This window comes from Oncorhynchus kisutch, linkage group LG6, assembly GCF_002021735.2.
Source record: "Oncorhynchus kisutch isolate 150728-3 linkage group LG6, Okis_V2, whole genome shotgun sequence".
NCBI lineage: Eukaryota > Metazoa > Chordata > Actinopteri > Salmoniformes > Salmonidae > Oncorhynchus > Oncorhynchus kisutch.
The window spans coordinates 63333838-63452243 of NC_034179.2; the positions used below are offsets into that span (position 1 = coordinate 63333838).

The 118406-nt window shown below is 43.5% G+C and overlaps 5 protein-coding genes across 9 annotated transcripts; 3 read left to right on the forward strand and 2 right to left on the reverse strand.

Annotated features, from left to right (window-relative positions):
• Positions 1-20736: 20736 nt before the first annotated feature.
• On the forward strand, positions 20737-25484 carry LOC109891879 (heme-binding protein 2-like). The gene is made up of 7 exons (XM_020486230.2): positions 20737-21999; positions 22906-22965; positions 23122-23203; positions 23547-23667; positions 23943-24082; positions 24678-24841; positions 24964-25484. Coding segments are annotated over exons 1-7 (648 nt in total). The 5' UTR covers positions 20737-21997; the 3' UTR covers positions 25043-25484.
• Positions 25485-34707: 9223 nt separating this feature from the next.
• On the forward strand, positions 34708-48276 carry nr5a5 (nuclear receptor subfamily 5, group A, member 5). 3 transcript variants are annotated; one of them, XM_020486231.2, is made up of 8 exons: positions 34708-34912; positions 36157-36272; positions 36651-36792; positions 38254-38993; positions 39127-39246; positions 42924-43071; positions 43361-43552; positions 47606-48276. In XM_020486231.2, exons 1-8 carry the CDS (start codon positions 34834-34836, stop codon positions 47662-47664), a joined length of 1596 nt encoding a protein of 531 aa, XP_020341820.1. In that variant the 5' UTR covers positions 34708-34833; the 3' UTR covers positions 47665-48276. The 3 variants fall into 3 exon arrangements, with proteins under 3 accessions (XP_020341820.1, XP_031683007.1, XP_020341821.1); XM_031827147.1 differs by lacking the exon at positions 47606-48276 and adding an exon at positions 44332-46341; XM_020486232.2 differs by lacking the exon at positions 47606-48276 and having other exon boundaries at positions 34709-34912; positions 43361-44725.
• On the reverse strand, positions 45291-96111 carry camsap3 (calmodulin regulated spectrin-associated protein family, member 3). Of its 3 annotated transcripts, none has more exons than XM_031827144.1 (18): positions 95571-96111; positions 81487-81749; positions 60797-60952; positions 60547-60633; positions 59483-59515; positions 58048-58186; positions 57044-57183; positions 56345-56429; positions 55916-55958; positions 55629-55699; positions 55101-55173; positions 52720-54961; positions 52491-52624; positions 51995-52281; positions 51739-51841; positions 51350-51468; positions 49337-49455; positions 45291-48121 (listed from the first exon to the last, which is right to left on the reverse strand). In XM_031827144.1, the coding sequence occupies exons 1-18, from the start codon at positions 95701-95703 to the stop codon at positions 47819-47821; spliced, it is 4530 nt and encodes a 1509-aa protein (XP_031683004.1). In that variant the 5' UTR covers positions 95704-96111; the 3' UTR covers positions 45291-47818. The 3 variants fall into 3 exon arrangements, with proteins under 3 accessions (XP_031683004.1, XP_031683005.1, XP_031683006.1); XM_031827146.1 differs by having other exon boundaries at positions 46724-48121; positions 55101-55137; XM_031827145.1 differs by lacking the exon at positions 59483-59515 and having other exon boundaries at positions 46678-48121.
• A 1144-nt stretch (positions 96112-97255) lies between these two features.
• xab2 (XPA binding protein 2) lies at positions 97256-113072 on the reverse strand. Its single transcript, XM_031827149.1, has 19 exons — positions 112941-113072; positions 111616-111764; positions 110561-110684; positions 110115-110312; positions 108302-108436; positions 107903-108067; positions 107456-107600; positions 106825-106976; positions 106135-106254; positions 105730-105861; positions 105164-105295; positions 104558-104671; positions 104103-104265; positions 103495-103685; positions 101661-101783; positions 101042-101213; positions 100593-100719; positions 100113-100222; positions 97256-98839 (listed from the first exon to the last, which is right to left on the reverse strand). The coding sequence occupies exons 1-19, from the start codon at positions 112974-112976 to the stop codon at positions 98772-98774; spliced, it is 2556 nt and encodes an 851-aa protein (XP_031683009.1). The 5' UTR covers positions 112977-113072; the 3' UTR covers positions 97256-98771.
• A 98-nt stretch (positions 113073-113170) lies between these two features.
• Positions 113171-116142, forward strand: LOC109893168 (zinc finger and SCAN domain-containing protein 31-like). The gene is made up of 2 exons (XM_020486248.2): positions 113171-113461; positions 113653-116142. The coding sequence occupies exons 1-2, from the start codon at positions 113266-113268 to the stop codon at positions 114840-114842; spliced, it is 1386 nt and encodes a 461-aa protein (XP_020341837.1). The 5' UTR covers positions 113171-113265; the 3' UTR covers positions 114843-116142.
• Positions 116143-118406: the final 2264 nt, after the last annotated feature.

The window sequence follows — 118406 nt, forward strand, 5'->3', positions numbered from 1 at the left end:
GGATCAGAGTTTTTTTTTTTTTTTTTTTTGTGCTAAGGAAGCAGCTACTTTTCTTGGGTCCAAAGCTTGCTACTGATATAATTGATTTTAATACAAATTAAATGGACCTGATTATATAAAGCAATCTATAACGAGGCTTTAGACCACAATGCTTTATGCTAGAAACAAGCTGTAAAATGCCAGGGAAAGATGTGACTCAGATACATATAAGAGATCTTTGGTTTGTCTCTATGACATTCAGAGGCTGCGCTACCACCTTCCATAGCCGAAGCGCAGTGGCGTACTAAATGCTCTTTTTTGAGGTGAGGGAGGGCAACAACAAAAAAGTCAATGACATCATCATCCTTTCTCAATCAAAGTTTGTACTGACAGATTGAATATCGTTATAGAATAAGTGCATAAAATGCACCCTCCAATTGCAACCTATGCCTATATGCCCCACACATCTTGTCTCAAAACCACAGTATTTGGTCCCATATTTCTTGCATGCAATGCAGAGTATGTGAGTGGAGCGGGGCTGGAGCAGAGCGAGGAGCTGAGCGTGTTCAATTTCCCTGGAACGTGGAGCGAGATTCCCAAAGGCTGTAGCGTCGGCAGTTTCGCCCGCTCCAATTTCGCTCCAGTAGTGCTTACTTCAGGAGCTCAGGGCATGCCAGCTCCAGCATTCATTGGTAGTCTACTTGTGTGCTGCTAATAGCCAACTGCTTTGGATACTGTCATGGAGTTCGCTAAATATTTTCATAAAGAAACTAATAAAACACACAGATGCTAAATCAAGGAGACTTACGAAGATGATGACCAAGCGCAAGAGCGGGAGTGCGGTGATAGTGTCCACTGTTATGTGTAAGGCTTGGATGCCACCTGCTGGTATGGTGCTAAAACTGTTAGGTTATAGACCGGATGTCAATTGTTCTACGCGCGGGACTTGGCAGTCACACACTGGTTACATGAAACATCCACAACTAAAAAATCATTGTGGAATCTGAAAAGAGACTTCTCCCCAAAGTATGATGGTGTACTTACAATGTGCACATGTTAAAAGAAAGGAATGAGGTGGGTTGATAACTACGTGTGTCATGTAGCAAAGTTTTTATCAACATAAAATCAGGTTTCTTAAATGTTTCGTTCATTTTCGTTCTATTATCTATATAGATTTTGGCCCAATAGGCCAGGCATATTCCCACTTTCAAGGAGCTTTCCGTTTTGATTGGGTTATTTTGCCTAAAAACCTATAGGCCTACCTATAGAAAAAAATAAAACAATAAACAACTTTGCATCTTTGACCAACCTGGCAAGAGTGGCCAAAAAGGGCGTTTAGCATCCCCAGTGGCTCTGCAAGTGTGGATAGGTGAAGCCACAGACTGGCCAAACTCGTGTTTCTAAAAATGAATTCAAAGGCACTAATAAGACATTTTTCGTTCAATTTTTATTTAATTCTAAGTAAGTCACAGCCTATATGGGCAATATATAGACTATAATAATTGTTTAAATGCTGCACGCTTTATGTCCCTACCAGCCTATTGTGTCGCACTCGCAAATGCTTCAGAATGTATTTCTTTGTAGGCTATATAGCCTTGAAATAATACCGAGGTAAAGACGGTTTCAAGTTGGATATTCGAAGGATATTTACGCTTTCAAACCACTTGAGCCACAGACTCACGATTTGGACATTAATTAACTTTCCAAAGCTAATAAACATGTGGAAATGTGAGCATCATTTTGTATTCCTAGTTGAATTAGTTAGAGCGTGAACAAAGAACAAACTTTTTTTTACATTCATATTTCAATAGCTCCTTGGTCATGTGACCTACTTGACTCAAACAAGGTTCAGAATGTCCACTGACTACCCTTCGATATTGCACACCCTTTTGTTTGTCCATTTTCATCTCACTCGATTTTACATGAATATGTCAAACTTTCTCATTTCAATAGCTCCTTGGTCCTGTCAATTACACACCTAAGAAACTCTAGTCATGTATCTTCTATATTGTTGTAGATTAATATTAGTTTGACAATTAGGGGGTTCAGTCCAGTGTTGTGTTTACCCTTTTCTGTCATATTTATCTATAATAAATTGGTAGTTCTAAGTACTTATTTTCCCTGTTTTTTTATTTTTCCTCAGTATTTAACAGATGTACACAAAAGGAGCGAGACAGATAATATCTCCTTTCATCGTTAATATCAACCATAAATGAAAAGGGCAAAGTTCGAGAGTCATGCTATTAATTGTCCAATGCAGGGATGGAGAGTGAGCTAGTGAGGTAGGCTGCAGTGGGTTTGCTGGTCAATAGGTGTACTGAACATGTAACCACAGTAATGGTAGCCAGAAAATCAATTAATAAAAATGGAATATTGACAAATTAAACGGAAATTGTAGACCTTTAATCTTCCCAACATGTCAGACACTTTACTTCAAATAAATACAAAACATTTCAGTGGCTTGTTGTGAATGCACTCAAATATCAAGTCATTATCAGGTTATGTAAACTGCAGGCGAATACTCACAGTAGAAGGATTTGTGTTAATGTACACTATATGAAAGTGATGCCATGAAAAGGATTCTTTCACGTTATCAAGCTCACGCCGACTGACACATCCCTGCCTATTACTGTGAATTAAAAGAACATATGAAACATTGTTTTTCCATGAGGCCTACCTGTGCGCCTAAGTTTGAAAAATTCATGTAAAAAACGTGTGAGATGAAAATGGACAAACTAACAGGTGTGCAATGTGTAGGCCCACTGAGTGTACACTCTGAACCTTGCTTGAAGTCAGTAGGTCATATGACCAAAGAGCTATTGAAATTCAAAAATGTAAATTCATAAAAATTGTGTGAGATGTAAATCGACACAAAAAAAGGTGTGTGCAATGTGTGTCTATGCCATCGGCTTAGCTACAACCAGTTCTGAAAGTTTGAGGAGTAATGGTTAAAGAGCTATTGAAATTTGAACATTTTGATTTGTCACAATGTTGACGGCCCCTAACTGCGGTTGGTGGACTTAAGGAAAACTACAGGCGAATATCCATCGAATATCCAACCTGAAACTGTCTTTACCTCGGTTGAAATAATATAGCCTAAATAATTCATTTTTGTTCCTTCTTAGGCTTCTTGTCTTGCTCCTGACCTATTTGGAATGTTTATACGGTCACACCCTGATCAGTTTCACCTGTCCTTAATATTGTCTCCACCCCCTCCAGGTGTCGCTTGTTTTCCCCAGTGTATTTATCTCTGTGTTTCCTGTCTCTCTGTGCCAGTTCGTCTTGTATGTTTCCAAGTCAATCAGCGGTTTTCCCGTTCTCCTGCTTTTTGCATTCTCCTTTTTCTAGTCCTTCCGGTTTTGACCTTTGCCTGTTTCTGGACTTTGTACCCGCCTGCCTGACCATCCTGCCTGCCTTGACCACGAGTCTGTCTGCCACTCTGTACCTCCTGGACTCTGATCTGGTTTTGACCTTTTTGCCTGTCCACGACCATTCTCTTGCCTACCCCCTTTGGATTAATAAACATTTTAAGACTCCAACCATCTGCCTCCTGTGTCTGCATTTGGGTCACACCATGCAATAATCTGAGTACAGAGACCAAACCAGCCACAGAAATATCTGCCATGTTGTGGAGTCAACATTAGTAAGAAATAGCATTATAAATATTTACTTATCTTTGATGATCTTCATCAGAATGCACTCCCAGGAATCCCAGTTCCACAATAAATGTTTGATTTGTTTGGGAAAATGTGAAAATGCTGCCCCCTATCCCAAACAGGTTTTCATCTAAAATGTATTAAATTGTTTCCCCCCCTCAATCTACACACAATACCCCACAATGACAAAGCAATAACTGATTTTTTAAAATGTCCACAATTTAAGGTAAGGTTTGTCCCTTGTATGATTTACATTTGTATTGTTTTATGACGATTACATCTATCTTTCCATATTTGTGCAAGTCTTTCTAAAACAGAAAATGGACACAATTCAATAGATATCAATCAACAAAGAGGTAAGAATATGTAGGCAATAAGAATATGTTGAAGGTTAGCTGGGTGCAGGTGACTGAACTGCTCACTTTTGTGTCAGTGTCTGCAGGTATACAGACAAGGAGGCATACAAATGTACATCAATTGGTATTGGTATGTTATGCAGATCACATTTACCATCCTCCTTCCTTACCTCATCAATGAATATCCCATAGGCCTCTACATTATGGACAAGGTACGTGTATGAAAACATTTGTTTGGGTGCATATTTTGGTAATCATCTGTATAATTACATTTTGGGGGATTCACAGACTTCTCCCCTCCCTACACCTCTGACGAATAAAACAGGAAACCTGTTCGATCAGATCAGCATGCACTGCAAATTGTTCTGGTTATGGATACGGAGAACATCAGCACATTAACATCAACATGCCAGAGGATATACCCATTGGACTTGGGGTCCTGCTGGGAGTTTACCTCATATCTGGAATTTTTTATTCTGCTTTGCCACTAAAATCACAATAAACACTGAGAACAAAAATATTGTGTTGTTATTGTTATGCCTATTAATGTTATCATAATACAAAATAAACGGGAGCGGGGATAGTTAGAAAACGAACCCCAAAAGGTTTTTCTAGGATCCATAAAAATTGGTTCTTTGAATTTATAGGGGTTCCCCCACAGTTTCAATTTGAAAAATCCCTAAAGGATACTCCAGGAACCTTTTCTTTTTAGAGTGTAGACAGTAGCCACATTGCAATAAGGCGGACTCAGCAAGTCGCTCCTTATTAGGTAAGAAAGCTAGCAAGCTAACTCAGCCTAATGCGATTTCAACGTGTTTTTGATGATCTCATTTATTTAAAGATTTGCCAGTGCATATCTGTACTGGTAGACTCAGTAATTCCAGTTTAGCTATACACCTGTTTCTGATGTGATGTCATTCCTTCAGGTTTTCATCACTCAATTATCTAGCTAATGTTGCCCATATAGCTAACGTTACTGTCACACATTGAATTCATTCTAGCTACTGTACTATTAACTGGCTTCCATACTAGCCATCTCTAGATGCAAGGGAACATTTTATATATTTATATTATCTATAACAATTATAAAAAAGGGCATTAGGTAGGTTGCTAGCTAGCTAGGTTAAAACACTTGGGGAAGAGTTAGCTAGCTAGATACCTAAAATAGGGGAGGATTGTCACACTTAGTTTTTTTTTAGGGAGGGTTGTGTGGTTGTTTAGGGGGCACATGGGAGGGTAGTGCGTTTAGAATGTAGAGAATGTAGAGTAACAGATTATTTTATTACAATGGTTAAAATGGATTTTCATTGTGTTCCATGGTGTTATTTGCCCCCTAGTGGAGCTTTCTGGTACTTAAAAATACTGTACGCAAACAGGAAGTAGAGAATTGTTCCGCACGCATAGAAGCAGCTAAAAACAACGCTGCAGGTCTTTCATTGTAGCTATTTCTTGTCACGCTTCAGCCTTGGAAAATATTTGTTTGTAAGTTCGATTCAAGCATTTAGCTAGTGATGATAATCTTGTTATTGATAGAGTTGCTTACATATCAATGTTGGTTGGTTGCATTTACTCACACAAATTGCAATGCCTTTCATGTATGCCGTCAGCTGTATTATTTTGCTCGTGCGTCATGCAAACGAATTGTAAAATATACTATACTGTAGTATAGAACTATTTGTTCTACAGAGGTTGTACATTATTGGAGTAATTAAAGGAGTTAGCCAATTACCATATGAGTAAAAATTAGCTATATGGTTTGGCATCATGCCAGATGCATGGTACCTTGGTACGTGCTTTGTATTTTCATGCAACTTCAACTTGAAATGTATAATGTACAGCTACAGTATGTCTATGTGAATTGAATACTAAAGTATATTATTTTCTGTATTTTGCAGTTTCACAACATAAACGTTTTCAATATTCAAGAAAAGCCACGCATTGGGAGTTTTATTGACGACTTAGCTGTTAGCTATCTGTCTAGTTTTGCATGGGAACGCAACTCAAGGGCAGAATATTATGAAATAACACATATGGAATCATGTGGTAACCCCCAAAAAAGTGTTAAACAAATCAAAATATATTTTAGATTTTAGATTCTTCAAACAGCCACCCTTTGCCTTGATGACAGCTTTGCACACTCTTGGCATTCTCTCAACCAGCTTCACCTGGAATGCTTTCTCCACAGTCTTGAAGGAGTTCCCACATATGCTGAGCACTTGTTGGCTGCTTTTCCTGCACTCTGCGGTCTAACTAAACCATCTCAATTGGGTTGAGGTCGGGTGATTGTGGAGGCCAGGTCACTTGATGCAGCACTCCATCACTCTCCTTCTTGGTCAAATAGCCCTTATATGGTGCAGTGGTTAAGGGCGCTATACTGCAGCGCCAGCTGTGCCATCAGAGTCCCTGGGTTCGCGCCCAGGCTCTGTCGCAACCGACCGGGAGGTCCGTGGGGCGACGCACAATTGGCCTAGCGTCGTCCGGGTTAGGGAGGGCTTGGTCGGTAGGGATGTCCTTGTCTCATCGCGCACCAGCGACTCCTGTGGGGGGCCGGGTGCAGTGCGCGCTAACCAAGGTTGCCAGGTGCACGGTGTACCCTCCGACACATTGGTGCGGCTGGCTACCGGGTTGGATGCGCGCTGTGTTAAGAAGCAGTACGGCTGGTTGGGTTGTGTATCGGAGGACGCATGACTTTCAACCTTCGTCTCTCCCGAGCCCGTACGGGAGTTGTAGCGATGAGACAAGATATTAGCTACTACAACAATTGGATACCACGAAATTGGGGAGAAAAAGGGGTAAAAATTCAACAACAAAAAAAAATATTTCAAAAAAAAATTATACAAATAGCCCTTATACAGTGTGTTGGGTCATTTTCTTGTTGAAAAACAAATGATAGTCCCACTAAGAGCAAACCAGATGGGATGGCGTATCGCTGCAGAATACTGTGTAGCCATGCTGGTTAAGTGTGCCTTGAATTCTAAATAAATCACTGACAGTGTCACCAGCAAAGCACCCCCACACCATAACACCTCCTCCCCCATGCTTTACGGTGGGAAATACACATGCGCCACGTCTCAAAGACACAATGGTTGAAATCAAAAACATCCAATTTGGACTCCAGACCAATGGACGAATTTCCACTGGTCTAATGTCCATTGCTCGTGTTTCTTGGCCAAAGCAAGAAACTCTGTACCGGTACCCACCTGTATATAGCCTCGTTACTTTGTTATTTTTACTTTAGTTTATTTGGTAAATATTTTCTTAAACTCTTCTTGAACTGCACTGTTGGTTTAAGGGCTTGTAAGTAAGCATTTCACTGTAAGGTCTACAGTTGTTGTATTCGCCGCGAGTTTCCGTATTGACTGACCTTCGTGTCTTAAAGTAATGATGGACTGTTGTTATTCTTTGCTTATTTGAGCTGTTCTTGCCGTAATATGGACTTGGTCTTTTACCAAATAGGGCTAAATAGGGCTATCTTCTTTTAAAGCCGAATTTGACTCCTGGACTAATTTAGGCTTGCCTAAAACTTATGCAATGACTATATTTGAGTTATCAAACTTTTATTAATCTTAAAAATTATATTTTTAAGAAAGACAATTAAAAACATTTTAACCCCACTTTGTAACACAATGTTAATAAATTCAATGGGTATGAATAATTTTTGCAAGACACTTACAGTGTGCTTGATCACTCATAGTTTCAAAATATAAATGATTCAACTTTAAAACAACTTCAATTGTATTTTGAATGAAAATACTAAATTATAGTGTTTGAAATTGAAGTACAATTTGAATGTGCGTTTAAGTTGACTGATAGTACACATATAGTATACTAAAGATATGCTAGAAAAGTACATCTCATAATTTGAAGTATCGTAATGACATTGTTTATATTTTTAAGTATACTTGTAATATATTAAAATAAAATAAAAATATTAATAATCATAATAATCTCACCAGGTCGGAGATCTAGAAGTTATACAGTGCATTCGGAGGTATTCAGACCCCTTGACCTTTTATACATTTTGCTATGTTAACTAAAAAGGATTTAAAATGGTAAAAATCTCATCAGGTTTTTAGACATTTTTGTACATTTATAAAAAATAAAAGACAGAAATAGCTCATTTACATAAGTATTCAGACCTTAAGATGTTTCTACAACTTGATTGGAGTCTACCTGTGGTAAAGTAAATTCATTGGACATGATTTGGAAAGGCAAACTCCTGTCTATTTAAGGTCCCACGGGTTGACAGTGCATGTCAGAGCAAAAACTAAGCCATGAGGTCGAAGGAATTGTCTGTAGAGCTCTGAGACAGGATTGTTTCGAGGCACAGGTCTGGGGAAGGGTACCAAAAAATTTCTGCAGCATTGAAAGTCCATAAAAAACACAGTGGCCTCTATCATTCTTAAATGGAAGAAGTTCGGAACCACCAAACTGAGAAATCCCCAATTGAATTATTCTACAATGTAGACAATTGTAGAAATAAATAAAAACCCTTGAATGAGTAGGTGTGTCAAAACTTTTGACTGGTACTGTATGTCAGCTCAATCGTAAATTACTTTTCAATTTCAGTCGTGCTATATTGCTGAACTTCAACGATACAAGTTGAATTGAAAAAGTGTCACATTCTGACCATAGTTCTTTTGTGTTTTCTTTGTTTTAGTGTTGGTCAGGACGTGAGCTGAGTGGGCATTCTGATATGGTTCTCAATCAGAGGCAGGTGTTAGTCATTGTCTCTAATTGGGAACCATATTTAGGTAGCCTGTTTTGTGTTGGATTTTGTGGGTGGTTGTCTTCTGTCTTCGTGTGTCTGCACCAGACAGAACTGTTTTTGTTTTTTCACATTTGTTGTTTTGTATTTTGTAATGTTCACGTTTACCGTCTTTATTAAACATGATGAACACTAACCACGCTGCGCTTTGGTCCTCTCCTTCGTCCACAGAAGAAAGACGTTACAAAAAGTTCTATAACTTCAGGGGCCTGTTGCACAAAAGTAGAATTAAGACATCCGGGATAAATGACTCAGCTGAGCTCAATGAAGCCAAAACATGTGCGTCCAGGTTTAATTGGTTGCACAAAGACCAAGCCAGGATGAGCAGACACGGATTCATTAAGCCAGGTGAAACAAATCCTGGATAGGTGCGCGCTCACGGCTCACTCAAATAGACCCCGCCACAGATCACAGATTAACTGATTTACCATGGCAACTAGAGCCGCGTACTTTTCCCTGTCGGAAGCACAAATCCTCATGGAGGCATACGAGGAGGTAAAAGATATAATTAAGAAGAAAGGCAACACCGCCACAGTGATAAAGCAAAGAGAAAAAGCGTGGCAAAGTATTGCAGACCGCCTGAATGCGTAAGTAGTGCACAATTACACACTCACCGCTCCGCTGAAACATCACAATTACAATTCAAATATTTAATTCACATCTCCAAAAATGCAGTTGTACTGTAATTATGAAACGGCTAAATTTTTTTATTGAAATGCACTGCAGATATGAGTGAAATTGTGTAAAGTAACTCCATCACACTGTATAAAGCTATGATACATTTTTTGATATTTTTACTGAAAACAAGACAAAAATACCAAGTAATTTTTTGCAGTGTGACTCCATTAAGTGTGTGTGTGTGTGTGTGTGTGTGTGTGTGTGTGTGTGTGTGTGTAGCTTAAACATGAACGGGCCAAAACGGACATGGCAGCAGGTCAAAATCAAATACAAGAACATTCTGCAGAATGGTATGGTCCCTGACTAATATTTAACAAAGCACAAGCATATATTGTACCCAGAAGGTGCCTGCTCACACATTGTCTGTACTGTTTTAGCAGTGAAAAAGAATACCCACAGACAAGGCACGGGTGGTGGGTCACCAAAGGCTGACCTTACCCCAGCAGAGGACATGGCCTTGGAGCTAAATAAAGGCAGGCCCGTCTTAGAGGGGATCCCTGGGGGGAAAGAGACGAGCATAGGTTCCTCCCAAGATGCCACCCGCTTCATTCAAGGTATGTCCTTCCATCTCTACATGGGATACAACCACATTCATATTGAATCAATTTGGACTGTCTGACTTTGGTTTACCTATTGCCTTGCAGTGTCTGGCAGCACGGTGTTCCTGTTAGAGCCACCAGCACAAGCACCAGACGATGCTGATCCAGTGAGTACTCCATCAAAGGCATACTGTAGGCCTGGCATGTCTTGTCTACTAGCTTCAATATGAATCCGATTAAATGTGATAGGGTGAAGGCCCCAGTCCAGCAGCAACAGCACATGATGGAGACGATGATGAGGAGGAGACCATCTCTCTGGATTCCAGAAGGCATGAGGTATCATGTTAAGACTGTGAAAGTACTATTTACTCTACAATGGTGAGGAGTCCTCATCAAAATCAAAAAATCTAATTTATTTTACAGGACCCAGATGCTATACAGTGGGAAAACCAGCCTGGCAACATAGTGCGTATTAATAAAAGGACACCACATCCTGCCAAATTCCAGCTGCGCTAATTGTATTGTGTTCACAGAGCTCACAAGCTATCAGAAAGTTCTATGGCAACCACCTCCGGCGCCAAATAGAACTGGCAGACATAGACATTCAGTACAAGAAGAAAAAGATGGAAAATCTTGCACTGGAGTTCGAAATAAAAAAGAGGACAATTAGGAAACTGGACCTTGAAATAAAAAAACTTGAGAGGGAGGTGAGATATGCCTTCAATGTACACTGTATGCTAACTGTAACACAAATGTATTAATCATTATTTTTCTTTCCTCCCCCAGCTCCAAGAAGATGACACAGCTCAAAATAAAAATTAGGTATATTCTCGTAAAGTCAAGTGAGCCATGACATATGAGCTCTTATTGTGAGCACACAGGACGGTGGCATCTTTCTAAGGTTTTTTTTTATTTTCCCAGCAATCAGTACAACCAAGTCATCGTTATAAGGCATCGCCCTCTTTTGCCCACCCCCCCAGCACCAGGTGTGGCCACTAGCCTATATGAAGGCCCAAAATTGTGTGTTCCTTTCTGCTCTGACAATGGCATGCCCATTCGTGCGAGATGTGGTGGATGAAGAAGCACTTGTGCTGAGGAGAGCCTTCAGGCGAGAAAGGGTCTTCAGGGACCGGTTGGACCCACTGGCCTTCCCTGATGACCATCTATATGAAAGATACAGGTTTTCTGCAGATGGCATCAGGTATCTATGCAGACTACTGGGTCCCAGGATTAAGCACCGCACTGCACGGAGCCATGCACTGAGTGTGGAGCAAATGGTTTGTGTGGCCTTGCGCTTTTTTGCTAGTGGAGCCTTCCTGTACTCAGTCGGGGATGCAGAACAGCTGAACAAGGCCACAATTTGCCGCACATTAAGGAGTGTGTGTCTGGCTATCAAAGCATTAGCAGATGTCTTCATCTCCTTCCCTGGCCACAAGACTCTGTGACATCAAAGAGGAGTTCTATAGGATTGCAGGTAAGAGGATCTACAAATTACAGGACAACTGTTAACACATAGTAGGATACTCATTACTTTGTGTGACAGGTTTCCCCAATGTCATTGGTGCAGTGGACTGCACACACATAAGGATAAAAGCCCCCTCAGGTGCCCATGAGGCCGATTTTGTGAATAGGAAATCCTTTCACAGCATTAATGTTCAGGTGAACATAACTTTTTGATATTGTCCATTGACGAACACTCTGCATTGCCAGTGATGTGCATTGATTGGTGTAATATTCCTCATCTTATGATTTCAGATGGTCTGCAATGCTGACTGTGTGATCAGCAATGTTGTGGCAAAATGGCCTGGCTCAGTCCATGACTCCAGAATCTTTCGGGCCTCTGAAATCTATCAGTGCCTATCACAAGGTAAGCCACACAACCCCTATTTATAACCATCATGGCTGTGTCAAGAATATCACTGTGTTTATGAGGTAGTAATGATGAGATTTTGTGTTGACAGGTGAATTCTCTGGTGTGTTGCTGGGAGACAGGGGGTATGGCTGCCAGCCTTTTCTCCTGACACCTTTCACAGACCCCCAGGAAGCACAGCAGGCCTACAACCATGCCCATGCCAGGACCAGGGCCAGAGTTGAAATGACCTTTGGCCTCCTGAAGGCACGCTTTCACTGCCTTCACAAATTAAGGGTCAGCCCTGTTAGGGCATGTGATATTACTGTGGCTTGTGCTGTCCTCCACAATGTGGCCTGCCTGAGGAAGGAGAGGGCCCCCAGAGTGCCACCAGCCATGGACTGGGACAATCCGGCAATCTTCCCTGATGACGACAGTGGTCGGCTGCTGAGGGACCAATATGTGTTGAATTATTTTAGTTAGTATGTGTGCTTTCAATTTTGGTTAAATATGTCCTGCGGTGGCAGAGGAATTAGGGTTTTTTTGGGTTCGTTTTTTGACGAATTTGGCCTCTTATGATGTTTGTGCGGTATACTGTGTGTAATACAAGGCTGCAGGGAGGCTACTGCATCCATTCATTTGTCTGTTCAGTTGATGTGTATGGATTTGTCCTGCATTTATTTTAGTGTGCAGACATGCAGGGTGTGTTATATACAGACCTTTGAATGTGTATGTATCATTTTGTATAATATGCTTGGATTCTGTGCTTTCCATCTTGTAGAGTCACTGTGACTTCAGTTTCGAAAGGAGCTGATGGTTTACCTGCTTTGTTTTGTCCTTATTCAATAAAGGAACATAATGTTACACATTGTGTTTTTATATTCATATGGAATGTGTATTTGTTTATATGACAGAGTACTAGGGCCACACTGAAGAAAAAAGATAAAGTCATACATTTATGAGGCTGGTTCTTTCTGCAGAAAAGCTACATAATGTTTTTACAGTTTTGATACTTATGACAATGTGATACTTAATATTCTGGCACATCAGCATGTCTTTGTTTATGAAACCATACTGAAGTACAATTTCACGAAATGCCCCACATCTGTCATTTTAACAACTGTCCTCCTTTAAAACAACTGGTTACAATATTATGACTTGTGTTTTTTTCCCCTCTGTGGCCCTAATATTTTATATATAGCCTTATAGTCTATGGGAAACTGTAAATTATCTAATGATAGCAACATCATCTAAAAATAATTTTTTATCCAAAATCATTGAAATTAATGATCACAAACGTTTAAATAATAACAGTGGGTCAAGTTATATGTGATAACAATGTATAGTGAGCAGTGAAATAACTATTGGTTTCCATTTGTGGTGACTGCTGACTGACATTAGGGATGAGATTAAATAGATCCGTTAATTTAGCCTGGTCTGGAGCAGGCTAGCTCCACAGAATAAATCTCCATGGTAATTTATACCATAACATATCCTCCTGCCCCCTATCCGTCTTTAGTGCAACCGGAATACGGATCAATTGAGCCAGGATCACCAAGATATCCTGGCTTAATCCCTTATCCTAGTTTTGTGCAACAGGCCCCAGGCGTCCTTTCTTGTGTGCTCCTAGTCCTCATTAAGTTACATGACAACATAACCAGTTTGTGGAGTTGTTGTTCAGGCTTTGTGTTTCAGCATTATCACTTTACATCAAGAACCCGAGATCTTGTACTTTGTGTCACTTACACAGCACGTTGTCACAGAAATATATTATACAGTTTATATATCTCAAATTCACCCAAATGGATTGTGAGACAGTGACTTTGTGTAGAAACGTTGATTGCAAAAAATAAGTCATGTTTTGCAATAGCTGAGTAGTTGGTTGGTTTCTCGACTAGGTCTTCTATCCTGTTCCCTATGGTAATCGCAATGGGGTGTGCTCAGTTAACTTCAACATTCGCTAAGATGCATGACGGTTTGTACTGAACGACCGGCCATGCACCGTTCTTCAGCAGCCTTTGCTCCCGTTTGGTTGGTTTGGCAATGTGTGGAATGATCACTATTTACATTTTTTATATTTAACTAGGCAAGTCAGTTAAGAACAAATTATTATTTACAATGACGGCCTACTGGGGAACAGTTGGTTAACTGCCTTGTTCAGGGGCAGAATGACAGATTTGGACCTTGTCAGCTTGATGATTCAATCCAGCAACCTTTTTGGTTTACTGGCCCAACGCTCTAATCACTAGGCTACCTGTCGCCCCATGTGGCACGATCGATTGCAAAACTTAGTTGGATTAAACGTTGCACACTGTTCTTTCATATCGAACACAGCCTGGGTATAGTACTGGGTGGGCGTGTAGACACTTCTCCATTGTTCCTCTGTAGAATGGAATCCCTCACAGGGATCTGAACTTGGTGTGATTCTGAAACACCAACAAAGGGACAATGGCACTCAGCATTCCCTCCCAGAATGGTTAGAGCAGGTATCTTGTGACCTGTGGTAAAACATGGAAACAAAGCAGTAATACGAGGAGGATGTGTGAACCACCTCCATGCACTCCTTCTATAGTGTACTAGAAAGCTTTAACGTGTCCTTTGGTGCGATGCCTTTGTCCCTGCTAGACTACAGAGAGTCGTTAAGACCAAGGTAGTTATTCAAGACCAGTTCGGCCTGTACACTAATACACTCTTACATAAAAAGGTGCCAAGTAAAACCATATAGGGTTCTTCGGTTTGTCCCCATATTTTATGCTGTATTTGTAATTACAGTATATAAAATATATGCAAGGATTTTTCCACCCACAGGTTTCCTGTGCCAATGCACGACAACTAATAGGCAAAACATACTGACTTCGGGAGCTTCAACATCATCTGCACAGCATCTGGATGCTGGAATAAAATTTTGGATGAACGTGAGCAGGTAGCCTACAAAATACGTGTGGGTGGTTATGTTTATGCCACACATAAAAGGTAATACATGAAACAAATTGAATGACAAATATTTAGGCTATAGGCTCTTGATCGGAGAGGAGGCAGAGCTCGCTTGAAGCTTCCGTGAATACATTATTGTAGGATGACTTGGGAGAATGATGATCCGCAACAGGCAGCACATCTCAGTATTAGAACTTAACATACAACCAAACTGGGATGCTACTGTGCCTTTCTATATCTTAGAAACTGTCAGGAGAAGACCCACAACTGACACAAATGGAATGAAAGGAATTAAATATTCAAATCACAGGGTTTTTGTTTGCACCGTTATTCAAATTCCATTTTTACTGCAGTTGTACAATAATGCAATTATTCATTACAATGTGGTCTAGGTAGGACAATTGTATTGTCCTTAAACAAGGTCACTAGGGTTTCACTGAATTTGTGTTATAAGTAGTTTTAGGAAGATGTGTAATTACACCGTGTGTCCTTTTCACCAGTTGACCGTCATCTGACAATCTGACAATAGAAGCCAGCTGAGGCATGGGAGCCCTGGGAACAGCGTCAGGACAGGGGAAAAATAACCATGTCAACGACAATAATGCTGACACGGGGAACCAACTGAGGAACAGACAGATATCGACAAGGCAATCAACAAATGGAAGGAGTCCAGGTGAGTACAATGAGCACTCCTGCACGTAATGATGGTGACAGGTGTGCGTAATGAAGGGCAGCCTGGTGGACCTCGAGTGCCAGAGAGGGGGAGCAGGATCAGGCGTGACAAATAACATACATTTTTATAAACAAATCCAATAAATTTGATTTATTGCACGTTACTGAAAGGGTTATTCCAGTTTAAATGGACTGAACAAAAATATAATCTCATTTATATTTCTCATCTCATTCATACAATTTCATAGATTTTTACTGAGTTACAGTTCATATGATGAAATCAGTCAATTGAAATAAATTCATTGGGCCCTAATTTATGGATTTTGCATGACTTGGAATAAAGATCTGCATCCATTAGTCACAGATACCTTAAATGAGCCTCACAATGAGCCTCAGGATCTCGTTATGGTACCATACCATAACCCCAGAGCCAGCATGGGGAACTCTGTTCACAACATTGACATCAGCAAACTGGTTTCCCAGACAACGCCATACACGTGGTTTGCGGTTGTGAGGCCTTGTGGACGTACTGACAAATTCTCTAAAACGATGTTGGTGGCTTATGGTAAGAGTAATGAACATTACATTTTCAGGCAACAGCTCTGGTGGACATTCCTGCAGTCAGAATGTAATTGCATGTTCCCTCAACACTTGTGACATCTGTGGCATTGTGTTACGTGACAAAACTGCACATTTTAGAGTGGCTTATTATTGACCCCAGCACAAGGTGCATTACACACAAGGTGTAATGATCATGCTGTTTAATCAGTTTCTTGATATGCCACACCTGTCAGGTGGATGGATTATCTTGGCAAAGGAGAAATGCTCACTAACATGGATGTAAACAAATTTGTGCGCAAAATCTGAGAGAAATTAGGTGTTTGTGCATATTTTGTTATTAATGTTGGTACCAATTTGAATAAATGTATTGTTTTTCTTACATTTAGATTTCAGTGGGAATTTCACTGTACATTTACAGCATTATCTCGGCACCAGAGTTGCCAGCTTAATACTGTAATTTTGCTTTACAGCAGAGATGCTGTAATATATTTCACAGTACTGTTTGCCTTACTGTAATACATTACAGCATCCCTGTACATTTGCAGCAGGGATACTGTAAAAAAAAGTTATATTTTGAAAATAGAGCCCATACCTTAATTTTAAGTTGTTTGGCAAATGTACGTGTTTTAGAAACCATAGAACCTGCTCTTAACAATGGGTTATTAAATTAAAACGTCTTACTTGCATGAAGGATGATTTGAAAAAGTTTATTTTTGATAAGCTCTGTTCCCTATTTTGTCAATTACCCATGCTGCACTGCAGTATCTTCATTCACAGGGCAATTAATATTGTCACCCATCAGACTATTGTCAATTTAGTCGTGTCTATAGACTACATCTATTATTACAGAGCAAACTCAGAAGTGTGAAAGTAACTCGCTGTCATGTTAATTTTAACACTTTTGCAGTGTGTATATGCATCCACTCTCAACAGAGTGAATTTCACACTTTCAAAAGTGTTAAAATGTTAACATTTAGACAGTGTTTCTGTAACCTACACAGAGTAGGAAAAAAAACACTGGCTGTGTCAAATTCACAATACACTGCAGTGAATTAATAGGCATTTAACTCTATTCTGGAGTAAAATATAAAATGCACTCACTCTACTGTGGTGATAATCACACAATTTCACTTTACAGTGGAGTAAAATTCAAAAGGCACTCACACATCTGAGCTATCTTTGTTGCAGGTGCATGGTAACAGTTGAATAAGATGAGAAAAACATAAGAAACCCGCACACTGCTCAAAAGCTCTGACTAAGGCCTTGAGGCCGATAAGTAAAGCTTAATAAAGAGCAGTGATACTAGCAAGAGCAGTGGCAGGGGGGAAATGACATATCAAGCTGGTGCCGTGTGTGTGTGTGTGTGTACTTACCTTCATTCAAATTCAGTGAGCTCAGTGAGATCTTGGAAGAATGGGGCACTGTAGGGTTTGAGAACAGTTGGCTTCATCTGGGTCACTTTTTCATGCCTTTTGTCCCATCTTCAGGGTTCATCATCTTGGGTTGATTCGAACCTACAGCATATATCCAATATAGTTTATGAAATCAATTGAAGCATTGAACAAAGACATATAAGAAAGCGAGTTAGATACACCTACTTCAAACCCCAGCTAACTAATAAAACATTGCTTTAGCCAACAAAATACCACAGGTTATTTTACCAGACTCACACGTTCCTTTATTTCTTTGCCACCAAATGTTTGCATAAAACTGGCATAAAAAAAATGACTGAAGACTCCAGCCACCCAAAGTCATACACTTGACACTTACATGCGACTTTTGTAATCAGAATACGAAGATCACATTGAAAAAGACAGGTTTAAATGCACAAAAGGGGTTTGATTGTGTTCAGACCTGGCTGACCGCTTCAGGGGGGGGGGGGATCAAGGATGCTTCAAGTTTGGATTTCTCCATTCTGGATGCAATCAGGCTACCGAAAGCGCATACAGTGGGCAACGTCATCAGCACTCCTCCCACAAGTCTCCAGAAAACGTTTGTTTTGGGACCGATGCACCTTTTCAGTTTTAACTGGAGGAAATATGTTCCTGGCGTGTGAGGAATGTTACTGGCCTCAAATGCTGGCCAGCTAGTTAATATTTAGATTTTTTTAAAACTAGTTTTACTAGAGTTATTCTAACCCGTTTGCAATTCCTTTACTTGCTAGATTGCTGGCCAGCTACAGAGGTTACTTACTGGCATCGGTTTTTGTGTTATAATCATATTTTGCACATTTGACTGTTTGTAGAATGGATACTGGAATTTGAATATGGCACGGGAAAAGGGAATCCGGACACACTGTGAACACAGTAGACACATTTAAATGTAGGTGTAGATGCATGACCCATTCAGAATTCCTTGATCCGAACTCCATGATCAGAATACTAAAGCTGCACGAACAGTCAAGTCTAGACACGGACATATGCTGTCTTGGACCAAAAGGCCCCTAAACAGCTTCTACCCCAAGCCATAAGACAAATAGATACCCAGACTATCTACATTGACCCTTTTTGCACTAACTATTTTTGACTCTATGCACACACAATGGATTTTACCCACACATTCACACATACTGACACTCCAACACACACACACACACACACACACTCGCACATAACACGTACATACAGGCACACATTCGCCATATACACACACTTATATAAGATTGAACTGTTTGGCCTGAATGCCAAGCGTCACATCTGGAGGAATCACCATCCCTACGGTGGCACCATCCCTACGGTGAAGCATGGTGGTGGCAGCATCATGCTGTGGGGATGTTTTTCAGCAGCAGGGACTGGGAGACTAGTCAGGATCGAGGAAAAGATGAACGGAGCGAAGTACATAGAGATGCTTGATGAATACCTGCTCCAGAGCGCTCAGGACCTCAGACTGGGGTGAAGGTTCACCTTCCAACAGGACAACGACCCTAAGCACACAGCCAAGACTACACAAAAGTGGCTTCAGGTCAAGTCTCTGAATGTCCTTGAGTGGACCAGCTAGAGCCCGGACTTGAACCCAATCTAACATCTCTGGAGAGACCTGAAAATAGCTGTGCAGCAATGCTCCCCATCCAACCTGGTAGAGCTTGAGAGGATGTGCTGAGAAGAATGGGAGAAACTCCCCAAATACAGGTGTGCCAAGCTTGTAGCGTCATACCCAAGAAGACTTGAGGCTGTAATTGCTGCCAAAGGTGCTTCAATAAAGTACTGAGTAAAGGGTCTGAAAACTTATGTAAATGGAATATTTTTGTAATACATTCTTTTACAAGTTTGAAAACATTTCTAAACCCTGTTTTTAATTTGTCATTGTGGGGTATTATGTGTAGATTGATGAGGGCTAACAACTGTTTAATCCATTTTAGAATACGGTTGTGATGAAAGAAAATGTGGAGGAGTATGCTGCTTGAGGAGCATGCTCTTGCTGCGCGACAGGTGATATTCTGCCCAAACTCTGTATGTCATGGGCTCTCCAACCCTGTTCCTGCAGCTACCCAGTGCTTAATTTAGGAAACTAAGTGAAATCTGTTCAGGAACAGCGATAGTAACACGTTTTTCCAACAAAACATAGGAGGAGATGAAAATGCATGATGGTGAGATATTCTGTATAGCTAAAGGTAATGTGTTACCCAAATAATTATGAAAAAATAAGAAATTCCCTATTACTGGGTTATTCAAAATCAAATACAATACAATCAATGAACCAACAGCATCGCCTGGGGCTATACATTCTTTCCCAGGGTATACATTTTGGAGCGTAGCATAAGGTAACCAGTCCATCCAGTATGCATAATAATATAGTCCACACTCAAAGGTGTTTACTCAAATTTGTTTAATTTTGGAGTACTTGCTAGACCAATTATGTACCAAAGATTAAATTAAATCAGTCTTATTTTTTCTGCCATTTGTAATTCGCTCTGTACCCACACAATACACTGCTAGTTCACTCCTACTCTCTGCTCATTGTTAAAATCACAGAAAATAATGGCAAAGATATCAACTACGGTATGTCAGTATACTGGATGTAAAATGATTAATACCAGAAACGTGCACAGATATTCCCATATACTGAAGGTACAGTTTAAAACCTTCTCACACCTATCTTTTTAAACGTATCATATTACTCAAACTCCTGATGTTAACGTTTATACGCTGATGTAAACACTCAGGCACTATTTCAAAGAAAGGGAAGAAAATCTATACAAAAGCTTATTCAGATTAATGAGGGTTCTTTGAAGAACCCTTCTTGCCTTCCAAAGTATGCTCCTTGCCTTCCGAACAATCATCAAAGAACCCTTTCTTCCGAAAACGTTTTTTTTTTAGGATGAAAAAGGTTCTACGTAGAACTCTTTGCCTTACAAATAACTCCAGTCTTCCAAAAAGGTTCATCAGATAAAAACAGTTCTTGGCAGAACCCTATCCCTCTGCAAAGAACCCTTTTGGAACCCTTTTTTCTACGAGTGTAAATGAACTGTACTTTAGTGTTTTGTGTTGGAACAGGGCGTCTCATGCTCAGAGAGAAACAAACACACCTCTGATGTTTTGTTCAATCACTCTCACAAGCTCATTTTATCTACAAATGTAAAGTTTTTGAACAGCAGCAACAACAACAACAACTCCAACAACAATCAGCTCTGCCATCAGTGTGACAACATTTGTTCCATGATGCCATGGAAATATCCACAACATACAGTTTCATGGTCCTGATCAAATCAGGCTAAAGCAACGTGTTGGCTAAGAATTTGACCTAAAGCACATACTTCTCCACATAGAACGGACATAAGAGAGGGGATCATATGAGTTATTTTGAGTTTTTCTTCATCTGAGGCTGAAGTCCCCAAGTGAAGACTGTCACCCGTTGAGCCCCTGAGGTGGTGACCAGCTGACATCACAGGGGACGTCAGAGGTTTGTTAAAGGTCATTGAAACTGAAATTGACTTTGACTTTCTAAATCTAGGGCAGGGTTCATTCCATGACTGCATCCATCTTGGTATTCCGTGGCTTCCTTTTCTTGTTTCCTTGTCTCCTTTCCTACACTGATGTAAAAGAACAGGAACAGTTGAAATCAGATTCAAAGTGAGGAGCGCCGATTTGTATTCACCACCTATCCTTTGTCTCTTCGGGTCAGCCCATGTGAAGAGGAGACGAGGTAGCCATGTGGTAGGGAGCGTTGGGCAAGTGACTGAAAGGTTGCTGGTTCAAATGCCCAAGCCGACTCGGCAGAAAAATCTGTAACCCTAATTGCTCCTGTAAATGCTCCTGGATAAGAGTGTCTGCTAAAAATGTTTTTAAATGAAGCCCTTCCCCACTACTGAGATACACCCCAGAGTTCTGTTTTCTTGGCTACTCGTGGGGTCAAAGCTGAGCTCTTTAGGTCATCCAAGTGCCGTCTTATCTGCTTTTATAGGTGGGGAATATGGTTTGATATGAATTGGAAAATGTTTGCCCAATGTGCATCGGATTTTTTCATTTTAATTTCACTCTACATTATAACAACTTAATATCATAATAAACGCGGATTACAAAGGGTCCATGTTAGCACCAGTTATAAACAGGGCTACCCCATTGTCCACTAGTGATTGGTAATGTCGACCCAGCAGTGCTCAGTGAACAAACTACATGCAAGTGCTATTTCTTTAGTCTAAACGTGACAGCCAGGCTGTTATTGCGAAGCAGCAATGGCTTTAATTACGAAACAGAAATATATAATAGTCTGCTACACGTGACGGATCTAGTCACAGCCTCTTTCTCAATAATCCTATACTTGCTTTTCAAAGACGGATCAAGATCGATCTTCTCACGTTATCTAACTTGGCACACACTTATTTATAAACCACCTTTTCTTCTCTTCCTCGTGTGAAGTCCACTGTACATTCTGTGGTGAAGTGGGTGTGTTTTGGGGGGCGATGCAAATATCCCTCAGTTGGTATAAATAGTTTCTCTGCAAGCATTTCCCTCAGGCCAGTGGATGCATCTGAACTGAGCTGATCTAAAAGACACACATTCAGCACAATGTAAGTAGAAATGATAGTTTATCATTGCATTGACTAGGTTTGTTTGAGTTGTTATGGTGTTAAGTAATTAAAGTAAGATTTTTCTAGAAATAGAAATGTGTAATAACACAGTTTACTGTCTTTTAAAGTATTACAATATTGCAATCTTAGTCAGTTATGTCTGTATAACATATTTGTTATATGATTATGTCACTGACTGTTTGTGTGTACTTCAGGTTTTTCATGTGATGACACACTGTTTTGTGTACTTTAGGTTTTCAAATCAAATGTGTTTGTCACATGTGCTGAATACAACATGTGTAGTAGACTTTACAGTGTAAATAATGAACAGAGTAGCAGCACCATATGTGAAGAGTGTCAAAGAGTATTACATTGTGTCTATGTTATGGCACTGACTGTTTGTGTGTACTTTAGGTTTTTAATGTGATGGCACTGACTGTTTGTGTGTACTTTAGGTTTTTAATGTGATGGCACTGACTGTTTGTGTGTACTTCAGGTTTTTAATGTGATGACACTGACTGTTTGTGTGTACTTTAGGTTTTTAATGTGATGGCACTGACTGTTTGTGTGTACTTTAGGTTTTTAATGTGATGGCACTGACTGTTTGTGTGTACTTCAGGTTTTTAATGTGATGACACTGACTGTTTGTGTGTACTTTAGGTTTTTAATGTGATGGCACTGACTGTTTGTGTGTACTTTAGGTTTTTAATGTGATGACACTGACTGTTTGTGTGTACTTTAGGTTTTTAATGTGATGGCACTGACTGTTTGTGTGTACTTTAGGTTTTTAATGTGATGACACTGACTGTTTGTGTGTACTTCAGGTTTTTAATGTGATGACACTGACTGTTTGTGTGTACTTTAGGTTTTTAATGTGATGACACTGACTGTTTGTGTGTACTTCAGGGTTTATTTTGTAGGGTTGGTTGGCTTGCTTCTCATCTTGACTGCTGAAGCCAGAGTTGGGTAAGGATGTTATAACACACATCTGTTATTACTTCTCTCACATCGTAACCGCACGTTTCAGAATGAATACTCTGTTTGTGTAGTGAATGAACGGTCTGCGTGCTAAATCGTATGCTGTTGTCCATTTATTGATTTGTTTTCCACCGATCCCTTTAGGAACTCCTCTGAGTCTAGCTTCTGCACCGAGTCAAAGGAATGTCTGCTGTATGATCTGGTGTGCAAGAATGACGATTATGAGGTGAGTCTTGTGCAGCACAAATTAATGGCACATTGGGGCTACAACATAGGAGTTTGTTTCACCACCTTTTTTGTGACAGATTTTTTTATGTTTCGTTGTTGGTCAGGGTGGCAGATACAAAACAATAGCATTTGCATATATCAAACTGACAACATGATGATCATCATTATCACCCCCCCCCCCCCCCATTTTGGTTATCGCATTGGGTTTTGGTAATTGGAGACATGTTGTAGATCAAGTTATGCAGGGTTGTAGATCACCCTAATCCCGTTCTCAACATCTGTAACTCAAATACACTCTCCAGCAGAGGACTCGTGAGTGAAGGTTTGTGTCTGTGTTACAGGTGCGCCACTATGACTCGGTGAAATGGGTGTCGACAGACGAGGAATGCTACTTCATGGACAAGGCCACTTACACTGCCTTCCGGAGACTCTTCAAATACATCACCGGATCCAACAAGGCTGGTGTGTGTGTGTGTGTGTGTGTGTGTGTGTGTGTGTGTGTGTGTGTGTGTGTGTGTGTGTGTGTGTGTGTGTGTGTGTGTGTGTGTGTGTGTGTGTGTGTGTGTGTGTGTGTGTGTGTGTGTGTGTGTGTGTGTGTGTGTGTGTGTGTGTGTGTGTGTGTGTGTGTGTGTGTGTGTCTGTGTGTGTGTATGTGTGTGGATGCACATGCATGAGTCTGTTTCCGTGCGCGTGTGTCTACCTGGTAACAAGTGCTTACACACATGTTTTTTCTATAGGCGTCAACATTGACATGACAGCTCCGGTGACTGTCAAAATTGAAGAGAAGAAGAAGATGTGGGCGTCATCTGTCTTCACCATCAGCTTCCTCCTGCCGTCTGACTATCAGATGATTCATCCCCAACCCACTGATGACAAGGTAAAGCCAAATCACAAATAGACCCTACGCCCTATGCACTTATGAAGATCTAAGAGGATTTGATTGGTTTAAGCAATATGGTGAAACTTCCACTCAGCCTATCAGAGGGCAGAGTGGAGCTATTACCATATTGCTGACACCTGTCAAAACCCTGTATACCTGACACAATGACATCCACATCGTTATCCAGGGGTCTGTAATATTTGTGTGGTTTATTGTGTGTGGTTTTTCAAATACTTAAGCTGAGCTTGCCTGGCTCAATGGCACCAATGGAATAGTCCCAACAGTGCAAACCCCGCCCACCTGGCACTCTAGAAAAACTGAATCTAAGTTGGACATAATATGATTGTCTATCAGACCTGGGTTCAAGAAGTATTTTTCAAATACTTCGATTTAGCTTTTATAGAGTGCCAGGTGGGTGGGGATTGCACTTTTGGGACTATTCCATGGTGCCATTGAGTCAGGCAAGCTCAATCGAGCAAAGCTTAAGTATTTGAAAAAACACAAATACCATTTGAACCCATGTCAAGTATGTCATGTTTTTTTTAAAGACCATGGTTAACAATGTGGATGTCTTTGTGATTTCCCCGTGCAGGTATATTTTACAGAGACGCCAGACATGAAAGTGTACGTGAGGAGCTACGGTGGATGGATGATGTCTTTGACATCCAGTGTAAACTCTATGCTGCTGAAAAGGCAGCTAGACAAAGTCCAGGCCACCTACAACAAAGACTACCACTATGCTGTGGGATATGACAGGTGAGAGCACAGATACAAATCCTTCAATATACTCATATCCAACATCCAACACAATTCCACCAAAATACTTTTTCAAACATACTTTAATATTTTGTGTGTGTGTGTGTGTGTGTGTCCTACAGCCCAATGAAGATTCTGAATAGGCACAACGAGGTGTGGTACATGGTTGAGGGAGAGCCTGTGTGCCCTACCTCCTCCTAAACATCCTCCTCCATTACTGCTGAGTCTGGCATAACCACTTTGAGGAGGACCAATGGGAGGTGCATGGTAGACTGAGAACATCTGAGAAAATGTGGTTTGGGGGCAACAAAGATATTAACTAAGACATGTGTCTCTGATCTGGTGGCACTATAATCCAAAATCAATATGCCACATACTATAGAGTGTATACAAACTGATGTCTTAGAATTTGCTCATACTTATTCAGGGTTCAGTTTGTTAGGGAGGTGACTAGCACCCCTGAGACCTGTGATTCGAACTCTATACATAGAGGTTCTAACGATGTGGGGTGAATGTAGACAGGGATATGTTTGTACTAAATAACTGGTTTCATTTGTCAAAAAGGAAATTACTTTTCACAAACTACAACATTCAATGTTGGACATGATATGGATCTTTTTCTCATTAAAATATGAATAATGTCTGTGTTGAGTTGGTTTCCTCTTAAAAATATGCCAAACAAATACAGTATGATACAGTGAATACAGTATGATTATAATGAACATAAAATCTTGGGTAATTGCGTCAGATACCATATTTGTTATATAGTCTGTCCATGAGAGATTACAATGAACATTACAAATGAAATGTTAAATTTGACATTTGAGTAATTTAGCAGACCTTCCTATCCAGAGCGACTTTGTCACTCTTTTCAAAAACACAGTGAAGTCGTATACAGTGAACACTGTACACCTTTCGCCATTCAGTGCCGCCGCTACGAACGAGGGCCATGTTCTAAGAAGGAAGCTCAAATACTCACTTCAGAGTAGCAAGAAAACAGATCACAAGTACACTCTTTGAAAAAAAGAGTTCCAAAAGGGTTCTTTGTAGAGGGATAAGGTTCTACCAAGAACTGCTTGGATCAGAATAAAACATTTTGGAAGACAATAGTTCCTTGTAAGTCAAAGGGTTTTACCTAGAATCATAAAACGTTCTAAGAACCGTTTTTGGAAGAAAGGGTTCTTTGATGATTCTTTGGAAGGCAAGAAGGGTTCTACATAGAACCATATATAATATTTCCCAGCATGCTCTATTGGAGATTTTCAGAATGATTTGTTTTACTGTAATATCTGTTTTTGCATGTAAATTGATTGGTTGATAAATTTTATGCTACACAAAGATAAAGAACGTACAGTTTTCTAAACGAATCCAATTTGTTAGTAATTGGATTTATTGTATACATTACTGAGGTAGTTGTTCCAGTTTAGATGATTGAGGTAGTCTCAGTATTCAATCTTCCCTACCCTGGCAGTCATTCTGAATGCAGATTGTTGGTGATTAAGGTTACCCTCAGAACATCCTCAATTTGTCTGGTCATGGACTCTACAAGGTGTCGAAAGCGTTCCACAGGGACGCTGGCCCATGTTGACTCCAATGCTTCCCACAATTAAGTATTTTTGGCTGAATGTCCTTTGTCCATTCTTGATACACACGAGAAACAGTTGAGCATGAAAAACCCAGCAGCGTGGCAGTTCTTGACACAAACCAACACATGCAATTGTCTCATGGACAAGGCCACTTACACTGCCTTCCGGAGACTCTTCAAATACATCAACGGCTCCAACAAGGCTGGTGTGTGTGTGTGTATGTGTGTGTGTCTTCTTTAACCCTTCTCCTCCCCTTCATCTGCAATGATTGAAGTGGATTTAACAAGTGACATCAATAAGAGATCATAGCTTTTACCTGGTCAGTCTGTCATGGAAAGAGCAGGTGATCTTAATGTTTTTTATACCCAGTGTATCAAATCAAATCAAATTGTATTTGTCACACAAGCCAAATACAACCTTACCGTTAAAATGCTTACTTACAAGCCCTTAACCAACAATCTAGTTTTAAGAAAATAGAGTTAAGAAAATATTTACTAAATAAAATGTAAATTAAAAAAGTAACACAATAAAATAACAATAATGAGGCTATATACTGCATAGAAAATGTTGTTTCCCCTTTAAATTTTTCTTCGCTATTCTTTTTACTTATTGCCATTTAGTGGGTGTTAACGAGTACTGTTAGTTATATGCTATGGTTAAATAAGCGTAAGAAAGTCTGTGCGCTGCCCATATTGATTGTTTTGTTCTATGTTCATTTATTTCTTAAATACACTCCCTGAACATGCTTCCCGACTCCCAGTGTACACGTTACATGACCAAAAAAGAGTTAAACAAATCAAAATATATTTTATATTTGAGATTCTTCAAAGTAGCCACCCTTTGTCTTGATGACAGCTTTGCACACTCTTGGCATTCTCTCAACCAGCTTCATGAGGTAGTCACCTGGAATGCATTTCAATTAACAGGTATGCCTTGTTAAAAGTTCATCTGTGGAATTTCTTTCCTTCTTAATGCGTTTGATCCAATCAGTTGTTTTGTGACAAGGTAGGGGTTGTGTACAGAAGATAGCCCTATTTTGTAAAAGACCAAGAAAAGAAAAATGACAGTCCATTATTACTTTAACACATGAAGGTCAGTCAATGCAGAACATTTCAAGAACTTTGAAAGTTTCTTCAAGTACTGTCGTAAAAACCAAAAAAGAGGACCGCCACAGGAAAGTAAGACCCAGAGTTACCTCTCCTGTAGAGGATAAGTTCATTAGAGTTAACTGCACCTCAGATTGCAGCCCAATTAAATGCTTCACAGAGTTCAAGTAACAGACACATCTCAACATCAACTGCTCAGATGAGACTGAGTGAATAAGGGCTTCATGGTCAAACTTCTGCAAAGAAACCGCTACTAAAGGATACCAACAACAAGAAGAGACTTGCTTGGGCCAAGAAACATGAGCAATGGACCTTACACCAGTGGAAATCTATCCTTTGGTCTGATGAGTCCAAATTTGAGATTTTTGGTTCCAACCTTCGTGCCTTTGTGAGACGCAGAGTAGGTGAACAGATGATCTCCGCATGTGTGGTTCCCACCATGAAGCATGGAAGAGGGGGTGTGATGGTGTGGTGATGCTTTGCTGGTGACACTGTCAGTGATTTATTTAGATTTCAAGGCACACTTAACCAGCATGGCTACCACAGCATTCTGCAGCGAAATGCCATCCAATCTGGTTTGCGCTTAGTGGGACTATCATTTGTTTTTCAACAGGACAATGACTCAAAACACACCTCCAGGCTGTGTAAGGGCTATTTGACCAAGAAAGAGAGTGATGGAGTGCTGCATCAGATGACCCGGCCTCCACAATCACCCGACCTCAACCCACTTGAGATGGTTTGGGATGAGTTAGACCACAGAGTGCAGGAAAAGCAGCCAACAAGTGTTCAGCATATGTGGGAACACCTTCAAGACTTTAGGAAAAGCATTCCAGGTGAAGCTGGTTGAGAGAATGTCAAGAGTGTGCAAAGCTGTAAAGGCAAAGGGTGACTACTTTTTAACACTTTTTTGGTTATTACATGATTCCGTATGTTTTATTTAATAGTTTTGACGTCTTCACCATAGTAAAAATAAAGAAAAACCCTTGAATGAGTAGGTGTGTCCAAACTTTTGACTGGTACTGTATGTGTCATGGGTGTTTTTTTTTTGTATTGTATTACTTTTTTTATAATATTTTTCTTAAAATATATTTGCTGATTAATATTCCAACCAATGATATATGATTGAAAGTTGCTGTCTTGTTTGCTGTCTTGATGGGTGTTATGTTTTTGTTGTTATTTGTGTTGTGTAATGTCATATTGATTTTGAAAAATGTATACAAAAACTTTATTGACAAGAAAAATGTGTGTAGGTACAGGTTAGACGAGGTAATTTGTACATGTAGATAGGGGTAAAGGGACTATGCATAGATAATAAACAGCGAGTAGCAGAAGTGTAAAAACAAAAGGTGGGGTGGGGTGTCAATGCAAATAGTCTAGGTGACCATTTGATTAATTGTTCAGCCATTTGAACCTAGACTTGGCACTCCAGTACCACATTGCAGTGTGATAGCAGAGAGAACAGTCTATGACTTGGGTGACTGGAGTCTTTGACATTTTTTGGGCCTTCGTCTGACAGCGCCTAGCATATAGGTCCCGGATGGCAGGAAGCTTGGCCCCAGTAATGTACTGAGCCATACGCCTGACAGTCGGATGCAGAGGTCCAAACACACCATGACAGTTGTGAAGAGGGCACGACAACACCTTTTCCCCCTCAGGAGACTGAAAAGATCTGGGGACCCATGCCAAATCTTTTCAGTCTCCTGAGGGGGAAAAGGTGTTGTCGTGCCCTCTTCACAACTGTCATGGTGTGTTTGGACCATGATAGTTTGTTGGTGATGTGGACACAAAGGAATTTGAAACTCTCAACCCAATCCACTACAGCCCCGTCGATGTGAATGGGGGGGTATTCAGCCCTCCTTTTCCGGTAATCCACGATCATCTCCTTTGTCTTGCTCACGTTGAGGGAGAGGTTGTTGTCCTGGCACCACACTGCCAGGTCTCTGACCTCCTCCCTATAGACTGTCTCATCGTTGTCGGTGATCAGGCCTACCACCTTTGTGTCGTCAGCAAACTTAATGATGGTGTTGATAGAACCCTTCATAGGTTGATATTTTAACTGTCCTATTTCTATAGAGGAAGAATCTAATTATCCCATGTTGTGATATATTTTAACACTGTAACATGATTTGTTCGTTAGGAAATATTTGAATATTAAAGATTTAATAGTGTCTTAGTTTTGTAGTTTCATTGGTTTGGTTCAACTAGTGTAACATTGTTTTGTTCAACTACTACCAAACAATTTTGAACCACCATCAACCATTTCCTGAACAGAAGCATAACCTAGATAACGTATCTTTTCCAGAACATATAAGGCTTCAATAGAAACATAACCTGGATATGATAGGTCCACAATCCCAGGGGACAAATAGATTGCATCCCAAATGGCACCCAATTCCCTATAAAGTGCACCCTGGTCAAAAGTAGTGCACTATATTGGGAATAGGGTGCAATTTGGGACTCATGCCACGTCCATGAATGTCATAATTCATATCCCGACAGAGGGGAAAGTTAGATAAGCGATCACCCTTGGACTGCAGTCTTATCTCTGACGTCAGCCAGCACATCATTAAGATTACCATGTTGTGCTCCAGCCCAGTGATTGGCATGTTGTTATCTGCACCCACCTGGTAAGTGATCTGGAATGTTGCCTATTGAGAAACAAATAAATCCTTGAAATTGCACCCCTTGAGGTCAGTGCCCCAGGGACTCTAATGCGGGTTTTCACTGTTTGAAGTTACTTTGGGTTGTAAATCTTCTTAGTAATGTTCCTCACTATTAACCTACCTGCCTGCCTTCCTACATGCCTGCCTTCCCACCTACCTGCCTACTGATCTGCCTCCCTGCCTGCTGACCTACTAACCTACCTGTCTGGCTACCAACCTTTCTACCTGCCTACCCATCTGTCTACACTGTAAAAAAGGTCCTGTCATTTTTACAGTACATTACTGGCAGCACACTAGCCAGTAGTCTACTGTAATTTTACAGTAAAATACTGGCAGCACAGATCTTTACTGAAACACAAATGTACAGCATATTAAGTTAACAGCTGACTACAGCAACATGGTGTATTTCTAGATGTTACAGTGCATTACTGGAAGTATAGTGGTTAGTAAACTGTTGCGGATTTACAGTGCAGGCAGCTTAGTGTCAACGATGGGCAGTATTTCTGTTACGTGTATTTGATATAGGTATTTCAATAGTGTCAATACCTATTTTGTCATTTGTAATTCACTGGCTTGAAGTACAATTCAACAGTTTAATTAGAAAACATGTATTTTGTCATACAAAAATAAATGTGGAAGTAGCCCGCTGAAATTATTACTTGGAATAAATGGATAGCTGAAATGTTTATTGGCCAGAAATGACATGCTAGCTAGTGATAAAGCTATCTTCTCCAGCTAGCTAGCAACCGATCTAATTGTTGTAGCTGGCAGTTTTTTAAATATATTTTTTTATTGTGAATATGTATAAGTAGTCTTCATCATTGTTCAGAGGTGGAACTTAAATGTGCATTTCATCTCTAGGACAGGAAATGACGTTGAAATAGTGGCGGCAACTTCCTCTGGGAGGGGGGGGGGGGGGGGTCCTTTAATGCACTGACTGTAAATTACTCTGGACAAGAGCGTCTGCTAAATGACCAAAATATAAATGTAAAAATGAACACTTGCAAAGCACATTGCTGGGTGTTATTCTAAGAAGCTCCGCTCTCAAACTGTTTGTGTTTTGATTTATATTTTTGTCATTTAGCAGACACTCTTATTCAGAGCGACTTACAGTCAGTGCATTAAACTAAAGTAGATAAACAAGAACATATCACATTCATAGCAAGTAAAATATTACATTACCGATAATGTTGATTTTCAAGACTATAAAAACCTATAGGATAAGTAGCGTACAGCTGATACAGTCATCAAGGCAGGGCCCACTAATTTCATTCATACTGACAAATAAGAAATGCCTCATTATCCTTGTCAATAGTTGGAGCAGGATGAGCACTTTGCCTCAGACTGTTGGGCTATTTTGCTGTGATTACTTATTTTATTCATTCTTGTCTCACTTTTGTCTCACATTTTCATTCGGCTCTCCTGTGTCCTGCTCCCAGAGATCAAACATTCATCAAGCATGGGCTGATTCCCTCACCTATGAGGAGAATCATCCTACTGCAGTTCAAACTATCCCTGCTGTCACTATTTAGACATTGAGACCACATACGCATTTGCCTGTTATCTTTTCTTGGTGGGTTTTGTCTTACACAGTCTAGAGAATTTTAGAGTTGAAGAACACCAACTACAGATCCACTGTTTGAGAATCGCGAATACTACATTCAATGTAGAATCAGTTCGGAAGGTGACAAACACCAGTGGTGAGAATTATATTGTCCCCGTCAAGAGCCCAGGCTTTTGCCACAGATGGTAGAGTTCTCGGCTCTGGACCGCACAAGCTTTATATTGCATTCTGCTTAGGCACTTTGCAAGTGTTAAAATCTCAGTGTTAAGGTAAAAAGTGTTGTGAATGTTAAATCTCAGTGTTGAGTCCATTGTGATTAACATCAGTGAGATTGAAATTGACACCACATGCGGTGAATAAATGAAATGTTATTTGAATCACAGCTGTGTGGTGGTGTTACTCGACTGTGTTGAGTTCATTTCTGTTCATTTGAGTTCATTTCCAAAATGAAAAAAACATGGGACAGGCCTCATCCCACAATGCTTTGTTGCTGGTAGACTTTTTGGAATAGTTTGTTTTAATATCTATGTTTCTGCATATACATTTATTGATGAATTGATCTTATACTATGCAAAGATAAATATATTTTTCTAAACTAATCCAATCTGTAAGGGGATGGATTTATTGCACCCGTTACTGAGATGGTTGTTTCAGTTTAGATGCTTTAGATGGTCTTGTTATCTGAGTCTGTCACCAAAGCAGTTATTCTGAATGCAGGTTGCAGGTGGTAAAATATTCAAATGGTTTGATATCCACAGCTGGATTCCAGTAGGAATTACTAATTTCTGCAAAGAAACCACTGCTAAAGGACACCAATAAGAGACTTACTTGGGCAAAGAAACACAAGCAATGGACATTAGACTGGTGGAAATCTGTCCTTTGGTCTGATGAATCCAAATTTGAGATTTTTGGTTCCAACCTTTGTCTTTGTGAGACACAGAGTAGGTGAACAGATGATCTCCGGAAGTGTGGTTCCCACCGTGAAGCATGGGGAGGAGGTGTAATGGTGTGGGGGTGCTTTGCTGGTGACACCGTCAGTGATTTTATTTAGAAAGCATGGCTACCACAGCATTATGCATCCCATCTGGTTTGTGCTTGGTGGGACTATCATTTGTTTTTCAACAGGACAATGTGTTGGGTGTGGGGGCTGTGCTTTGGCAAAGTGGGTGGGGTTATATCCTTCCTGTTTGGCCCTGTCCGGGGGTGTCCTCGGATGGGTCCACAGTGTCTCCTGACCCCTCCTGTCTCAGCCTCCAGTATTTATGCTGCAGTAGTTTATGTGTCGGGGGGCTAGGGTCAGTTTGTTATATCTGGAGTACTTCTCCTGTCCTATCCGGTGTCCTGTGTGAATTTAAGTATGCTCTCTCTAATTCTCTTTTTCTCTCTTTCTTTCTCTCTCTTGGAGGACCTGAGCCCTAGGACCATGCCTCAGGACTACCTGACACGATGACTCCTTGCTGTCCCCAGTCCACCTGGCCGTGCTGCTGCTCCAGTTTCAACTGTTCTGCCTTATTATTATTGGACCATGCTGGTCATTTATGAACATCTTGGCCATGTTCTGTTATAATCTCCACCCGGCACAGCCAGAAGAGGACTGGCCACCCCACATAGCCTGGTTCCTCTCTAGGTTTCTTCCTAGGTTTTGTCCTTTCTAGGGAGTTTTTCCTAGCCACCGTGCTTCTACACCTGCATTGCTTGCTGTTTGGGGTTTTAGGCTGGGTTTCTGTACAGCACTTTGAGATATCAGCTGATGTACGAAGGGCTATATAAATACATTTGATTTGATTTGAATGACCCAACATTGGGCTATTTGACCAAGAATGAGAGTGATGGAGTGCTGCATCAGATGACCTGGCCTCAATCACCCGACCTCAACCCAATTGAGATGGTTTGGGATGAGTTGGACCTCAGAGTGAAGGAAAAGCAGCCAACAAGTGTTCAGCATATGTGGAAACTCCTTCAAGTGTCACGAATCACGTTTCCTGAGTCTGTTTTTTGCCAGTGTTCTGTCCTGGAGTGTTTTTTCCGGCGTCCTGGAACGCACCCTGTCTGGTTGCCGGGCAATGTAGCCAGTTGGGAGTTCTGATTACCCGCACCTGTATCCATTCAGCTATCTGCACACCTGGTCCTGATCATCATCTCTCCTCTTCATAAGCCCGGACCTGACAACCATTCCCTGCCGGATCGTTAGCCATGAACAGTATGTTGTGCCATAGTATCAGCCTCAAGTTGGATAGAATTTGTTTTGTTGTTTTGTACGTCTTGCTTGCCTTAAACTTACCTCCGTTTGTTCTGTCTTCAGTTACTCACCTGGATCATTTACCCCATTCCCGCCTGGTCGTCGGAGGATTCCGCTTCCCCATTGGATCCACCTATTTACTCCCATCAACTCACCACCGCTGCCCGCTACGCCACCTGGATATATCTACCCATACACATTCACTTGTAAATAAATACTCACCTTCCTACTCTCCTTGTCCTGGTCTGCTTCTGGGTTCGATTTTGAAGAAACGTGACACAAGACTTTTGAAAAAGCATTCCAGGTGAAGCTGGTTGAGAGAATTCCAAGAGTGTTCAAATCTTTCATCAAGGCAAAGGGTGGCTACTTTGAAGAATGTAAAACATAATTGATTACTACATGATTCCAAATGTGTTATTTCATAGTTTTAATGTCTTCACTATTATTCTACAATGTAAAAATAACAAAAAAAAATTAAAGTAGGTGTGTCCAAACTTTTGACTGGTTCTGTACCTACTTACTTATCTGTCTACCTACCTGCCTACATGCCTTCCTACCTACAGCACTTACTTACTGCACAGGAATTCCTCCAAGAAGGTCTTCACTCACCAGGCTGTGATAGGAGTTCCAGTAAGTTAGGACAGGATTTTATTGCACCGCCACAATGGAGTAAAGTCCAAAGTCCACTATGGAGCACAGTCCAATAGTGGGTCCTTAGACAGACAGCAGAGGTCCTGCTGTGGCTGCCTGCCTCTCTGTCTGTCTGTCTGGGCTCCTGCTCGCTCCGGCTATGAGGAACTAGTTAGGGTGATTTAGGCTATCCCCTCTTTCAAAATGTACGTACCCCAGGGCCACTTCCATGCGGGCCAGGCCCAGCCTCTGGATATGTTGTCTTCGGAGGGATCGTCGACATGTGAGTACTGCTACTGACCTGGACTGGTAATCTTGCTTGTACTGTTATTACGGTTGCTGTTACCGACCTGGACTATAACTGCTTCTGTTACTGTTCTAGCTCCCTCTCAAGCTACTAGGTGCCTCTCAGAATGTTTTGTTTGTGACACGAAATGTGTGATCATATAGCCTGATGGTCCATTTCAGCGTTTCCCAAACTCGGTCCTGGGGACCCCAAGGGGGTGCACGTTTAGTATTTTTGAAATTGTGCACCCCATTGGGTCCCCGGGACCGGGTTCGGGAAATGCTGGTCCAGCCAATTTGTGCTTTGGCCAACTCCTCTCTGTTCGCTCATTGTCAAGCCAAACATGTATGGCATTACAAGGAAAGAAGAGTTGGATACAGCTATACAGTGTGGAACCAGGCTAGCAGTCACAGTACTTTGATTTATCAGTTGAATGAAGGGTGTGAAGACAGCTTCAGGGAGAGGGAACGTTCTTTTAAATCGCTCACTATTTATCAAATATGGACATTGGTGAATTTCCTCTTAATATCGTCATTTCCATTGCCAAACGTACTTTCCTATTGCCCTAATCTGTTCATTCACTAAAAACATGGTCAATATGAATTACGTAAGTGTCACAATAAGACAGTTCAGTTTATAGTTTTAGCCTATCAACCTGAGTGATAAGAATATAGCACGATGGCTGTTCAGAGGCCGCCGCCTCTCATTTACTGAAGAATAAACCAGGGTCGTGTTCATAAAGCGTCTCATAGTAAGAGTGCTGTTCTAGGATCAGTTTGGTTTCACCTTTTAAATCACAATGAATAACGAGGGACCAGCACTCCTACTCTGATATGCTTTGTGAATTCGGACTCCGATCGATTTAACAAGTATAAGTACAAGAACTTGACTTGACTACTAACTTAGGCCTAGATTCAATCCGGACCGCAGAAGGTCCGCGTTATAGCGTGATTGACGTTTAAAGGTCATTTCTGATTGAGCCAACCGACTTATGCAGTGTTAACCGTGATGCGGTCTCCACGAAACACTGACGCATTGCCTTTAAAATCGAATTGAATCTAGCCCGTAGTCGGACATTGGTCAGCCACTTAATAACAAGCAGACACATAGAGGTCTCTTTAATCCCTGCCATTAGCCAATGCATGACACCCCCAACACCTTGTGGACCCCAGGAAGAGTAGCTAATTCACATGCAGCAGCTAATGGGGATCCTAAACAGCTAAACCTTCCCCACTCCCCAGCTCAGGAGCTGAAGACCGAGCCAGGGACCAGGCCAGATCAGGCGGAGGTCTGTCCAGTCTGTGGAGACAAAGTGTCTGGCTACCACTATGGACTGCTCACCTGCGAGAGCTGCAAGGTAATGTAGGCCCAGCGTGATCGGCGACACACTTCTTTTCAGTGACACACTTGTTTCAAATAGTATTGGGATGATTTTGTTGACTGTTACATTGAGCCTGCCTGGAGTGGCAGATGGGATGTTGTTTTTCCTTACTTTTGGGACTATTTAATTTGTTCTATTACACCAGGCCAGCTCAGTCAAGAGCAGCTACTTGAAACCAAGTGTGTTTTTATTTAACGTCTCTATCGTAGATCCAAGTGATTTCATTGTTTCCTTTGAGACATAACAAGGCACACAAACAGCATCCTAGCAGCAGCTTGAATGAGCTCTCTGTCTCTCTCTCCACCCCCTTTCTCTCTGGCTCCCTGTCTCTCTCCTCTCCCTCTCTATCTGCAGGGTTTCTTCAAGCGTTCGGTGCAGAACAACAAGCGTTACACCTGTGCAGAGAGACAGAGCTGTCCCATGAACCCCTCCCAGAGGAAACGCTGCCCCTACTGCCGTTTCCAGAAGTGCCTGGCCGTGGGCATGAAGAGAGAGGGTATGGCACTCCTCACTCACTCACTCACTCACTCACTCACTCGCACATGCACACACACATTTAGACCCAGCACAGGACATACATGTGGGACTCAGAACCATTTAAAGCAGGGATGGGCAACTAGTTGGCCCCTTTTGAAGGCCCTTTGATCAATCCAGAGCTCCCGAGTGGCGCAGCGGTCTAAGGCACTGCATCTCAGTGCTAGAGGTGTCACCACAGACCCTCTGGTATGAATTCAGGCTGTATCACAACCGGCCGTGATTGGGAGTCCCATAGGGCGGCGCACAAATGGCCCAGCGTCATCTGGGTTTGGCTGGTGTAGGCCGTCATTGTAAATAAGAATTTGTTCTTAACTGACTTTCCTTAGTTAAATAAAGGTTAAATTTACAACAACAATCAAAAATATCCTGCGAGCAACTGCGGCCCCCACCCCCGGATAAGTTCAGATGTTTTGAGGCCCCCACCCCCATCAAAGTTGCCCATCCCTGATATACAGTATACAGGTAACTGCCAGCATAAAGGACACCAACATAACGTATCTTAATAGGCTGTTGGGGCCACCACAATCCAGAAAAGCTTCAATGCACCTTGGCATAGATTCTATAAGTGTCTGGAATTATATTGGAGGGATGTGAGACTTCTTCCACGAGAAATTCCATCATTTGGTGTTTTGGTGATGGTGGTGGAAAACGCTGTCTCAGGCACCGCTCCAGAATCTCCCATAGGTGTTCAACTGGGTTGGAATCTGGTCACTGAGACGGCCATGGCATATGGCTTACATTGTTTTCATGCTCATCAAACCATTCAGTGACCACTAGGGCCCTTATGGATTGTCATCCTATGGGGGCATAGCCATGGTAGCCAAAGTAATGGCCTGCCCAGAATTATTATATATGACCGTAAGCATGATGGGATGTTAATTGCTTTATTCGTTCATTCAGGAAACACACCTATGTGAAAGCCCCGGCTTTCAATATACTTTATCACTCATGTACTGAAGTGTTCCCTTTATGTGTACCTGTGGAAATCTCCTCTGTGCTAGTTTGCATAATGCCTTACCTTTACTTCCACTGATACCCTTCCATGTTCTGCTCCCTCATGACTTATCTGTGGACTCATAAACCAGAACTGACCCAGATAGTGTACACTAAAACATGCTGACATCAGACCTGGGTTCAAGTAGTATTGGTTTGTCTTTTCAAATACATTTGCTGAGTTTGTTTGAGCTTACCCGGCAGTGCTGGCACAATGGGAGTTGGAACCATTCAAATATTCCCCGAACATATGCATACTCTGCCCAATGAGCCCTCCTGGCAGGATTGTTACTCCTGTTACTCTCTCTTCATTTGTTAGTGTCAATACACTCACATGTAACCTTTATTAAATATAGTTTTAATGTACTCATGTTACTCTCTTCATTATACTCATACCTCTACTGTATGTTACTCTCTGGTCCTACAGCGGTAAGGGCAGACCGAATGAGAGGTGGCCGGAACAAGTTTGGCCCTCTGTATCGACGAGACAGGCAGATGAAACAGCAGAGAGGGGTCTACCGCCACCAGCAGCACAACACCACCCCCTACAGGATCAAACTGGAAAGTGCACAAACGCATCAGCCTTCCGTTTCAAACAACATTCACCTGATGTCCAGTCACACATCGGCACCCCTTCCCTCTGACAATTTCCACCAATCGCAGGCCTACCCCTCTAATCTGGGCCTTTCAGAGCTCCACCCCATGCTTCTGGACTGCACCTTGAACCGGGACAGGAAGGCTCTAGCTCCTCCCCCATCCCTGGCTTACCCTGAAGTGTACCACCGTTCCTCCCATGGAGGGGGATCAGGATACCACCAGGAGAAAAGTGAGATGATGCCTTACAGCTACGGCCCGGCACCTCCAACCCCGCCCAGACCTAAAGGGTTACTCACCACGCCCACAACCACCCCGAGCTCCACCCCAACCCCGACCTTAACCTCCATGTTGACTGCTCCCATACCTAGCTTCCTGGCCCAGCTTCTGGAGGGTGAGCCGGATGAGCGCCAGCTGTGTGCCAAGGTGCTGGCCAGCCTGCAGAGAGAGCAAGCAAGCCGTGGGAAACACGACCGCCTCAACACCTTCAGTATCATGTGTAAAATGGCCGACCAGACTCTGTTTGGGCTTGTGGAATGGGCCAGGAACAGTGCTCTCTTCAAGGAGCTTAAGGTCATACAGACACACACACACACATAAACATTATCCTCATAGAAAACAATGGGACACTTTCAATTCACTTCCTGAATCGACTGCATTGAGAGGTGAACTGACCAGTGTGTGGTCCTGGTGGTTACTCCTTTAGGTGGAGGACCAGATGGTGCTGCTGCAGAGCTGTTGGAGTGAGCTGCTGGTGCTGGATCACCTGTGTCGACAGGTAGCCTACAGCAGAGAAGGCTGCATCTATCTGGTCACAGGACAACAGGTAGGTACCAACTCCAATCACTGTCCTCCTTCCCTTCCTCCTCCTTGTGGTTGTCCTTGTACTTGTTCTCATGCACGTCCTCATCCTCTTCCTCACCCTTTCCATCTCCTCCTCCTCCTCTATTAGCTCATACTATAATGTATTGCCTGAATAATACTATAGGGCCGAAAGTCCCAACTAGTTTGAACGTCCTGTGTAGTCTGAATAGCATGAGAGGAAGGCTCCACAACACTCTCACTTGAGTATCTTACCTAGTTATTTTCAGGTGATATCGTTTTGCTCTTTTGTAGCTTTGGCAACTGTGTGTTCTATCCCAGCTCGCTCCTCTCCCTGTAGGCTTTACAGACGCTCCACAGCCCTTGGCTGAAACCCTTCTAATTTAGTGTACCCTGCACACACAACTCATGTGGAATTCCTGGTCTCTGGCAACATTTGGAACTGCTGATCGTTGGTTCAGTACGCCGAGTTGATCTCATCCTATGCTGCCGTTCAGTCCTTTTACTTTTGGGCCCTGATGGAGACATGGATCACCCCAGAGAACACTGCTACTCCAGCCACTCTCTTTTCTTCTCATTTGAATTCCATGCTGTCACTTGTCCACTCAAGCTTAACATTGTTGTCGTCTATTGCCCACTAGGTGCCCTTAAGAGTTCCTCAATGAGCTTGGCACCTTGATAAACTAATTTCCTGACGATGGCTCACCGCTGTTCGTATTTGCCGACTTCAACCTCGCAACGTCTGCCTTTGACTCATTTCTTTCCAACTCTATCTTTCCCCTCCTTGCCCCTTTTGACCTCACCCTTTCTCAGTCCCCTCCCACTCACAAAGCAGGCAATACGCTTGACCTCATCTTTAGTAGAGGCTGTTCGCCTACAAATCTGACAGCAACCGCCTCCAAGTCTCTGATCACTACATTGTTTCCTTTTCTGTCTCCCTTTCCTCCAGCCCTAGCCACTCAGCCCCTACTCAGATGGTCACTAGACTTCCAGAGGACCTATCATCCTTCCACTCCCTCCTCTCCACCTTCTCTTCCTCTCTATCTGCTGCTAAAGCCACTTTCTGTCAATCAAAATGTCAAGCTTCTGCCTCTAACCCTAGAAAATAGTTTCCACCTTCTGCTCCCTACTTAATCCTCCATTCTCCTTCTCTGCAGACAACTCTGTCAACCTCTTTGAAAAGAAGGTTGAAGGCAATCACTCCTCATCCCCATCACACAGAACTACCCTACGCCTTGACCTCTTTCTCCCCTCTCTCTCCAGATGAAATCTTGCGACTAGTCAGGTCCGGCCACCCGACAACCCGCTCGACCCCATCCCCTCCTCCAGACCATCTCTGGACACCTTCTCTCATTCCTCACTTCCCTCAACTCATCCCTGACCAAAAGCTGCTTCCCCTCTGACTTCAAAATGGCCCGTGTCACTCCCTTCCTCAAGAAACCAACACTTGACTCCTCTGATGTCAAACTACAGACTGGTATTCCTTCTTTCTTTTGAGGTTGGCGTCTCTGAACAACTCTCAAGCTATCTCTCTCAGAACGATCTTCTTGAACCTAACTAGTCACAGAGGCTCTCCCCACTGTCAAAGTTAAATGTCTATCCTATGTTCTCATCCTCCTATCCGCTACCTTTGACACCGTGAACCATCATATCCTCCTATCCACCCTCTCAGGGCTGGGTGTCTCAGGCTCTGCACACTCTTGGATTGCAACCTACCTGGCAAGCCGCTCCTACCAGGTGACCTGGAGAGGATCTGTGTCTGCAACACTTACTCTCATGATTGGTGTCCCCCAGGGCTCGGTTCTAGAACCTCTTCTCTATATACACCAAGTCACTCTGCCCAGTCATATCCTCACATGGTCTCTCCTATCATTGCCAGGCAGATGACAGCCAACTACTTTTCTCCTTCCCCTGTCTGACACACAGGTGGCAACAACCATCTCTGTGTGCCTGGCAGATATCTCAGTTTGGATGTTGGCCCACCACCTCAAGCTCAACAAGACGGAGCTGATCTACCTCCCGGGGAAGGCCTGCCCGCTAAAAGACCTCTCCATCACACTTGACAAGTCCACGGTGTCCCCCTTCTAGAGTGCAAAGAACCTTGGCGTGACCCTGGAAAACACCCTGTTCTCTGGAAACATCAAAGCAGTGACTTGCTCCTACAGGTTCATGCTCTACAACATCTGTAGAGTACGACCCTACCTCACACAGGAAGCGGTGCATGTCCTAATCCAGGCACTTGGCATCTCCCGTCTGGACTACTGCAACTCACTGTTGGCTGGGCTCATCAAACCCCTGCAACTTCTCCAGAACGCTGCAGTCAGCCTGGTGTTCAACCTTCCCAAGTTCTCCCGTGTCACCCCGCTCTTTCTGCACACTCCAATGGCTTCCAGTCGAAGCTCACATAGGCCTTTCTTGAACTAACACTCGGACCTTACTTACATTTTTTTAGTAGCTTTTTGTAGTAGCTCAGACTTTGCTGACAGCTACTTTATTGAGGAAAATGTACTTACTAGTCACTCTGGATAAGAGCACCTGCTACATTACTAAAATGTACACTGAAAAAAATGACACAACATGTGAAGGTCTCATGTTTCATGAACTGAAATAAAAGATCCCAGAGATGTTCCATATACACAAAAAGCTCTTCTCTAAAATGTTGTTTACAAATTTGTTTACATCCGTGTTAGTGAGCATTTCTCCTTTGCCAAGATAATCCATCCACCTGACAGGTGTGGCATATCAAGAAGCTGATTAAACAGCATGATCACTACACAGGTGCACCTTGTGCTGGGGACAAACAGTCACTCTAAAATGTGCAGTTTTGTCACACAACACAATGCCACAGATGTCTCATGTTTTGAGCGTGCAATTGGAATGCTGACTACAGGAAATTCCAACTGAACTGTTGCCTGGGAATTGAATGTTAATTTCCCTACCATAACCCGCCTCCAACGTCATTTTAGAGAATTTGTCAATATGTCCAACCAGCCTCACAACTGCAGAACATGTGTCTGGCATTGTGTAGGTGAGCGGTTTGCTGATGTCAACGTTGTGAACACAGTGCCCCATGGTGGCAGTGGAGTTATAGTATGGGCAGGCATAAGCTACGGCCAACGAACACAATTACATTTTATTGATGGCAATTTGAATGCATAGAGACACCGCGATGAGATCCTGAGACCCATTGTCATGCCATTCATCCGCCGCCATCACCTCCTGTTTCAGCATGATAACGGACGGCCCCATGGAGCAAGGATCGGTACACAGTTCCTGGAATCTGAAAATGTCACAGTTCTTACAGGGCCTGCATTCTCACCAGAGAGGTCACCCATTGAGCATGTTTGGGATGCTCTGGCTCAACGTATACAACAGCGTGTTCCAGTTCACGCCAATATCCAGCAACTTCGCACAGCAATTGAAGTGGGACAACATTCCACAGGCCACAATCAACAGCCTGATCAACTCTATGTGAAGATGTCGTGCAGCATGAGGCAAATGGTAGAAATTGTTGTAGGTTGCGTTTTTATATATTTTTTGTTCAGTTTAAATGTGGAGCGAAAAAAAGTCTCACAGTTTTAATTAAGTTTTAATGGTCTGAAAGTCGTAAATTGTTTTGAATGAATTGTCTGGAAGGTGTCAAGTCTGGAGGTCCTAAATAGTCCTGTCTCTCTGATGCAGATTGAGGTGTCGAACATCCTGACCCAGGCAGGGGTCACTCTGACCAGTCTGGTGTCAAGGACTCAGGACCTGGTGGTTAAACTCAAGGCCCTTCACCTGGACACACAGGAGTTTGTGTGCCTCAAATACCTGGTCCTCTTCAACCCTGGTGAGTCCTCCGGTCCTACTGAATGTTACTTTGCTCAGATGTACCTCTATTGTAGGTCTCTGGTTTAGATCCCTGGTTGGCTGATTCTCAGTCAAGGAATCTCTACTGGAAACGGACAACTTGATTGGGTTTTTGTATTAGACAATCTCATAGTAGACATTTCCCAATTGTTCAAACTGTCTCTGCCGGTCTTTTCCACACTGCAGACGTGAAGTCTGTTTGGATAGTCCCCTACAGATGGTTTAGATGTTCAACTAACTTTCTCTACCGGTCCTTCTCGACCCTGCAGATGTGAAGTCAGTGCAGGACCGCGGGCAGGTGGAGCAGACCCAGGAAAGGGTGAACCACACCCTGATGGACCACACCCTCTACACCCACCCGGGTCACACCGACAAGTTTGGCCAACTGCTGCTACGGCTTCCTGAGGTTCGCAGCATCAGCCTGCAGGTGGAGGAGTATCTGTACCAGCGCCACCTACAGGGTGATCTACCTTGCAACTCATTGCTCACAGAGATGCTGCACACTAAACACAGCTGAATACCGCCTTGCCCTGCTAACAGAGAATGCTTTACACAGTTGAACAACACCCTGGGACTGTCCCAAATGGCAACCTATTCCGTACATGGTGTACTACTTTTAACCAGGCCCCCCATAGAGCTCTGGTCAAAAGTACTGCACTATATACTGCAGTGAGTAGGGTGTCATTTGGGACGTTTAACCCTGTTCCACTCAGAGATGCTGATTGCTATGCACTTCTGAACAACTACCTGCTGGAAGGGTGCCTGCTGGACTTGGCTGGTGGGCTCCCTCTCCTCACCTGGGTTGTGTTAATTTGGCACAAGGAGAGATTACCTGTATTCCATTGTAAAACATTTTTGCCAAGGTGTAGCATGGTGAACACAACCCAGGGGTCTGTTCAATAGGGCACATCATAGCAAAACATTTTGCAAAGGAACGCAAAACAGAACAAAATGTAGGTATTACCTCCCTGTTTCACTGCATTTCAAAACATTTTCTCCATACTGATCAAGTCCTGGGCATCAGGGTGATGTTCAACTGCCAATGAGCCTGTTATCAGTCCACCAAGATTGTAATCTTTGCTCAAAGGTAGACATTGTCCCAAAGCACAGATCTGAGATCAGGGCCCAATTTTAAAAAAGTTACCTATCTGCATAAAATTCATAAAATGGAAGAATCATTGACTTGAATGGGGACTCTGGTTCTATATATTCTTTCTATGCATTTACTCCTATCCGATAGACGAAATCCATTTTTCCAAAGCTGGACCCAATGACCCTAACGCCAATCCTAACCATAACCATTAAGGGGATAAGACAACATCTGATCCAGGGCCTGTGGTTAGTAACAACAACAATCTACTTTGTGCTTCCTCCCAAGTAATACTTATCTCCAATTGATCATTTGTTTGAAACCCTGAGTTAACTAGTCAGTATTCAGTCAGATGGGAGTAGGAACCAAAACACTGCTATATGCTTTCTCCTCTTCTCCTGTACACACATTATGCAGATGACATATGCATATCATTTGACAAGAGAATGTTGTGTATCGGTTTTATCTGTCAGACAAATCATGTCATCCCTTTACCACTAGACCTGTTTGAAATAAACAAGCAGAGGTGTCACTTCCCCCCTCAGATTTGTCCTGTACATTTTATTTTTCGTTCCTTCACTGTAATACTACGCGCCCTTTAGCAAGCCCAGATAGGTTCCCAATCTCATAAATGGTTTCTTGGTAGCTAGTTCAGCTTATCAATCAAGTCAGACAAGCTAGCATGCCTGTTGGCAGGCTTCAGAAAAGTAATTACTGAATAAGATTCATTCCTTTAATCTTGTACCCAGATTTGAGCATATTTAGTTTCGTTAAAAGAACCACTCAATCACTTTTTGTTGACATGGGCCATAGAGGGTCCGCGTTTCAGTTACACACATACCATTTAGCCAACAGTCTTAGCTAGCCCCAGTGCAAGGCTGACAGTATGGACTTCAACTAAAAATCTAAATGAAGCGAGAGGAAAAAGACTATGAAAAGGAAAGAAATTCCCTCAAACTTTAAAAACGGGGAACCGACAGGCAACGTAACTAAACTTTTTAAAAAGGTGTTTAAGGCCCCCCATTCGATAGATGCTTTAGAAATCATTTAAGCACAGGTGGGTCCAGAAACACTAAGAATGAGCATGACATAAATGAAAGGGGTAATGGTGATTTTTAAAATGATTTTATTAGCCTGGTCCAGTTACCTGGGATAGATCTGCAATCATGAACAATTTTGCGAGAGGAACACAAGCACTCTGCCCACATCGACACGGTGGCAACAGAGCTAAATAAAAAAAGACAACATACAGTACATGTCTTCTATGAAATGAACATCAATCACCACTTTAAATGGGGGAAAAAATAAAATCATAATCATAAAAAAATCCTTATAATCATTACCCAATAAACACACCATGGGGTTACATGACTGACTTACTGTCTACAGGAGAATTGCACAGAATCCAGTTATAGTTCAACTATCGCATACGTACTCTCCTTTACAAACAGATATACACATTACACCAGTCACACACGTCCATTCATCTCACACTCCTTGCCATACACACTGAACATACAAACCCATTGTCGAGCTTTTTAGAGAGACCCCCAAAAAAATCTACCACATCTCCATTGGAAATCTCAGTCAAAACGACAGGAACGTGTTGTTGGGAGGCAGTTTGTGATGTGAAAACAAGACAGGAGAGATGACAGCTGATTATCAGCTGATGTAGGCCTGCCAGCCATAGTGCTAAATGAAGACAAGAGGAGATCAGAATCCACTAGGGCCTACAGGTTATACCAGTAACACGGTTTGTGTTCCAAATGGTACCCTATGGGGTCATGGGGTCGAGGCCTACCCAAAACTCCAAATACTGTAGTACCACACCATACCGTGCAGCGGGACCGAATTAGGGCTGACACAGTCCTGATTATCTTTCATTCACAGGTAACGTGTGTGTGTGTGATCTCAAATGACACAGCTTGTTCATTTTTGTCCATCTGGGTTTATTTCTCAGATTGTGTTGAGTTCGCTAAGTCTCTGTAGACAGTCTTTCTACTCATTCGCTCGCTCTTTCACTCACTGGCGCGCTCTTCTCTCAGACACACGCACACCTCGCTAATGGTAAAGCAGCAGGCTAGCTTATTCATAGTTCAACTAGTTTGTACAAATCATTGTCAAAACTGAAAGTAATTAGCAATAAACAGCATTCATATATATTAAATTGTCATTCATTTTTTCGTTTCTTTTTCTCTCTCCACACAATGTGAATCCTGGGTAATGCTAAACAGAGTATAAAGTCCTCCTTCATTTTTTCCAGTTTCATTCATCAAGATAATAATGTACAACGGTATAACGCTATTTTCATTCCACCTCTCGTACTGAAATAGGAAATAAAGCAAGGGGGGGTGGGGGGGGGGATTAGTTCTCATTTCTGCTCACGAAGGCTGAAGCGATTCACTCAGCACAACATGTCAAAAGTAGTGGTGTAAAAAAAGAAAAACATCCAGATGTCTACAGCTGAAGTAGCGTTGGAGCTGGGCGGAGTCCTTCATACCGCTCTGACTGACAGGCACGGCAGCCAGCCAAGAGTGCTAGAGCCCTCGGTGGACCCGCCCAATACAGTACCTCCCAGTCCTCGACTGGCCAACGAAAACACACCCGGGGGAGCCGAGTGGTTCGGGTGCGCCCTACATTCATGAGAGAGCAGTTTGCTAAGTCGGATTTCTTTCAGGGTGGGTTCTTCTGTCCCGTCTGCAGGGAGAGGCAGCAGACGGGAGGAGAAAGAGTCCTGGAATTAAAGAAGAAAGAAGGTCAGATTAAAGAAAGAGAAAAGAGAGAAAGAGAGGGAGATTGCGGGTCTGACCCCCATGTTCTGTTCAGAGAGCTGCGGCAGTGTGTGCGAGATGTTCCCTCTCGCGCTCACCACCAAGTGCTTAAGGTCACAATGGATGACTTGTGGACGTGGTTAGTCAAGGGGGAGGCAGTGGGAAAGCAGTAGGAGGCTGGGTGAGCCAGGCCCTGGGGTTAAGAGGCCTAGTACGGTGGGAAGAAGCCCTGTTCATTCTTGTCCTATCAAAACATTATTAATTTTACAATCTAGGTATATCAGGCCGTGGGGGGCAATCAGAGGCCCCTACGGAGGTGTAGTGTGTGACAGACAGGGCCCTATGAATGGCTTTAGTAATAGTGATTATTTGTAGCTGGCCCCCTTGTCACATGACATGTACAAATGTCCCCCATACACAGAGCTGTTGAAGGTCATATTCATTGGTGCACACCGTAGCAAAACATATTGCAACGAAAAACAAGCGTTTGTTATTGGAGACATTCAGGTAGTCCCTCCCTGTTTTGGTCCGTTTGCCTCCTAGTGAATACGACCCAGGTTGGTCTTAAAGGGGAAGAGACCATCCGGTTGGACAGGCTTAAAGGGGCAGGCGGTTTATACATGTCTGACACCAGTGTAATGTATTCCTTTCAGATCCTTCCGGCAGTCTACCTGACCAGCCTACTGAACCAAAGCAGTCCCCAAATCAATAGCCAACACTGGACCAAACCAATATAAGAGAAAGGAGGGGGGAGGAGGGGGTAGGGGGGGGGGTTGACTGGGGGAAGAGGGGTCCCTGATTTACATATGTCCACCTCCTTCCTCCCCCCGCCTATCACCTCCTCCATCAGTGAGATGTTCTCGTTATTATTTGGGGGTGCCCAGCTTCTTGGGGGTGCCCGGGCGCTTGCTCTGCCACAGGTGCCCGGGGATGGTGAAGGCATCGACGCTCATGGACATGGTCTTGGACGGGATGGTGGTGAACTGTTTGCGGTCCGAACTATACTTGTAGATGGACTCCACCATGGCGGGGCTGATGACGCGAGGCCCGATGCCCGTGAGGCGCACCATCTCCTCGGTCTCTGGGTTCATGGTGTAGACGGCCCGGAACTGACAGCTGGAGTCACGGAAGAGGATGAGGAAGTGGTTGGCCTGGCATTTCTCCATCTCCTGAACCATAGAAGGAGACGGGGGAGATAAAACAATGTTAACACTTTAACAATGACAATTCAATACATTCAACACAAATCCACATTAGAAAGAGTGAGAGAGCTTTGCCAATGTAAACATGTGTTTCCCATGCCAATAAATCCCTTTGAATTTAATTGAGAGAGAGTCCCCTAAGCAAGCTGGTCCGGGGGCTCTGTTCACAAACACACCCACAGAGCCCCAGGACAACAACAACAATTAGACCCAACCAAATCATGACAATACAAAAAGATAATTACTTGAAACTTTACTCAGTTATTTTTGTTAATTCTTTCCAAACTACAATGCCATTTGGCCCTAACCAGAGAGTACACAGTAGCAGAATACCTGACCACTGTAAATTACCCAAAACTAAGTAAAGCTTTGAATATGTACAGACTCAGTGAGCATAGCCTTGCTATTGAGAAAGATCGCCGTAGGCAGACCTGGCTCTCAAGAGAATACAAGCTATGTGCACACTGCCCACAAAATGAGGTGGAAACTGAGCTGCACTTTCTATGCCAAATGTATGACCACATTAGAGACATATTTTCCTCAGATTACACACACAAAGAATTTGAAAACAAATCCAATTTTGATAAACTCTCATATCTACTGGGTGAAATACCACAGTGTGCAGTCACAGCAGCAACGTTTGTGACCTGTTGCCACAAGAAAAGGGCAACCGGCGACGAACAAACACCATCGTAAATAAAACCCATATTGATGGTTTATTTATTTTCCCTTTTGTACATCATTACAGCACTGTATATAAACATAATATGAAACGTCTTTATTCTTTTGGAACTTGGTGAACAGTAAATATTACACTCACACTTTTGTTTATTTCACTTGCTTTGGCAATGTAAACATATGTTTCCCATCCAATAAAGCCCTTTGAGCTGAACTGAGAGAGAGGAGGTGAACGGGATTATAAACAGTGGCAGTGTGGAGGCTCCAACCAGGTAGACTGACGGGCAATCCAGCCTAGCCAGTGGAGCGGAGGATAGCAAGGTTGTTGATTTAAAGGGCTCTAACAGGGGTTGTTGTTGTTCGCGTCCCAAATGGCAACCCTATTCCCTTTGTAGTGCCCTATAGAACCTGGTCAAAAGTAGTGCACTATAATGGAATATGGTGGTGCCATTTGGGATGCACACATTTGTTTAAAGTGGAGTTGTTGATTCATAGAGTTCTGACCTCTACAATCTTGTTTTTCTGCGGTTCGTTGACCTTGCCAGCAAGGCAGCAGCGGGAGATGGCGTTGTGGATGATGAACTTGTTGGACTTGAAGCTGGGCTCCTTGTACAGCTTGGGCCCTGGAAGCCAACACAAATATCACAAACAAAAAAATCAAACACAAAAACAACACATCTACACAAATCAACAAAATCAATACAAATAACATGCCATAGATCAAAGAACAAGTACGTTCCCATATGAGCTTTCTGTTAATATGTGATGGATTAGTTCAAATATATACAGTTGGAGTCAGGTTTGTAGGCCTCCTTGCTTGCACATGCTTTTTCAGTTCTACCTACAGATTTTCTATAGGATAGAGGTCAGGGCTTTGTGATGGCCACTCCAATACCTTGACTTTGTTGTCCTGAAGCCATTTTGCCAGAACTTTGGAAGCATGCTTGGGGTCATTGTTCATTTGGAAGACCCATTTGCGACCAACTCTAACTTCCTGACTGATGTCTTGAGATGCTGCTTCAATATATCCACATCATTTTAATTTCTCATGAAGCCATCTATTTTGTGAAGTGCACCAGTCCCTCCTTCAGCAATGCAACCCCACAACATGATGCTGCCACCCCCGTGCTTCACTGTTGGGGTGGTGTTCTCCAGCTTGCAAGCCTCCACATTTTTCCTCCAAACATAACGATGGTCATTATGGCCAAACAGTTCTATTTTTGTTTCATCAGACCAGAGGACATTTCTCCAAAAACTACGATCTTTGTTCCCATGTGCATTTGCAAACCGTAGTCTGGCTTTTGTATGCCGGTTTTGGAGCAGTGGCTTCTTCCTTGCTGAGCGGCCTTTCAGGTTATGTTGATATAGGACTCGTTTTACTGTGGATATAGATACTTTTGTACCCGTTTCCTCCAGCATCTTCACAAGGTCGTTTGCTGTTGTTCTGGGATTGATTTGCACTTTTCGCACCAAAGTACGTTCATCTCTAGGAGACAGAACGCGTCTTCTTCCTGAGCGGCATGACGGCTGCGTGGTCCCATGGTGTTTATACTTGCATACTATTGTTTGCACAGATGAACGTGGTACCTTCAGGCATTTGGAAATTGCTCCCAAGGATGAACCAGACTTGTGGAGGTCTACAATTTCTTTCTGAGGTCTTTTTTTGATTTTCCCATGATGTCAAGCAAAGAGGCACTGAGTTTGAAGGTAGGCCTTGAAATACATCCACAGGTACACCTCCAATTGACTCAAATTATGTCAATTCGAAAGCCATGACATGATTTTCTGGAATTTTCCAAGCTGTTTAAAGGCACAGTCATCTTAGTGTATGCAAACTTCTGACCCACTGGAATTGTGATACAGTGAATTATAAGTGAAATAATCTGTCTGTAAGCAATTGTTAGACAAATGACTTGTGTCATGCACAAGCTAGATGTCCTAACCGACTTGCCAAAACTATAGTTTGTTAACAAGAAATTTGTGGAGTGGTTGAAAAACAAGTTTTAATGACTCCAACCTAAGTGTATGTAAAATTCAGACTTCAACTGTACTTATGATGACATCATATTCTCAGTATAGGTTCTGTTCCCATATCCATACTAGCATTCCACTCTCTCGTAAACATAAATTTCTCTCTCGTAAACATAAATGGTAGCGTCGATCTGTCATGATACAAAGGGGTGAGTGAGATAACGAGCAGCGTTAGTTCTGGTACTTTGGACAAATCCTGATTTTGCAGGTCTTAGCATCTTTGAAAACGGGGAGGGGACACTCGGTCTGTAACTTGCAAAGAGAGAGCTCTTCGTTCCGGTTCCCGTATGGACCTAGAACTTAATCGAGCATCTGGCCAATTACACAAGACTTTAGTTCTGGGTTAAGTAATATTATTGATGAATGCTAGTGTGGATATTATTGTAACAGGAATATTGGAAGATGGAACTAGAGATTATGTCACAGTCATGGACCCCGAGTGATGGTTAACAGTGAGCTGTAACGTAAGGTTAAAGGTAAACGTACCGGTGTACTCTGGGATGGAGGCGGGAGACGAGGCTGTGGAGGCATTCTCCCAGTCCTTCTCGCCGTTCTGATTGGCCATTCGCCCCGGTGACATCAGCCTTGAGGGGGAGTGAGATCGGCTGTAGGGAGGAGAGGAAATTTGTTGTGAAGCATAACAAAACAATCTACATACCGGTACATAAACAGACATGCATTGAATTACACATTTGGGTTAAAAATGGGCCAATAATGAGGACGGGAGGAGGGGATAGTCAGGCAGCTACAGATCCCTGTGGGGGGGGGTAACAACTAGTTATGGTTAACCATAGCTACATGTGCGGTGGAAATACAGCTTGTTACAGTTACCATAGCTACCAGTACGGTAAAATACAGCTTGTTGAGTTAGTTACCTGGGAGATTTCCTAACGGTCAGTGTCCCGCTGTTGCCAGTGTCGTTAGCCATCGAGGACAGGTTCATGGTAGAGTGGGAATAGACTTTGTTGAGTTTGGAGCCTAGTGTGAGTGAGAGAGAGAGTGAGACCAACAGAGAAAACCCCATTAAAATGTGACATCGCAGTCTTCTGAGATGCGCAGCACGACTGCAAACAAGGAACGCCCCCAGACTGACTCAGCAATGGGAGAGATGGGAGTGGAATTTATATTTACCCATGAACCCCTTGGCGGGACTGCGGGAAAGCACCGAGTCGTCCCGGAACATGGTCTTGGGTCTCTGCTTCTTCACGCCGCGCACCGTGGTGGGCTTCTGCCGCAACACCTTGTCTAGATCCTCCATGATCTTCAGCTGCTGCCTCCGCTCGTACTCCTGCCTGGTGAAGGTGTCTCTCCGCTGGGTCGTGCTCTCCGATGGGGGAGTACCGGGGGTCTGGGGCCGGTCCTCACCACTGCCACCACACTTGTCTCCCCAGCCCTCGATGTTAAACCACTCAGGTCGGCTAGAGGTATAGAGAGAGGGGAGGAGAGCCAATCAATCAATCAAATCAATGAATTATTCAAATAAAAATCACATTATTTATACAACATTTGTCACAAAGTGCTGGGCAGTAACCCGGGCAAAAAAAACATAAGCAGCGCCATCTAGTGGATTTAGAGAGTCGACTGTTGGACAGTGCAGTATTGTAAGTGGCTTGAAAACGCAACGCACATCGCATGCTCTTTCTCTCGCTTCTCCTCCTGCTCCAGTCTGCGTCTCTTCATCTCCTCTGCCCTCTTCTGCTGTTTCTCCATCAGGGCTGCTTTCCTCTGGGCCATCTCGTCCTCCGGCCGCACCTTATCATCCTGATGGTGGACACACACCGGTACAGGATTAGTTAGGCTTACAACACATACACGGGCAAACAGACACAGACAAACACACACAGAGTCCGGCTAACCTTAAAGAAGAAGCCGACCCCTCCCTTCATCTCGGGTTCGGTCACGTCGCTCATGGAGTCGTCCATGACACTCAAGTCATCCTCCTCCCCGCACAAGGCCGATAGAGAAATCTCGATCAGGCTGCTACGCTTGCCATTAAACACCCCCGCAGCTGGAACGTCACTCTCAAACGAGCACTCGGAGGGCGCCCCCGAGCTCCCACCACCTCCATGCTCCTTTCTCCCCGAGGCCTGAGATGTGGCGGTATCCAGGTCAATGCTGAAGATGCTCTGGTCCTCGTTCGAGCCGGCGTCCGACATGTTGTCATCCAGGGCCAGCGACAGGGCCCGGGGGGTGGGGGTTGGGGCGGGGGAGGGGATTGGGGTTGAGGCAGGGCTGGGGGCAGAGCTGATGTTGAAGGTGGAGGAGTTCTGGTCCCGGCACTGCCAGGGGGAGGCGCGGCGCAGGTGGGGGATAGTGTCCACATTCTGTGGGGGGGTGAGGACGCGTGACAGGCCCGGCACTTTGAGGTCCTGGGGGCGGGCGTGGTGGTAGTGGGTGGCCTGGTGCTTGGGGCTCTTGGGAGGCACCGACTGGGCCCGGCGCTGGACCTGGGGTGACTTGGATGTTCTGGCGGGACTGGCTGCGTTGCGGCGGGACGACGAGGGGGAAGATGAGGCGGAGGCGAGGTCGCGGGGGGTGGACGTGCGGGACATGCGAGTCGGGGGAGGGGCCGAGGATTTGAGACTGGGCGGGATCACCCAGGACTTGTTGCCAGCAGGAGTGGCAGGCTTCTTCCTGATGAGTTGGTTCTGTTGTTCGGAGAGGCGCTGCATGTCGTTCTGCAGGGAGCTTAGCGCCGCGTTCAGCTTTGAGACAGCATTGTTGTATTCCCCCAAGGGCGCTGGCTGACGCGCTACCACTCCGACCTGCTCTCCTCCTGGCCCTGCCGCCCCTGCACCCTTCTCCCTTCTGGGTAAGGAGGCCTGCTTGTTGTCCAGGTGTGATGAAGGTTTTATATTCCCCTCCTGCTCCAGTGAGAGGCGCCGTTTCTCCTGCTGCTGCACCTCCTGCTGCTCCTCGTCCTCCATGCGAGCCAGCCTTTCCTCTAGCGTCAGCCCCCTGAGGTCCTCCTCTGTGGAGGAGGCGCTAACCTGGCCCCCCTCCTCCTCCTCTCTCTCCCCAACTCCCTGCTCTTTCTTCAGCTGCAGGAAGGCGCTCTTGCCCAGTCTCTGGCGGTGCTTGGCGAAGATGGCCTCAATCCGTTTCTTCTGGGCCTCGATGGCCTTCCTCTTCTCGTCCAGCCGGGCTCCCAGCTCGGACATCTCGGTGGTCAATCCAGGACTCTTACTGGGGCTCTCCTCTGTCGACTTCTGGGGCTGGACCACCCAGCTGGTCATCGGAGCTGTCGCTGCCGGGGCGACCGGTTCGCTGCAGCTGGCGCTGCCGCTATTAGGTGATACACCCACTGTCGACGGTTTCTTCTTGCGCTCAGCGAAGCTGGTCATCCTCACGCCACTGTCCGGTGCGTCCGCTCCCCCTCCACAGCTTCTGGTGTGGACAGCAGGCGTGGCAGGGGTGGACTGGGCATTGGGGAGGAGAAGGAGGTCCTCAGAGGCGTCAGAGTCCACGCTCCCGTCCCTCAGCACCGAGTCGTCGTCCCGCGAGCCCTCCGACGTGTGTCGGGTACGGGAGAAGGGGGTGGAGGAGGCCTGCTCCCTGGGTGCCTGCGTCTTGCCCCCCATGGGGAGGTGGGGGTGGTACATCATCCCAGATCGGGACGGGGCAGAGCAGCTGAGGGGTATGGGGTTAGGCGGGTGGGAGGAGTGAGCGGCGCGGCCGTTGCGTCTGGTGCTGGCCGGGTCGTCGGGAGAGTGCAGGAAGAATCCGTCGGCCGCCCCGTCAGGGTGGAGCCGGGGCTCCATCTTGTCCTCGTTGTGTATGATCTGCAGGGCCTCCTCGATGGTGGGCAGCTCCCCATCCCCATCCCCCTCTCCCAGGCCATTCTCCTTCAGCAGCATGGGCACCACAGAGGAGCTCTGGGTGGCCCAGGAACCTCTGTGGGAGCCGGGGGGGGCGGGGGGCTTGCTGAGCAGGTGACTAAGGTCCTCTGGGGGGGTGTAGGGCACGCGGGTTATGGTCTGGCCGGGGGCCACGTTATCAGAGCTGACCGAGCGGGTTATGGCTCCGCCCATCACGACGTCCACGTCGCTGTCCAGGCCAAAGGGAATACTAAAGGACACGGCCGAGGACAGGGGACGACTGGACGGAGAGAGACGGGAAGAGAGAGAGCGTTTACTTCCTGAAATGACTTCATTGAAATAGAATTGACCAACACTTTGTACTGAGATACAACTGAAATATGGAGCTAACAGAGAGAAACAAAGAGATGGGGTCCTACCTGAAAGGCTTCTTGGTCCATGTTCTCCCAGCTCTCTCTACATGAGACATGGAGGCAGACTGAGTCAGAGACGCTGCACACATTCACACACAGTCACCAACACAGACACACAAAGACACCACAAAGACACACAGGCACTAGTCAGGGCAAAGATAAACACCAAAAATAAATACAGAAAAAGCGAGAAACCTTCACGTGGACCCACTAATAAACAAACGCAGACAACACAGTTATAAAAGACTCACCAGAGTGTGAACCTAAGTACCTGTTCTCCCTCAAATACCTTGAGGAGCGTTTGATTGAGCATGCCTGCCTGCGGTCACAGATGAATGGAGTTTGCACTTTCGGGACTATTCCATTGCTTCCATTTGGGCCAGGCAAGCTCGTCAAGCAATCCATTTCATTGCATTACACGTATTGTGTTGTTTGAGTGTAAATAAAACAAAACACTATTTGAACCCGGGTGTTCTGCAGAGGACAGACGTGTGACAGACCTTAATGATGGGATGGGCGTTGCCCCGCACTCACCTGGCGCAGGCCCTGGCGACACTGGTGAGGAGATGGGCAGGAATGGCTTCTTGAAGATGGAAGGAGAGCCGCTGAAATACGGACAAAAACTTGTTTCAAGATCAAGTGTCAAGATGAAGCTTCAAGTTGATTTTGCCATAGGTAATAAATACATCGGAAATCTACTCAGTCACCCGAGCGCTCACAATACATGTTCACTCTAAAGATATCATTCCTGAGACAGATTACTACTGATATAGAAATATAAAGTCATGTTTGTGATTATGATTGTGCGAGAGCTGCTGTACCTGTTATTGCTCAAACTGGTTGGCTTGAGCGGTGCAGAAGCATCTGGAACAAAAACAGTCTCATTAGTCCATTTAGGCCGACGCAGGAATCGCACACACAAGACTTGGGCTTGAATGTATCAAGCATCTCAAAAGTAGAAGGGCTGATTTAGGATCAGTTTAGCCTTTTAGATCACAATTATTTTGGACAGGGAGGACCAGATCCTAGAACAGCACTCCTACTCAGAGTCACTTTATGAATATAGGCCCTGGGGGTGTATTCAGTGAGGCGAAACGCTCCGAATAATGCAGATAGAAATGTAACAACTAGAGCTGACATAATTCGCTATTCTACATGACAGACCACCACACCTGTTTGATAGAAATGTGTCCTATGTGCACGTTTTGTAACATTGCATCTACCTGAACAGGGCCCAGCCCAACACTTACCAGTGGTGTTCAGTGGCTGAACAAACTCCGGCCTCCGTACCTCAAACCAACCCAGCAGCTCCGCTAGGAAACTCATCATGTTGACCTGAACATACCAGAGAAACAGTTAAAGGAGCCCTGTAATGCCGTTTCGATCTCCGTAACAATTCATTCCTGGATATGATAAAAGTTACATGCTTTAATAGTTTTACTACATGTATGGCATCCAGCGGCAGTTGGCCAAACACTCCCTGTATAAGACCGTCTTTTTATATTTTTTCATTTAGCTAGGCAAGTCAGTTAAGAACAAATTCTTATTCACAATGACGGCCAACCGGAGAACAGAGGGTTAACTGCCTTGTTCAGGGGCAGAATGACAGATTTTTACCTTGTCGGCTCGGGTATTCGATCTAGCAACCTTTCGGTTACTGGCCCAACGTTCTAACCACTAGGCTACCTGCTGCCACTGGGCTACCTGCCGCTCCAGTCTAGGCAGAGACATATATTTAGCCACACATTTCTAAATGCATGGCTCTGGGGGCAAGACAATGTGTAGATCGGAGCTCTCCAAACCCGTTTCTGGAGCGCTACCACCCTGTAGGTTTGTACTCCAACCCTAGTCTAGCGCGCCTAATAATAAGCTAAATTAAATCTGGTTAGTTACAACTGGGGTTGGAGCAAAATCCTACAGGGCCTTACTGGGGGGTGGGGGGGTGGTACCTGGAGCTCATGTGGGGAGTAGAGCAGGTCCTCCAACACTAGGGGGCAGCAGCTCTTCAGACAGCTGTCACAGAACTCTCGGATCAGCTGCAGGTTGTACAGGCTGTCTTCCACCGCCATGGACTCCTTCATACACACATCTGAAGGACAAAACGAGGATCACTTGATTGTCCAACTATACGCAGAGGACCGACGGGAATTCGACTTTATCCCAACCCCGCTGAAAAAGTCACGCGTACAGTTTGGAGAGGCTAGAGCACAGGGAAGCCATATTACAACTCCCATTTAACACAGGAACGGTACAACGAGCAGGTAGTCAGGCCATGGAGTCTAAACATCTAACACAGGACAGGTAGTACAGTATGTGTAATGATACACTGCACACAGTAATACAATAGGTTACTCTAATGATATATTGCACACAGTAGGTTACTGTAATGATATATTGCACACAGTAGGTTACTGTAATGATACACTGCACACAGTAATACAGCAGGTTACTGTAATGACGCACTGCACACAGTAGGTTACTGTAATGACACACTGCACACAGTAGGTTACTGTGATGATACACTGCACACAGTAATACAGCAGGTTACTGTAATAAAACACTGCACACAGTAGGTTACTGTGATGATACACTGCACACAGTAATACAGCAGGTTACTGTAATAAAACACTGCACACAGTAGGTTACTGTGATGATACACTGCACACAGTAATACAGTAGGTTACTGTAATGATACACTGCACACAGTAATACAGTAGGTTACTGTAATGATACACTGCACACAGTAATACAGTAGGTTACTGTATTAAAGGCAGTGTGGTTTAAACCTAGATGGAACCTGTAACATAGTAAGCTAGGCTTTTTAGTCAAACCCTCAGGCATGTCCTATATTGCATTGTATTGGACAACTATACGCAAGTCCTGTGTTTTACTTTTGTATTTGCATATCAAATACTGTCATGCTAATTTGTATCATGTGGTTTTATGTACGTACCCTCTAGCTGCAACAGGCCGGGGCAGTAGTAGTGTACAACAGCAGCAATGGCACAACCGTTGGAGAGGTCTTTGACTTCAGTCACCACCGGAAATGTAGGCTTCTGTTTAGACAGCATCTTGTCCTTTCTGTAGCGGATCTTAGATGGGGTGAGAGAGCGAGAGAGCGAGAGAGAGACACGTCATTAAGTGAGTACAGGAGAGTTGGGGAGATGTCCAGGCTTTACTATTCAATGCGAGTTCAAGGTCAATGTTCTTAAAAAAAAAAAAAAATTAAACACAGGTGGACATACAGCACAAATGGTACATACACACGTGCACACAAACACCCATCAGGCTCGCGGATAACGTGACCAAAAACACGCTCCTAGAGGAGAGAGAGAATAAAGGGGTGGAAGTGGAGAGAGAACAGATAACATGCCATGGAAGTGGAGAAGAGAAAGGTGCAGCCAACCAGGCAGCAGAAGCCATGGGGAGAGAGAGAATGGCTTGCGTCCCAATTGGCACCCTACTGCCTGTATAGTGCACTACTATTGACTATGTAGTGCAGTAGTCTTGACTAGGGCTCTGTTCAAAAGGGAATAGGGTGGCATTTTGGACGTAACCATAGAAAGAGTCCAGAGACAGCGAGGGCTTTGTCAGTGGAAAGTAGGCCAGGGGAGAGAGTCTCGTCGGAGGAAGATATTTAACCCAACCTGACGCAGGTAAACTATTCAGGTTGAGACTTCTCAGGTTTTAGACAACGACTGAACACAGCCAGCAGTGTCAACACTGTCACCAGACTGTAATACCTGGGGTCTGTTCAGGAGAGTGTAATGTTACACAACCGTCCCAATCAGATAGAAAACAAATATAGTGTGAAACAGCTATGACTATCGGCCATGTTAGAATGGTTGTATTGGCACAGTTCATAATGTTTCACCGCACATTAAAAGGCCTACACCACGAGCTCATTACTTCTTACTCTATGGGCCCTGGCTAAAAGTAATCCAACAAATAGGGAATAGGGTGTCATTCGGGACTCAAAACAATGACTGGCTAGTGGCTAGAAACAAACAACAAAAAACGTCACATGGTCCGTTTTAAGACGGAGTCGACCAGACGGACTGGTTTCTAGCAGGAACGTTTTTTTCTCTCACATTTCCAGAGCCCTGAGTAGATTACATGTGATTTATGTCCAATAACAACAATACCCTGCCCATCCCTACCCCTCCCTGTGACATCAGCCCAAGGAAATGTACAGCGGATAGGCCTAGTGCAGAGCAGTGAAGCAGTATGCCTGCATTCTTATATTGTACCAACAGGGGGAGAGGCAGGGAGAGAAAAACAGAACAGACCTCTCATTCAAAAATCTAATAAGAGCGAGAATAGAGAATATGAAGACGGAGAGAAAGATAAGGAATGATGCAAGAGGAGAGGAAAGAGGAGGAACTTACAGGGACAAGTTTCCAGTACCAGCGAGTGGGACACTGTCAGAGAGGAGGAAAGAGGACAGAGAAAGAGGAAAACAGGGAAGGAGAAGACAGGTGGAGAGGAGAGGATACTATATGTATTAAGGCTACTTTAATAGGACAGTTAAGAGGAAAAAGACAGTTTTGAAGAGGGTATATATATATATATATATATATATAGTCTAACAATTATACAACCAGTAAGCATTATGTTGAGATACTGGTAACTGCAAAATAAAATGAAACACTTGTGTAAATGAGGGACACGAAAGCAGGCGCTTCCACACAGGTGTGGTTCCTGAGTTAATTAAGCCACTAAAACATCCCATTATGCTTAGGGTCATGTAGAAAAATGCCCAGTTGCCCATTATTTTGGCTACCATGGCTACAAGACATCTCAGTGACTTTGAAATAGGAGTCTCAAAAGGAGACTAGGGGGTTTAAAGGGTTGTGTGTGTGTGTGTCAGTCACCAGATCTCAACCCAGTTGAACACTTATGGGAGATTCTGGAGTGGTGCCTGAGACAGCGTTTTCCACCACCATCAACAACAAAAAACAAATGATGGAATTTCTCGTGGAAGAAGTCTCACATCCCTCATCTATGCCAAGGCGCTTTGAAGCCGTTTCAGCGACTCGTAGTTTCCTTTATTTTGGTAGTTACCTGCACAAGCACCAGATTACTAGGGAGATTGCATGTAAAGTGTGTGCGTAGGAGACTATAAACTGTCACGATAAAGTAGAAATAGCTTACATGCACACGCTGTATAAAACATGCTTGTTCACAGGAAATGTTTACATCAGAGTGTTTTAATAGCATGTAATCCATGAGATTAATGTATACGTGTTACACAATGTGTTTCATAATGTGTTTCATAATGTGAGTGCTGTTGACATAAATACTGCATGCTTCCTCAATGGCACCATACACCATACATAGTGGACTACTTTTGACCAGGGCCCATAGGGCTCTATACAGATGCACTATATAAGGAATAGGATGCCATTTTGGACACAGTTCCTGTGTAGTACAGGTGTAGTGGAATACTTACAGAAGGCTGGACAGGCTGTGGCTCTGTGCTGTCCTGAGACGGGTCACCCTGTGCACCCTCTGTTTGCTCTCTCAGCCTCTGATTCAACTGGGGATGGGATGGTGGAAAGCCACACGTTATAAGTCTGTATATTTTGTACTCCGATATAAATTGGGTTATGAAATCATGACTCGGCAACGCAGAGAGAGACAGAGAGAGAGAGAGAGAGAGAGAGACAGACAGAGAGAGTCCTCCCTGTCCTTGTCCTCACCCCATTCACCCAGTGGAGCAGGGTGTTCTCCCAGCTGGCTCCTCCCACTCCACCCAGAAGCTCTTCCCCTGTCGCCGCACCGGACATCCTCACTGCGCTCACCGTCTCCATGGCGCCCACCGACATCAGGGCATCCATCACCGCCAGGTGGGCACTCTGCACCAATCACAGCAAAGAGAACAGGGAACTGTCAGCATTGGAACAGTCAGGGGAGGTAGCTGCGGTATTGGCTGTCCGCCCACCAAACTCAGACGACATTTAATACAGCATCCATCAATTATGGCTAATGCAATAATGGTGGGTAGCAGCACTACCATTTAGGCTGTGTCCCAAACGGCACCCTATCCCCTGTATCGTGCGCTACTTTTGACCAGAGCCCATAGGGTTGTATCAAAGGCCCTGTTCAATGTAGTGCACTATTTAGGGAAGCGGGTGCCATTTGGGCCACAGCCTCAGACTGCTCTGAAAGAGCATGGTCCATGTTAATGTGGCAGAGCTGGCGAGATGAGATCACACCAGGCTGCAGTATGTAGTATGTATGGCAGGTTCTCAGGTCAGTACCACAACCAGCCACTAGGAGACTCCAAGAACCACAGCTCTGAATCAGCAGAAAGCAAGAGAGAGAGCAGAAGAGCAAAAAGAGAGCTGAGAGAGAGAAAAAGAGAGAGAGAAAGATAGCTTGTCTGAGTGAACTTTGGAACATCTGTGCCATCACGATAACAGCCCTTTTTTACTCTGTGTACTCCCTCTCTGCCCCTTCACGGTGTACTTTCTCTTTCCTCCTCCTAGTCATTCCCTCTTCTCCCTTCTAATCGTTGTGTGTGCGCGTTTTCTCCCTCCTCTCTGCTAGGAGATATGGCAGCATGACTCATGGACGACAGGTTACAGGATAACGTTGTGTACAGTGCCTCTAAGGCTGCGCAGGATACAGTTTGGTTCTGTACAGTGTTGTTCTGTAATCAACCCACTAGGGATGGCTCAGTGAGAGAGATGCACAAACCCCAGGAATCCTGTGGCGCAGTGTGCGTGTGCACACACACTAGAATGTGAGTAAAACTACACACACAAAACCCCTTCTTTCACAACACAACCATAAAACATAAAGTATCAATTTACACAACATTAAAAAAAGGGCACAACAATAGCTTCCCCCGTCACATCCCAAACCGAAACTGCCATATTTCCAGCCAACCCCCAATGCAGGGTCCATTGCTTCTGTTCCTCTCCTTGCCCAAAATCATGACAGTGCCTTTCTCCAAGCTAGTTAGTACCTTTTCTCATAGCCAAACCTATTAGTGCCTTTAGTTCTCATGGCCAAACCCATTACATTGCGCTCTCATGGCCCAAGCCCATTAAAACACACCAAAAACATGATCAGCTCACTCAGGGGAGAGCTCCTTAGCTCCCATAAGAGGGTTAGCTCGTTATCGGTCTACTGCTGCTTCCCATGGAGTTAGGTCAGGGATGGGCAACTGATGGGGTTGGGACCCCAACAAAAATCGTAACTCATCATGAGGGGTCTGCGTAGACAAGAACAGCCTTTGACCCAGTTAGTACAGTCAAAGATTTGTTTAACTAAACCCAGATAGACGACAGACTGTCGTTTCCAATGGGAACAAATGAGTCATAGTTGCCAGAACAAGCAAGGAGGAGGGCAGAGCCAAGCACGAGCTAGCGAGATCCTATTGGCGCATTCTAGCATGTATCTGCATATTTCCGTTAGGGAACGCCTCCTCTGTGAAGTGCGCGTGAGCAATAACTCAATTCGCTTTTGCACTCCTGATTTTTTTTTTGCAAAGGGTAAAGTCCACAAAAAACTTTGTCCACTCTGGACATAACAGATTAGTTTTGGGAACAGAAAACTGTATTGAAATCAAAACGTTTCACCGATCAGAAAATGTGCAGAATGTCACCCAAAATCCATCTCATTTCATTTTCTCTCACTGCCGGCCGGTGGGCTTCCTCTCACTCCTATTTTTGGCAGTGAGTGGAAACGCCAAGGGGAAGCTTCACATTTATACATCCAGTGAAATATCTCTCATTGTTCCCATCTGTGGTAAAGTCTAGAACTGTTCATAGAAACACAATGCTCTGACCTAATCAAACCAGGGAAAGTGAAGGAGAGTGCAAGTTAGAGAGTCTGGAGGGTTGGATTTAGATAAGTGCTCTTAGGGTTATCAGTAGGTCTGTAGGACAGATATAGACAGACAGAAAGACAGATGCAGAAAGAAACAGATCGCTCAGTGTGCAGGCAAGCAGTGTCAGTCCAGCCTGGAAAGCACAGCATTTAGTCAAATCAAATCAAATTCTATTTGGCACATGTTGCCGAATACAACCTTACAGTGAAATGCTTACTTACAAGCTCTTAACTGACAATGCAGTTAAGAAAAATACCTAAAATTAAATTAAAAAGAAGCAGTAAAATAACAATAGCGGGGCTATATACAGGGGGGTACCGGCACAGAGTCAATGTGCGGGGGCACCGGTTATTCGAGATAATATGTACATGTAGGTAGAGTTATTAAAGTAACTATGCATAGAAAATAAACAGAGTAGCAGCAGTGTAAAATAGGGGGGGGGGACAATGCAAATGGTCTGTTTATAAGACTTTTGGACCTAGACGTGGCGCTCTAATACCACTTGCCGTGCGGTAGCATAGAGAACAGGCTATGACTAGGGTGGCTGGAGTCTGATCATTTTTAGGGCCTTCCTGACACCGCCTGGTATAGAGGCCCTGGCTGGCAGGAAGCTTGGCCCCAGTGATGTACTGGGCCATACACACTACCCTCTGTAGGGCCTTGCGGTCGAAAGGCTGAGCAGTTGCCATACCAGGCAGTGATGCAACCCGTCAGGATGCTCTCGATGGTGCAGCTGTAGAACTTTTGAGGATCTGAGGACCCATGCCAAAATCTATTCAGTCTCCTGAGGGGGAATAGGTTTTGTCGTGCCCTCTTCACGACTGTCATGGTATGCTTAGACCATGTTAGTTTGTTGGTGATGTGGACACCAAGGAACTTGAAGCTCTCAACCTGTTCCACTACAGCCCCGTCAATGAGAATGGGGGAGCGCTCGATCCTCCTTTTCCTGTAGTCCCACAATCATCTCCTTTGTCTTGATCACGTTGAGAGAGAGGTTGTTGTCCTGGCATCACACGGTGGCCATCAGGATATGTGTATGTAAACTTCCAACTTCAACTGTACAGGAGTGTTTTGCTAGCACAGACTGGAATATGTCATGCACAAAGTTTATGTCCTAACCAACTTGCCAAAACTATTGTTTATTAACAAGAAATTTGTGGAGTGGTTGAAAAACGAGTTTTAATGACTCCAACCTAAGTGGATGTAAACTTCTGACTTCAACTGTATGTGAGGTGAAAATTATGAATCTGGCACCCTATCGATAGCAACAGCTCATGGTCCTCCTGGAATTCTTAAAAAATATAGGCAAGTCAGTTAAGAACAAATTCTTATTTACAATGACGGCCTAGGAACAGTGGGTTAAGTGCCTTGTTCAGGGGCAGAACGACAGATTTTTACCTGGGCAGCACGGGGATTCGATCCTTCGAACCTTTTGGTTACTGGCCCAACGCTCTAACCACTAGGCTACCTGCCGCCCTATCAGAAGTTATTTTGACTCAATGGAGGAACTAAGTCAGAGAAATGCTGATGAATGTCTTGCTCGAGCTGTGTATGCAACTGGTTCACCTCTGATCGTCACAGGCAATGTGGATTGGAAGACATTTCTGAATGTTCTTTGCCCAGCATACACCCCTCCAACCAGACATGCTTTATCTACTCATTTGCTGGATGCAGAGTTCAACAGAGTTCAAGTGAAGGTCAAGCAAATCATAGAGAAAGCAGACTGTATTGCAATCATCTCTGATGGGTGGTCGAATGTTCGTGGGCAAGGAATAACGAACTACATCATCTCCACCCCTCAACCAGTATTCTACAAGAGCACAGACAAGGGACAACAGACACACTGGTCTCTACATTGCAGATGAGCTGAAGGCAGCCATCAATGACCTTGTACCACAGAAGGTATTTGCACTGGTGACCGACAATGCTGCGAAAATGAAGGCTGCTTGGTCTAAAATGGAGGAGTCCGACCCTCACATCACACCCATTGGCGGTGCTGCTCATGTATTGAATCTGCTCCTCAAGGACATCATGGCAATGGATACACTCAACAAGAGAGCCAAGGAAATGGTTAGGTATGTGACAGCAGCAATCTACCTCACCAAGCAAAGTGAGAAGAATAAGAGCACCACATTGAAGCTGCCCAGCAACACCTGTTGGGGTGGTGTTGTCATCATGTTTGACAGTCTCCTGGAGGGGAAGGAGTCTCTCCAAATGGCCATAGCAGTAGCCATTGCACGGATTGAGGGAGACAATTGCCATCCTGTCTGATGTTCAGACTCTGCTTGCAGATGTAAGAGAAGAAATCCATACTGCCCTGCCCATTTGTTTAGTTTTGTTACCTTTATTTATACAGGTTTTTCTCATTGAGATAACATCTCTTAGAAAAGAGAGACCTGGTCCAATAGCAGCACAGGGAACAACGTTTCAGACAAAACAAAACTTACATTCACTAACACAACATTAAACAAAACTATAAACACACATACAATACAACAAAAACATTTTACATTAAAAACACGAAAGTCTTGACCAAAAACAGCTGTCCTAAAGACAATTACACTCTTCTATGATATATACATCGATCAAGTGTTTAAACCACCAACGAAACTAGATCAAATTTTTTAAATGTTCAGGAGAGAATTCCAGAACCACGGAGCTAAGTAACTAAAACTATTTCTACCATGACCTGTTCTAATTTTAGATACTGTTAGAAGCAAATGAGAATGGGACCGTAATTGATATTTATCTACCGACCTGACTAAAAAGAACAGAGATAAAATGGCATTTTACCCAATATGGCCTTATAAATCAGTGTATACCAGTGTTTAAGCCTAAGCAAGGTCAATGACGTCCAGCCAACAGCGCTATAGAGATCAATGTTTTTGATTTGTAATGAACCGGAGGGCTGCATGATACACGGAATCAAGTGCTCTCAGGGTAGTGGCTGAGGCCTGCATAATATATATGTATTTATATAACATCACTAAAATCTAAAACCACCAGTAATGTACATCGTACCAGCTCCTTCCTGGCCTCAAAAGAAAAACAAGCCAAGATGCCGGTAATAAAAACCTATTTTCAGCTCGAGTTTCCTTATCAAGTTCTCTACATGAACAGTGAAGCTCAGCTTATCATTAACCCACACACCCAAATATTTGTACACTTTAACTTGCTCTATAGTATGTCCAGCCAATGTAGCAATGATATGATTAGTAACATGCCTGGCATTTGAAAATAGCATGCATTTTGTTTTTACCCGAAATTAGAACCAGTTTTAAAATCATACAGATTCTGTTATATGATATTAAATGCTCTTTGGGCATTTTCAAAAGCTAAAGATAAACTACTAACACTTGAATAAAGAGCATCATCTGCATAAAAATGAACATCCGCTGTTTCAATAAGATCTCTAATGTTGCTGATATACAAAATGAACAACAGTGGGCCCAAAATAGAACTCTGCGGAACACCTGAGCACACCTCTACGGACTCAGATTTACAACCATCCGCCATTACACATTGGTTTATAAATTACCTATCAAATCGTACACAATCTAGAGCATGACCAGAAATTCCACAACATTTTAACCTTTGCACTACCACAGCATGGTCCACGGTGTCAAAAGCCTGTGACAAATCAATAAAGACAGACACACAATGTAATTTCTTATCAAGTGCACTGTGGATGTCATTTAAAACATTCAATGTTGCTGAAACAGTGCTGATTGCATTCCATTTAAGATGTTGTTTTCTTGGAAGTAGGCCTTTAGCTGCCTGCTAACTAAAGGACTCCAGTACCTTTGACAGTACAGACAATTTTGATATGGGTCGATAGTTGTCAAGTAGCGTAGGATCTCCAGTACAAAAGCAGATTTCCAGAACTTGGGGATTTCCTTTATATCAAGCATGAGGTTAAAAATACATGTTAAGGGGGGAGCAATGATGTCTGCAGCTAGGTGTAGGAAGCAGAGGTCTAGTTCATCAGGGCCAGGGGATTTTCCCCCCAGCAATTTCTTTCAGGGCTTTACACACTTCTGAAACAGAGAAGGATGAAAAGGAGAACCTGGTAAAGGAGTGCACAGGGGTGTCAGGTAAATTCATAGGGGGCTCAATTATACCTTTGACCTTTTCAAATAAACTGCTTGTATCAACAACAAAAAAATGCTGGTTCAAGGCTTTCTGAATGGAGGTTCTCTCAGTTACAATCTGTGTGTCTACCAACAATTGTTTGGGAAGCGGTGGATCTTTTTTGTACTCCAAACCCTTCACTACTTGCCAAAATTTGGATGGATTATTTAAATTATGAAATAGATTTCAGGTAGTGGTCTGCTTTCAATTTACGGATCATAGCCACACCCATATTTTGAAGACGTTTAAAAGCCATCCAATCATCTGCCAAACCAGTCCCTCTTGCTTTAGCCCAAATAGCATTTCGTTCCATTATGATTTTTGTAAGTTCCTTAGTAAACCAAGGGTTCTCGCTGCCCTTAATCCTGATTTGTTTTTTTTAAAAGGGGCATGCCTATTGCATACATCCTGGAATGTGTTGTGGAAGTAAGAAAAGGCTAGTTCAACATCAGGGATTAATTCCATTCTATTCCATTCAATGCTAGATACATCACGTAAAAAACCTTGAACATCAAACCGCTTCCAGTTTCTTTTCGTAAACCACGTGGAGATTTCTTAGGAATTTTACCATCTCTCACACAGGCAATAGTACAGTGATCACGTATGTCATTTGCAAAAATACCAGAAGCATTAAAACGATGAGGAGTTGCTCCAAGCAGAGTAAACTGCAGTTCTAAAAGACATCAAAAAGCGTAAAGACTCCTGCCTGAAGCCCATACACGCCGCAGCATCCTGTCTGGTGCAGAGATCAACAAGGCCTATGATATCTCGCCACCTTGGCCTGGATGAGGGCAAGGTTCTTGGCAGTCTGGCGAAGTAGAATTCCAAGCAAGGGCTTTGGGATGAAGATGCAATATGGCAGTCGTGCCAACATATATCTTTTCAGCCACCTGGTGGAAGGGACTTTGTGGATCTGAGGCTCTTTCCCCTGTTGCCTCAATCATCCGCCAAATCCCACCACCATCAGCCGCCTCAGAGCGCAACTGGTCCTTGTTTGGGAACACACACACACCAAAGCACGCAACAGGCTGACCAATACAACGGCTGAGAAACTGGTGGCCACCCGGGAAAACGTAAGGCTTTTTGAGCCTGACAACGAGCCGTCCTCAACAAGGTTGGAAAGTGACAGTGAAGATGAGGTCTTAGAGTCTGATGTTCAAGAGGTAGACATTGGGGTGGTCCAGGGAGAATACATGGAATTCTGAGAGGAAGACAACCAAGGATTTAGTTTCTGGACTATCATTTTACAGATGTATGTTGAAATTTTTTGGGGGGAGATGCGATGGATCATTGGGGATCATTCAATATTCCCTTTTGTTGTTCAGTGAAATCCTCCCATGTGAAGAGTCAACTCATTTAATTACAGTTCAATTCGTAAGTAAATGTATTTTTTATTTCTATTGGAAGGATTTAATCACTTGCAATTATGTCTACTTGTGATAAGGTAAAAGGTTTATGTTTCTGTCTCCATATGATATGTAAATATATCCAATGCAATAAACATCTACATTTAATTGGTATTAATATTAATTTGCATATATTCCTGTTAATTCCCATTTATTCTCATTAATTCTCATTAATTCCCGCGGAAAGTTTCCACCTCTGAATATTCCCCAAAATGTGCAACCCTAGTGGCACCCACGCACGAACACACACCAGGTTCTGAGAAGTGGGCCTACAGGTACATGTAACCTCCACTGCTTCCCACCGGAGACGAGAACAGCCTTTGACTCAGTAAAGCGTAGAACTGTTTATGAAACACACAACACTCTGACCTTCCAATCAAATCAAGGCCATGCAGTGAAGGACAATGAGTCTGGAGGGTTGTGTGTCTGGAGGGTTATTTTAAATAAGTGCTCTTAGTGTTTTCAGTAGGTCTCAAGGACAAAGACAGAAAAACAAAACAGACAGCTAGCAGGGCAAACAGATCGCAGGGCAAACAGATAGCAGGGCAAGCAGACAGTTCAGTGTGCAGCCAGGCAGGCCAGGCAGGCAATGTTCGTCTAGCCTGGTAAACACAGCGTTCAGTCTGGTTTTAACCAGGCTAGGTTTCCTTTAGACTAGCTGTTCAACTGAATGACACCAGGGGCTCCTGTCCTGAAGGCCTGTATTCATGAATTTTTTAAGAGCAGGAGTGCTGATCTAGGATCAGTTTAGTCTTTTTTACCTGTTATATGCTCATTCTAAGGATCCACACATCACTGCAGAGACAGAGACCGGGGCTGAGGACAGAGAGAGCAGCTGAGGACAGAGATGGGGGATGAGACAGGCTGAGGGGAGAAATGGAGATGGGCTGAGGACAGAGACGGGGTCACATACAGGGGCTGAGGGGAGAGATGGGCTGAGGACAGAGACGGGGTCACATACAGGGGCTGAGGGGAGAGATGGGCTGAGGACAGAGACGGGGTCACATACAGGGGCTGAGGGGAGAGATGGGCTGAGGACAGAGACGGGGGCACATACAGGGGCTGAGGGGAGAGATGGGCTGAGGACAGAGACGGGGGCACATACAGGGGCTGAGATGGGCTGAGGACAGACGGGGTCACATACAGGGGCTGAGGGGAGAGACGGAGATGGGCTGAGGACAGACGGGGTCACAGACAGGCTGAGGGCAGAAACAGGATGGGGAGAAATGGAGACAGGCTAATGACAGAGACAGGGGCAGAGATGGGCGGAGGGGAGAGAAAGGGGCTGAGGACTGATGTGTAGCTAAGACAGGGGAGTAATTTGGGCAACACTAGCTGGGGATATAATAGATACAGAGGACACAGAAAATATAGAAATGTACCCATTGCTATAATGCTACTGCGGTCGTTTACTCGACTATGCTTGTTCTACACTAACAGTTGCTTATTGTCTGCCCCTTGTACATGAATCTACCACTCAGAGCAATAATGATTCCATCTTTGTCTCCCCCTCTATCAGTGTTGTTTCACATAATGCACAACAAAGTAGTCCCCAAATGGTACCCTATTCCCTAAAAGGTGCACTGCTTTTGACCTAGGGCTGGGCGATATGGCCAACGTATCACATTAAAATATCTTCACAAATGTGAAAATATTGTATGTTTTTGAACAGTAAAACTTCCAAATATGCTTTATGAGTAGTTCATGAGCCCCCAGTGTGGCAACACATACATTCTAAGGGATTTGAATGAGTCTTTCTCCATCCAAATTGTTTTATACTGTTCAAACTTAAAAAATATATATATTTTGTACAAGTTATGCACTTTTGATATTACGTATTCATGCTTCACCTATTCCTCTCTGATTTTGACGATACCGTTGCACAAATAACATGCTAGGCCTGCACCAGAACGGGTCCCAGGCTGCATTAGTCATCTACATCTTAGTTCATTTAGAAGCTAACGTTAGCCAGCTAACTAGCAATTAGCATTAGGGGACAACCATTTATTTTAGCCACAGCTTGCTAAGAAAAGAAACTAGCAGACAGTAGTTTGCAGACAGTAAGATAAACAAGCTAATGTTGTTATAGAACGCTAGACTGCAGTGTGAACGGCAAGAAAGTGACTCAAGAGCAACTGCTCTCTCCTGGCATGACAGGGGGCAGGGTTTGGTGTAGGGGAAGTGACATACAGCACGAGGAGAGGGAGAAAGACATCAAGTATCAAACAGAGTAAACTATAAAAACGAGCCGGTTTTTGTAAAAAACAACAACATCAATACCGTTATATAGTAAAATACGGTATATAGCCCAGCTCTATTTTGACCAGAGCCCTATGGCTTAACAGCAGCAGGACTCCTCCCTTCTCTCTATTGGCTAACCAGAGCCCCCTCTCTTTGTTATAATCATTAACCCTGTCTGAGTCCCAAATGGCACACTATTCCCTACCTAGTGCACTACTTTTGACCAGAGACCAATGGGGCCTGGTCAAAAGTAGAGCAATGGAGAGGACTGACAGGTCATAACAACAGATTCCCTTGTCAGGGGGGGGGCTTTCTTCCACCTCGATCCCTCTTTAGTCTGAGCCTAATCTGCACTAACCAGCCCCTTCTACTGTACTTGTTGTTTTACTTTTTCTGAACTCAAATTCTCCCTGACTGGTAGTCATCATAGCATGCACACACACTGCTGCTGCTACAAGGCTGCGGCCTGAATCTCTCAGTCTGCCTGCCTGCCTGTCCGTCTCTCCGTGCTGGGTGTAAAGTGCTGACGTCCGCACAGTGCTGTGTGTGTGTGTGTGTGTGTGTGTGTGAATGAGAGTGCGAGAGAGAGACTACATGGCAGTGCCAGCCCAGCCACCGTTGCCCTGCTGTCACATACCATTCTACCTAGGGGAGGGATGGAGGGCGCTGGGCACTGGGAGAGACGACTGGGCTCTCCCCTCCTCACTCTAGGGGTGTGTTGTGCTCAACAGAGGCAAGGTCACACTACTAGCTTATCTGTGAGCCAAGACTTGTCTGTTCAATGTATACGTATTGTCTGCAGTCTAGTGCAAAGGGAGAGACGGAGTCCGCGGCAAGACAGAGACGGAGGCTGGGGGCAGAGACAGGGGCTGGGAACAGAGACAGGGGCTGGGAACAGAGACAGGGGCTGAGGCGAAATACGGGGGTTGGGGGGACAACCTGGCTAGCACAGTCAGTGCAGGGCGAGGGAGGAAAGACAAGGGCTGAGAGCACTCAGGGTAGCATGGGTATAAAGCTGTCATGATGTCTGCATGGTCTGGGTTGAGCTGGGCTGTCTGAGGGGAGGGGGGTGGAGATGCCATTTCCAACCAGCCCAGTAGCTCTCTCTAATGGGGAGAGAGAGATTCAGTCACACTTAGTCAGAACACCACTCCCTGACACCGATTACCCACAACAGAGCAACTGGAATGGATGTGGAGCTGAGCCATGTCATGTCGCTGCAATGGCTGCCTTTTCAAGTGTTCAATTTAGAAGACAAAAAGTAGAGGGAAATACAGTAAAGCATCCAAACAGAGACTCAGACACAGAGGGATCCATTACCTTCATGTTCATGTTAAAATGAGAGGAACTAGACAGTCTGAGAGTGTGGAATTTTGGACAAAGAGAGAAAGAATGACAGTAGAGAGGAATATGAGAGAGTGACAGAACTAGTGAGTGTGAGAGGAGGGGAGGAGGAAACTGAAGCCGGTTTCACATGGACGATAGCAAAAGGCACATTTGAGAGGTTTTCGAGAGGTATCAATTTGAGAGACTTATGTCTTGAGTAGAGGTCGACCGACTATGATTTTTCAACGCCGATACCGATAATTGGAGGACCAAAAAAAGCCGATACCGATTAATCGGCTGATTTTTATTTATATATTTGTAATAATGACAATTACGACAACACTGAATGAACACTTATTTTAACTTAATAAATCAATTTAGTCTCAAATAAATTATGAAACATGTTCAATTTGGTTTAAATATTGCAAAAACAGTGTTGGAGAAGAAAGTAAAAGTGCAATATGTGCCATGTAAAAAAAGCTAACGTTGAAGTTCCTTGTTCAGAACATGAGAACATATGAAAGCTGGTGGTTCCTTTTAACAGGAGTCTTCAATATTCCCAGGTATGTAGTTTTAGGTTGTAGTGATTATAGGACTCTCTCTATACCAATTGAAATAACATTTACTATTGGATGTTCTTATAGGCACTATAATATTGCCAGCCTAATCTCAGGAGTTGATAGGCTTGAAGTCATAAACAGCGCAATGCTTGAAGCACAGCGAAGAGCTGCTGGCAAATGCAGGAAAGTGCTGTTTGAATGAATGCTTACGAGCCTGCTGCTGCTTACCACCGCTCAGTCAGACTGCTCTATCTAATCATAAACTTAATTATAATAACACACAGAAATACGAGCCTTAGGTCATTAATATGGTCAAATCCGTAAACTATATTTTCGAAAACAAAACGTTTATTCTTTCAGTGAAATACAGAACCATTCCGTATTTTATCGAACGGGTAGCATCCCTAAATCTAAATATTGCTGTTACATTGCACAACCTTCAATGTTATGTCATAGTTATGTACAATTGTGGCAAATTAATTACGGTCTTTGTTAGGAAGAAATAGTCTTCACACAGTTTGCAACGAGCCAGGTGGCCCAAACTGCTGCATATACTCTGACTCTGCTTGCACTGAATGCAAGAGAAGTGACAATTTCTCTAGTTAAAATAAATTAATGTTAGCAGGCAATATTAGCTCAAGTATAAAAATATATACTTGTGTATTGATTTTAATAAAAGGCATTGATGTTTAGGTACACATTGGTGCAACGACAGTGCTTTTTTCGTGAATGCGCGTTAAATCATCACCCGTTTGGCGAAGTAGGCTGTGATTGATAAATTAACAGGCACCACATCGATTATATGCAATGCAGGACAAGCTAGATAAACTAGTAATATCATCAACCATGTGTAGTTAACTAGTGATTATGATTGATTTATTGTTTTTTATAAGTTTAATGCTAGCTAGCAACTTCCCTTGGCTCCTTGCTGCACTCGCATAACAAGTAGTCAGCCTGCCACGCAGTCTCCTCGTGCAGTGCAATCGGCCATAATCGGTGTCCAAAAATGCAGACTACCGATTGTTATGAAAACTTCAAATCGGCCATCCTCTAGTCTCGAGCGCTACCTCCGAAGGTCGCGCCCGACAGTCTCCCCCCCACACCCCCACCCTCTGAGCAGGGCAGTGTAAACAGAACGGTCTCGTTGAGCTCAACACTCTTACAGTATAAATGGTAATAGCAGAGCAATGTTTTTGAAACAGCTGAAATGTAGACATTTTCCTTGAGTGTTTACCTTAAATTGCCCGTTACATTCCGAAATTGGTCGCAGTAGCTGCCACCTCTGCTGAGCCAGGCAAAACTATGGAAGTCTATGTCTACAAAATGTTGAGATATGTAAGTAAAACGACATAAGTCAACATGTTTTAGATAGATAATGAAATAAAATAAAAAATGTTTTCATTTGTAACATTGTGTGGTGATTTCAAAAGTGGCACCATAGGTCCCAGAGTGGTGGTGGTGGGGGGGGGGTTCCTGGGGCCCAGAGTTGTTCTTGGTCTGGTAGGCTGACCTAACCAGGTAAAACTCCGGTTATGACATAGTAATCAGCTGTAAAAAAACTGTGTTATATTGGCTATGACGGGACCAGATTTGTTTATAATCTGATCATATGGTTTAAAAAAAAAAAAAAAATCCTGGGAAAAACTCCTGGCCCTAGAGAGAATGAAAACATTCAAATCCTGTCAAACAAATAATGAGGCGAATCAGATATATATATATTTTTTTAAACCATTACTTTGTCCCTCTTTTAAAACGCTTGAGTGTCAACATTTTGTATTAAACAAAATGTAAAAAAGTGATGGGGCAAATGCCAGGTTGCCACACATTTGCCAGCAGCCCTGCTATGCAGATCTTTCCAACGTGGATAGATTGAAATCGCCACACAATGCTACAAATAAAGAAACAGAACCTATATGTACGATCTATATGCATTTCTTTTACCACACGTAAACGCTTTAATTGTCTGCACATGCTTGTGAATTGTTGCGTAAGCAAGAACGTCAACCAAACCCCCTCTCGGCTCGTACATCAACATTTTGTCCAGATAACTCTTATTCAGTGAGAATAAGCTCTTTACTGGTGGGGCTGGGACTGTTTCACTGTGGTGTAATACCGTGATCATTCAGGAGGGAGTAGACTACAGGGTCATTCACAACTAGAGCGTGGAATGAAAGCAGAGTAGGGAGGAAGAGGAGGGGTTGGGACAAGAGGGGGGGGGGTCACAGATTTCCTGTCCCGACCCTGCGGAGCTTGCTAAGCCAAATCACAAGTTCTCACTAATGAGAAGGGAGAGGGGGGTAGAGAGAGGTGCAAACCTGGAACACAGGGCACACAGTCCGCCAGCCAAATCGCCATAACAACCAACAATCTGACCCACAATGCACCTCACCACCCACAATCCTGAGCGTGGCAGTGGTGCTCTACCCCCCCGCCCCGCCGGCTTAACACCGGGGCGCTCTGCTCAGAATCCTCCTGTGCTGACCGGACATAACATATCCTCCAATATATTAAATAATATAATAAAGCTATATAGAATAAGCTGTCCATAAGGAAATCACTCATCTCTGCTTTGGAAATACTGCGACTATCATCCATGTCAATAATAACAATAACAGGGAAACAAACACTAAATTCATCTCGCAGATCGTTAAGAGCGATTATGACGGATAAAAGGTGAAATCTGATTATGTTTGAAATATGACTTAACCCTCTGAACCCCCCCCCCCCCCGCCACAGCCCCGTACACATGAAATCCAGGGTTAGACAGAGGGACAAAGCGAAAGATCAGACAGCCAGCCAGGTCTGGGGGATCAGTGAGAGTTCGGGGGGGGGGGGGGGCAGCGCGGTGGGGTTTGGTGGGGCTGGTGCGCTTCCCGGCACCCCAAGCTCCACTGACAAGAACAGCACATGGTATTGGACATGTCTAGCTAGATACTAAATACTGAAGCAGCAGCAAAACCACACCAATCTGTGCTGCGCCAGCTTTTTGCAACCCTCCCAATGTCCCCCCCAAACCAACCTCCAAGATCAATGTTGTAATCCCTGCAGCTTTCCTTTGTTGACTCTTCTCTGCAACAAACAAAAGAAAATACAACTAAATGTTATTTCCCCCCTTGGCAGGCCTGGGAGGTCCCGTGATGGGCCAAATGTTTTGAGACGATGTTCAGCAGCATTCCTGATCCAGGGGATAAAGTGAGTCTGCGTACCAAATGGCAACCTCTGTCCTATATAGTACACTCCTTTTGACCAGAGCCCTATGGGTGCACTACTGGGACCTGGTCAAAAGTAGTGCACTACATAGGGAATGGGGTGCCACTTGGGACCCAGCCTGTGCCACTTCTAATTCCTACTGAGCTCTAGACGGATGCTAACTTGAGCGAAAACTTGCGTACACAGCAGTATGAGTTAGGTCCACGTTGTCAGCGACTCACTAACAAAAACCAACCATAGATCCAGGCAGGGACTTCTGAAACAGGGCGATCCTCTGGCCACTCCCACCACCCCCACTGCTCCCCTCATGCCTTTGTCATATGTAGGCTATATAACAGTCGCTCTGGATAAGAGTGCTAAATGGCCAAAACCTAACTCTGACAACATAAATAAGGATTCCATTCAAAAACAATTGTTTATTTTTTTTTAAACTAGTTTTGAGGTCCAGAGTTGAGGTTGAGGGACATGGGGAAATAGGGTGCCAGCCCAAGACTGGCTAAGTGATCTAGATGGCTCAGTGACAGCGTCATTCTAGGGTGGGGCACTAGAGAAAGCATCCCATTTAGAATATCTATACTGCAGGTGGCAGGCATTTCATTTAGCTTGTTTTGCCCCAGCCTCATTTGGAGCTGATGCTGTACAATGATTGATAACAGTGGTAACCTCCAAAATGACACCCTATTCCCGCCATAGTGCACTACTTTTGACCAGGACCCATAGGAAATGGGGTTCTTGGTATTTGGGACACAACCAGAGAGAAGACTGGTCAATATCATACAGTGTAACAGCTTTAAAGGCAATATAGATGTTAGCTGTTTGCAAACAATAATATATTCTGTTTACCCTCACTGTGTGTGTGTGTGTGTGTGTGCGCCCTCGTGCGTGTCCCCGGTGTGAAATGGCTAGCTAGTCAAGCGGTGACGTCACTTGCTCTGAGACATTGAAGTGTTTCCCTTGCGATAGGCGATAGGCTTTTGTGGAGCGATAGGCAGTGGTGTAAAGTACTTAAGCAAAAATACTTTAAAGTACTACTTTTGTTTTTTGGGGATATCTGTACTTTACTATTTATATTTTTGACAACTTTTACTTCACCACATTCCTAAAGAAGATTTTACTCCATACATTTTCCCTGACACCCAAAAGTACTGGTTACATTTTGAATGCTTAGCAGGACAGAAAATGGTCCAACTCACACACTTATCAAGAGAACATCCCTGGTCATCCCCACTGCCTCTGATCTGGCGGACTCACTAAACACACATGCTTCATTTGTAAATTATGTCTGCGTGTTGGTGTGTGACCCTGGCTATACGTAAATAAATGTACAAATTTTAACAAGTGTGCCGTGTGCTTTGCTTAATATAAGGAATTCGAAATTATTCATACTTTTACTTTTGATACTTAAGTATATTTTAGCAATTACATTCACACGTCATACTTGAGTAAAAGTATGAACGTATTTGGTTTTAAATATACTTAAGTAGTATTTTACTACTTTGGTTGGTGTGTGAACACGCTGTGTGTGTGTGTGTGTGAGTACATTCATGCGTGTATGACACAGATGAGCTTTCATATAAAGCCGCACACTACAGCAGCAGATTGCTGTTGCTCTAAAGCCGTTTACTGGCCGAGGCCCACATTGATGCACTGTTCCATCCTCCTAACGCTGTGCGTAAGTGTTGCATGACCCACTTTCCTCCCCTGACAGAGCCAGACAGCAGCACAGTCTACAGCTCAAGCTCAGAGAGCACTACAAGTGCAAGTTGAGTAGCAGCAGTAGTAGCCTAACAGTGGTGAGTCTCACTACTAGCTCTTGGCCAGCGGAGGCTGAGGGAGCCTCCCAGGCCTGGTGGCATGGCAGCAACACCATCACCACCATGGAAATGAGACAGCACCAGCTGAACACAGAACAGCACAGACAGCACTAGCGGGAACACAGACAGTACTAGCTGAGCACAGCGGAACACAACTCTCACCTCCACTATTCCATTGGTTCCATTGCGCCAGCCAGGCAAGCTCAATCGAGCGCAGCTTAAGTGTTTGAAAGAACGTCAATACTATTTGAACCCAGTTCTGGATGAGACAGCACAGCACACCTCTCCCCTCACACACCACTGGTCCAATTAGTAGAAGGACCTGCAGACAGCGAATACACCACCTGGTGCCCTGGACAACAGGTGGAGAGCTCCAGGCAGTTTCACGAGAGGCGTGCGCTGCTCAGCGTAACATTACACTCTAGTTTTATTTGCAATAATTGCTCACAGTCGAGAACACTTGATAAAGCAGCTCGCCGGCCCAGTGTAGCTCCCCTGTTAGAGGCACCAGGCAGAGAGGCAGAGACAGAGAGAGGTGGAGGCAGGGGTAATGGAGCGTTCTACTTTCACCTGACCGACTATGAGGGAAACACGCCTGACTACAGCTACACAGGTTCTCCAGAGACTGACTTCGAGGCATTCAAAATCACAGAGCCGGTGTCTGTTGGGCCGGTGTCTGCTAGAGGAGCTGCGCTGGATGGGGGTGAGAACATAGATGTTGTAGTGAATATTATACAGTATTAGATGTGGGTGGGGGGGGGGTGGGGGGGGGGGGGTAATATGGTTAAAGTCACACTGTAAAAATTAGGAGAAGGTCAAAGTATGCTCATGCAGTCAAACTGTAGCCTTTGACTACAGCACTTTCATGATGTATAATGAGAATTCTATGATGTCTATTGTGCTCCAGTTGGAATTCTATGAATTGTTTACAAAAGTCCTCCACATCTCATATTGATACGTCTAAGTCACATTTCAAAATAAAATCTAGGGCGTATAATATTGAATTAGTTAGAGACTAACATGGTTAGTGGTTAAATTGGGTATAGTGAAAGAAGAGACATGAAGCTGTATTGTTACACAGTTCCTATTTGAACAGGCTCAGCCCTCCAGAATAATGACAAGGTGAAAACATGGGTACAGAGATGAGGTAGTCATTAAAGAAAAATCATGTTTAATACTATTATCGCACACAGAGTGAGTACATGCAACTTGTTAAGCACATTTTTACTCCTTAAATGATTTAGGCTTGCCATAACAAAGGGGTTGAATACTTATTGACATTTCAGCTGTTCATGTGTAATTAAATTGGTCAAAAACAATTTAATTTCTAAAAACCTATTTCCACTTTGACATTATGGGATATTGTGTGTAGGCCAGTGACACCAAATCTCAATGTAATCTATTTTAAAATGCAGGCTGTAACACAACAAAATGTAGAAAAAGTCGAGGGGTGTGAATACTTTCTGAAGGTACTGTCTTTAATCTTTAGTCTAATAAACTGCATGGATTATGGATGGTCTATTGGATGGTCTATTTCACACATAACACATTTAAGACACTTTAACCGTACAAAGAAATCCCACCGTGTCAAACAAACAAATTATCGGATTGCCATTTATCAAATTGTACCGAAACTCCCTTTTTCCGTCACAGCGGTTGTGATTCGAATAAAAACTGTGGATGGAAATGTGGTTAGAGAGAGAGAGAGAGAGAGAAACACACACACAGAAAGAAGAGAAGAGAGAGAGAGCCAGCTACCAGCTCGTAACAGAGCCCAACATGTTCTCTTAACAAAGGGAGCTCTGGTTTCACTGGTGCTGAGCAGTTTACCCATTGCTCTATTCTACAGTTGTGGCCAAACGTTTTGAGAATGACACAAATATTATTTTCACAAAGTCTGCTGCCTCAGTTTGTATGATGGCAATTTGCATATACTCCAAAATGTTATGAAGAGTGATCAGATTAATTGCAATTCATTGCTAAGTCCCTCTTTGCCAGGCAAATGAACTGAATTCCAAAAAAAAAACATTTCCACTGACATGTCAGCCCTGCCACAAAAGGACCAGCTGCCATGTCAGTGATTCTCTCGTTAACACAGGTGTGAGCAGTTCAATTGTTGTGAAGGAGGGTTCAGGGCGGCCAAAAAAGTCAAGCAAGCGCCAGGACCGTCTCCTAAAGATGATTCAGCTGCGGGATCAGGGCACCACCAATACAGAGCTTGATCAGGAATGGCAGCAGGCAGGTGTGAATACATCTGCACGCACAGTGTGGCCTGGTGTCAAGAAGGGCAGCAAAGAAGTCACTTCTCTCCAGGAAAAACATCAGGGACAGACTGATATTCTGCAAAAGGTACAGGGATTGGACTGCTGAGGACTGGGGTAAAGTCATTTTCTCTGATGAATCCCCATTCCGAATGTTTGGGGCATCCGGTAAAAAGATTGTCCGGAGGAAACAAGGTGAGCGCTACCATCAGTCCTGTGTCATGCCAACAGTAAAGCATCCTGAGACCATTTATGTGTGGGGTTGCTTCTCAGCCAAGGGAGTGGGCTCACTCACAATTTTGTCTAAGAACACAGCCATGAATAAAGAACGGTACCAACACATCCTCCGAGAGCAACTTCTCCCAACCATCCAGGAACAGTTTGGTGACGAACAATGCCTTTCCAGCATGATGGAGCACCTTGCCATAAGGCAAAAGTGATAACTAAGTGGCTTAATCCCATTGAGAACTTGTGGTCAATCCTCAAGAGGCGGGTGGACAAACAAAAACCCACAAATTCTGACAAACTCCAAGCATTGATTATGCAAGAATGAGCTGCCATCATTCATCAGGTCCGCCTGCAGCAGACCGTAGGTGCGGCAGTAGAGTTCAGAGGAGAGCAGGAGGCGTGTGACGGGGATGTGGCCAAGAAGTTAATTGACAGCATGCCAGGGCGGATTGCAGTGGTCTTGAAAAAGAAGGGTGAACACTGCAAATATTGACTCTTTGCATCAACTTCATGTAATTGTCAATAAAAGCCTTTGACACTTATGAAATGCTTGTAATTATACTTCAGTATTCCATAGTAACATCTGACAAAAATATCTAAAGACACTGAAGCAGCAGACTTTGTGGAAATTAATATTTGTGTCATTCTCAAAACTTTTGGCCACGACTGTAAGGCCTAGTCAGAGCCACATATTGTCTCGGAAACACTACCTTCTCCAGGCCTCCCAGCCCTCCCTCCCAGTCCCACCCCTACCATGCTACACCCAGAATTAAGACTGAATCTCCCCTGACGTACCCCTGGTCCTCACAGCTGGATCCACTCATCTTCAGGGGATCGGCTTGGGTGATGGGGGGGGGTGGACACGGAAAGGGGGTATTTTTTAATGTTGTCTAATCCGTGGAATCAAAGCATAAACAAGTCCCTTCCTGTGCGACCCAACCCTAACCCACCCACCCACCCCAATCCCCCTCCACTGCTTTAACATCCCCACTCCCCCTGGACCCCCTGGATCAGCAGTAAATGTCTGAGGGTGACCAGACAATGCCTGTGTGTGTCCCTATTAGGCAGACCATATGCCCAGGCGACCAGATCGATCACTGCCGAATGGATTATTGTGACACCAGGACCGGTCCAGTGGCAGTTTCCAGCGCAGCTTCGATCTTCCCTCAATTGAACCTGTGTGTTGTGGCAGTCATCCCAATCCCATCCCAGGGGCATTGCCATTAGAGACAAAGACTGGTGGCGAAAGAGAAATCTTCCTCTATTTCCCATAACTCGAACCATAGTCTCTCGTGTCAGACGAAACCTAACATAACACGAGACTTGGCGCCAAGATTACCATGTCAACACGCCATATGCCACACCCATCTCTTACCATTTTGATTGGTTTATGCCGGAGGTCCGCGTCAGTCACGGGGACGTCTTGATCTTTGGGGGTCACGCCCCTGTTGGCGAGGAGCTGCAGCAGGGTGGCGTTGTCTTTTGGGGCCCCTGACCCCTCCTGGTCCGCCTGCAGCAGACCGTAGGTGCGGCAGTAGAGTTCAGAGGAGAGCAGGAGGCGTGTGACGGGGGGCTTCAGGTGCTCCTGCTCATACTGGTCACAGTAGAAGGGCTCCCGCAACTCCACTGGAACATGCTCTACGGACGGAGAAGAGGGACAAAAACAGTGAGGGAAATAATCATGTGGGAGCAGAGTACACTATTAATAGGGAAAACAAGGTCACTCTGAGGGAGAAAATACAGAAAAGACACCAATATACCAGATAGGGATGTGAGAAATTAAACATTTTTCTTAACGTTTAAAGCGCCAATGTTTTATCGGTGTTCCATTAAAAACAATAACAACAATAAGAAAGCTTCGCTGCTGCAAGAAACGGTTTGGGTCCCTGTCAGATAGTTAAGCATCGCACCTGTCTACCATTACCGTACCTCAATTCCAACTCGGAAAGTTTGCATTTCGTTCTCATTTCACTTCCATACAGGACTTCGCTGCTGTCATTTGCCTTTCTCTGCCATTTTTCCAACTGTTAACGACAATGACTTAGTGGTGGAGAGACCACTCCTTGCACGTTGACTCCCCTTTCGGACTGTCAAGATTCGATTCCGGTAGGATTCAGTATTTTTGGAACGGAAGAGACTAGTTCCCGTACTTCCTAGAACAATCAAACACTCGCATCTTTAATAGCGAGCTAGCGAGGGACGGAGAGAGAACGGTACCAGTATCGTGATACACTACATGACCAAAAGTATGTGGACACCTGCTCGTCGAACATCTCATTCCAAAATCAAGGGCATTAATATGGAGTTGGGCCCTAATTTTGCTGCTATAACATCCTCCACTCAGCCGTAATGTTGGAAACATCATTATGTTGTCACACAGAGTCACATTTAGTTTTTAAAAGACCAAATAGTTTGACCTGCTTCGTGTTTACATTTTTGAAATTGAAATAATTCCTTCGATACTGGTATCGTCACGGCCCTAATAGGCATGTCGGCTCCCAGACAGACAGACAATATATCGGCAATTAAAAGCTGTATCTCACAATGCCATGCTGTATTTGGCAGATTTCTTGGCTTGCCATGTCTCGCAACTTCAGTAATCACCAATGAATAGGATATTGAGGTTGAGCGAGATTCAACACTTCCGCTCTCACAATCACACAAAGTATCTGCCCATGTGCACAGGTTCACTTCACGTGTTGACAGCGTGGCAGCTAGGGAACCAATGCTCTTAGTTGTCACGGAAATTGACCCACTATGCTGTTTACTTTCTGCATCTACAAAAACGTTATTACAATTTTTATTTTATTTTTATTTTGTATAATTAGGTTTGGGATTTTTCTTAACGTTAAGGATTCCAATTTCATTTTAACGTTTAAACTTTCACACCCTTAATACCAGAGGTCTTTAAAAAGGAATAGGGTGCCATCTCAGACACAATCTCTCAGCTGTTTGTTCTGGATATGGGACAGGAACACGAAGTTCAAAGTCCTAACAATATCATTGGCAAAACACAGTTTAAAGTCCTGTTGTCAGATAAACACATACTGTTTGTCTCTTAGTATCTAATAAAAACAAACTTAAAGTGGATGTTTCCTCATCAATTATACACTGAGTATACAAAACACTAGGAACACCTGCACTTTCCATGACAGGCTGATCAGGTGAAACCAGCTGAAAACTATGATCCTTTATTGATGTCACTTGTTAAATCCACTTCAAACCAGTGTAGATGAAGGGGAGGAGACAGGTTAAAGAAAGATTTTAAACCTTGAGACATGGGTTGCGTATACGTGTGCCATTCAGAGGGTGAATGGGCAAAACAAAAGATTTAAGTGCCTTTGAACGAGGTATGTTAGTAGGTGCCAGGCGCACTGGTTTGAGTGCGTCAAGAACTCCAACGCTGCTGGGTTTTCACACTCAACAGTTTCCTGTGTGTATCAAGAATTGTCCACCACCTAAAGGACATCCAGCCAACTTGACACAAATGTGGGAAGCATTGAAATTAACATAGGCCAGCATCCCTGTGGAAAGCTTTCGAAACCTTGTAAAGTCTGTGCCCTGACGAATTGAGTATGTTCTGAGGGCAAAAGGGGATGCAATTCAAAATTAGGAAGGTGTTCCTAATGTTTTGTACACTCAGTGTATAATGAAGGTATAGAGTATGGATAGACAAAGCTAGACTGCCTTGCAACTACAATCTGAGTGAAGGGCCGAGTAGGGGTTAAACTAAGGTGTGTGCGAGCGTATGTGTATCTGTATGTGCGTTTGTGTGTGCGCGTGGTGTGCATGTATGTGTGCATATGGCATGCGTCTCAGTGTTGTGTTTCCCACAGCAAATCCAGCCAGCCAATCATAGGGCCTGCAGGAGACAGACAAGGTTACAGAGACAGGCATGATACACGGGTTACAATTTGATCTTTCCTGGGGGCTAGTACCAACTCCTCCCTCCATTTCCCTGACTGTAAGTGTTTGATCAGCAGTTCAGGTCTGATGGTGTCGTTCCCGTGGGGGAAGAATGACAGTGGTGCATTCCATTTCCAACCCCACATCAGTCAGTCAGTGGTTGCATCCCAAATGGCACCCCATTCCCTGTATAGTGCACTACCCTGGCCATTTGGGATGCGGTCAGTAGGGAACCACATTATCAGTCTGGGTCAAGAGGAGTGAAATGACATGACATCCAGGCCCAGAGGTTAGCGTCAGCATCGGAGAATTACCAGACAGAGCCCTATGGTACTGGTAGATAATGCCTAATGAACAAGGCCCTGGTTAACAGAAGAAAACAGACTACCTTGGCCTAGCCATGAAGAAAAGCTAATGTTCATTTTTTATTGCGTGCCCCGTTGAACACGACCTTGGTGTTTTATTTTTAGCTGAGGGCAGTCTTTGTGGGAAATGATCTTTAAGGCGAGTTCTATAAAGAGTTGACAGGAACCTATGCTTTGTGGCACATTTCTCACAGTACAGCTAGGACAAGAAAGTCACCTGAACCTTGCGAAAGGGCAAACCAAAACAGTGTCTCCGCCCCAAATGGCACCATATTCCCTTTATAGTGCACTACTTTTGACTAGCTCAGGTCAGTGCATTGTAAGGGGAATAGGGTACCATTTGAGGCAGGCACACGGTTTCCACCTCAATGGAGCACACAGCACTATGTAGGAAACAAGTCCCTTTAGCCCCAAATGGCACTGGTTTGGCACATGATGTGAAGCACAGTCCAGGAAGATGTTGAAGAGCACAAAGTAAACACGACTTGGACTAGTTTTCAGTAAACACAGCCACACACACCACACAAAACCCAATACAAACATGAACCTGAAAATCCACATCTGACACACGCTCTTAAAAACTGGTTTGGCGGTATTCAGAGTGGATGAGACTGGGGCTGTTATGGTGGATGAGACTAGGGCTGTTACGGTGTGACCGTATTACCGCCACACCGGCAGTCAAATTCCACATGACCGTTTAATCAAGGTAATTAGGCTTCTCCAAGCTCTGATGCTGCTGATGGTCATTAGTATCCTACCAAACTTGCTAACTGCCTGGTACTCAGCACTCTTATTGTCCCTTTAAATCACTCTGACATCAATGCAAATGTAATCGAAAATCTAATCAAACACTTCATGAGAGGCCATGAGCTCCTGTTGTGCAACATTTCTGTAGGCTACGATATTTATTTCTCAACTTTCCTAATATTAAGCACATTGCTTCTCTTTACAACAGGGGTATAGCCTACCTGGCTGGCATGAAAATTAATCACAGGAAAAGCGTCCTCCATTCGCTATGTAAGTGCATAGAGACTTATTTTATTTCAGCTGACCCTGTTTAGAGACAGGTGCATGATAATGGTCCATTCTGAATCCAAAAACAAATTTCATACACATATGATTTATTATATGTAAAGACAAGATTAAATCAAGAACAGCCTCATATAATTAATATTAGCGTTAATTAATATTAGCGTTTCACTTGTGAATTATATATTACCACTCGTGAATGATGCCCAGCTTGTGTGCAGTAAGGCAAGAAACAGCCACTTTTTTCAAATCATAGTCGCACACCTCATGTAGCCTAGCCCATAGGCCTATATGTTTTGATAAGGTTTGTAATCACAACTAAAGTGGCCAAATAATTTAAAGAAGTTAAGCACATTCATCCGCTTTACAACAACAACAGGTAGAGTTAACTGGCATACATATGCACCACGTGAGTTTCAATGCGCTTATGAACAGTTTATCAACATTTTTAAGCTAAACGTTCTGATCTGTTGCATCAGCCACATTGCATAAAAACGATTGATGCTAGTGGTTGTATTAATTTGGTATTGATCGCATCCCACAACTGTCTCTGACTATGTTTGGAATATTTCTTTCTTGCACAGAATAGGTCAACTGTTGTACTTTGGGGGATAGTACAACAGTCGACCTATTCTGTTGACCTATTTATCCCCCATAGTACAAAAGTTGATAGGCCTACTCATCTTGTTGGCTAACGAAAAGTCAAATGTGGACAGTTCATCCAATATCTTAAATGTGCGCCTTCGAATTGGATAAGTATGCACGCAAGATTTTCCTCCCCAATTTCGTGGTATCCAATTGTTAAGTAGCTACTATCTTGTCTCGTCGCTACAACTCCCGTGCGGGCTCGGGAGACACGAAGGTTGAAAGTCATGCGTCCTCCGATACACAACCCAACCAAGCTGCACTGCTTCCTAACACAGCGCCATCCAACCCGGAAGCCAGCCGCACCAATGTGTCGGAGGAAACACTGTGCACCTGGCAACCTTGGTTAGCGCGCACTGAGCCCGGCGCGCCACAGGAGTCGCTGGTGCGCGATGAGACAAGGATTTCCCTACTGGCCAAACACTGCCTAACCCGGACGACGCTAGGGCAATTGTGCGTCGCTCCATGGACAAACCCAGAGTCTCTGGTGGCACAGCTGGCGCTGCAGTACAGCGCCCTTAACCACTGCGCCACCCGGGAGGCCTCACACAAGATTTTTTGAGGTGGCATTACAGCCACACAAAGGGGATGCAGCTGGGGAAATTCAAGGAATTATCAAGTGCTTATCAAAATTGTAAATGAGTGATGAAGTGTGTACAGCCTGCGCAAATAAAGTAGAGCTCATGCCTTTTATGCAACTTTTTTCAATTCATCATTAGAGTCGCATCATAAAGCCTTAGAATGTATTAAAAATCAAAGCATATAGCCCAACCTTTGTATCACAACTAAAGTTACATAAATAATTAAGCAGAGGGGCTGTTAACTGCTCAACACAAAATAGCTGCATGTGTGCACTCCCTCAAATCGTTTGGAGAAAATATTCAGCTATGTTCAATTGTATTCTTCCTATATTCTTATATAAAATAATATAGCAAAGTGTATATAAAATAATGCCCAGGAATTCTAAGTAAATCTTGTCTGCTAAATGAACTAGTGTAGCCCACAGCCATATGGCATAGCCAGATCAGGACCTAACATAGAGACAACTCAAAGTATGCTATTCTGTTCTTCTGAAATAGACTATATTTTCTTCATATAATGTTTCTTTAGACCTGTCTAAAATAAATTATGGATTTATTGTGACGGTGTAGGCTATATTAAATGGATTTATTAGAGACCTTTTCAAAATGTAGATGTTCCAAAGGTCTGCATCAGTGGCTTGTAGGCCATGCGTGGAAGCCAGGAGATGCTAAATGTGTTTGTTAATTAACGGTCAATTACCGTGAGACTGGCAGTTATTTTCTTGACAGTCACCGGCTGACAACATTTCGTGACCGCCACAGCCCTAGATGAGACCGACGTGGCCTATTCGATGGACAGTAAATGTAGCCTACACACAGACTCATTTTCAAACCCTACGGTAAACAGTTGGAAGGCTGAAAACAATGAGAAAGGAACAGTTAGGTTAGTATCTGAAAGGAGACTTAAAAAGGGACATCACATGGTGAACTCTGACTCATGAGAAGATCAGAGGAGATTGAAGGATAAAGGGAGTCGCCCGACCATGTTGTCGTTTTGTCATTAGGGTTCCTTTAATTAAGTTAATGGTTTTATTTTAGGGCACACAATAAGCATGGGTAGCTTTTCCCAAAAACAACATTCCATTTACCTCCCTCCGGCTTTCTGTACTTTCACAGACTTCCCCACTACAACTTTTCGCAACAGAAAACAAAACAATAATCTGTGGTCCTACAGGACAAGTTCATGAAGTACCACTCTGTTTCTCAAAGGTTTGTGCCTCCAACTGAACACAACCCAGGTGTAGAATACAAGTATGACAAATAAAGAAAGATTACATTGGGGTGTGTGAATGTTCCTTTGTGGTTAAACCACAGGACATTGTTAGCAGTATAAACGTTTCATGCAAACTGACTGACCAAGTGAGGGAGGTTAAACTACGGGTGCATCTCAATAGTCTAAAGCAGTTGACCTTTTCTCATCTCCTTTCCCTCCTCCACTCTGATTCAAAAGAACTGGACTGATGGAAGGAAGCACATTGGCCCGCCAAGTTGTTAGACTATTGAAATGCAACATAAGATACCGCATTGATCACACAAGGCGTTTTCAGACGCTGCACGTGGAATAATGTTTTCAGGAATTTCAGTGCAGTTCCACCACGCACCACCAGGACGTCACTATACAACGTGGATATTTTTTTATTTTTTTATTGCATAATGCAAAGTAAGATGCAAAGCAAGATGGATACAGTCGATACAAGCATAATTTCCCTGTGGGACGGTCCAGAAGGATGAACGACCAGTCTGTGTCACACACGTCATCAGGTTGAAACAGACAGACAGGGAAGCAGCAGCAGCTGGAAATAGACATTTTGCAAATGGGATTTCAGGTATTGGGAACCGCAGTTTTAAAAAGGCCTGCAGCACACCTGCTCTCTTTCAAGTAAAACAACAGCCGTTCACACTTTGTTTCAAAAAATAATACTTAGGACACAAAGGAAATTGAATAGGAGTTAGAAAAAAAGAGTGAGTCGAAAGCAGGAAAAGGGTAACGAGTCAGCAGTAAATGGAGGATAACAATGTCACCAGGACATTGATATCCATACCCCCTCAAGAGGATAGTATTTTGATAGTGTTTGCTAACCTTTCCGACTTTGTGTAAACTGAGTGAGTGAGTCTATTAACCGGGCAACTGGTTCCAGGGAAGCAGCCGCTCAACTATCACTATAACAGGTCAGGGGTGAGGGCATATCTTTTGGTCTAGGTGAGGGGTCAAAGGTCATACACGAGCTGGGTTGTAATAAAACATCATGCAAATTTGGTGAGTAATACACAAAAGGCTCAAACAACTTAAGTGAAGGTCTAAGGTAAATTAGGGTAAAGGTAGTGATGGAGTAGAATATAAAAGAGCTCTGCTCTGTGTGTGGTCTACTACACCCCAACCCCACTACTGACAGGACGTGGCAGGGGGATGCACCAGAGCAGAGGTCCATGTAATCCTATTTATAATTGATCGATTGACCGGTCGGGCTAATTCAGTCTTGTTATAAACATCAGACATGTGGCCGTCAACAAATGGACAGTCAAACTAAAAACACTGAAATAGGACTACACACAGAGGCTGGCCCTAGTTTCAATCGAAGCGTCATTATGGGTAAGATTCTGTAAGGATCAATTCTGTCCCTCTCCATTCCAGTGGACTGTACACCAGGTAGAGCACTGACTGACTGACTGACTGGCTGGCAGACTGACGGACAAACTGACTGGTTTACTGGCTGGCTGACCAGCGTTACATTTCAGAAGGGTTGTCATGGGAACAGTGAACACATTAAGACCACTTAGTTTTAATTAAGGGCCGAACAAAGCAGCTGCCAGAAGCAGACAGAGGCCCACACATTTCCTGATTAGGGGCCGGGGTCCAGTGTACTCCTGCGAAGATCGTTCATGAACATGTCTACACCTTAAATAATTCAGAAAGAACTCTGACACGCTCAACTGTGCAAGGTAAGCGCTAAGAGGGAGGGAGGGAGAAAGCACAGTCTCAAAATGTCTGCTTTAAGTGAGAACACCCAAATTAGTATCTACGATCAAATAAGATGTACTTCAAACGATTACCCTAGAAAATATCAAAAATAATTTATAGAACATAAATCACAATGTTGTTGTGGACAATTGTTGATCCGTTGTTGTCGCTGTGGTGATATCCCTCCATAGCATCTTCACAGGAATATCAAAACCTTCATTATACGGTGGGAGAGGCTGAGTGCCTTTAGGACAAAGACAGCACTCGTTTTAAGACTGGAAACTAATGGTGAACATGTTATTATCCCGTGGATTAGGCTAATGTTCCACATGACCCCCCCCTCTGGTTCAAATTGATATGCCGATTGCCTGAAACACCCCTCGAAATAACTACAGGCCTCAGGGTTTTGATGTCTACAGGTTGAGGTTAACTACACACACTTCAAACGTCATGGGTTACCAGCATTCTTGTCTATTGTTAAAACTAGGGCGTACTGAAAAAGATAATAATGCCATTTAACAGACGCTTTTATCAAAAGGGACTTCCAGTCATGATTGTAGTTATTTTACGCACAGATGGTCACAGGAATCGAACCCACTATCCTGGCATTGCAACTGCCATGCTCTGTCAAATTCAATGTGACATCTTTGGTTAAATAAGGAATAAATTAAATGAAAAATGTTACATTTAAAAACTATTACTGGTTTGTGTATAACAATTTTGATATAAATTCCCCAAGATTTGAATGCCTCAATTATGAGACATACATACAGTGCATTCAGAAAGTATTCAGACCCCTTGAATTTTTCCACATTTTGTTATGTTACAGCCTTATTCTAAAATAGATTTTTTTAGATCATCAATCGACACACAATACCCCATAATGACAAAGCAAAAACTGTTTATTTGAAATGTTTGCAAATGTATTCAAAATCTAAAACAGAAATACCTTATTTAAACACAGTTGAAGTCGGAAGTTAACATGCACTTAGGTTGGAGTCATTAAAACTCGTTTTTCAACCACAAATTTCTTGTTAACAAACTACAGTTTTAGCAAGTCGGTTAGGACATCTACTTTGTGCATGACACAGACATTTTTCCAACAATTGTTTACAGACAGATTATTTCACTGTATCACAATTCCAGTGGGTCAGAAGTTTACATACACCAAGTTGGCTGTGCCTTTAAACAGCTTGGAAAATTCCAGAAAAGTATGTCATGGCTTTAGAAGCTTCTGACAAGCTAATTGACATAATTTGAGTCAATTGGAAGTGTACCTGTGGATGTATTTCAAGGCCTACCTTCAACCTCAGTGCCTCTTTGCTTTACATCATGGGAAAATCAAAAGAAATCAGCCAAGACTTCAGAAAGAAATTGTAGACATCCACAAGTCTGTTCATCCTTGGGAGCAATTTCCAAACGCCTGAAGGTACCACGTTCATATGTACAAACAATAGTACGCAAGTATAAACACCATGGGACCACACAGCCATCATACCGCTCAGGAAGGAGACGCGTTCTGTCTCCTAGAGATGAACGTACTTTGGTGCGAAAAGTGCAAATCAATCCCAGAACAGCAGCAAAGGACCTTGTGAAGATGCTGGAGGAAACAGGTACAAAAGGATCTATATCCACAGTAAAACGAGTCTTATATCGACATAACCTGAAAGGCCGCTCAGCAAGGAAGCCACTGCTCCAAAACCACCATAAAAAAGCCAGACTACAGTTTGCAACTGCACATGGGGATAAAGATTGTACTTTTTTGGAGAAATGTCCTCTGGTCTGATGAAACAAAAATAGAACTGTTTGGGCATAATGACCATCGTTATGTTTGGAGGCCGAAGAACACCATCCTAACCGTGAAGCATGAGAGTGGCAGCATCATGTTGTGGGGGTGCTTTGTAACTGGAGGGACTGGTGCACTTCACGAAATAGATAACAACATGAGAAAGAAAAATTATGTGGATATATTGAAACAACATCTCAAGACATCAGTCAGGAAGTTAAAGCTTGGTCGCAAATGGGTCTTCCAAATGGACGATGACCCCAAGCATACTTCCAAAGTTGTGGCAAAATGGCTTAAGGACAACAAAGTCAAGGTATTGGAGTGGCCATCATAAAGCCCTGACCTCAATCATATAGAAAATTTGTGGGCAGAACTGAAAAAGTGTGTGCAAGCAAGGAGGTAGAGTGGCCAGACAGAAGCCACTCCTCAGTAAAAAGACATGACATCCCACTTGGAGCTTGCCAAAAGGCACCTAAAGACTCTCACAGACCATGAGAAAGAAGACTCTCTGGTCTGATGAAACCAAGATTGAACTTTTTGGGCTGAATGCCAAGCGTCACGTCTGGAGGAAACCTGGCATCATCCCTACAGTGAAGCATGGAGGTGGCAGCATCATACTGTGGGGAGGTTTTTCAACGGCAGGGACTGGGAGACTAGTCAGGATCAAGGCAAAGATATAAGGAGCAAAGTACAGAGAGATCATTCATGAAAACCTGATCCAGTGTGCTCAGGACCTCAGACTGGGGCAAAGGTTCACCTTCCACCAGGACAAGAACCCTAAGCACACAGCCAAGACAACACAGGAGTGGCTTCTGGACAAGTCTCTAAATGTCCTTGAGTACCCCAGCCAGAGCCCAGACTTAAACCCGGTCTAACATCTCTGGAGAGACCGGAAAATAGCTGTGCAGTGATGCTCCCCATCCAACCTGACAAAGCTTGAGTGGATCTGCAGAGAAGAATGGGAGAAACTCCCCAAATACAGGTGTGCCAAGCTTGTAGGGTCACACCCAAGAAGACTCAATGCAGTAATCGCTGCCAAAGGTGCTTCAAGTACAGGTTAAAATAAATACTTATGGAAACGTCATATTTAAGTTTATTATTAAAAAAAAGAAGGGTTTTGCTTTGTCATTATGGGGTATTGTGTGTAGGTTGATGAGGGGGTTAAAAACAATTTCAGAATAAGGCTGTACCATAAAGCGTGGAAAAAGTCCAAGGGTCTGAATACTTCACGATTGCACTGTATCGTGTGAATGTCAGCAGTTCAGTAAGTCGCTTTAGATCATTTGGATAATTAAAGCCTCTATTATGACCCGATTTTGTATAGCTCATGAAGGATCTGTAAAACAGGTAGGTAGGTGGTCCTGATCCTACCATCTGTGTGCAACAGTTACCTCAGACAGACACAGACACTATGGTGGACCAGGGGCCATCCCAGAACAGAGCATAGCAGGGATCCCCTACTGACCTATAAATTCCCACAGAGCCACAGCATAATGACATCCTAAGCTTCAACATGAATACCCTTCCCATCATAGACCAGGGTTAGGTTCAGTAGGGCAGAACGTTTTGCTACGGTGTGCAACTAATTTCCTTTTAAATCCACAAAGGGAGATGAACAAGTAAACACTTAGGGCAAAAGGGTAGAGAGTCGGGATGCAGCACTAGATCCTTCTTAGGTCCTCCTCACTTATTGACTCAGTCTCACACCCAACCCAAGACACACTGATGATGAGAGCATGAGTCATAATTATGAACAGGACACAGCTCTAGCAAGGAGGAGCTACAAAGCAGCGACAGGTTTCAGGCGCAGTGAACAAACAAGAGATGTTTTTATAACCTTTGTTCACTGGGAACTCTGTTTTACAACAGACAGACAGAGACAGACAGACAAATCAAGTAGGCTAATCAATATTGTCATTCATTCCTTATTTAACCAGGGAAGTCAGATTGAGTTTGACATAGCATGGGGTTGTCTTTCATATCTATCTGTTCACCCATTCCATGAGTTGCTCTCTCTCTCGTATGCTCCGACCCCCGTGTACACAAACTACAGTTATTAGTTATTTTGTTATTAGTTATTTTGTTTTATTATTCGATTTTTACAGAGATAACAGATATCAATTAGTCTGCTTGATGTCTGACAAAACTAGAGACATCTTAGTGTGTGTGTGTGTGTGTGTTTATTGGCATGAATTCAGTCAGGGTACTCCCAAGCTCTTTTCATTATCCCTGGCTAGCCAGGGAAATCGGGGACCTCTGTTAACATTTCAGGAATGTGAAGGAAGGTTATCGTTACAGGACTTCCAAATGAAGCCCTTCTTAACCAAGATAGGCATGGTTCTTCACTGTTTACTATGTGTAGTAGAATGTCTTATGTGCAGTAGACCTATGCATTAATCAAGAGTTCTGGACTGTGGCTAGGGTTGACCAATAAGAGAGCTTATGTATAGTAAGAGAGCACTTGACAAGAGTACTCCATATCCTCATATTATAAGTAATACAAACATACATACATGCTGGTGTATGGTGGTTGGTTTTGTCCTTTCCCATCTATACTGAACAAAAATATAAAACGCAACATGTAAAGTGTTGGTCCCATGTTTCATGAGCTGAAATAATATATTCCAGAAATGTTCCAAGCACAAAAAGCTTACTTCTCTCAAATTGTGTGCACAAATTAGTTTACATCCCTGTTAGTAAGGTCTTATCCTTTGGCAATATAATCCATCAATCTGACAGGTGTGGCATATCAAGAAGCTGATTAAACTGTATGATCATTACACAGGTGCACCTTGTGCTGGGGACAATAAAAGGCCACTAAAATGTGCAGTTTTGTCACAACACAATGCCACTGATGTCTCAAGTTGAGGGAGCATGCAATTGGCATGCTGACTGCATGAATATCCCCCAGAGCTGTTCCCAGATGATTGAATGTTCATTTCTCTACCATAAGCCGGCGTTTTAGAGAATTTGTCAATACTTCCAACCGGCTTCATAACTGCAGACCATTTGTAACCATGCCAGCCCAGGACCTCCACATCAGGCTTCTTTACTTGCGGGATAGTCTGAGACCAGCCACCTGGACAGCTGATGAAACTGAGGAGTATTTCTGTATGTAATAAAGCCCTCTTGTGGGGAAAAACTCATTCTGATTGTCTGGGCCTGGCTCCCAAGTGGGTGGGCCTATGCCCTCCTAGGCCCACCCATGACTGCACCCCTGCCCAGCCATGTGAAATCCATAGATTAGGGCCTATTGAATTCATTTCAATTGACTGATTTCCTTATATGAACTGTAATCATTGAAATTGTTGCGTTTATATTTTTGTTTAGTATATTCAACTGGAGAGGGTAAGCGGCTTATATGAAACTAAAACGGGTTTCGTTTAAATAGTGTAGTAACGTTAGGCATATATCCAACAAACCGATTATCTTTAAGTGGGTGTGTATGCGCGTCATCGAAAGAGAACGGGTGGTTTCAGTAGGCTCCTACCATTAGCATTATTATAGAGAAATATACCATTATCGATACCTCCTGTTATATTATTTAGATACATTATTAAAATCTCACGCTATTTGTGCCGCAGCTGACCTGACAATAGCCTATGTGTTTTTCAGTAGTGAACACTCGGTTCAGGTCAGGATATTTTATAGTCCCGGCGTTACTCGCCAGCCAAAATTAAATTAGTTCGATCCATTATTGGTGATTGAAATTAGACAAGCTGTCAAAACCGATGCCTCGTCACCATTTGCTAGGGGGGCCTCAATGCACCAGTCGAAATTGGCAAGCAAGCGAGCTGGATCTTAAATCAACTACTGTAGATCAAATAGGCTGCTGTGATCTAAACAAGGATGTTGTAAGGACATGTTTTTTTCGACGTTATACAAAATTCGGGCACAACACCTGGGAATCTGAGGAAGGACCGCTATTCGTGTTGAAATGGGGGTGCCGAGAAGGGCTACATCCCACACACGCTCTCTGTCCCACCTCTAACGTACTGTAGGCGACTCTTTGTGTGCCCAAAATCGCTGAGTTTACACAACGCGCAGTCAGTTCACCTTCATGCACGCGCTTTTCATTACACTGACAGTCGGGGAACAATGCTGGATTACATGGGAGGGAGGGGAATGTAGGAAAAACACAGAACAAAACATTATAAACGTTCGGCTACAATAGCCTAGGCCACATACCTGCATTGGCGTAAGATTTGGCCAAGACCCATCCCACACTTGCGCATATTTTTGCCCTGGTACAATCATACAGATCCAAAGGTTTTATGTCCGGGACTACAAAAGTCTTCCTCATCGCGTTGGAGTCCACCATAGCAAGTCCGCAGACGGGCCGTGGTAACCGGAGGGAGATATAGACCTAGAAAATAGTTGGTGGCGAAAGAAAAAGCTTCAAATCAAGCATTCATTATTTTATTTTTCCTATTCCATAACACTGTGGCTGAGGAACACGGATGTGTGTAATCGTTTTCTCGGGAAATATCCAGACACTATGGGCCCCAGCTCAGGATATATCCCGTTTCTCTCCTGATTACAGACCCCCCCCCCAAAAAAAAAAAATGGTCATAAGATGAAGGCGCGCGGTCTTAAAGCCCCACTGAAGCCCCAACACATCGGGTTATAAAAAAATAAATAAATAAAGGCGTTTTATTTCCCGTTTCGCCGTCCGCATTGCTAACGTTTGGTTAGCGCTGTACAGTAGGCTGGAGCCCCGTCGATGACTGATTTCCAGGTGCTCCACAATGGCATCACTCACTCAGCCGACTGGCCAATCGCGTTTGAGGAAGAGTGAAGGGGCGGGTTCTCAATCTTGTGAACGCGACCAGCAGGTAGCGGTATGATGACAGGTGCATTAGGTATGGCATAATATGAATTAGGTGGGTGAAACCTGCCGTGTTGAATTGAGCAAATAGCCCAAAGCAGGTTTCCATACACTTGTTTCCAAATATTGTCCTCTGACCATGTAACCTACCATACAGGTAAAAGAAAACGCCAAAAATGATGCATTTTGAGATTTATATGCATTGTAGGCCTATACGTTTTAATTAAACAGGTGCATAAATGGCCTAGGTGCCATAAATGATAATGCAATGTTGGCATTTTTATCACAGGTCTCAAGTAGGCCTACTCTGTGTGGTTTTGAACAAAAAGCAGCCCACCAAATGATAAGCAACTTCTATCAAAATAAAACACATGGACTGCCACAAACCCCCAAATTGTACTAAAATAAACATGTGAAATAGGAGCCTAGGCCTTGATTTCTTTTCTTTCCACTTTCCAGTCAACGCTCAAGCTTTGCAAACCACACAGAAAACACAGAATTCTCAGCAGGCACACAGATCTCCCAATCACATCACATGATGGCCTTGAAAGTTCCAAGAGCTCTCTCAGCAGTAACATTGTGACTATGTCCCAAATGGATCTCTATTCCTTATATAGTGCACTACTTTCGACCAGGGCCCATAAGGCTCTGATTAAAAGTAATACACTATGTAGGGAAAAGGGTGTCATTAGGGACGCAGGCTGTGAGAGGATTACCTCTCAACTATTTTCATCTAATTATGGAAGAGAAGAACGCTAAGGCCTATTTCTTCTCCGTTCCAGGGTGATTCCTTTCTCTGAATAACTAACCGATCACTTAAAACAGGAGATGGAAGCTGTGGTGAAAAAAGTACAACATTTTCATACTTGAGTAAAAGTAGAGATACCTTAAAAGAAAATAACTAAAGTAAAAGTAAAAGTCACACAGTAAAATATTAATTGAGTAAGTCTAAAAGTATTTTGTTTTAAATGTACTTAAGGATCAAAGGTAAAAGTATAAATCATTTTAAATTTCTTATATTAAGAAACCAGACGATACAATTTTATTTTTTGTATTTTTTTATTGACAGCTAGCCAGGGTCACAATTCAACACTCAGACATAATTTACAAAGGAAGCAATTGGTGTTTTGTGAGTCTGCCAGATCAGAGGCAGTAAGGATGACCAGGGATGTTCTCTTGATAAGTATGTGAATTAGACAATTTTCCTGTCCTGCTAAGCATTAAAAATGTACGAGTACTTTTGGGTGTCAGGGCAAATGTAAGGAGTAAAAATTACATTATTTTATTTAGGAATGTAGTGGAGTAAAAGTAGTCAAAAATATGAATAGTAAAGTACAGATACCCCCCAAAACTACTTTAGTACTTTAAAGTATTTTTACTTTAAGTACTTTACACCACTGGATAGAAGAGAATGCTAGGCCTATTTATTTTCCTGTTCTAGGGTTATTCATTTCCCTTCATAACAATACAAACAAATCAGTAAAAAAAATGGTTTATGGGTTAGTTAAAGTGGAAGTGTAAATTATATAACTTTAGGCTATAATACACAACATACTGCTCAGATCCAATATAGGATGCCACGTTCCTAATTCCTAAGAATTGTTGAATTCCAGCTAGTGTGAGTGCTAGTTTTTAAAATTGAAAACAATAAGCCTGGGAGCATGACAAGGCTGTAAAATGCATCTCTTGTTACTTACAACTCCCAGCTCCAGTATCAATGAAATATTCCCTATTCCCCATAACTACTCCCTCTGTTTTTCTAAGGCAGGAAACTCCCCTTTGTCTTTCTGAAGCAAAGCACTGCTGCACATACCCGGTCAGTCACGGTGTTGGACTTACAGTAAGAGTTATGTCAGCAGTTTACACATCAAATTCATAGAACCATTGAGAACAGGCTCAATGTCATGCAGGTTGAAATAATTGCAATGCCAAGACATACAATACTGTAGCAAACAGTGATTTCAACTGTAGGAAAAGTGCCACAGTGCTACCAATCAACATCAAGGAGCATTTGTAGAAAGAATTATAAAAAGTGCTGCTAGGATACACTACTAGTAGATCTTTGTAGGTTGAAGGCGCTCTTTGGTTAAAGGGTTAATTTGAGGACCAAGGCACTCTTTATTATGATACTGTAGCATGTTCAATAGAACAAAATCATAAAAACTACCTGACAAAAGTCATGCCAAAACATGTCAGAGGTTTTAACAATTTTGTTCTATTGAACATGCCATCGTAATTTAAACATGTTATCTTTGAAGTGTGCCTTGGTCCTCATGTTTAGAAGGAAAATTAGCATTTATATTGTTTTTAGAAAGGAGCATTTCAATTGTTTTTAATAAGGAACATTTACATTCTATTCATAAATCTGATTTTTATTCACAGATCTGGTGCAGACTTGACAATCTATGAATGTAGAGCAAGAACCCTTACAGTCAACAACAAAGAAAAGGTCAATGACAAAGTTCACATTCCATACAATCTATTCTCATCATACATTTTACAGGGGTTGAAAAGGCTCCATTCGTGGACCAGGGAGCTCGTCAGTGATGTCATATCTGTATTCAATCTTCTCCTTCTTTCAGCCCTCCAAAGACAGCAGTGGGGACGCTCTTCTGTTCCAGCTGCACCTCTGGAGGGAGAGACAAACATAAGGAAAACACACATTTACATAATCACCATGCAGTGTCACCAGCAAAGCCCCATGACACCACCTCCTCCATGCTTCACTGTGGGAACCACACATGCAAAGATAATCCGTTCATCAACCCTGCGGTTGGAACCAAAATCTCAATTTTGGACTCATCAGACCAAAAGGAGAGATTTCCACTGGTCTAATGTCCACTGCTCATGTTTCTTGGCCCAAGCAAGTCTCTTTTTCTTATTTGTGTCCTTTAGTAGTGGTTTCTTTGCAACAATTCAACCATGAAGGCCTAATTCACAGTCTGCTCTGAACAGTTGATGTTGAGATGTGTCTGTTACTTGAACTCTGTGAAGCATTTATTTAGGCTGCAATTTCTGAGGCTGGTAACGCTAACTAACTTATCCTCTGCAGCAAAGGTAATTATGGGTCTTCCTTTCCTGTGGCGGTCCTCATGAGAGCCAGTTTCATCATTACGCTTGATGGTTTTTACAACTGCACTTACAGAAACTTTCAAAGTTCTTGAACTTTTCCGGATTGACTGACCTTCATGTCTTAAAGTAATGATGGACTGTCGTTTCTCTTTGCTTATTTGAGCTGTTCTTGCCATAATATGGACTTGGTCTTTTCCCAAATAGGGCTATCTTCTGTATACCATCCCTACCTTGTCACAACACAACTGATTGGCTTAAATGCATTAAGGAAAGAAATTCCACAAAATAACTTTTAACAAGGCACACTGTTAATTGAAATGCATTCCAGGTGACTACCTCATGAAGCTGGTTGAGAGAATGCGAAGAGTGTGCAAAGCTGTCATCGAGGAAAAGTGTGGCTACTTTGAAGAATCTCAAATATAAATATAAATTCACTTTTTGGCTTACTACATGATTCCATATGTGTTATTTCATAGGTTGATGTCTTCACTATTATTCTACAAAGTAGAAAATAGTACAAATAAAGAAAAACCTTTGAATGAGTAGGTGTGTCCAAACTTTTGACTGGTACTGTGTGTGTGTGTGTATATTATTTATTTGTTTAAATATTATTATTAGTGTTTTCAAGAAAACAGCTGAAACATTCAATCATGTGAAACATTCAAAACATTGCAGATAGAAATGTAAGGTATAAGGTTGGCATGGTTCTATATTCTATGACAGAATCATTTTCTGTATCTACACAATCCACTTCTGTGTGAATGTTCTGTAGCATTGCTCCCTGCTCAACAGCCCCCCCCCCCCCCCCTCCCAGTGGTGTAGTAACTTACCCTCAGGGCCCTGGTCTTCATCACCATCCTCATCCTCATCATCAATATCAATCTCATCAGGGTTGGCTTGTTTGGCCAGTTCAGCCAGCTCGCTGCGTGACGTGTCACTCCTAAACAAACAGATTCACAATGACACACAGTGGTTAAGACCAGTATTGAACCACTTCTACATTGTTGTATTTATATTAAATGACTGGCCTCTTCCTGGGCACGTATCCACAAAACGTCTCAAAGTAGGATTACTGATCTAGGATCTGTCCATATTATCTTATTCATTATGATATTACATTTTAGATCAGCACTCCTATTATGAGACGCTTCAAAGTAGGATTACTGATCTAGGATCTGTCCATATGATCTTATTCATTATGATATTACATTTTAGATCAGCACTCCTATTCTGATACGGGCCCTGGTCTGCAGTTGGCGGTTTCAGAGGTCAACGGAAAGGATGCTAAATGGGTGGGGGGGGTGACAGACCTGACGAAGAGGATCTTCTCTTTGAGTTTGGGTTTGTCCTGTTCAGCCTCGGCAGCCAGCAGTTGGGCCTGCTGCTCCAACAGCTTCATATCATCCAGCCCCATCTGGCCCGGGGCAAGATCTGAGACTGCACACACATAGAATAACAGAGTTAGATACAAAGGTACACCCTAACCCTACCTCTAACCTAGCCCCAACTGGCCTGTGTTTTTCATGAAAAACATCTACAGATGTGAGAATGACACTTCAAAATCAACATATGAGATTAATTGATTAATCAATCTCTTATAGGAAAAACATCTAATGCTTGATAAGGTTGTGCCATCATTGGAGACCAAAGGTGTGTGTGTGTGGGTTTTGTGTGTGTGCGCGTATATGGTTGTATGCATGTGTGTATGCATGTGTGTATGCATGCACGTATGTGTGTGTGTGTGTGTGCGCGTTCTTACTGGTGCCGGTGGCGTTGGTGGTGGCCTTCATCATCTGTGAGGACATGAAGTTGACCTGTGTGTTATACGTGGCCTGGACGCTACGCTTGATCCTCAGCATTTCCCGGATAGTGTCTTCGTTCCCATGGCGGATCTCAAACTCCTTCCATGTCTGCCAGAACGTGGCCGTCATCTGAAACAAACACACACAGGGAGTGAAACATTTTATCGCTACTCAACACGAACCTGTGTTTCCACCAAAATGAGGAAAGGACTGAAACAGAGAAGGACTACGTGGATTGTCCAATAAGAACAGCTTGCTTTCCATTCAACAACGTTTTCCTACGCTGTGCGTTACAGCTGGGACGATAAACCAAAAATCATTGCGATAAGTAGCCTACACTAGAGAAATGTGAAGTTTGAAATTAAATACGTTTGCTGAGTGATTGTTAATGGCACAATTGATGGCTACAACTATCAAACTAGTAGTAGTGGTAGCACATTAATGTTCTAAGCGCATCACAAAATGTATTGTTATCACATCAATTCAGGCAATTTATCGTGATACGGATCTTTGTCCATATTGCCCAGCTCTAGTGTGCACTAATGAACAGGACCCTGGGTCAGTGTGAGAGCTCACCCTTGGGTCACAGATCTGAGAGCAGTAGGAGTATATGGCTCGTCCCCGGTCGATCTCGCCCAGTTTGCTCTCCATGTCAGCGAAGCGCAGACACATGTCCCTGGAGTGTTCGTCTGGAAGCACCTGGAAGAAAAACAACATATGATATTATATATTGGAAAATATCAGCTGCAAAAATCTCATATACGGCATAACAATGAATAAAAATCACGTGATTAATTTAGGGGTGTCTAACTCATTTTGCCATGGGGGCTGCTTTCGTTCTTCAACGAGGTCCGGAGGGCCGCACTGAAAATGTGTTGTCATTTTCGCTGTCAGAATTAGCAAAACATTTTCCAATATCCATCTTTTGGAAAATGTTTAATGCTCACCGACTGTCTAGCTTTCATTTCAGTGATTATTAGCTTGCTGGAGACAGTCAAGAAACAGTATGAATGTAGGTCCATCTATTTGGTTTTAGTCATTTGAAAGTATATCGAGTTTGTCCCCCCACAAAATGGAATATATATAAGTTTGGACACACCTACTCATCCAAGGGTTTTTCTTTATTTGTACTATTTTCTACATTGTAGAATAATAGTGAAGACATCAAACTATGAAATAACGCATATGGAATCATGTAGTAACCAAAAAAGTGTTAAACAAATCATAATATTTTATATTTGAGATTCTTCAAAGTAGCCACAGCTTTGCAAACTCTTGGCATTCTCTCAACCAACTTCATGAGAAATGCTTTTCCAACACTTGAAGGAATTCCCACATATGCTGAGCACTCTTTGGTTGCTTTTCCTTCACTCTGCAGTCCTACTCATCCCAAACCATCTCAATTAGGTTGAGGTTGGGTGAATTTGGAGGCATATCACAGTGGGATGGTGTATCACTGCAGAAAGCTGTGGTTGCCATGCTGGTTATGTGTGCCTTGAATTCTAAATAAATCACAGTCAGTGTCACCAGCAAAGCAACCTCACACCTCCTCCTCCATGCTTCATGGTGGGAACCACACATGCGGATATCATCCGTTCACCTACTCTGCGTCTCACAAAGACACGGTGTTTGGAACCAAAAATCTCAAATTTGGACTCATCAGACAAAAGGATGGATTTCCACCGGTCTAATGTCCCGTGCACGTGTTTCTTGGCCCAAGCAAGTCTCTTCTTATTATTGGTGTCTGTTAGTAGTGGTTTCTTTGCAGAAATTTGACCATGAAGGCCTGATTCACGCAGTCTCCTCTGAACAGTTGATGTTGAGATGCGTCTGTTACTTGAACTCTGTGAAGCATTTATATGGGCTGCAATCCGAGGTGCAGTTAACTCTCATTCACTTATCCTCTGCGGCAGAGGTAACTCTGGGTCTTCCTTTTCTGTGGCGGTCCTCATGAGAGCCAGTTTCATCATTGCGCTTGGTTTTTGCAACTGAACTTGAAGAATCTTTCAAAGTTCTTGAAATTTTCTGAATTGACTGACCTTCATGTCTTCAAGTAATGATGGACTGTCGTTTCTCTTTGCTTATTTGAGCTGTTCTTGCCATAATATGGACTTGGTCTTTTACCAAATAGGGCTATCTTCTGTATACCACCCCTACCTTGTCACAACACAACTGACTGGCTCAAATGCATTAAGGAAAGAAATTCCACAAATTAACTTCACAAGGCACACCTGTTAATTGAAATACATTCCAGGTGACTACCTCATGAAGGTGGTTGAGAGAATGCCAGGAGAGCGCAAAACTATCAAGGTGGCTACTTTGAAGAATCTCTTTTTTTTAACTCAAACCACCTGCAGGCCCTGATTTAGACTATTGAGATGCACCTGTGTGTGCGCCACTACACTCTTACCTCGATGGCTTTCTGGTATATAGCTCTGGTGTAGGTGACGCCGTAGATCTCTGCAGCCCTCTTGATGTAGATGTTGAACATGTGATGCCTCTCCGTGTTGTCCACCGCCTGCGTGGCTCTTTCGTACACCGCCATGGCATGACGCGCCAACCCAAACTCCTCCTCCAGTTTGGCGTACAGCAGGTAGATGGCTGTCAATCAGAACAGAAAATATTTCACTCGTCATTCCCGTAGCTGGGGGGATAGTACCACATAAATAAGAGGCCACTATTACAAAGGGATACCAGCAGCAAACTGAAAGATACATGGAACACCCTTTTCATACTATCATGCCAACCTGAACCGTACGGAGCTGGCTCGGTCATGGTATTTTAACATCTGTCATTCCCAGCACAGGCCAGCACAGTACAGCTTGTCTTGGTAGTGTGAAAAGGACAGTACTTTCCTAGGTGCTTCTCAGTAGCTAAAAAGCAACTGTGATGATGACTTTGTTTTATCAGTCAGGAAATTATTTTTGCATCATACTTCGACAGACATGCAACACGTCACAAACATGCGTTAGACATAAAAACATACAGAAGTGACAGAAAGACAACAAAGTCCCTTACTCTTGGCGAACTTGGCTGGACAGCCATCCAGCGCTTGCTCAAACAGGTCCCGGGCCCTCTCCAGCTTCTTGCCCCCGTAGCGGTCGATGAACTTGGTGAGGTAGGTGTTCCAGATGTCATAGACGTTGGGCCACCTGAAGAGGGCGATGCCGCGCTCGTACGCCTGTAGAGAGCGCATGTAGACCGTCAGCAACAGGGGATTTAACAACTGATCGAAATTCTGTAGTTTTAAGGGTGGAGGCACGGTCAGGGTCTTGTTCAGTAGGGTACTCTGCCCTGAACATGACCCAGTTTGAATGCAGTATAAGTTAGTGTTGATATGATAGGCTGTGAAATGTTAGACTGGTCCCAGTTCAGACATCGTGATAATGACCATAAGAGTTGTCAAGACAGCACAACTGAACTGTGAGATGTGTGCAGCAGATGTGTGCAGCAGGGCAGGTGGGCGCTGTCACCTTGAAGCTCTCCTCAAAGTAGTTGTGCTCCTCCAGGAACATGGCGTAGTTGATGATTATCTGGGGCGTGGCTATGCGTAGGTCAATGATGCGGTCGTACACTGCCTTGGTGGACTGACGGGGAGAAACGACCAAGACAAAAGGCAGGGTTGTTAGTTATATCATATGGTCATTACATGCGTTGTTGTTACACATTTTGGTTGTTTCATTGTTTGCTCCCTAAAACTGGGTCATCACTATGCACAAGATGCATTTTCAGTTTCTCCTATTCCAGCATGATTTAATCTGAAAGAAGAGCTCATGGAATACGCCAACCGTATAAACCTAAACAATGTTAATCAATCCAATCCAGAAACCATGCTACTTGCTGCCGAAATGTTGGTTGACTATTGTTAGGCTGCGTATACACAGGTAGCCCCATTTTGATCTTTTGACCAATAAGATCAGATCTTTTGCCAATAATGGGGCAAAAGATCCGATTTGGGCTGGCTGTGTAAACGCAGTCTTAGATGTGTTGCATCAAAGCTACCTTCTTTTCCTTTCTAAAGCAGTGCCACTGAAACACAACGAAGACAGATACCCGAGAGGGAAATATGAAGAAAGTACCTGGAAGGTTCCCATACTCTCCTCCAGGTCAGCCAGCATGGACCAGACCTTCAGAGACTTGTACACTCTGTTCTGCACCGGCTCTGACACGTCAAAGTACTCCGCCTTCTTGGACGGGATGGCAGTTGCTTTCTACACAATTGGAAAGAGAGAAAGTCAAGGGATATTTACACAGACATGCATCCAGTACTTATTCATCCCCCCTGTAACTATTCCCCGGCTCGTTGCTGTAAATGAGAATGTGCTCTCAGTCAACTTACCTTGTAAAATAAGGGTTAAATAAAAATAAATACAAACATGTGCATCTATAGACAGAATATTTGAAACTCTGAGAAGAGCAGTCTGCATTATAGAATTTGAGATTAGATGAGGGTATTCATTGACTGAAGTTATTAAATAGATAGATTAAAAACGCAAGTACAGATCAGCTGCCCACACAGCAATGTTAAGCAGTTTAAAACGCATAAGAAATCATTCTGGATGACAGAAAAGTACAAATGTAAGTGTCTTTGGAGTGTGTGACAGATAGTGGGTCAGTATTTGTTGTGCCTGTGTTTCCGTCTCACCCTCAGTATACGTAGCGCCTGTTCGTAGTTCTCATGGCGTAGCTCCATCTCCCCGTATTCACACCACACGCCAGCCAGGTCATCAACCTGCTTGTAGTTCACCTTGGTGGCTTTCTCAAAGATGGTCCGCGCCTGATGGTTGGGAAAAGTGGAAAAAGAACATTTAAAAAAAAAAAATACTTCCTCTTGGGTTGAAGGATTAAATCTATGTTGTTGTCACCCTAAGTAGGGAGAAGACCTGGGTAAATACTTTACAGCGCTTGCTTGGCGAGCTTGCAATGAAACCAATGGAATAGTCCCAAAAGTGACAATTCTACCCATCTGGCTCTCCAGGCAGGCTCAAACGAACACTTGAAGTACAATTTCAACCCACGTGGGATGGGGAAACCTTAGTTTGAGACTCACGTCGTCCAGCTGCTCGTTCTCCTCGTAGAACTTGGCGAAGGAGACCCAGAGAGAGCTGGGTTTCCCTGTAGCCTTCATAGGGTCCACAGTCTGAACTGCCTCTGTGTAGGTGTTGATGATCTGAAAAAGAGGTTAAGACACACCTTCTATACACTGTACATGTATGTGAGGAAGAGCATGCAAGGTACCTATTGCCAGCTAGAAAGACTAAGAAACAATTATAAATGTGAAATCTGTAAACATGCATTAATCGCTATTCTCTACCAATAACACAGATGTCAACTAGCTCGGTAAAGAACTGTTTTTCAGGGTTTTCTCAAACCCTTTTCACATTATAATGCCGACCTGAACCGTACTGCGCTGGCTCAGATATTTTCATTTCACATCACGGTTCCAGCTAGAACAGTGGATGCGGAACCAGGCCAGCGCAGTACACCTCGGTTCAGTAGTATAAAATGGGTATTAGAGACAGAGCCAAGGAGATGACACCGAGTCAGAGCCAAGGAGATGACACTGAGTCAGACTAGGGCTAAGAGCTCAGGGCCTGTATCCACAAAGGGTCTCAGAGTAGGAGTGCTGATCTAGGATCTGGTCCCGTCTGTTCATATAATCATATTCAGTATGATCTAAAAGGTTAAACTGATCCTGGATCAGCACTCCTACTATGGGCCCACTTCTGGTTTCTGCTACCTGTCGTGGTTTCCCCTCGTACAGTTTGACCCTCTTATGCCACTCGTGGACATTGTGGGGGTTCTGTCTGAGCAGCACACTGTTCAGCAGGAGGGGCCTGCGGGCGATCAGCTGCTCAAAGCGGGCCAGACGCAGCTCCAGGTCTATGTCCTCTTAGGGGGAAAGGGAACACGAGTTGAGCACGATGACAAAGGCAAAGCATTCACTTACGGCTGTGATCCCCCCCCCCCCCCCCCTTGTAATCTTTATTTTCACAGGTTATTCTTGTTGAGATCAAATCTATTTTTTGCAAGAGATTGTGATACTCCACAATCCAGATACACTGGGTGCATCTCAATACTCTAAAATGGCTGGCTTCCCAAGACTACTCTCCTTCGGTTACATTTACGTGTTATGTTGAAGGAACCAGCGCACCGGCATTTCCCTGCACCTTTTATACCGGCTGTAAACTGTGTACATGACAAATAACACTTGATTTAATTAGATTTTTTACTCAAAGTACCAGCCAGGATTGGAAAAACAGTAACATGGATACCTAGTTAAGGAATCGATCTCCCTTTATACAGTTACTTGAGATCCGAGCAGGAGACAAGGAGAGTGACATCACTTTAGACTATTGAGATGCGCCCACCTTCTTCATCTTTCCCCATCTCGGAGGTAGTCTCCATCTTGGCAGCGATCATGCTCTCCTCAAACTGGGCGTAGCTGTCGAACACCTGGGTGAAATCTCTCACAGTCACCACAGTCAAAATGGCCTCCTCATACACATCACGAGCCTAGTGGGCCACAACACACAAGCATTCAAATTAGTCTGTGTGAGTGTGTGTGTGCGCATCCCAAAAACAGTGGATATATTTGGTAACATTTGATTTGAACTACATAAATGTCGTAAAGCTTCATAACGTGCATGATAGCTAGTCAAAACATGTCAAATAAATATTATGTATTTATTATATATATTATGACAAGGTTATGGTGGTGAGTTATAAAGATGACATTGTCTATAGGACTCTGGTCAAAAGTAGTGCACTACAAGGGAATAGGGTGCCATTTGGGATGCACCAATCCAGACCAGTACCTTTTCAAAATGTCCACTGCGGATGTAGTAGTCAGCCAGAGAGCACCAGAGTTTGCCCAGCTGGTCTGTGAAACGAGTGAGGCCTCCACGGATGATGGCCCCAACATTCAGAGAGTTCACCTTGTCTGGGTTCTGAGAGATCAGGTCACACAGCTCGTGCCATAGCTGTTAGATATCAACCACACAACAACATGTGGATAACGTTAGATATCAACCACACAACAACATGGGGATAACGTTAGATATCAACCACACAACAACATGGGGATAACGTTAGATATCAACCACACAACAACATGGGGATAATGTTAGATATCAACCACACGACATGGGGATAACGTTAGATATCAACCACACAACAACATGGGGATAAGGAGGATGAGCCAGACGTGGTCTTACCTGGTAGTTAGACTTGCCCTCCTTGGACACAAAGCTCTCATCGTTGACAACGGCTGCCAGTCGCACTGCTGCTTCATCCAGCTTGCTGCAGGAACGCAGGTAATCTATGTACTCCTCTGCATTCTCTGGGGACAGCTGCAGAGAAAGAGGGGGAAGAGAGTCAAATCCAGGGGGCTGTTGCAGAAATAACTTTGTCATTTTGAGAAATATAGACTTTTGGCACAGTAGAACTTGCTTGACAACCAATATATAAATGTAGCTTTCTTAATCAACCATGTATCTAATAACTCTGGAATATCACACTGCTGCTTGTGTGGAAGACTAGAAAATGCATTAAGCCGAGAGAAAATCCTTTGAACGCATGTATATTGTCCTGTCCATTCCTTCAAATAATTACAAGGACTAAAGAAATATCTAGGGTTATCAGGAATAAAGTATAGAGTTCATTCCAATATGAACCCTAGAGGTCAGAGGTCTCCTGACCCAAATACCTTTCAAATTTCTAATGACATATGATTTGGAGATAACACACACAAAGCTACCATCGCTGCAATGTTATCACACGTTCAGCAACTCTAGGGACAGGGCCAGTAAGTAAGCTTTGTCCATGCTAGAACAGCACAATCTAGGTACAAAAATCACAGATAGTCTGATTTACGGTCTAATAAGGTTGAATAAAGAACGATAAAACCAACATTACAAGGACTAACTTCCAGTCTACTGGATCGCGTCAAACCTGGCTGTATAAAAAGAAGCGGAGAAAACTCTGGAATAAAAACAGTTTAGGCCTACTCAGAACCAATACGGTTTACTCAGAGGTATCAGAACCCAGGTGAAGGATTAAGGCTACAGCATTTCTGATGGCGTCTCTGAGCTGCTGTCTGTCAATTGCACAGGAGAACACCCCAATGACTGAACATGAGGTGGAATGCACTGCAGAACTCATGCTACATGTTGACTCTAATTACAGAATTTGGAGTCATGAAGGAGAAACTGAAAACCACAGTGGAAAAAACTGCAAACCACCGTGGAAAAAACTGCAAACCGCGATGGGAAAAACTAGGAGCCATGGAAACCAAGCTAAAAGTCACAGAGAGTCAGCTTGAGGAGCTGAGAAATAAAGAGAAGACAAAGGTGCTCTTCTCCACTGTCCTGAGAGAGACTGGAAAATTAGGGCCTTTCAGCAAAGACACTAACCTGACCTACAGCAAGGTCATCACTAACATCGGCAACGCCTAAAGCCCCCGGCACAGGAGTGTTTGCAGCCCCTGTAAGAGGGGTCTAATACTTCAGCTTCTTCTTTCATGCTTTCATCTGAAGACTCCCACACATCCCTGTTCAAGAATGGAGAGTGTATGTCTATTCGATCTGACCCCAAGTCTAGTACTGATACAGCAGATAACAGGGGTGACGCAGTCACACTACAGCTGGAGGTGGGAGATCAGGTCTACATACGCCTAAGGGCCAATGCACATGTGGGGCCTTCTCACACTTCCTTTAATAGTTTTCTGCTCAGCCAAGCGTGAGCGGCACATAGCCTGCTTTCACACATTTATTGGTAGCACTCATCTATTCCAGGCCTACCTTCTATGCTGCGTGATATCTTGTCGGTTTGATGTGATGTGTGGTTGGTGTTGTTATAATCTCATAACCAGGACACATTCTTATCACCATGGTTGAAATTAAATAGTGTTTATTCATGTGAATTCTGATTTATCCTGTGACTATCTTCCATAAAGAGAGGCTTCAGTTGCTTCAGCTGTGGTTGTAGTTCAATCACAGAGGAGCAAATCTTCTAGAAATGTCCTCTTACCTTGAGGTACCTGCGATAGACACGGATGGCGGTCTCAGGCAGGGGTAGGTTCCGGGCAAAGCGGAGGTACAGGGGCCAGATGCGAGGGTGCTGAGTGACGGGCAGGGCTCGGAGTGCTCGGTCAAACGTGCGTCTGCTCCTGGTGATCTTACACTGAGCCACCAGGAACTGGCAGTAGTCCAGCCAGATCCTCGGCATCTAGGACAGCCACAGGAAGAACAAGTTATGTGGGATGCTATTCCTACAATCTCAGACGACAAAATTTACTTCCAAGTTTTTAAAAAAAATACTCTCACACATAAATGTACTCTGTGATAGTCTGTGCCAATGAATGGACAATGATATTCCTCAGAGTTTGTGTGAGTATTTTCTCTTGGATGGATGGACAACAGGACATAATAAAAAACAAATCAAAATCAAATCAATTTATTTAAGCATTCGCCTACCTTGTGCATGAAAACCAGTGCTCTTTCATGGCAGTTGTTGATCTCCTCGTAGGCTGGCTCCGTGATGCACTTCCCTTTGACCTGTTTCCGTCTCTCTCTCAGGTAGTTGTACCATAACTTGTAACTGCAAGGTCACGTATGAACAATCCGTGAACACACAGTCATGACATTTAGTTATTTAGTTAGCGCGCGCTAATAGCGTTTCAAACTTCACTCGCTCTGAGCCTTGGGGTGGTTGTTTCCCTTGCTCTGCATGGGTAACGCTGCTTCGATGTGGTGGCTGTTGTCGTTGTGTTGCTGGTTCGAACCCAGGGAGGAGCGAGGAGAGGGACGGAAGCTATACTGTTACACTGGCAATACTAAAGTGCCTATAAGAACATCCAATAGTCAAAGGTTAATGAAATACAAATGGTATAGAGGGAAATAGTCCTATAATAACTACAATCTAAAACTACACACCTGGGAATATTGAAGACTCATGTTAAAAGGAACCACCAGCTTTCATATGTTCTCATGTTCTGAGCAAGGAACTGAAACGTTAGCTTTCTTACATAGCACATATTGCACTTTTACGTTCTTCTCCAACACTTTGTTTTTTCATTATTTAAACCAAATTGAACATGTTTCATTATCTTCTTGAGGCTAAATTGATTTTATTGATGCATTATATATATATTAAGTTAAAATAAGTGTTCATTCAGTATTGTTGTAATAGTCATTACAAATAAAAAATTGTATTATTATGTTTTATTTGATTTATTATTTATTTTTGAATCAGCCGATTAATCGGTATCGGCTTTTTTGGTCCTCCAATAATCGGTATCGGCGTTGAAAAATCATAATCGGTATCCTCTAGTCACAGACAGACTACAAACAGTCTGGGACATCACAGTATTTTCCATGAACCTTTAGCAGTGTTTTCCAATTCTGGCCCTGGGCACCCAGGGGGGGTGTATTTTGGGGCAAAAACAAAACGATACACACCACCATTTGGGTCCCCATGACCAGGATTGGGAAACACTGCATCTAGCTAGATGTAGAAACTTTGCCTCTACCTGCCAGGTAGCTCTTTTAGAGCTCGTTCATAGATCATGTTGAGGACGGACTTGACGCCATTCTGTTTGAACTCGATGTAGCGCATCCAGCACTTGACCGAGTACGGATTCCTGATGATCTCCTCCTCATAAGGCAGGTCATCTTCCTCCTGAAAAAGCCCACCAACAACACAGCAAAACGGTCAACTGGAAGCCTTCTCTCCTTCGAACAACGTTGGACACCTTTCTCTCATTCAAAAAACGCTGCACTATTCTCAGAACGAGTGCAACGTTGTTCGAAGGATAGAAAGGACTACAAGTAGGCCGGACAATAACGTTGACCCGGACAATAACGTTGACAAAGCTGGAAGACTAGCGCGAGCCCATAGCAAATGAATGGAATAGAACGTTGGCAGAGCCTCTTCTGACTGGAGTGTCGCTTAGAATTCCATTCCGTGTAAATGGCACCAAAAACTGTATCCGGTTTTATTTTACCACTACAATCTGTTCTTAGATAGTAATGTATTAAGTAAACATCCGCATCTCGATGGTGCCAAGTGTGCTTATGTCTGCATTACGAGGAAATAGGGAAAACAATGGCAACTTTTGACTATTTCTGGTCTAGCGACCGATGACAACAGAGTACGCTGCGCAACCTTAAGTAATTAGAAAGAGAAGAGGATCCTGATTAAAATGGTGTCCGACTTGGGAAAAAAATCGAAATCGAACATACACATTGCGAGATATTAGGCAAAATAGACAGACATACCTATACTTCCCTATTGGAAACAATGGGACAACCTCAAAGTTCCATGAGTACGTTGTTGTTGTTTACATTTTAACTACCAGCAACGTGGGCAGTTCTCATTGCCAACAGTAGCAAAGCAGGCACTGTGGCGTGGACTAATAGGCTGTGAATAATAGAACGTTCGTAGGGCAAATTGGTGCTACGGTGCTCAATATAACGAATAGGAGCTGGCAGGGCGAAAAATGTCCTAAAATAAGCCCTGTTTTTTCGTGATAACTTCAAAGCTACGGCTAGCAGCTGGAACACACGGTAAAATTATGAAACGGCTCCACCGCGGATGAAATGAACTCGCTTTTATCAGAAAAAGCATTGTTAAACATTTCATGTGTCCAGCCTACTACAATATAATGTGAAGTCACACACAGTAGCCTGTACAGTATCTAAATGAACAATAATCTAGATAAGTGTTATTGTCAGATAGATATAACGTTAGTTTGCCGGGGCATTCAAATCGACACGTTCGAGGAGGCCGCAGACATACTACAGCATGCTGAGAACAATTCCACAACAAAATATCAATATTCATGAAATAACTTACAAACATGACGTCTGGTTTCCCATTTAGAGAGGGCATTTTTGTTTTTAAGATCAAAATTAACGCCCGAACGTATTGTTACTAAACTTCCTGACTCCACCAACGTGTTCAGAACGTAGAATAAACCCCGCCCCCTTTTGGAAATATCATTGGGTAGTATAACGGTCACTCAACAGACTATCCAATCATTAGTCACGAAGAAAACATCGTATGTCAGCACTCCAGCCCAGCAGGACGCGACACTGGAAAATATGATATGCTCGTGCATGGCCAAAACGTCGACAAACACAAACGCACGTAGCCGCATAGTCTGCTTGGATAATCTAAAATGGCTAAAATACAGTTGTTGAGAATGTTTCTCAACCAGCGTTTAACAGCAGCGGCTGAGGAGATATTTGGGGCTGTTGAGAAAACGATAGCAGAGTACCAGGAAGAAGTGTATCGTTCAAAAGAGGAGAACGGCCGTCTACAGAGGCAGCTTGATATCGTTCTCAAACCACAAGAGATACAATTACAAAGGACAGGTTTGTCGCTAGCTATTATATTTTTCCTGTTGACATTAATATTATGCGACATTGGAAATATTTGTTTTATTACATTTGAGCACGAAACACATGTCCTGCTGAAAGACACGTTTTGCATTATGTTGCATACATGTAAATGTAATTATGGTCTCATGTCAGCTTTTACTTTTTTGTTTAATCCTTCTCCCCAGACCTCCAGCAGCTCTCTCTCACTGTCTTCGAAGAGGAGGTTCCCACTAAGCAGCAACACTGTGAGCAGGAATGGAGCCCCAGTCTGGGGCAAGATTGCCCAGAGCCCACTCAAATTAAGGAGGAACAACAGGAGCAACATAGGACCAGTCAGGAGGAAGAGTTTCATAATGACTTCTTCATAATTAGCTCTAGTGACTGTGTGAAAAGTGACTATGATCAGGAAGAGGACTCATGTCAGCCCTCACATCTTTACCAAACACAAAGTGAGGAATATGGACAGGGAGCCTCTCTAACAAGCACTTCAACGGAACCGATCAAAACAGAACCTGATGGAGAGGGCTACATGTCATTAGAACCAACCAGGGAACCTCAGCCCCTCTCTGTAGTAAATCCAGTCTGTTCTCCAACCCCAAGTAAATACAGGGAAGGTGTCAATGAAGAGGAAAAAGAACCTTGGATTAGGTTTACTCCACTCAAATCAAAGAAAGCACAGAAAATAACAAGCCATAGCTCCGGTATGTGGAAAAAAGGAAGGAAATCCACAGAGTCATCCCATATGAACCCACACAGTCAAAGCCTTACTACTCCCTGTTGGTGTGGTGTGTGTGGAAATAAATGTTATTCTGTGAGTTTTTTAATAAAACATACACGAGAACACACAGAGGATATAGGCCTAGATTGCCTTTGCGGTGTCTGTGGAAAACACTTTGAGTCCAAAGAAATTCTGATAGAGCATCTCCAAACTCACATGAAAAATCTTTTTTGTCACTTATGTGGTCAATGTTTCAACTGGACTAGTAATCTGAAAAGACACATGATGATTCACACAGGGGAAAGACCCCATCGGTGCAGTGACTGTGGCAAAGGCTTCAGGTCGAGTGATTGTCTGACAAAGCATAGGAGGATTCACACAGGTGACAAACCGTTTCCTTGCCCAGTTTGCCACCGTGGTTTTAACAGACGAGATAACCTGAAAGTGCATATGAGAGTTCACACAGGGGAGAGACCGTATATGTGTTCTGAATGCTATAAATGTTTTGCAACGTTAACGTCACTGAATAAGCACCAGACAATGCACAATGAGGAACGACCGTATGTGTGCACTGATTGCGGTACCCGCTTCAAAGCGCTTGAATCCCAAAGAAGGCACATGAAGAGTGTTCACAACAAGAAGGAGAATACAACATGACAATGCCTTGTACGGGTTACGTTATCAGAAGATTGAGGCGCATTCTAACTGCCATTGGACAGGAGAACAGCCCTTTAGGACAGACACATTGCATTATGGAATCAGTGCAGTAGTTACCATTACTTGTTAGTATCCATTACCCATTAGTTTACCAGATGCAAATAGCAGACAGAAGTTATTTATGTGCCCGTGTTTCTAAAGTGTCACAGTCTGTAAATTGTTGAAAGCTAAGCTCATTTTATTTTCATAAATCCACCGATGCATTTAATTGGCTGGCAGGATGGATGGATCCGGCATAACCCAAATCCAGGCCTTCACAAACCCAACCACCGAACTGATCTGTATAGATTAGATCACTTCACCAGGCTTTGTGAGATCTGATCATCTGTGCAACACGATTGCAATAAACACGACCTGGAACGGACCCTGCAGGTCATTTATGAACGTTTGAACATCTTGGCCATGTTCTGTTATAATCTCCACCCGGCACAGCCAGAAGAGGACTGGCCACCCCTCAGAGCCTGGAGATATAGTCGTCCTTGGGGACCAGGTTGAGGGATAGGGTTCTTCTTGGGGTTAGGCTCAGAGTGAACCATAGCCTCTCCTGGGGTCCCAAATCGAGGAACATTTCTGGTAAGAAGCATGGCATTTGGTTGTCGGCCTTGCGTCCCTGAGTGACAGAAACTGAAAACTAATTGTAATGTGTATTCTATTGCATTCTTAGTTCTATAATTGCATTCTGTAACTGCCTTAATGAGTTCCCAAATGAGTAATCAACAGTCTTGTTGGGTGACGTTTTACTTGTTGACCACAATACTGACATACGGTACGACCACACTCTTCAAACAAGCAGACTGTCACCAACATCATGCATAAGCTTACCTGTTGTGAAGTGAAGCACATGGACAATATCTATGTTACCTTTAGGGAGGAAATACCACAGTTATTGTAATTTAAAAAACAATACAGACAACTATTCTTTCAGAGTTCAGATGTTTGAGTTAAGCAAGCATTGAATAAACTGATTTAATCATGCTTTCAAAATACAAGCATCTGAAGGTGGGAATGAATAAGAGGCCAAGTGAACAAATCAACACGCATCCATAATCAATAGACATCTGTTTATCAAAATGAGAATGAAATATAAGAAAACACAAATATATTTACTTGACCTCACCTGTTGCATCGTGACTTGCCTACCTACTACGCATATGAATACCCCTGTATTGGTTTCCCTTTTTGTTTTAAATGTGCATGTGATGTTATCCCACGAAAGCAATAAACATTTCAAGTGAATATATTTACTTGAGCTGAGGGATCCTGTATGGTCTTGTATTCAGTGCCAGGGCTAAAGGAAGCTGATCTTGGTGTCGCTCTCTGGGAGTCTGCCTGCTGGTTCAGAAAAGGCCTGGGTGGGAGAATCTGGTCTATAGTAGGCCTGCCTGAATGTGAGTGGAGTCCCTTCAGTCAGGCTGATCTGGGGTGTGGAAGGCCATGGTGGCACATCTGCCTTAGAGCCCTGACAGAAAATACAGAGGATGGACGTCATCATTAACACATCACTGCTGTTGCTATACGCTCTAACCTAGGGGGCGTGGCGCCAATGTTTAGTGTATTTTTTAATATATACAATTTTTATAACCAATCTAAAACGATGCATAAATCCACAATGCTTTTGGCTAAAAAGAAGCAGTAAAATGCCAGAGGAAGATGTGACTGATGCACATGGTAATATATGACATGTCTCTATGACATTCAGAAGCTGAGCTACGACATTCTAAAGTCAAGGAGTCAGAGAAATTGGACTTTGCTTGGGAAGTAATCTTATACAATGTGTGTCTGTCAATATCAATTGGTCTAATCAATATGTATAATTAATAAATTATGTATAATTTAATTGAGAGTTCATATAAATGATCATAATAAAATGTATTTGGGAGCAGAATAACATTTAGAGAAAATCGGGTCTAGACTTTATTTTTAGTTGGTGTATTTAATATGGGCCCTGGGTGGAAAAGGTTGGGAACACCAGCTCTAACAGAGTACATTCTAGATGATTGCAGAATTCCAAATCAAGCATAGCACCTACTCCCTTGGCACTCCTGTGTATGTGAGAGGATTTGACAGGTTTCAATTGTAATTGCTACATGTTGTTTTTCTGGGGACATTTGTATGGTTAAACAGTACAAATACGACCTACCCAGATTGATCAAGGTAGCGAGACACAAGTATAGGAACAAAGTGGAGGAGCAATTCAGCGGGTTGGATATGAGGCGTATGTGGCAGGGGCTTCAAACGAGCACGGTTTACAAAAAGAAAGCCAGTCATGTTGGGACACCAACGTCGCACTACCGGACGAGCTAAACACCTTTTTCTCACACTTTGAGCAAAACGACTCTGAGCTGCTGAGGAGAGCCCCTGAGGACAACGAAGGCTACGTGCTTACGGTGTCCACAAAGTCATTAAAATATGTTAACCCTCGCAAGACTGCCAGCACATACTGCATCCCTAGCCGCACCCACAGAGCATGCGCAGACCAGCTAGCCGTTGGGTTTCCTGCCATTTTTAATCTCTCTCTAGCTCGGGCCATTATCCCCACCTGCTTCAAGATGTCCACTATCCTCCCAGTGCCCAAGAAAGGGAAAGTAACTTAACTAAATGACTGCTGACCCGTAACACTCACTTCCGTCAATCATGAAGTGCTTCGAGAGGCTAGTCAAAGACTACATCACCTCCCTCCCCAACACACTCAACCCTCTCCAATTGGCCTACTGCCCGACAGATCCACGGATGATGCAATCACCATTGCACTGCACACTGTCCTCACCCTCCTGGACAAGAGGAATGCATACCATAGCGCTATCTAAGCTCAACACAATGCTCACAGCTCCGGGACTGAACTTCCTATGCAACTGGGTCCTGGACTTCTTGACGGGACGACCCTAGGTGTTAAAGGGGGACAAGATGACCTCCACACTGATCCTCAACACGAGGGCCCCACAAGGGTGCGTCCTCAGTCCCCTCCTGTACTCCCTGCATACCCACGACTGCGTGGCCTTACATAGTTCCGACTCCATCATCAAGTTCATTGACGACAGGACAGTAGTAGGGCTTATTACCAACAAAGATGAGACGGCCTACAGGCAGGAGGTTGCCAGGTGAACAATCTCTCCCTCAACGTCAGCAAAACAAAGGAGCTGATTGTGGACTTCAAGAGCAACCAGGCTGGGCACGTCCCCATCCTCATCAATGGGACACATGGTTAAACCGAACAGACTGGCCAATAGCTTCTACCCCTAGACCATCAGGCTGCTGAATAGCCACCAATAGTCAGCTACCTGCTCCCCCTGTCCCCCTCCTAGCCCTTGGAAGTAGGGGCTAAAATGTGCTCCCTTTTGGGTAGAAAAACACTGGGCTAGGGGTTGATTTGGAAGTCAGAATAGGGCCTACCTGGGGTGTGACAGCTGGATCAGGTCCAGCCTTTGTCTTCACACCATCCTGATGACCAGCAGAAGACCCATGTATCCCAGGCAACAAGGGAAAGGTCACTCGCTGGTCGTCAAG

Bases quoted from the DNA above. Each gene is read 5' to 3' on its own strand.
- LOC109891879 (XM_020486230.2), top strand. The intron at 22,966-23,121 runs GTAAGGATGTTA...CGATCCCTTTAG, and splicing joins ACTGCTGAAGCCAGAGTTGG to GAACTCCTCTGAGTCTAGCT. The intron at 23,204-23,546 runs GTGAGTCTTGTG...TCTGTGTTACAG, and splicing joins GCAAGAATGACGATTATGAG to GTGCGCCACTATGACTCGGT.
- nr5a5 (XM_031827147.1), top strand. From the start codon at position 34,834: ATGTACGTACCCCAGGGCCACTTCCATGCGGGCCAGGCCCAGCCTCTG. The intron at 39,247-42,923 runs GTAGGTACCAAC...TCTCTGATGCAG, and splicing joins ATCTGGTCACAGGACAACAG to ATTGAGGTGTCGAACATCCT. The intron at 43,072-43,360 runs GTGAGTCCTCCG...TCGACCCTGCAG, and splicing joins CCTGGTCCTCTTCAACCCTG to ATGTGAAGTCAGTGCAGGAC.
- camsap3 (XM_031827144.1), bottom strand. From the start codon at position 95,703: ATGGTGGACTCCAACGCGATGAGGAAGACTTTTGTAGTCCCGGACATA. The intron at 55,700-55,915 runs GTACAGCAGCTC...TCCGTATTTCAG, and splicing joins ACCAGTTTGAGCAATAACAG to CGGCTCTCCTTCCATCTTCA. The intron at 51,842-51,994 runs GTAAATATAAAT...CACTCACACTAG, and splicing joins TCCCGCCAAGGGGTTCATGG to GCTCCAAACTCAACAAAGTC.
- xab2 (XM_031827149.1), bottom strand. From the start codon at position 112,976: ATGCCCTCTCTAAATGGGAAACCAGACGTCATGTTT. The intron at 108,068-108,301 runs GTAAGACCACGT...GATATCTAACAG, and splicing joins AGGGCAAGTCTAACTACCAG to CTATGGCACGAGCTGTGTGA. The intron at 106,255-106,824 runs GTAGCAGAAACC...CCTCTTTTTCAG, and splicing joins ACGAGGGGAAACCACGACAG to ATCATCAACACCTACACAGA.
- LOC109893168 (XM_020486248.2), top strand. From the start codon at position 113,266: ATGGCTAAAATACAGTTGTTGAGAATGTTTCTCAACCAGCGTTTAACA. The intron at 113,462-113,652 runs GTTTGTCGCTAG...CCTTCTCCCCAG, and splicing joins GATACAATTACAAAGGACAG to ACCTCCAGCAGCTCTCTCTC.